General features: G+C 32.7%; 10 protein-coding genes and 2 non-coding genes across 66 annotated transcripts in view; 5 read left to right on the top strand and 7 right to left on the bottom strand.

Annotated features, from left to right (window-relative positions):
* The window catches only part of LOC127069260 (START domain-containing protein 10-like), a 3,621-nt gene extending 3,043 nt beyond the window's left edge, over positions 1-578 (bottom strand). Inside the window, exons 1-2 of the mRNA XM_051006043.1 lie at positions 469-578; positions 172-392 (exon numbers count right to left, since the gene is read on the bottom strand). The gene's annotated coding sequence lies outside the window, so the exon portion shown is untranslated. The remainder of the gene's footprint in view (positions 1-171; positions 393-468) is intronic.
* Positions 579-2,200: 1,622 nt separating this feature from the next.
* On the top strand, positions 2,201-4,972 carry LOC127069262 (uncharacterized). The gene is made up of 2 exons (XM_051006045.1): positions 2,201-3,789; positions 4,108-4,972. The coding sequence occupies exons 1-2, from the start codon at positions 3,205-3,207 to the stop codon at positions 4,408-4,410; spliced, it is 888 nt and encodes a 295-aa protein (XP_050862002.1). The 5' UTR covers positions 2,201-3,204; the 3' UTR covers positions 4,411-4,972.
* Positions 4,973-31,931: 26,959 nt separating this feature from the next.
* On the bottom strand, positions 31,932-38,062 carry LOC127069256 (uncharacterized). Of its 50 annotated transcripts, XR_007783436.1 has the most exons (16): positions 37,745-37,947; positions 37,555-37,648; positions 37,323-37,437; positions 36,901-37,015; positions 36,057-36,171; positions 35,846-35,960; positions 35,635-35,749; positions 35,445-35,538; positions 35,213-35,327; positions 35,002-35,116; positions 34,791-34,905; positions 34,390-34,483; positions 34,158-34,272; positions 33,947-34,061; positions 33,736-33,850; positions 33,541-33,639 (listed from the first exon to the last, which is right to left on the bottom strand). It is a non-coding gene; the product is annotated as an uncharacterized LOC127069256 (transcript). The 50 variants fall into 50 exon arrangements; XR_007783408.1 differs by lacking the exons at positions 36,901-37,015; positions 37,323-37,437 and adding an exon at positions 37,112-37,226 and having other exon boundaries at positions 37,534-37,648; XR_007783434.1 differs by lacking the exon at positions 37,323-37,437 and having other exon boundaries at positions 37,534-37,648.
* A 1,568-nt stretch (positions 38,063-39,630) lies between these two features.
* LOC127069273 (exocyst complex component 1) lies at positions 39,631-43,365 on the top strand. 2 transcript variants are annotated; one of them, XM_051006074.1, is made up of 10 exons: positions 39,631-39,855; positions 40,004-40,231; positions 40,321-40,557; positions 40,672-40,909; positions 40,982-41,199; positions 41,283-41,473; positions 41,605-41,972; positions 42,076-42,221; positions 42,810-43,004; positions 43,087-43,365. In XM_051006074.1, the coding sequence occupies exons 1-10, from the start codon at positions 39,685-39,687 to the stop codon at positions 43,237-43,239; spliced, it is 2,145 nt and encodes a 714-aa protein (XP_050862031.1). In that variant the 5' UTR covers positions 39,631-39,684; the 3' UTR covers positions 43,240-43,365. The 2 variants fall into 2 exon arrangements, with proteins under 2 accessions (XP_050862031.1, XP_050862032.1); XM_051006075.1 differs by having other exon boundaries at positions 39,707-39,855; positions 40,020-40,231.
* Positions 43,083-48,632, bottom strand: LOC127069269 (ubiquitin-protein ligase E3C). 3 transcript variants are annotated; one of them, XR_007783452.1, is made up of 6 exons: positions 48,192-48,616; positions 47,539-47,998; positions 46,826-47,361; positions 44,695-46,745; positions 44,196-44,582; positions 43,083-43,253 (listed from the first exon to the last, which is right to left on the bottom strand). XR_007783452.1 is itself a non-coding variant. In XM_051006064.1 (5 exons), exons 2-5 carry the CDS (start codon positions 47,952-47,954, stop codon positions 44,415-44,417), a joined length of 3,171 nt encoding a protein of 1,056 aa, XP_050862021.1. In that variant the 5' UTR covers positions 47,955-47,998; positions 48,192-48,632; the 3' UTR covers positions 43,083-44,414. The 3 variants fall into 3 exon arrangements, 2 of the variants coding, with proteins under 2 accessions (XP_050862021.1, XP_050862022.1); XM_051006064.1 differs by having other exon boundaries at positions 43,083-44,582; positions 48,192-48,632; XM_051006065.1 differs by having other exon boundaries at positions 43,083-44,582; positions 48,394-48,618.
* Positions 48,633-49,064: 432 nt separating this feature from the next.
* On the bottom strand, positions 49,065-52,568 carry LOC127069282 (TAF5-like RNA polymerase II p300/CBP-associated factor-associated factor 65 kDa subunit 5L). The gene is made up of 9 exons (XM_051006109.1): positions 52,347-52,568; positions 52,101-52,261; positions 51,437-51,776; positions 51,094-51,326; positions 50,601-50,936; positions 49,826-49,973; positions 49,582-49,750; positions 49,317-49,500; positions 49,065-49,252 (listed from the first exon to the last, which is right to left on the bottom strand). Exons 1-9 carry the CDS (start codon positions 52,419-52,421, stop codon positions 49,129-49,131), a joined length of 1,770 nt encoding a protein of 589 aa, XP_050862066.1. The 5' UTR covers positions 52,422-52,568; the 3' UTR covers positions 49,065-49,128.
* Positions 52,569-52,620: 52 nt separating this feature from the next.
* On the top strand, positions 52,621-55,491 carry LOC127069272 (general transcription and DNA repair factor IIH helicase subunit XPB). The gene has a single exon (XM_051006073.1). The coding sequence runs from the start codon at positions 52,754-52,756 to the stop codon at positions 55,148-55,150; it is 2,397 nt and encodes a 798-aa protein (XP_050862030.1). The 5' UTR covers positions 52,621-52,753; the 3' UTR covers positions 55,151-55,491.
* A 696-nt stretch (positions 55,492-56,187) lies between these two features.
* Positions 56,188-63,400, bottom strand: LOC127069293 (uncharacterized). 2 transcript variants are annotated; one of them, XM_051006135.1, is made up of 5 exons: positions 63,233-63,399; positions 61,885-61,969; positions 60,571-60,699; positions 59,898-59,990; positions 56,188-58,050 (listed from the first exon to the last, which is right to left on the bottom strand). In XM_051006135.1, the coding sequence occupies exons 2-5, from the start codon at positions 61,964-61,966 to the stop codon at positions 57,458-57,460; spliced, it is 897 nt and encodes a 298-aa protein (XP_050862092.1). In that variant the 5' UTR covers positions 61,967-61,969; positions 63,233-63,399; the 3' UTR covers positions 56,188-57,457. The 2 variants fall into 2 exon arrangements, with proteins under 2 accessions (XP_050862092.1, XP_050862093.1); XM_051006136.1 differs by lacking the exon at positions 59,898-59,990 and having other exon boundaries at positions 63,233-63,400.
* Positions 63,401-63,563: 163 nt separating this feature from the next.
* On the top strand, positions 63,564-98,148 carry LOC127069291 (voltage-dependent calcium channel gamma-7 subunit). Of its 2 annotated transcripts, XM_051006132.1 has the most exons (10): positions 63,569-63,957; positions 65,097-66,630; positions 71,582-72,830; positions 81,171-81,263; positions 88,751-88,894; positions 89,783-89,871; positions 90,155-90,310; positions 90,611-90,826; positions 91,220-91,413; positions 95,223-98,148. In XM_051006132.1, the coding sequence occupies exons 3-9, from the start codon at positions 72,473-72,475 to the stop codon at positions 91,400-91,402; spliced, it is 1,239 nt and encodes a 412-aa protein (XP_050862089.1). In that variant the 5' UTR covers positions 63,569-63,957; positions 65,097-66,630; positions 71,582-72,472; the 3' UTR covers positions 91,403-91,413; positions 95,223-98,148. The 2 variants fall into 2 exon arrangements, with proteins under 2 accessions (XP_050862090.1, XP_050862089.1); XM_051006133.1 differs by lacking the exon at positions 95,223-98,148 and having other exon boundaries at positions 63,564-63,957; positions 91,188-91,354.
* On the bottom strand, positions 93,156-93,227 carry Trnad-guc (transfer RNA aspartic acid (anticodon GUC)). Its single transcript has one exon. It is a non-coding gene; the product is annotated as a tRNA-Asp (tRNA).
* Positions 98,149-99,920: 1,772 nt separating the features above from the next.
* Positions 99,921-123,015, bottom strand: LOC127069295 (transmembrane protein 114). Its single transcript, XM_051006138.1, has 7 exons — positions 122,802-123,015; positions 108,281-108,412; positions 107,472-108,185; positions 106,611-106,857; positions 102,876-102,953; positions 102,274-102,411; positions 99,921-101,881 (listed from the first exon to the last, which is right to left on the bottom strand). The coding sequence occupies exons 3-7, from the start codon at positions 107,502-107,504 to the stop codon at positions 101,631-101,633; spliced, it is 747 nt and encodes a 248-aa protein (XP_050862095.1). The 5' UTR covers positions 107,505-108,185; positions 108,281-108,412; positions 122,802-123,015; the 3' UTR covers positions 99,921-101,630.
* Positions 123,016-124,369: 1,354 nt separating this feature from the next.
* On the top strand, positions 124,370-130,127 carry LOC127069274 (protein suppressor of forked). The gene is made up of 13 exons (XM_051006076.1): positions 124,370-124,527; positions 124,777-124,968; positions 125,061-125,093; positions 126,761-126,858; positions 126,951-127,104; positions 127,176-127,409; positions 127,490-127,873; positions 127,949-128,195; positions 128,271-128,340; positions 128,415-128,511; positions 128,652-128,910; positions 129,017-129,151; positions 129,245-130,127. The coding sequence occupies exons 1-13, from the start codon at positions 124,504-124,506 to the stop codon at positions 129,457-129,459; spliced, it is 2,142 nt and encodes a 713-aa protein (XP_050862033.1). The 5' UTR covers positions 124,370-124,503; the 3' UTR covers positions 129,460-130,127.
* The last annotated feature ends 14,052 nt before the right edge of the window (positions 130,128-144,179 follow it).

Raw genomic sequence — 144,179 nt, 5'->3', positions numbered from 1 at the left:
TTAGAAAAATGGTAATTTTTATAAATTATAAAATATTATATTTATTATTATTATTATTATTATTATTATTTTATCATTTATTTGATTCAATTCTGTTTATAATCGGAAAATCATCGAAATATGTCTCCATTTCATGAGATAGGTAAAGATATAAATATATGACACACTAACCTTTTCATCGACTGGTGGAAATTATTATGTTAAAATAATGACAGTCAAATCATATCATTGTCGATTTTATCTTAAAACGTTCGTTATTAATTATAATGATTAGGCCAATTCTATAAAATTCATCGACAATTCTCATCACAAAAGCTGACAAACTATACCTGTCGCACCGGTACGGCGCAGAATTGACAGGTTAGTTGATAAATACTTATAGTGTTCACATCCTGCAAATAACGTCCAGGACGTATGAGAAAAAAAAATAATCTTTGATAAATTATTCTTTTATATTATTATAATTACCTTCTTTTTATGTTAAGAAACATTAATTCGTGACACGTAAGATCATTTCTCCAAAGATAATGCTAACATACGCCATCGTAGTACCAATTACAATTCCGCCATATTGCTTTCTCCATTGCGAAGGAAATTTAAAATGATTAAAATTGTTCGAATTTTATTTTACTTTCATTAATCAGAATATAAATTTGTAATGATATTTATAATAATTGCTCTCTAGACGAGTCATTTCTAATCAAATTTGATATTTCGCGCATTTACTCGAAAATTACCAATCAGCAAGCATTCTTTATTTATCAACGTTCTTGATTGGTACATTTGAACTTTTTTCTATGTTACTTATATGTTATACTACTTGGTTATCAATTATTTTCTCGGAGAAATAAAGTTTTAAACTTTACAAATATTAATTTACCATATAATTGTGTAATAGGTTATGTGATCAAATTACAATGGATAACGATATATTTATTAAAGAAAATGATTTCTTCTTATTTTTATTTGTTTTGCCAATGAAAAGATAAAAGGTGAACAAAAGTAAATTTAAATATTTTATCAAAGAACGTACAATATATTTGTCGATACTTACATCAGACATAATTTTTTAATTATATTTATTTGCTTATTTCTTTGTAAATAAAATCATAGAAATAGCAAGAAATAATAAATAATTTCCCATATTTCTGTATATGCATACATAATGATGATTCGTAGAAAAATAAAATAAACGGTAATTATGAAAAAACAGATCCATTCATAAAACAAACAAAGTACACGTTTTATTAAACAAGTATTAATATTTTGATACAAATAAAGACGAGTTGATATTGTACATATATATGTATATACATTATTAGTGGGGGATTTAAATAATACCAAAGTGAAGTTAGCTACGTGTTGACACTATTGTTTACACGTATGATTGGGCAAGATTCAATGTGCCGATTCGCTCATCCCTTCTAGCATTTCTTTATTGATTATTTTTTTAATCCTAGCGGTAGGGAAGTTACGTAAAGTATAGGCAGAAAACCTGCGTCAGTAATCAAAGTATTGATGTCATAATCCAAGATAATTAAGTCTTTTTAAACGTTATCTTTATTAAGTGACAATTTATTTATTTATAAAAAAGATAATGTAACAAGTATGCACAAGAATTCATAGTCGATGTACATCGAATTAATATCGAATGGACACTGATTATTATTGTAAGTTTATTTGATACTCTTCGTAATTGGTATGGTCAGCCATTGTACAATTTAACATTTATAAAATTAATTTTATTATATACAAATACGACATGAAATTGGGCCATTATTATATACATATATATTATTATTTCAAAAATATGTTATTTTTAAATTAAAAAATCAATATCCAGAAACAAGAGTTAACTAATATATTATAATTTAGATTATAAAAAGTAATAGAAATAGATTATAAAAAGTATAGAATTAAATCGAAATAAATGTTCATAGTTTTGATATTTTTAATTTCAGGAATAATATTACTTAAAACACTACATTCTATGTTCTATATCAACAAGTGTGCATCATGTGTATTATATACATCGCATGGTTATAAAGAATCGATTTAAAGGATGCCAACAAAAGTGAAACGTACAACAAATGTTATAGAGGCTAAGCTAAGAGTAGACGAGGCTGCAGTTCATGTAAAAAGTGAAAATTACAATGAAGCTATGCTTTTATATAATCAGGTAAATAAATACAATCGTAAAAATAATAAAAATAATATCGTAAACGTTTTAATTTCGGAGCAAGGAAAGATTTTAAAAATAGAACGACAATAAGAAAAAAAAAGAAATCGCGCGCGTGTGTATGTGTATATACATATATATATATATGTATATATATATATGTATATATATACGATTATTAAAAAGAAACAAATAGAAATGTACAAAGAATGAAAGAAGAAAAAACTAAAAAAAAGAAAGATAAAATGTAGGATTTATATTACTAATACGAAATATGTTATAAACGATTAATCGTCGGTAAATTAACTACAATGAAATAATAAGAAATAAAAAATGATGTAGTAAATTGTACGTATTAATATGAGAAAGAAAACACGATAAGATAAGTAAATATATTTAAAGGTTTAATAAAATCAAAGTACAAAAATGTATTAAAAATTATTAAAAAGACTTAAAATATATATGTACGCAATTTTCTCAATCAATGAATGATCATTAACATCGATTATACAGAATATATATTTACCCTTTCGTGAGCAACAGTATCACTTAATCGTAACGCAGAAGGGTGTCTAACAGCTACTGATTTTGGAATAGGTGGTGCAAGTTATTTAAGGAAAATTTATATATGTATCTACCTAGTTACACGTCCACATTTGGGGACGTGTGGAATGTGACGCGTTGTTGACTGTTTCTAAGGCAACGAGCCACCTGTAAAGGTGTCGATAATCACACGTACCAGTAGTTTCAACCCACAGGTGCATTATGGAGTTCTTGTTACTTGTACAAGATGGTTTTTAATAAACTCGTTTGCTGTATTTTAGTGACTAACTTATGATATATATATATATATATATATATATATATATATATATATATATATATATCTGTTTAATAGAAAATTAAATATCGTGTATTTATATACATATCTACATGTATGTATTTAACATTAAGAAAAAAACATTGTGTAAAAAAATATTATTACTAAAGTACAAGAAAGTGTGATAAAAAGAAAAAAAAAGAAAATGAGTGAGACAGACAACGAGTATAATACATCGGTATTTAATTCTGTGGAGTTACAAGTAAACGATATATTAAATCCTACGTTACACGAACACAGTCTTTTGCAAAGTTACGTAAGTATTGGCATCGATGATATAGACACGAAACAATCCAATGAAGAATCTAAGAATGTAAATAAGAAAACACATACGAGGCACTGCCTTGGAAAAAATGAAGGAAATGATGATTTTGATAATGGAGATGCAGCTAATGGCGATTCTAATAAAATAAAAAAAACTAATAAACGAGTTAAAAGAAAAACCGATACGTCATTCATAGAAGTTCAAGTGCAGATGCAAAAATCTCGAATAAAGCAAAGAAATAATGTTGCTCAACGTCAGGAAGAGATTTATACGGATAAAGATCGTGCTGCTGCCGTTAATATGGGCAGCAAGGATATTAAACAATCCTTAAAGCAAAAAAAGCGGCTAGACCGCATTAAGAGTCCATTACTTTCAGATATGGCTGAGCCGGGCTCTATTCTAGAATTAGGAAAACGAGAAATGCGACTTGGCAATGTCAATGTAGCATTTAATTTTATAAATAAGGTTCAGAGAAAAATCTCAAATATGCATATAATATCCACAAATAATTTCATTTTAAATCGTTTAACATCTTATAAATTAGATACGTTCTATTTTTCCTTGCTCTCAAATAAGAGTTATTATTTCTTTATCTCTTAATAAGTAATGCGTAAAAAATTTATTTATTAAAAAATACTACCGTTGTTTTTTCTGTATGAGATATTTTTTATTTAAGATATATTGTGGTTGATTCAAAAAAAGAACATAATGCACACACACACACACACATGTATATTATATATATTATATTTTATATATTTTTTATATATTTTCTTTTTCAAGGCATTGGAATTGAGTCCTAATGATACTAACGCATTGATAGCACGAAGCAGATGTTATCTTCTATTGGGCAATCCACAAAACGCATTGCAGGATGCTGAAACTGCGTTGCAATGTAAATTAAAAGATTCGGTAAACGCTCGTGCAGTCTATTATAAAGCGGAAGCTTTATATTATCTTGGTGATTTTGAGATGAGTCTGGTATATTATTACCGCGGAATGAGAATGCGACCGGAGTTTGGACAATTTCGCTTAGGAGTACAGAAAGCGAAAGATGCGATACGAAATATATTAAATAATGGTTAACAGAAATCATTGTAATATTTCATTTTAATATATCTAAGTTATTACATCTATACCTTATATAATTTAGCATTTAATTACATCTTATTCGAAATATTTTTCATAGTACTATACGTTCGACGATTCATTTGATTAAACTATTTTAATAACAGCATACCTATGTAAAAATAGTCTCTGATAAATAACATTTGTATGTGCATGAGAGAAGAACCCCTATACATAGATAACCATATGTACATAAATGTACACTCTATCGATGATTGAAATTCAAAGCACTATCTATAATATTAAAATTAACTTTAAATGTATGCCCCTGGTAGTATGCTATGTTCTTTTTTAGATGTAAGACATGCAACTCAATTTAAATAACTGTATACATATCAGTAAGAATAAAACTAAGAAATTAAAATTTAAAAATTTTAAATAAACAAAGTTATAATAAAACATTTCTCTAAATGTTAAGAATATTATGTACTTGTATTAATATATCTATATTGAATTATTAAAATGTATATTCATGAATTAGAATGTGATTTAAAATGTATAAAATGTGCAATGAAAGGTACGTTGTTTGAAAAATTAATGTTCGATTGTTTCCTACAAAGACAATAATACATATGCAATAATATAATTCTAAAATTTCGTGCAAACGAAATAAATCTACCTAGAATGTGGCCGAAATGATTTTCTTCAGTAGTCTAAAATCGATGTACAAAACGATATTTATATCGAATATATTAGATCCAAATATAACAGACAGCCGATTTTACCAATGGATACAAAAAAGTAATTGATATTAAATTTAAAAAATTTAATTGCCGGACAATAATACTTGAGTTTTAAAAGATCATTATTCAAACTTTCGAATGTATATGAGTATATCTATATACATTAAATTACTGGCGCTGAAAAATAGTGCAAGATTTCCCTTCGGTTATAGAAGATATCTACTTTCAGTTATTTACTATTTTTCATGGATAGAGTAAAGACCTTCAGATATAGGTTTTGAGGAAATATAAATAACAGCTAAAATTAGACAGAAAAAAGACTTTGGAAAAACATTGAAATATGCAGCCATCCGCCCGGTAGTACTTGCATAATATGATTATATAAAAAAATTAGTTATAAAATTTAGATAACACAAATAATTTAGTTAAAGATTTTAAATAAAATAAAGACAAAGATTTCAATATTATGCAAGTACTACCGACCCAGGTCCCACCGCGTGGAGGTAGCTGCATCTGGGGACCCACGAGCTAACGAGGAATTTACTCTAAGATTCGCGAGACCGGCGTGAACAAATAATCGCCGAACAAATAAAACGAAGTCCCCGGTAGGACTTATAATCGCGCTCGGACACTCACGTGAGTGTCCGAATGACTCTACTACAAAATACGCATTACCGGCGTAATCTTATCTATATATTAAGCAAATAAAACTAAGTCCACGGTAGGACACTTAATTCGCGCCCGAACACTCACGTGGTGTTAGTACAACGGCAACTCTACTCTAAAATCCGCGTTCCCGGCGTTCGCGAGGTAACATGAGCGAACAGAGACATCGAGTCCGCAACGGTATCCTACTAGGGATGACGTTGAGGCCGTCAGCCTCGGATGCCCACATCCCGCCTTTAAGCACGACCGTCCGTGCCTTTCGCATTTCGAACAATAAAACGAGGTCCACGGTAGGACCTTTAATCGCGCCCGAACACTCACGTGAGCGTTAGAATAACGGTGACTCTACTCTAATTCGCGGTCCCGCGGGGTTGCATACACCTCACCATGGACTCAGGTGACTATAGATATAAGGTGGGTCAGTCAACGGACTGAACATCCTTACAAATAGCCATATACCATCCTCCTCAGTAGCACATAGACCGTCTCACTCTACAGTCATCCGATGACCGTATCACTACCGGTCATTTATTCGGTTTTAGCAATCAAACGAAGTCCATTATCGCAGGACTTTTCATCGCGCCCGAGAACACCACGCCTGTGCCCGCCGACACACGCGCGAGTGTTCTTTCTATCCTACCCGTATTCGCGTCTAACAATCGAATGTGAACCAAACCATCCGACGATACATCGGACCTACGCCAATGTATCGAAATCCGCAAGAGGAGAAGGAAAAAGAGATGAAGAAATAGAGAAAGAGAAGTATAAAGAAAGCCGGAACGTGCGCGCATGTTAAAACGATAGAACTCGGAAGAAAAGAAAGAAAAGAATATATGAAAGGAGCAAAGAAACACGTGCACGAACGTGTGAAAAAGATGAAATTGCAAAGAAAAGATGGACATAGAACACCGCCACACTCGACCAAAACCAGAGTACGAAAACCCAGCTGAGTTCTTTGGTATAGAAAGAAGGAGACCCGCACAGAAGCCCACGCCCATGAGCCCCTCCCATGGGTCCCACCCGAGAGAAACTATGATAATTAATCTCGAATATTTATATCAATTATCATAGAGCTAACAAGTTCAAAGAGTAGAAATGACTGTAAATTAACTAATGAATATACGGAAAGTGTAAGAAAGAACGTAAAATGTAGATCCATCGATGTATAATTTCGAATTACACAGGAGAAATTTTGGAGGAGTCTTACAGAACGCAGCCATTCGCTCGGCAATACTTGCACACCATAAGATTTTGACGAAACGCAAGTACTTCCGACCCAGGTCCCACCGCGTGGAGGTTGCTGCAGTTGGAGACCCACGGTCTGACGGGGTCTCTACTCTGAAATTCGCGTGACCGGCGTGATCAAATAATCGGCGTTCTATAAAACGAAGTCCCCGGTAGGACTTTTAATCGCGCCCGAACACTCCCGTGAGTGTTAAAATAACGGTGACTCTACACTAAATTCGCGTTCGCGGCGTCCACGTACCAACCGAGAATTCAGGCGGCTAACAGGAGGAGGGTCAGTCCACGCTTACGGATAGCAGATCCATACCACTCGGCAGCACACGAACCGACACACGACCGGTCATTATTCGGTTTAGCAATCAAACGAAGTCCATTACCGTAGGACTTTTATTCGCGCCCGAGAACACCACGTCTCTGCCTGCCGACACAGGCGTGAGTGTTCTTCCTATCTTACCCGTATTCGCGTCTAGCAATCGATTATGAGACGAACCATTCGACGATATATCGGAACCTCGCCGATATATCGAAAACCGCGAAGAAGAGAAAGAGGAAAAGAAAGCCGAAACATGCGCGCACGTGAATACGACAATACTCAGAAGAATAGAAGGAAAGAATATCCGGAAATTATAATGAAACGCATAAACCTCTGAAAACCATGGAATGGAAGTGAAAAGATGAACGTAGAAGATCGGTACACCCGATGGAAACCAGAATACCAAAATCCAGCTCGATTTTTCGGTAGAGAAAGAAGGAGACCCGCACGGAAGCCCACGCCCAAGGGCCCATCCCAAGGGACCCACCCGACAGAAACTATGATAATTAATCTCGAATAATTATATCAATTATTATAGAGCTAAGGATTTCAAAGAATAGAAATGACTGTGAATTTACTAATGAATATGAAGTGTAAGCAAGAATGTAAAATGTACGTTCTTCGATGTTCAATTTGGAATCACATAGAAGAAATTTTAGAAAGGAATTAGAGAACGCAGCCATTCGCTCGGCAATACTTGCACAATATAAGATTTTGACGAAACGCAAGTACTTCCGACCCAGGTCCCACCGCGTGGAGGTTGCTGCAGTTGGAGACCCGCGGACTAACGGTGACTCTAATTTTTACTATCACTACTACTATCAAGAAAGCAAAGCAACGGGGCGACCTCCACTCCCGACGAATTCAAGCCTCCAAACGCTAAAATTGCAGCCCCATGCGTCTCCGCATTTGGGAACCGACTTACGCATAGCTCAACTATCCAACATCGGAAGCTTCGATCACCACTTAAGCACGACCGATCGTGCTTTCGCGACAAACGCCGGAACCCAAAATTGAATCTACCGCAGTCACGATACTTACGCGAGCATTCCGGAAACACTCACGCGAATATGTTGAATGCGTTAGAGCCAAGTTTGGACTTAATCGCGCCCGAGAACACCAACGCCTATGCCAGCCGACATAAGCGAGTGTTCTTCTATCTTGCCCGAACGGGAGAAAAGAAATCCTTCTACGCCTGAGGTAGAAAGATTCTTTAAACACCCGTGTAAAAATCTAAATCCCTCCATGGTCCTTGGCCGATGAAACGGATGAGGCTGGTGCAAGTTCACGGACTAGCGGGGACTCTACTCTAAAATCCACGATCCGAGATGCCTTTCCGCTTCGGGAGCTTCGGGCTTCTCAGCAAACTGGAGATGTATAAAACCCCGCTTACAGATTGCTCCACTGTCCACACCGTCGGCTTCAGACATCTCGAGACACGACCGGTCGTGTCTATCTTTCGGTATTTCAAAGAACAAAACGAAGTCCTCGGCAGGACTTAATCTCGCGTCCGCGAACACCCACGCGCGTGCCGGCCGTCACGCGCGTGAGTGTTTTACCTATCATTCGCGTACGGAAGCAAGGAGACATACCCTCCCTGCATATAATAAAGATTATATGCAGAAAGGTTCCTTTAACTCCCGTGTAAGAATCCCACGATGATCCGTGCCTCGATCACCTATCCTGAAACAGAAAAAGAATAAAAGAAGAGATAAATGTAAGAGTACAAATTAAAAAGACAGTAAAAATTAAATATAGCAGCGAAAACTAAAAAGTTAATAAAAATTAAATATAAGAACAAAAATTAAAAAGCTAAAACTGAAATATAAAAGCAAAAATTAAAATGTTAATAAAAATTAAATACACAAGCAAAATTAAATATAAAAGCAAAAGATAAAAGTATAATAGAAATTAAATATAAGAACAAAAATTATATATAAAATTATATACAAAAGCTTCCCTGTAAAAATTTAATTTCTCGATGATCGGTCCCTCGATGATAAGTTCCACGATGATCTAACCTGAAACAGAAAAAGTATGAAACAGAATGAGAAATTGAGAAGAATGAGAAATAGATAATGAAAATAAGAAAAGAGAAGACAAACGGAAAAAGGAAAAAAGAACGTAAAACTTGTGTAAGTACGCGTGAGAAAAATAGAATTCCGTACGATGTATGTGTATCTCGAAGATCGGTTCAGTCGACGATAATCAGAATACCATAGTTGAATTCGATTTTTCTTTGGTGAAAGAACGAAACCCGCCTAAGGCCCACACCCGAGGGCCCCTCCCAAGGGTCCCACCCGAGACTAATAATTAATAATAATTGAATAAGAGTAAATAGGAATGACAGCGAACGTAGGAATTACAGAAAAGTTTTCTGTATGTTTCTAAAAAATTAGTTTAGATTCTCAACAAATTATTTTAGAATTCTCCTATATTCAATCTATTCATCTGTTAAAGTATGATCAGTAACGTGACATGAAATTAATTCAACGTGTAATTGAAATTAGGCAGAAAAGAGACTTCGGAAAAAGATTGAAATAAGCAGCCATTCGCCCGGTAGTATTTGTGCTATATAATTATATATATAATTTAGTTATAAATATTACATAATATATAAAATATAGACATAGGTTTTAATATATAGCAAATACTACCGACCCAGGTCCCACCACTAGGAGGTTGCTGCATCTGAGGACCCACGGGCTAACGGGGACTCTACTCTAAAATTCGCGTGACCGGCGTGATCAAATAATCGGCGTTCTATTAAACGAAGTCCCCGGTAGGACTTTTAATCGCGCCCGAACACTCCCGGGAGTGTCGTAATAACGGTGACTCTACTCTAAATTCGCGTTCGCGGCGTCCACGCACCAACCGAGAATTCAGGCGGCTAACAGGAGGAGGGTCAGTCCACGCTTACGGATAGCAGATCCATACCACTCGGCAGCACACGAACCGACACACGACCGGTCATTATTCGGTTTAGCAATCAAACGAAGTCCATTACCGTAGGACTTTTATTCGCGCCCGAGAACACCACGTCTCTGCCTGCCGACACAGGCGTGAGTGTTCTTCCTATCTTACCCGTATTCGCGTCTAACGATCGATCATGAACCGAACCATTCAACGATAAATCGGACCTGCGCCGATATATCGGAATCCGTGGAGAAGCGGAAATGTGGAAGAGACAGAGGAAAAGAAAGCCGGAACATGCGCGCACGTGAAAATCATAGAACTTGAAAGAAAAGAAAGAAAAGATATCCGGAAGGTGCAATGAAACACGTGCAGATATGAAGGAGATGAGATTGAAAAGAAAAGATGGACATAGAAAAGAAAAGAAAAGAGAAGATGAATTTGACCAAAGTCGGAATACGAAAATCGTGCTGGATTTTTAGTAGTAGAAGAAGGAGACCCGCACAGAAGCCCACGCCCATGAGCCCCACTCATGGGACCCACCCGAGAGAATCTATAATAATTAGTCTCGAATGATTACTTCAATAATTACATAGCTATGCGAATAAATGAATAAAAATGACTGTGAACTTAATGCTGAATAAACGAAAGATATAAGAAACAATGTGAAATACAAATTGGAATTACATAGAAAAGATTTTGGAAAAGTCTTTGAAGCGTGCAGCCATTCGCTCGGTAATACTTGTATCTCATAAGATTTCGACATAACGAAAGTATTACCGACCCAGGTCCCACCGCGTGGAGGTTGCTGCATGTAGAGACCCGCGAGCTAACGGGACTCTACTCTAAAATCCACGATCCGAGATGCCTTTCCGCTTCGGGAGCTTCGGGCTTCTCAGCAAACTGGAGATGTATAAAACCCCGCTTACAGATTGCTCCACTGTCCACACCGTCGGCTTCAGACATCTCGAGACACGACCGGTCGTGTCTATCTTTCGATATTTCAAGAACAAAACGAAGTCCTCGGCAGGACTTAATCTCGCGTTCGCGAACACCCACGCGCGTGCCGGCCGTCACGCGCGTGAGTGTTTTACCTATCATTCGCGTACGGAAGCAAGGAGACATACCCTTCCTGCATATAACAAACGTTATATGCAGAGAGGTTCCTTTAACTTCCGTGTAAAATCCCACGATGATCCGTTCCTCGATCACCTATGCTGAAACAGAAAAAGATTTATTCAAGAAATTAATATAAGAGCAGAAATTAGAAAGATAATAAAAATTAAATATAAATGCAAAAATGAAAAAGATAATAAAAGTTACATATAAGTGCAAAAATTAAAAAGATAATAATAATTAAATATAAGTGCAAAAATTAAAAAGATAATTAAAATTAAATATAAGTGCAAAAATTAAAAATGTAATAAAAATTAAATATGACAGGAAAAATTATATGCAAAATTATATGGAAAAATACATTTATATTTAAAAACTTCCCTGTAAAAATTTAATTTCACGATGATCGGTCCCTCGCTGATTCATCTCTCGATCATTTAACCTGAAACAGAAAAACTGTTAAAGAAGAAGAGGAGGAGAAAAAAGAGAGAAGACGTAAAGAAAGAAGAAGAGAAAAAGAGCTTCAGAAGATGCCGAGAAGGCAGCCCGCCAAAAGGCCCACACCCGAGGGCCCCTCCCAAGGGTCCCACCCAAGACTTTAGACAGAAAAGAGATTTTGGAAAAAGATTAAAATACGCAGCCATTCGCCCGGTAATACTTGCGCTATATGATTATATATATAATTCAGTTATAAATTTTATATAATATATATAATTTAGTTATACATTTTAGATATAATTTAGACATAGATTTCCATATATCGCAAGTATTACCGACCCAGGTCCCACCGCGTGGAGGTAGCTGCATCTGGGGACCCACGGGCTAACGGGGACTCTACTCTAAAATCCACGATCCGAGATGCCTTTCCGCTTCGGGAGCTTCGGGCTTCTCAGCAAACTGGAGATGTATAAAACCCCGCTTACAGATTGCTCCACTGTCCACACCGTCGGCTTCAGACATCTCGAGACACGACCGGTCGTGTCTATCTTTCGATATTTCAAGAACAAAACGAAGTCCTCGGCAGGACTTAATCTCGCGTTCGCGAACACCCACGCGTGTGCCGGCCGTCACACGCGTGAGTGTTTTCCCTATCATTCGCGTACGGAAGCAAGGAGACATACCCTTCCTGCATATAACAAACGTTATATGCAGAGAGGTTCCTTTAACTTCCGTGTAAAATCCCACGATGATCCGTCCCTCGATCACCAACCTGAAACAGAAAAAAAGAAAAAGAAGAGATAACTGTAAGAGTACAAATTAAAAAGACAGTAAAAATTAAATATAGCAGCGAAAACTAAAAATTGAATAAAATATGAATATAAGAACAAAAATTAAAAGTTATAAAACTTAAATATAAAAGCAAAAATTAAAAAGTTAATAAAAGTTAAACATAAAAGCAAAAATTAAAAGTATATTAGAAATTAAGTATAAGAACAAAAATTATATGTAAAATTATATGCAAAAGCTGTCCTGTAAAAATTTAATTGCACGATGATCGGTCCCTCGATGATCTAACCTGAAACAGAAAAAGTATGAAATAGAATGAGAAATAGATATAAAGAAAATACGAAAAGAGAAGAAAAACAGAAAAATGAAAAAAGAAGGGAAAATTTGCGTATGTACGCGTGAGAAAAATAGACTTCCGAACGATGTGTGTGTAACTCGAAGATCGGTTCAGTTGATGAAAATTAGAATATCATAATTGAATTCGATTTTTCTTTAGTGAAAGAACGAAACCCGCCTAAGGCCCACACCCGAGGGCCCCTCCCAAGGGTCCCACCCGAGGGAAGATAGAGAAGTTAATGAACAACTTAATCAACAATTTAAAATAATTGTTCAATCTTCAATATACAGCCATAAGCTGGGTAATCTGGAATCCTGTAAGGTATCCTTCCTGTAAAAGTGAATGGAAAATATGTTATGTATTTAAATCCTCTTGTTTCACTCCCATGTACACTTTTATTCAGTGCACTTTCAGTGGTCCTCACAAGTGCCATATTTTATACCTTTCGAAATAACTATTTTAATATAAAACTTGATTTTATAAAAATAAAATTACGGATTAATTGAACTTTAGAAAAGAAATATGAGGAAAATTTATTACTCTTTACTACTTTAATTATCAAAATGTATAAAATACGTAAAAATTCTATTCGCAAACGCGTGGCAATGTGAGATGGGACACGGAATGAACAGATCTTCGTAGTTTCTGAAAATTATATTATTATTATTATTATTATATAAGAGCATTTTGAGTGACAACATGATATAATTAAAATATGACTAAGAGTCATTCTCGAAGTGTTCTGTCGAAACTTCGAAAATATCTCTATAGTCTAATAGTTGCCCTCTTGAGCCACAATTTGTGGGGGCCTCTTCGGCACATAGCCTCTTCTTTGCTTCGTGCCCTAACAACTACTATAGAACAATTGAACTATCGTCAACTATCGCCGAGAAACTAGAACTATCTCTTATTCTAAAACGTCGAAGAAAACTAACGAATCTAACGCAACTCTAAACCAATCCTGAAACGAAAAATCGAGAAAGCATCGGTAGAGAAACGAGAATTAATATATTAATTGCTGAAAATCCTAAGCTAAAAGTCGATTAACTTATTCAATGTTATACGCGGTGTGATTTTACAAGTCTCTTTGTCTTTTCTCTACTCTACTTTATTCTTTCAAAAGCAATGACTCTATCTTTTCTTTTATCAATAAAATTGATTTATCTTTATCTAAAAATGTAATGAAAAATCATTGGACGCTCCTTCTTACAAGCGATTATTGAATTATTAGAAAATAAATTATACATTCTCGCTTGTAATCCAGAAACTATCCATCGCGAATGTCTTCTTGCTTATCTATTATTAAAATTCGCGAATATCGCGATTTTTGTACTATTTTCGCGGGACAAAATTATTTAAAAATGCATTCACATAATAAAAATTTCAGATAATTGTAATAATGCGTTTGAACAAGAAGACTCTATCCTAATCTAATAAATAATTCAAAAAATTAACGAACCATTCACGAGTAAATTTCCGAAGAAATTTACTCGTGGTCACTCAATGCTCATCTACTAATAAATTACAACCAATCACCCGTGCCGATTCGGACCTTTCGTCCTCGACATGATTGAGTGATCGGAGGAACTTAAAAATTAACTCACTACTTAAGAAGTTCTGCGATGGCTCCAAAACACTGGACCGCGATTTAGGTTGAAATTGAGGGTGGATGATTTGTAGTTGGTTGAACATGAGGTAGGTTGACATCAAAGTTGGTTGAGATCCTCTTCAGTGATGCACTGACTCTAATTCGCGATAGTTACTTATTAACGAACGGTCACTGAGTTTACTTAACGCAACTCTACTATATTTTACAAGTACAGTCTGTGCGACTGTTAAAAAATCAAAAACTACGCGAACAAACACTGACTCTAAGGACTGCATTGCACGCAGTCTATGCAAAAACACTTATGGTTTAAATCGCGAACCGCGAACGAACAAACACTGCTTCTACTTCGCGATAAATTTATTTTAGCGATGCTAACACTCGATTACATCTTTGCAACGCGCGCTATTGCAACGAGGTTCTGAAACAAAAATACAAATGAAATAATTAGTATCATTGTAAACTGTATAAATCATTCAACAAATATATGATAGAAAAATATACTTACTTTAAGTCTTCGATAATACTCGCTCGAATTTGGCATCGTGCGAAAATTTCTAAGTACACTCTTGGAGATAGAATTTTCAAAGTCCCCCAAAGGTGTGAAAATATCCAAGTCCACTCATGGAGATAGATTTTCAAAGTTCCCTAAAGGTGTGCAAGTTTCTAAGTTCACTCATGGAGATAGATTTTGTCTTTCAAAGGTGCGAAAATTTCTAAGTCCACTCATGGAGATAGAATTTTCAAAGTTCCCCAAAAGTTTGAAAATTTCTAAGTCCACTCATGGAGATAGATTTTCAAAGTTCCCTAAAGTTGTGCAAGTTTCTAAGTTCACTCATGGAGATAGATTTTGTCTTTCAAAGGTGCGAAAATTTCTAAGTCCACTCATGGAGATAGAATTTTCAAAGTTCCCCAAAAGTTTGAAAATTTCTAAGTCCACTCATGGAGATAGATTTTCAAAGTTCCCTAAAGTTGTGCAAGTTTCTAAGTTCACTCATGGAGATAGATTTTGTCTTTCAAAGGTGCGAAAATTTCTAAGTCCACTCATGGAGATACAATTTTCAAAGTTCCCCAAAAGTTTGAAAATTTCTAAGTCCACTCATGGAGATAGATTTTCAAAGTTCCCTAAAGTTGTGCAAGTTTCTAAGTTCACTCATGGAGATAGATTTTGTCTTTCGAAGGTGCGAAAATTTCTAAGTCCACTCATGGAGATAGAATTTTCAAAGTTCTCCAAAGGTTTGAAAATTTCTAAGTCCACTCATGGAGATAGAATTTTCAAAGTTCCCTAAAGTTGTGCAAGTTTCTAAGTTCACTCATGGAGATAGAATTTTCAAAGTTCTCCAAAGGTTTGAAAATTTCTAAGTTCACTCATGGAGATAGATTTTCAAAGTTCCCTAAAGTTGTGCAAGTTTCTAAGTCCACTCATGGAGATAGAATTTTCAAAGTCCCCCAAAGGTGTGAAAATATCCAAGTCCACTCATGGAGATAGATTTTCAAAGTTCCCTAAAGGTGTGCAAGTTTCTAAGTTCACTCATGGAGATAGATTTTGTCTTTCAAAGGTGCGAAAATTTCTAAGTCCACTCATGGAGATAGAATTTTCAAAGTTCCCCAAAAGTTTGAAAATTTCTAAGTCCACTCATGGAGATAGATTTTCAAAGTTCCCTAAAGTTGTGCAAGTTTCTAAGTTCACTCATGGAGATAGATTTTGTCTTTCAAAGGTGCGAAAATTTCTAAGTCCACTCATGGAGATAGAATTTTCAAAGTTCCCTAAAGTTGTGCAAGTTTCTAAGTTCACTCATGGAGATAGAATTTTCAAAGTTCTCCAAAGGTTTGAAAATTTCTAAGTTCACTCATGGAGATAGATTTTCAAAGTTCCCTAAAGTTGTGCAAGTTTCTAAGTTCACTCATGGAGATAGAATTTTCAAAGTTCTCCAAAGGTTTGAAAATTTCTAAGTCCACTCATGGAGATAGAATTTTCAAAGTTGTCCAAAGGTTTGAAAATTTCTAAGTTCACTCATGGAGATAGATTTTGTCTTTCAAAGGTGCGAAAATTTCTAAGTCCACTCATGGAGATAGAATTTTCAAAGTTCCCCAAAAGTTTGAAAATTTCTAAGTCCACTCATGGAGATAGATTTTCAAAGTTCCCTAAAGTTGTGCAAGTTTCTAAGTTCACTCATGGAGATAGAATTTTCAAAGTTCTCCAAAGGTTTGAAAATTTCTAAGTTCACTCATGGAGATAGATTTTCAAAGTTCCCTAAAGTTGTGCAAGTTTCTAAGTTCACTCATGGAGATAGATTTTGTCTTTCGAAGGTGCGAAAATTTCTAAGTCCACTCATGGAGATAGAATTTTCAAAGTTCTCCAAAGGTTTGAAAATTTCTAAGTTCACTCATGAAGATAGATTTTGTCTTTCAAAGGTGCGAAAATTTCTAAGTCCACTCATGGAAATAGAATTTTCAAAGTTCCCCAAAAGTTTGAAAATTTCTAAGTCCACTCATGGAGATAGATTTTCAAAGTTCCCTAAAGTTGTGCAAGTTTCTAAGTCCACTCATGGAGATAGAATTTTCAAAGTTCCCCAAAAGTTTGAAAATTTCTAAGTCCACTCATGGAGATAGAATTTTCAAAGTTCCCCAAAAGTTTGAAAATTTCTAAGTCCACTCATGGAGATAGATTTTCAAAGTTCCCTAAAGTTGTGCAAGTTTCTAAGTTCACTCATGGAGATAGATTTTGTCTTTCAAAGGTGCGAAAATTTCTAAGTCCACTCATGGAGATAGAATTTTCAAAGTTCCCCAAAAGTTTGAAAATTTCTAAGTCCACTCATGGAGATAGAATTTTCAAAGTTCCCTAAAGTTGTGCAAGTTTCTAAGTCCACTCATGGAGATAGATTTTCAAAGTTCCCTAAAGTTGTGCAAGTTTCTAAGTTCACTCATGGAGATAGAATTTTCAAAGTTCTCCAAAGGTTTGAAAATTTCTAAGTTCACTCATGGAGATAGATTTTCAAAGTTCCCTAAAGTTGTGCAAGTTTCTAAGTTCACTCATGGAGATAGATTTTGTCTTTCGAAGGTGCGAAAATTTCTAAGTCCACTCATGGAGATAGAATTTTCAAAGTTCTCCAAAGGTTTGAAAATTTCTAAGTTCACTCATGAAGATAGATTTTGTCTTTCAAAGGTGCGAAAATTTCTAAGTCCACTCATGGAAATAGAATTTTCAAAGTTCCCCAAAAGTTTGAAAATTTCTAAGTCCACTCATGGAGATAGATTTTCAAAGTTCCCTAAAGTTGTGCAAGTTTCTAAGTCCACTCATGGAGATAGAATTTTCAAAGTTCCCCAAAAGTTTGAAAATTTCTAAGTCCACTCATGGAGATAGAATTTTCAAAGTTCCCCAAAAGTTTGAAAATTTCTAAGTTCATTCATGGAGATAGATTTTCAAAGTTCCCTAAAGTTGTGCAAGTTTCTAAGTTCACTCATGGAGATAGATTTTGTCTTTCGAAGGTGCGAAAATTTCTAAGTCCACTCATGGAGATAGAATTTTCAAAGTTCCCCAAAAGTTTGAAAATTTCTAAGTCCACTCATGGAGATAGATTTTCAAAGTTCCCTAAAGTTGTGCAAGTTTCTAAGTTCACTCATGGAGATAGATTTTGTCTTTCAAAGGTGCGAAAATTTCTAAGTCCACTCATGGAGATAGAATTTTCAAAGTTCCCCAAAAGTTTGAAAATTTCTAAGTCCACTCATGGAGATAGAATTTTCAAAGTTCCCCAAAAGTTTGAAAATTTCTAAGTCCACTCATGGAGATAGATTTTGTCTTTCAAAGATGCTAAAATTTCTAAGTTCACTCGTCGAAGTCCAACGCACAACTGAACTAGGAACTATAAAGTCGGCCAAAGACCCGATATTGTTGTCGTCCCTCGAAACCGAGTATCCCCACTTCGCATTTAAGTCTCAAATCAAATAAGCTGTTATATATTTGAATTAACTCTTCGTTAATACTTGCACGAATGGCATTCGCGAAAATTTACAAGTACACTGGTCGACATCCAACGCACAACTGAACTAGGAACTATAAAGGTCGGCCAAAAACCCGACATTGTTGTCGTTCCTCGAAACCGAGTATCCCCACTTCGCATTTAAGTCTCAAATCAAATAAGCTGTTATATATTTGAATTAACTATTCGTTAATACTTGCACGAATGGCATTCGCGAAAATTTCCAAGTTCACTGGTCGACATCCAACGCACAACTGAACTAGGAACTATAAAGGTCGGCCAAAAACCCGACATTGTTGTCGTTCCTCGAAACCGAGTATCCCCACTTCGCATTTAAGTCTCAAATCAAATAAGCTGTTATATATTTGAATTAACTATTCGTTAATACTTGCACGAATGGCATTCGCGAAAATTTCCAAGTTCACTGGTCGACATCCAACGCACAACTGAACTAGGAACTATAAAGGTCGGCCAAAAACCCGACATTGTTGTCGTTCCTCGAAACCGAGTATCCCCACTTCGCATTTAAGTCTCAAATCAAATAAGCTGTTATATATTTGAATTAACTCTTCGTTAATACCTGCCCGAATGGCATTCGCGAAAATTTCCAAGTTCACTGGTCGACATCCAACGCACAACTGAACTAGGAACTATAAAGTCGGCCAAAGACCCGCCATTGTTGTCGTCCCTCGAAACCGAGTATCCCCACTTCGCATTTAAGTCTCAAATCAAATAAGCTGTTATATATTTGAATTAACTCTTCGTTAATACTTGCCCGAATGGCATTCGCGAAAATTTACAAGTTCACTGGTCGACATCCAACGCACAACTGAACTAGGAACTATAAAGGTCGGCCAAAGACCCGCCATTGTTGTCGTCCCTCGAAACCGAGTATCCCCACTTCGCATTTACGTCTCAAATCAAATAAGCTGTTATATATTTGAATTAACTCTTCGTTAATACTTGCACGAATGGCATTCGCGAAAATTTCTATGTACTCTCGACGAATTCCAAAGCACAACTAAACTAGTAACTGTTAAAGTCAGTCAGAGGTCCGATTTTGTTTTCGACTCACAAAGAAAATTATCCCCACTTAACAATTTAATTTTAAAATACAATATTTCTCCATTATTGAAAAAACTTTGAAATATGCAACCATTTGCCTTGACTACAGTTAAAGAAGAAGAGGAGAAGAAAAGGAAAAAAGAGAAAAGGTAAAGAAAGAAGAAGAAAAGAATAGCACTGCAAAGATATTGAAACAGCAAAGCGCGCAAAATCCCACACCGGAAGCCCGTCCCAAGAGTTCCATCAGAAACAAACCACAATTAAAAGTTAACAAAAATAATTAATATAATATATAGAAATAAATAATCAGAATAATTAATAAAAGTATAAAATTAACAAAAGTATATAACTAACATAACTAAGAAAAGTATATAATTAATAAAAATAAATAAGAATAAATACGAATGATAACCAACATAAATACGACAGAAAAGTTTTCTGTGCGTCATCTTAGAAAATTAATTTACAATTTTGATATATTCAATTTACTTATTTGTGGAAATATTACTAACAGTATAAAATGTAATTAATTTAATGTCTAATTGAACTTGGACAGAAAAGAGATTTTGGAAAAATACAGAAATATGCAGCCATTCGCCCGGCAGTACTTGCGTCTTATAATTACATATATAATTTAGTTAAAGATTTTAAATAAAATAAAGACAAAGATTTCAATATTATGCAAGTACTACCGACCCAGGTCCCACCGCGTGGAGGTAGCTGCATCTGGGGACCCACGAGCTAACGAGGAATTTACTCTAAGATTCGCGGGACCGGCGTGAACAAATAATCGCCGAACAAATAAAACGAAGTCCCCGGTAGGACTTATAATCGCGCTCGGACACTCACGTGAGTGTCCGAATGACTCTACTACAAAATACGCATTACCGGCGTAATCTTATCTATATATTAAGCAAATAAAACTAAGTCCACGGTAGGACACTTAATTCGCGCCCGAACACTCACGTGGTGTTAGTACAACGGCAACTCTACTCTAAAATCCGCGTTCCCGGCGTTCGCGAGGTAACATGAGCGAACAGAGACATCGAGTCCGCAACGGTATCCTACTAGGGATGACGTTGAGGCCGTCAGCCTCGGATGCCCACATCCCGCCTTTAAGCACGACCGTCCGTGCCTTTCGCATTTCGAACAATAAAACGAGGTCCACGGTAGGACCTTTAATCGCGCCCGAACACTCACGTGAGCGTTAGAATAACGGTGACTCTACTCTAATTCGCGGTCCCGCGGGGTTGCATACACCTCACCATGGACTCAGGTGACTATAGATATAAGGTGGGTCAGTCAACGGACTGAACATCCTTACAAATAGCCATATACCATCCTCCTCAGTAGCACATAGACCGTCTCACTCTACAGTCATCCGATGACCGTATCACTACCGGTCATTTATTCGGTTTTAGCAATCAAACGAAGTCCATTATCGCAGGACTTTTCATCGCGCCCGAGAACACCACGCCTGTGCCCGCCGACACACGCGCGAGTGTTCTTTCTATCCTACCCGTATTCGCGTCTAACAATCGAATGTGAACCAAACCATCCGACGATACATCGGACCTACGCCAATGTATCGAAATCCGCAAGAGGAGAAGGAAAAAGAGATGAAGAAATAGAGAAAGAGAAGTATAAAGAAAGCCGGAACGTGCGCGCATGTTAAAACGATAGAACTCGGAAGAAAAGAAAGAAAAGAATATATGAAAGGAGCAAAGAAACACGTGCACGAACGTGTGAAAAAGATGAAATTGCAAAGAAAAGATGGACATAGAACACCGCCACACTCGACCAAAACCAGAGTACGAAAACCCAGCTGAGTTCTTTGGTATAGAAAGAAGGAGACCCGCACAGAAGCCCACGCCCATGAGCCCCTCCCATGGGTCCCACCCGAGAGAAACTATGATAATTAATCTCGAATATTTATATCAATTATCATAGAGCTAACAAGTTCAAAGAGTAGAAATGACTGTAAATTAACTAATGAATATACGGAAAGTGTAAGAAAGAACGTAAAATGTAGATCCATCGATGTATAATTTCGAATTACACAGGAGAAATTTTGGAGGAGTCTTACAGAACGCAGCCATTCGCTCGGCAATACTTGCACACCATAAGATTTTGACGAAACGCAAGTACTTCCGACCCAGGTCCCACCGCGTGGAGGTTGCTGCAGTTGGAGACCCACGGTCTGACGGGGTCTCTACTCTGAAATTCGCGTGACCGGCGTGATCAAATAATCGGCGTTCTATAAAACGAAGTCCCCGGTAGGACTTTTAATCGCGCCCGAACACTCCCGTGAGTGTTAAAATAACGGTGACTCTACACTAAATTCGCGTTCGCGGCGTCCACGTACCAACCGAGAATTCAGGCGGCTAACAGGAGGAGGGTCAGTCCACGCTTACGGATAGCAGATCCATACCACTCGGCAGCACACGAACCGACACACGACCGGTCATTATTCGGTTTAGCAATCAAACGAAGTCCATTACCGTAGGACTTTTATTCGCGCCCGAGAACACCACGTCTCTGCCTGCCGACACAGGCGTGAGTGTTCTTCCTATCTTACCCGTATTCGCGTCTAGCAATCGATTATGAGACGAACCATTCGACGATATATCGGAACCTCGCCGATATATCGAAAACCGCGAAGAAGAGAAAGAGGAAAAGAAAGCCGAAACATGCGCGCACGTGAATACGACAATACTCAGAAGAATAGAAGGAAAGGATATCCGGAAATTATAATGAAACGCATAAACCTCTGAAAACCATGGAATGGAAGTGAAAAGATGAACGTAGAAGATCGGTACACCCGATGGAAACCAGAATACCAAAATCCAGCTCGATTTTTCGGTAGAGAAAGAAGGAGACCCGCACGGAAGCCCACGCCCAAGGGCCCATCCCAAGGGACCCACCCGACAGAAACTATGATAATTAATCTCGAATAATTATATCAATTATTATAGAGCTAAGGATTTCAAAGAATAGAAATGACTGTGAATTTACTAATGAATATGAAGTGTAAGCAAGAATGTAAAATGTACGTTCTTCGATGTTCAATTTGGAATCACATAGAAGAAATTTTAGAAAGGAATTAGAGAACGCAGCCATTCGCTCGGCAATACTTGCACAATATAAGATTTTGACGAAACGCAAGTACTTCCGACCCAGGTCCCACCGCGTGGAGGTTGCTGCAGTTGGAGACCCGCGGACTAACGGTGACTCTAATTTTTACTATCACTACTACTATCAAGAAAGCAAAGCAACGGGGCGACCTCCACTCCCGACGAATTCAAGCCTCCAAACGCTAAAATTGCAGCCCCATGCGTCTCCGCATTTGGGAACCGACTTACGCATAGCTCAACTATCCAACATCGGAAGCTTCGATCACCACTTAAGCACGACCGATCGTGCTTTCGCGACAAACGCCGGAACCCAAAATTGAATCTACCGCAGTCACGATACTTACGCGAGCATTCCGGAAACACTCACGCGAATATGTTGAATGCGTTAGAGCCAAGTTTGGACTTAATCGCGCCCGAGAACACCAACGCCTATGCCAGCCGACATAAGCGAGTGTTCTTCTATCTTGCCCGAACGGGAGAAAAGAAATCCTTCTACGCCTGAGGTAGAAAGATTCTTTAAACACCCGTGTAAAAATCTAAATCCCTCCATGGTCCTTGGCCGATGAAACGGATGAGGCTGGTGCAAGTTCACGGACTAGCGGGGACTCTACTCTAAAATCCACGATCCGAGATGCCTTTCCGCTTCGGGAGCTTCGGGCTTCTCAGCAAACTGGAGATGTATAAAACCCCGCTTACAGATTGCTCCACTGTCCACACCGTCGGCTTCAGACATCTCGAGACACGACCGGTCGTGTCTATCTTTCGGTATTTCAAAGAACAAAACGAAGTCCTCGGCAGGACTTAATCTCGCGTCCGCGAACACCCACGCGCGTGCCGGCCGTCACGCGCGTGAGTGTTTTACCTATCATTCGCGTACGGAAGCAAGGAGACATACCCTCCCTGCATATAATAAAGATTATATGCAGAAAGGTTCCTTTAACTCCCGTGTAAGAATCCCACGATGATCCGTGCCTCGATCACCTATCCTGAAACAGAAAAAGAATAAAAGAAGAGATAAATGTAAGAGTACAAATTAAAAAGACAGTAAAAATTAAATATAGCAGCGAAAACTAAAAAGTTAATAAAAATTAAATATAAGAACAAAAATTAAAAAGCTAAAACTGAAATATAAAAGCAAAAATTAAAATGTTAATAAAAATTAAATACACAAGCAAAATTAAATATAAAAGCAAAAGATAAAAGTATAATAGAAATTAAATATAAGAACAAAAATTATATATAAAATTATATACAAAAGCTTCCCTGTAAAAATTTAATTTCTCGATGATCGGTCCCTCGATGATAAGTTCCACGATGATCTAACCTGAAACAGAAAAAGTATGAAACAGAATGAGAAATTGAGAAGAATGAGAAATAGATAATGAAAATAAGAAAAGAGAAGACAAACGGAAAAAGGAAAAAAGAACGTAAAACTTGTGTAAGTACGCGTGAGAAAAATAGAATTCCGTACGATGTATGTGTATCTCGAAGATCGGTTCAGTCGACGATAATCAGAATACCATAGTTGAATTCGATTTTTCTTTGGTGAAAGAACGAAACCCGCCTAAGGCCCACACCCGAAGGCCCCTCCCAAGGGTCCCACCCGAGACTAATAATTAATAATAATTGAATAAGAGTAAATAGGAATGACAGCGAACGTAGGAATTACAGAAAAGTTTTCTGTATGTTTCTAAAAAATTAGTTTAGATTCTCAACAAATTATTTTAGAATTCTCCTATATTCAATCTATTCATCTGTTAAAGTATGATCAGTAACGTGACATGAAATTAATTCAACGTGTAATTGAAATTAGGCAGAAAAGAGACTTCGGAAAAAGATTGAAATAAGCAGCCATTCGCCCGGTAGTATTTGTGCTATATAATTATATATATAATTTAGTTATAAATATTACATAATATATAAAATATAGACATAGGTTTTAATATATAGCAAATACTACCGACCCAGGTCCCACCACTAGGAGGTTGCTGCATCTGAGGACCCACGGGCTAACGGGGACTCTACTCTAAAATTCGCGTGACCGGCGTGATCAAATAATCGGCGTTCTATTAAACGAAGTCCCCGGTAGGACTTTTAATCGCGCCCGAACACTCCCGGGAGTGTCGTAATAACGGTGACTCTACTCTAAATTCGCGTTCGCGGCGTCCACGCACCAACCGAGAATTCAGGCGGCTAACAGGAGGAGGGTCAGTCCACGCTTACGGATAGCAGATCCATACCACTCGGCAGCACACGAACCGACACACGACCGGTCATTATTCGGTTTAGCAATCAAACGAAGTCCATTACCGTAGGACTTTTATTCGCGCCCGAGAACACCACGTCTCTGCCTGCCGACACAGGCGTGAGTGTTCTTCCTATCTTACCCGTATTCGCGTCTAACGATCGATCATGAACCGAACCATTCAACGATAAATCGGACCTGCGCCGATATATCGGAATCCGTGGAGAAGCGGAAATGTGGAAGAGACAGAGGAAAAGAAAGCCGGAACATGCGCGCACGTGAAAATCATAGAACTTGAAAGAAAAGAAAGAAAAGATATCCGGAAGGTGCAATGAAACACGTGCAGATATGAAGGAGATGAGATTGAAAAGAAAAGATGGACATAGAAAAGAAAAGAAAAGAGAAGATGAATTTGACCAAAGTCGGAATACGAAAATCGTGCTGGATTTTTAGTAGTAGAAGAAGGAGACCCGCACAGAAGCCCACGCCCATGAGCCCCACTCATGGGACCCACCCGAGAGAATCTATAATAATTAGTCTCGAATGATTACTTCAATAATTACATAGCTATGCGAATAAATGAATAAAAATGACTGTGAACTTAATGCTGAATAAACGAAAGATATAAGAAACAATGTGAAATACAAATTGGAATTACATAGAAAAGATTTTGGAAAAGTCTTTGAAGCGTGCAGCCATTCGCTCGGTAATACTTGTATCTCATAAGATTTCGACATAACGAAAGTATTACCGACCCAGGTCCCACCGCGTGGAGGTTGCTGCATGTAGAGACCCGCGAGCTAACGGGACTCTACTCTAAAATCCACGATCCGAGATGCCTTTCCGCTTCGGGAGCTTCGGGCTTCTCAGCAAACTGGAGATGTATAAAACCCCGCTTACAGATTGCTCCACTGTCCACACCGTCGGCTTCAGACATCTCGAGACACGACCGGTCGTGTCTATCTTTCGATATTTCAAGAACAAAACGAAGTCCTCGGCAGGACTTAATCTCGCGTTCGCGAACACCCACGCGCGTGCCGGCCGTCACGCGCGTGAGTGTTTTACCTATCATTCGCGTACGGAAGCAAGGAGACATACCCTTCCTGCATATAACAAACGTTATATGCAGAGAGGTTCCTTTAACTTCCGTGTAAAATCCCACGATGATCCGTTCCTCGATCACCTATGCTGAAACAGAAAAAGATTTATTCAAGAAATTAATATAAGAGCAGAAATTAGAAAGATAATAAAAATTAAATATAAATGCAAAAATGAAAAAGATAATAAAAGTTACATATAAGTGCAAAAATTAAAAAGATAATAATAATTAAATATAAGTGCAAAAATTAAAAAGATAATTAAAATTAAATATAAGTGCAAAAATTAAAAATGTAATAAAAATTAAATATGACAGGAAAAATTATATGCAAAATTATATGGAAAAATACATTTATATTTAAAAACTTCCCTGTAAAAATTTAATTTCACGATGATCGGTCCCTCGCTGATTCATCTCTCGATCATTTAACCTGAAACAGAAAAACTGTTAAAGAAGAAGAGGAGGAGAAAAAAGAGAGAAGACGTAAAGAAAGAAGAAGAGAAAAAGAGCTTCAGAAGATGCCGAGAAGGCAGCCCGCCAAAAGGCCCACACCCGAGGGCCCCTCCCAAGGGTCCCACCCAAGACTTTAGACAGAAAAGAGATTTTGGAAAAAGATTAAAATACGCAGCCATTCGCCCGGTAATACTTGCGCTATATGATTATATATATAATTCAGTTATAAATTTTATATAATATATATAATTTAGTTATACATTTTAGATATAATTTAGACATAGATTTCCATATATCGCAAGTATTACCGACCCAGGTCCCACCGCGTGGAGGTAGCTGCATCTGGGGACCCACGGGCTAACGGGGACTCTACTCTAAAATCCACGATCCGAGATGCCTTTCCGCTTCGGGAGCTTCGGGCTTCTCAGCAAACTGGAGATGTATAAAACCCCGCTTACAGATTGCTCCACTGTCCACACCGTCGGCTTCAGACATCTCGAGACACGACCGGTCGTGTCTATCTTTCGATATTTCAAGAACAAAACGAAGTCCTCGGCAGGACTTAATCTCGCGTTCGCGAACACCCACGCGTGTGCCGGCCGTCACACGCGTGAGTGTTTTCCCTATCATTCGCGTACGGAAGCAAGGAGACATACCCTTCCTGCATATAACAAACGTTATATGCAGAGAGGTTCCTTTAACTTCCGTGTAAAATCCCACGATGATCCGTCCCTCGATCACCAACCTGAAACAGAAAAAAAGAAAAAGAAGAGATAACTGTAAGAGTACAAATTAAAAAGACAGTAAAAATTAAATATAGCAGCGAAAACTAAAAATTGAATAAAATATGAATATAAGAACAAAAATTAAAAGTTATAAAACTTAAATATAAAAGCAAAAATTAAAAAGTTAATAAAAGTTAAACATAAAAGCAAAAATTAAAAGTATATTAGAAATTAAGTATAAGAACAAAAATTATATGTAAAATTATATGCAAAAGCTGTCCTGTAAAAATTTAATTGCACGATGATCGGTCCCTCGATGATCTAACCTGAAACAGAAAAAGTATGAAATAGAATGAGAAATAGATATAAAGAAAATACGAAAAGAGAAGAAAAACAGAAAAATGAAAAAAGAAGGGAAAATTTGCGTATGTACGCGTGAGAAAAATAGACTTCCGAACGATGTGTGTGTAACTCGAAGATCGGTTCAGTTGATGAAAATTAGAATATCATAATTGAATTCGATTTTTCTTTAGTGAAAGAACGAAACCCGCCTAAGGCCCACACCCGAGGGCCCCTCCCAAGGGTCCCACCCGAGGGAAGATAGAGAAGTTAATGAACAACTTAATCAACAATTTAAAATAATTGTTCAATCTTCAATATACAGCCATAAGCTGGGTAATCTGGAATCCTGTAAGGTATCCTTCCTGTAAAAGTGAATGGAAAATATGTTATGTATTTAAATCCTCTTGTTTCACTCCCATGTACACTTTTATTCAGTGCACTTTCAGTGGTCCTCACAAGTGCCATATTTTATACCTTTCGAAATAACTATTTTAATATAAAACTTGATTTTATAAAAATAAAATTACGGATTAATTGAACTTTAGAAAAGAAATATGAGGAAAATTTATTACTCTTTACTACTTTAATTATCAAAATGTATAAAATACGTAAAAATTCTATTCGCAAACGCGTGGCAATGTGAGATGGGACACGGAATGAACAGATCTTCGTAGTTTCTGAAAATTATATTATTATTATTATTATTATATAAGAGCATTTTGAGTGACAACATGATATAATTAAAATATGACTAAGAGTCATTCTCGAAGTGTTCTGTCGAAACTTCGAAAATATCTCTATAGTCTAATAGTTGCCCTCTTGAGCCACAATTTGTGGGGGCCTCTTCGGCACATAGCCTCTTCTTTGCTTCGTGCCCTAACAACTACTATAGAACAATTGAACTATCGTCAACTATCGCCGAGAAACTAGAACTATCTCTTATTCTAAAACGTCGAAGAAAACTAACGAATCTAACGCAACTCTAAACCAATCCTGAAACGAAAAATCGAGAAAGCATCGGTAGAGAAACGAGAATTAATATATTAATTGCTGAAAATCCTAAGCTAAAAGTCGATTAACTTATTCAATGTTATACGCGGTGTGATTTTACAAGTCTCTTTGTCTTTTCTCTACTCTACTTTATTCTTTCAAAAGCAATGACTCTATCTTTTCTTTTATCAATAAAATTGATTTATCTTTATCTAAAAATGTAATGAAAAATCATTGGACGCTCCTTCTTACAAGCGATTATTGAATTATTAGAAAATAAATTATACATTCTCGCTTGTAATCCAGAAACTATCCATCGCGAATGTCTTCTTGCTTATCTATTATTAAAATTCGCGAATATCGCGATTTTTGTACTATTTTCGCGGGACAAAATTATTTAAAAATGCATTCACATAATAAAAATTTCAGATAATTGTAATAATGCGTTTGAACAAGAAGACTCTATCCTAATCTAATAAATAATTCAAAAAATTAACGAACCATTCACGAGTAAATTTCCGAAGAAATTTACTCGTGGTCACTCAATGCTCATCTACTAATAAATTACAACCAATCACCCGTGCCGATTCGGACCTTTCGTCCTCGACATGATTGAGTGATCGGAGGAACTTAAAAATTAACTCACTACTTAAGAAGTTCTGCGATGGCTCCAAAACACTGGACCGCGATTTAGGTTGAAATTGAGGGTGGATGATTTGTAGTTGGTTGAACATGAGGTAGGTTGACATCAAAGTTGGTTGAGATCCTCTTCAGTGATGCACTGACTCTAATTCGCGATAGTTACTTATTAACGAACGGTCACTGAGTTTACTTAACGCAACTCTACTATATTTTACAAGTACAGTCTGTGCGACTGTTAAAAAATCAAAAACTACGCGAACAAACACTGACTCTAAGGACTGCATTGCACGCAGTCTATGCAAAAACACTTATGGTTTAAATCGCGAACCGCGAACGAACAAACACTGCTTCTACTTCGCGATAAATTTATTTTAGCGATGCTAACACTCGATTACATCTTTGCAACGCGCGCTATTGCAACGAGGTTCTGAAACAAAAATACAAATGAAATAATTAGTATCATTGTAAACTGTATAAATCATTCAACAAATATATGATAGAAAAATATACTTACTTTAAGTCTTCGATAATACTCGCTCGAATTTGGCATCGTGCGAAAATTTCTAAGTACACTCTTGGAGATAGAATTTTCAAAGTCCCCCAAAGGTGTGAAAATATCCAAGTCCACTCATGGAGATAGATTTTCAAAGTTCCCTAAAGGTGTGCAAGTTTCTAAGTTCACTCATGGAGATAGATTTTGTCTTTCAAAGGTGCGAAAATTTCTAAGTCCACTCATGGAGATAGAATTTTCAAAGTTCCCCAAAAGTTTGAAAATTTCTAAGTCCACTCATGGAGATAGATTTTCAAAGTTCCCTAAAGTTGTGCAAGTTTCTAAGTTCACTCATGGAGATAGATTTTGTCTTTCAAAGGTGCGAAAATTTCTAAGTCCACTCATGGAGATAGAATTTTCAAAGTTCCCCAAAAGTTTGAAAATTTCTAAGTCCACTCATGGAGATAGATTTTCAAAGTTCCCTAAAGTTGTGCAAGTTTCTAAGTTCACTCATGGAGATAGATTTTGTCTTTCAAAGGTGCGAAAATTTCTAAGTCCACTCATGGAGATACAATTTTCAAAGTTCCCCAAAAGTTTGAAAATTTCTAAGTCCACTCATGGAGATAGATTTTCAAAGTTCCCTAAAGTTGTGCAAGTTTCTAAGTTCACTCATGGAGATAGATTTTGTCTTTCGAAGGTGCGAAAATTTCTAAGTCCACTCATGGAGATAGAATTTTCAAAGTTCTCCAAAGGTTTGAAAATTTCTAAGTCCACTCATGGAGATAGAATTTTCAAAGTTCCCTAAAGTTGTGCAAGTTTCTAAGTTCACTCATGGAGATAGAATTTTCAAAGTTCTCCAAAGGTTTGAAAATTTCTAAGTTCACTCATGGAGATAGATTTTCAAAGTTCCCTAAAGTTGTGCAAGTTTCTAAGTCCACTCATGGAGATAGAATTTTCAAAGTCCCCCAAAGGTGTGAAAATATCCAAGTCCACTCATGGAGATAGATTTTCAAAGTTCCCTAAAGGTGTGCAAGTTTCTAAGTTCACTCATGGAGATAGATTTTGTCTTTCAAAGGTGCGAAAATTTCTAAGTCCACTCATGGAGATAGAATTTTCAAAGTTCCCCAAAAGTTTGAAAATTTCTAAGTCCACTCATGGAGATAGATTTTCAAAGTTCCCTAAAGTTGTGCAAGTTTCTAAGTTCACTCATGGAGATAGATTTTGTCTTTCAAAGGTGCGAAAATTTCTAAGTCCACTCATGGAGATAGAATTTTCAAAGTTCCCTAAAGTTGTGCAAGTTTCTAAGTTCACTCATGGAGATAGAATTTTCAAAGTTCTCCAAAGGTTTGAAAATTTCTAAGTTCACTCATGGAGATAGATTTTCAAAGTTCCCTAAAGTTGTGCAAGTTTCTAAGTTCACTCATGGAGATAGAATTTTCAAAGTTCTCCAAAGGTTTGAAAATTTCTAAGTCCACTCATGGAGATAGAATTTTCAAAGTTGTCCAAAGGTTTGAAAATTTCTAAGTTCACTCATGGAGATAGATTTTGTCTTTCAAAGGTGCGAAAATTTCTAAGTCCACTCATGGAGATAGAATTTTCAAAGTTCCCCAAAAGTTTGAAAATTTCTAAGTCCACTCATGGAGATAGATTTTCAAAGTTCCCTAAAGTTGTGCAAGTTTCTAAGTTCACTCATGGAGATAGATTTTGTCTTTCAAAGGTGCGAAAATTTCTAAGTCCACTCATGGAGATAGAATTTTCAAAGTTCCCCAAAAGTTTGAAAATTTCTAAGTCCACTCATGGAGATAGAATTTTCAAAGTTCCCCAAAAGTTTGAAAATTTCTAAGTCCACTCATGGAGATAGAATTTTCAAAGTTCCCCAAAAGTTTGAAAATTTCTAAGTTCACTCATGGAGATAGATTTTCAAAGTTCCCTAAAGTTGTGCAAGTTTCTAAGTTCACTCATGGAGATAGATTTTGTCTTTCGAAGGTGCGAAAATTTCTAAGTCCACTCATGGAGATAGAATTTTCAAAGTTCTCCAAAGGTTTGAAAATTTCTAAGTTCACTCATGGAGATAGATTTTGTCTTTCAAAGGTGCGAAAATTTCTAAGTCCACTCATGGAAATAGAATTTTCAAAGTTCCCCAAAAGTTTGAAAATTTCTAAGTCCACTCATGGAGATAGATTTTCAAAGTTCCCTAAATTTGTGCAAGTTTCTAAGTCCACTCATGGAGATAGAATTTTCAAAGTTCCCCAAAAGTTTGAAAATTTCTAAGTCCACTCATGGAGATAGAATTTTCAAAGTTCCCCAAAAGTTTGAAAATTTCTAAGTCCACTCATGGAGATAGATTTTCAAAGTTCCCTAAAGTTGTGCAAGTTTCTAAGTCCACTCATGGAGATAGAATTTTCAAAGTTCCCCAAAAGTTTGAAAATTTCTAAGTCCACTCATGGAGATAGAATTTTCAAAGTTCCCCAAAAGTTTGAAAATTTCTAAGTCCACTCATGGAGATAGAATTTTCAAAGTTCCCCAAAAGTTTGAAAATTTCTAAGTTCACTCATGGAGATAGATTTTCAAAGTTCCCTAAAGTTGTGCAAGTTTCTAAGTTCACTCATGGAGATAGATTTTGTCTTTCGAAGGTGCGAAAATTTCTAAGTCCACTCATGGAGATAGAATTTTCAAAGTTCTCCAAAGGTTTGAAAATTTCTAAGTTCACTCATGGAGATAGATTTTGTCTTTCAAAGGTGCGAAAATTTCTAAGTCCACTCATGGAAATAGAATTTTCAAAGTTCCCCAAAAGTTTGAAAATTTCTAAGTCCACTCATGGAGATAGATTTTCAAAGTTCCCTAAAGTTGTGCAAGTTTCTAAGTCCACTCATGGAGATAGAATTTTCAAAGTTCCCCAAAAGTTTGAAAATTTCTAAGTCCACTTCTGGAGATGGATTTTCAAAGTCCCCCAGAGTTGCGAAAATTTCTAAGTCCCCGAAAGCACAGAGTCGAAGTCTGAAACAAAAGAAATAGTATAGCATGACGAAAATATGAGTGATAGAATATTGTACTTGCGTATACTCCTCCTTAACACTCTCTCGGGCGGCTTCTGCGAAAATTTCTAAGTCCACTCGAGGAGACAGATTGTCAAAGTCCGACGAAAGGGCGAAAATTTCTAAGTCCACTTCTGGAGATGGATTTTCAAAGTCCCCCAGAGGTGCGAAAATTTCTAAGTCCCCGAAAGCACAGAGTCGAAGTCTGAAACAAAAGAAATAGTATAGCATGACGAAAATATGAGTGATAGAATATTGTACTTGCGTATACTCCTCCTTAACACTCTCTCGGGCGGCTTCTGCGAAAATTTCTAAGTCCACTCGAGGAGACAGATTGTCAAAGTCCGACGAAAGGGCGAAAATTTCTAAGTCCACTTCTGGAGATGGATTTTCAAAGTCCCCCAGAGGTGCGAAAATTTCTAAGTCCCCGAAAGCACAGAGTCGAAGTCTGAAACAAAAGAAATAGTATTGCATGACGAAAATATGAGTGATAGAATATTGTACTTGCGTATACTCCTCCTTAACACTCTCTCGGACGGCTTCTGCGGAAATTTTTATGTTCTCTCATCGAAGTCCAAAACACAACTGAACTAGTAACGGTAATAGTCGGTCAAAAGTCCAACTACGTTGTCGTCTCACGAGGCCAAGTATCCCTACTCCCAACTTGAATCTAAAACAAAACAAATCGTACAAAATATTGAAAGAATGAGTGATATAATTATGTACTTATATTAACTCTTCTCTATTAGTTCCGAGGAATGCGTACTACGAGAACTGCGAGGCGTACCCTTCGGAATTCAAGGCAAGACTGAATCAGTAACTGTCGGTTCGTTTATATTGCCGCCAGGGGTGGGAGAGTATCCCCACTACTCTATCTCATTCTAAAACAAAACAAATCGTACAGAATATCGAAAGAATGAGTGATATAATTATGTACTTATATTAACTCTTCTCTATTAGTTCCGAGGAATGCGTACTACGAGATCTGCGATGCGTACTCTTCGGAATTCAAGGCAAGACTGAATCAGTAACTGTCGGTCTGTTTATATTGCCGCCAGGGGTGGGAGAGTATCCCCACTACTCTATCTCATTCTAAAACAAAACAAATCGTGCAGAATATCGAAAGAATGAGTGATATAATTATGTACTTATATTAACTCTTCTCTATTAGTTCCGAGGAATGCGTACTACGAGATCTGCGATGCGTACTCTTCGGAATTCAAGGCAAGACTGAATCAGTAACTGTCGGTCTGTTTATATTGCCGCCAGGGGTGGGAGAGTATCCCCACTACTCTATCTCATTCTAAAACAAAACAAATCGTACAGAATATCGAAAGAATGAGTGATATAATTATGTACTTATATTAACTCTTCTCTATTAGTTCCGAGGAATGCGTACTACGAGAACTGCGAGGCGTACCCTTCGGAATTCAAGGCAAGACTGAATCAGTAACTGTCGGTCTGTTTATATTGCCGCCAGGGGTGGGAGAGTATCCCCACTACTCTATCTCATTCTAAAACAAAACAAATCGTACAGAATATCGAAAGAATGAGTGATATAATTATGTACTTATATTAACTCTTCTCTATTAGTTCCGAGGAATGCGTACTACGAGAACTGCGAGGCGTACCCTTCGGAATTCAAGGCAAGACTGAATCAGTAACTGTCGGTTCGTTTATATTGCCGCCAGGGGTGGGAGAGTATCCCCACTACTCTATCTCATTCTAAAACAAAACAAATCGTACAGAATATCGAAAGAATGAGTGATATAATTATGTACTTATATTAACTCTTCTCTATTAGTTCCGAGGAATGCGTACTACGAGAACTGCGAGGCGTACCCTTCGGAATTCAAGGCAAGACTGAATCAGTAACTGTCGGTTCGTTTATATTGCCGCCAGGGGGGGGAGAGTATCCCCACTACTCTATCTCATTCTAAAACAAAACAAATCGTACAGAATATCGAAAGAATGAGTGATATAATTATGTACTTATATTAACTCTTCTCTATTAGTTCCGAGGAATGCGTACTACGAGATCTGCGATGCGTACTCTTCGGAATTCAAGGCAAGACTGAATCAGTAACTGTCGGTCTGTTTATATTGCCGCCAGGGGTGGGAGAGTATCCCCACTACTCTATCTCATTCTAAAACAAAACAAATCGTGCAGAATATCGAAAGAATGAGTGATATAATTATGTACTTATATTAACTCTTCTCTATTAGTTCCGAGGAATGCGTACTACGAGATCTGCGATGCGTACTCTTCGGAATTCAAGGCAAGACTGAATCAGTAACTGTCGGTCTGTTTATATTGCCGCCAGGGGTGGGAGAGTATCCCCACTACTCTATCTCATTCTAAAACAAAACAAATCGTACAGAATATCGAAAGAATGAGTGATATAATTATGTACTTATATTAACTCTTCTCTATTAGTTCCGAGGAATGCGTACTACGAGAACTGCGAGGCGTACCCTTCGGAATTCAAGGCAAGACTGAATCAGTAACTGTCGGTCTGTTTATATTGCCGCCAGGGGTGGGAGAGTATCCCCACTACTCTATCTCATTCTAAAACAAAACAAATCGTACAGAATATCGAAAGAATGAGTGATATAATTATGTACTTATATTAACTCTTCTCTATTAGTTCCGAGGAATGCGTACTACGAGAACTGCGAGGCGTACCCTTCGGAATTCAAGGCAAGACTGAATCAGTAACTGTCGGTTCGTTTATATTGCCGCCAGGGGTGGGAGAGTATCCCCACTACTCTATCTCATTCTAAAACAAAACAAATCGTGCAGAATATCGAAAGAATGAGTGATATAATTATGTACTTATATTAACTCTTCTCTATTAGTTCCGAGGAATGCGTACTACGAGAACTGCGAGGCGTACCCTTCGGAATTCAAGGCAAGACTGAATCAGTAACTGTCGGTTCGTTTATATTGCCGCCAGGGGTGGGAGAGTATCCCCACTACTCTATCTCATTCTAAAACAAAACAAATCGTACAGAATATCGAAAGAATGAGTGATATAATTATGTACTTATATTAACTCTTCTCTATTAGTTCCGAGGAATGCGTACTACGAGATCTGCGATGCGTACTCTTCGGAATTCAAGGCAAGACTGAATCAGTAACTGTCGGTCTGTTTATATTGCCGCCAGGGGTGGGAGAGTATCCCCACTACTCTATCTCATTCTAAAACAAAACAAATCGTGCAGAATATCGAAAGAATGAGTGATATAATTATGTACTTATATTAACTCTTCTCTATTAGTTCCGAGGAATGCGTACTACGAGATCTGCGATGCGTACTCTTCGGAATTCAAGGCAAGACTGAATCAGTAACTGTCGGTTCGTTTATATTGCCGCCAGGGGTGGGAGAGTATCCCCACTACTCTATCTCATTCTAAAACAAAACAAATCGTACAGAATATCGAAAGAATGAGTGATATAATTATGTACTTATATTAACTCTTCTCTATTAGTTCCGAGGAATGCGTACTACGAGAACTGCGAGGCGTACCCTTCGGAATTCAAGGCAAGACTGAATCAGTAACTGTCGGTCTGTTTATATTGCCGCCAGGGGTGGGAGAGTATCCCCACTACTCTATCTCATTCTAAAACAAAACAAATCGTACAGAATATCGAAAGAATGAGTGATATAATTATGTACTTATATTAACTCTTCTCTATTAGTTCCGAGGAATGCGTACTACGAGAACTGCGAGGCGTACCCTTCGGAATTCAAGGCAAGACTGAATCAGTAACTGTCGGTCTGTTTATATTGCCGCCAGGGGTGGGAGAGTATCCCCACTACTCTATCTCATTCTAAAACAAAACAAATCGTACAGAATATCGAAAGAATGAGTGATATAATTATGTACTTATATTAACTCTTCTCTATTAGTTCCGAGGAATGCGTACTACGAGAACTGCGAGGCGTACCCTTCGGAATTCAAGGCAAGACTGAATCAGTAACTGTCGGTCCGTTTATATTGCCGCCAGGGGTGGGAGAGTATCCCCACTACTCTATCTCATTCTAAAACAAAACAAATCGTACAGAATATCGAAAGAATGAGTGATATAATTATGTACTTATATTAACTCTTCTCTATTAGTTCCGAGGAATGCGTACTACGAGAACTGCGAGGCGTACCCTTCGGAATTCAAGGCAAGACTGAATCAGTAACTGTCGGTTCGTTTATATTGCCGCCAGGGGTGGGAGAGTATCCCCACTACTCTATCTCATTCTAAAACAAAACAAATCGTACAGAATATCGAAAGAATGAGTGATATAATTATGTACTTATATTAACTCTTCTCTATTAGTTCCGAGGAATGCGTACTACGAGATCTGCGATGCGTACTCTTCGGAATTCAAGGCAAGACTGAATCAGTAACTGTCGGTTCGTTTATATTGCCGCCAGGGGTGGGAGAGTATCCCCACTACTCTATCTCATTCTAAAACAAAACAAATCGTACAGAATATCGAAAGAATGAGTGATATAATTATGTACTTATATTAACTCTTCTCTATTAGTTCCGAGGAATGCGTACTACGAGAACTGCGAGGCGTACCCTTCGGAATTCAAGGCAAGACTGAATCAGTAACTGTCGGTCTGTTTATATTGCCGCCAGGGGTGGGAGAGTATCCCCACTACTCTATCTCATTCTAAAACAAAACAAATCGTACAGAATATCGAAAGAATGAGTGATATAATTATGTACTTATATTAACTCTTCTCTATTAGTTCCGAGGAATGCGTACTACGAGAACTGCGAGGCGTACCCTTCGGAATTCAAGGCAAGACTGAATCAGTAACTGTCGGTTCGTTTATATTGCCGCCAGGGGTGGGAGAGTATCCCCACTACTCTATCTCATTCTAAAACAAAACAAATCGTACAGAATATCGAAAGAATGAGTGATATAATTATGTACTTATATTAACTCTTCTCTATTAGTTCCGAGGAATGCGTACTACGAGATCTGCGATGCGTACTCTTCGGAATTCAAGGCAAGACTGAATCAGTAACTGTCGGTCTGTTTATATTGCCGCCAGGGGTGGGAGAGTATCCCCACTACTCTATCTCATTCTAAAACAAAACAAATCGTACAGAATATCGAAAGAATGAGTGATATAATTATGTACTTATATTAACTCTTCTCTATTAGTTCCGAGGAATGCGTACTACGAGATCTGCGAGGCGTACTCTTCGGAATTCAAGGCAAGACTGAATCAGTAACTGTCGGTTCGTTTATATTGCCGCCAGGGGTGGGAGAGTATACCCACTACTCCATTTCATTCTAAAACAAAGCAAATCGTACAGAATATTGAATGAATGAGTGATATAATTATACTTACATTAACTCTTCTCTCTTACTTGAGGAGGATTGCGATGTCTACTCGCCGAAATACAAAGTAAAACTAAACTATGTACCGTCAAAGTCAATCAAAAGCTCGACTTTGTTGACGTCTGGGGATGCGAAATATCCCCATTTGGCAATTTAATTTTAAAATAATATAATTTTTATAAAGTAGTGAAAGGATGAATCCTATAATAATAACTCTTCGCTATTTCTTACGGATCACGTGTATGTTGAGCACTTTGATGTGCTCTCGCTGAAGTACAATTCAAAACTCAACTAGAAGTCGACAAAGTCAATAAAAAATCCAATTTTGTTGTCGTTACGCGTAGCTATGTGTCGCCAGAGCAGAATTTAATCTGACCTAAACTCAATTGTATACATTTTTCAAGAAATGTATTATATTGCGTCGTACCTGGCTTAATATCTCGTTGATACTGAAAAGAAAAATATCCTGAGGAATTTTCGATGTTCTGTCGTCGGAAAATGGGTTAAGTCTGATCCTACAAGTGTCCAAATCAATAAAAAATTCCATTTTCAAACAACGACCGCACGATCAAATTGTAACTCTTTTTAAATAAATTTTATTTTATTTTATGTTTAATATGTGTATCGTACTACGAAATATCTAAATAAATGTGTTACAATTTAAATATTAGTTTAATATGTTGCATATATAACGTACATTATGTAATTAATTATAAAATTATCGACAATATAGCTTATTTTTATTTATCCGGACGGTAAGAATTATTTTTGACGTTTACTCGTTGAAATATATAAAGAAATTGATTGATATTATCTGATACCGGAAGGAATTGTTTATTCTAACCTGCGAATACGTAGTAAGAGATCTGCGATGTTCTCTTCTCAATTTTAGGCTGATTGTCATCTAACCAAATTTCACAAACTTTTTGTTCTTAATTATTGTTTTGATCACTTACAATTACAATTAAATAAATATGATAATGAAAAGTATTAATTATTCAAGATTACTTGTACAAAAGAAAGAACTAACGTCTTTACTGTCGTGGTTATTTGAAATAAACTAACTGTCGAAGTCATTGACTTACTAATCGTTTTTATAACTCTTACATACAGCGACTTAAACTTGAATGTTTTTACCTCATGATCGTTCATACGAGATTAGCTTATAATGTTAACTGCTTTGTATTTCTTATCGTATTTTATCGGTATTAAATGTATCTAAATTATCGAAAATACTGTTCTGTTGAGAATTCACGCATAAAAAATCATGATGCGAGATGACACATGAGAATTCATATTCAGAATTTTTTTATCTTTTATCGCACGATTTTGATTAACATAAAAGAATGTATAGATGTGTTTTTTCATTAATCATTTAATAATGTGTAAATCAATCTTCTATATACAGCAACGGTAAAAATAGTTTTGTAACACTAACACCTAACAGCGATAACTCTTATTAGATATATATATTTTTAAAATATTACGATGCGCGCGCATTGCATATGTCGTACAAGTATTTAGTTTGGTGATGATCAGCGACAGACGATAAGTGCATCAGACGTGATGGATTATATTCCAGAACTTTTAATACCACCCACTTCATCGGATTATCAACCTATTACAGAAAAAGAAGCTTCTGATTTGAAACAATTGATAGAAGGTTGTGACTATGCCGTTTCAAATGCTGAACTCTTTATGGAAACACTTTCCAAAGATCTATCCATTCTTGATGGGGTAATATGTCATTTTATTGATTATGAATAGAATAATAAATGTTTTAGTGAATTTCAAGTTTATGTAATTTATATCATTAATGAGCTGACAATATTATTATTTGTTATTGCTTTATCAATATTATATAAGACGTGATATATGTTCATAGGAAAATGTACGGTTAGTCTTAGGTTCCGAGCCCCAAGTGACACAGTTAATGAAAAGTATTGAGGCTGCTGTAGAAGAAGCTTCTATAGTTGAAGCTCGGCTTGCAGCTTATGATGAGGCACTTGGAAGAATCAGAGAAGTTATGGCACGTGTTGGACAAAAAAATCAGGCAATACATACAGCTAACAATAATGCTAGTTTTCTATTGGAACAATTAAGTGCAGCGATTGTAAGTATATAGGTCTAAATATAAGTAGATAAATGAAATTGTTGATCATAAAATTTTTTTGAAATATTTTTTGTTATTTATTATTATAGTCGCAGCTTGATATACCTGCAAATTATCAGCGTATTTTAAATGAAGCTGAGCTTCCAGGTGGACGAGAAGAACTTAGTCTTGCAGGAGCAGCACTCTTGAAAGCAATGATAGCACCTTTACCGCTTGGTCTTGATAAACTAAATGCAGTAACCGAGCAGAAAAAGCGTCTGGAAAAACTGAAAACAAAATTTTCGGTTATTGTTGCGAGACATTTGAACAATCTTTTTATACATTTGGTACTTACTACTTTTTTGAATTTCTATAAAAAGATTCTTTATTTTTCTATTGTGTCAATGATATTTATATTTTATAAGATATAAACTGTGCTAATATATCTTCATTTTTTATAGGGTAATGATACTGGAGAAAATATAACTTCTTCAGAGTTAATTCTTCCAACACATGAAGCTGTTCATCATGAATTAGAACCATATACTGAATTAATGCAGTTATTAAGAGCTTTAGATAATAAAGCTTTCTTGCAACTTGCTAAAGTATATAGGGATACAATGAGTAAATTGTACAAGAGAGATTTAAAACACTTTTTTGAAATAGCAAAAAATAAACTCATCAATAAACGATTACAAGGTAAAGAAAAGTACAGCTTTTAGCTTTTTTATCTTTGATATATTATTTATGCAAATGTTATTTTTACCTTAGTTCATGCTTCCAAATCTAGTGGACAAAAAGCTGAAGACTTAATTAATCCAGCACCCATGTGTCTTCTTAGCTCGGAAATTTGGCCACCTATAAGTGAAGGCCGTTTTTTAGATTCAGTATTAGATTGTGTATTATCTCAGATGCAGCCAGTATGCCTTGCAGAACAGGCTTTTTGTATTTCATTTCTTCAATTAGATTCTGTTCTTACACCTTCAAATGTGAGACATGTTGTATCTAATTATAATATTATTTTACATTATTAATTAAATATTAATATACATATTTTGAATCGTTTCACTAGAGCAACGAAATGGAAGAAACAGAATGTGCAAATAATGGTGCTGCAAGTCCTGGCTCAGTAACTTCAACAGCAAGTAAAAAATTAGAGCGGCAAGTAAATGAAGAAGTACGTGGTACAATGTCAGCTATATTTCCATCTCTGGAAACAGAATTAAATAACTTTATTGCCTTTTTAGACAAAGTTGATAGTTTGTGAGTATATTTGTATAACATAAAATCGAAATTTATACGAACAAGATTACAAATTATTTTATAAATTTTATGTTACAATATAGAATGCCATTTTATGTATTAAACATATAACGTTTATGTATTATTTTCAGTTGGTGTATGTATGTCTTAGTTCGTTTATCACAACACGTTATGTCGGCTCAAGATACTGGATCCTTTTTATCAATGACTTTTGCATCTGCCTTAATTCAAGTAAAAAGGGCTTTTGATAAATTTATGCAAGCACAGCAACAATCAATTTTAACAGATACTAAAGTTAATCGACGACATAAATGCGGTATATTGCCATATGTTGCAAATTTTGGACTTTTTGCAAAAACAGCTGAAAAAATTTTCAAACATTCTGATAGGAAGGTCGATTTAGAAAAATGGTATACTAAATTAGTTGGCACAATATTTGAAGCTATTGTTATTCATAGTAAAGAACATCATAAAACACCACCTGAGGTCATAAAAATGGGTATGTAATTTATGTCTGTTTTGTAAGTTCTTTAAACTTACTTTTATTTTTTTTTTTTTTTATTTTTTTTAACGTCATAAATTCAAATTATTTTTTATTCCAGAAAACTTCCATCATATGTATGATCTCTTATCACAAGTAAAAATCTCAGTATTAGATCAAGAACGCAAGGAAGCGAAACAAAGATATCAGGAAGCACTTCGTGCATATGTAATACAATATTTTGGTAGACCTCTAGAAAAACTTAATGTTAGTTTTATGTATACGTGTGTGTATTTTATAAAAATTACGCTATATGTATTACGTTATATCCGACTCAAATGTGCACTTTATTTATTAGCTTATCAAAGATACGAACAAATTTTTTATACAAAAATTGTTTACGTGAAAAAGAGAACCACAATGATGTAATCGAATCTTTTGTTTCATAAAGTCATTATCCATCAAGATTTTTACGCCCTTCACCTTTTTAAATGGAACAGTACATATTAGCTCTATCTTATAGTACATTGTAAGTACTTAAATCCATTATAATAAATTTAACAAGATATAGTACTTACACTTTTTTTAATGTATTTACTAAATGTTGCAAGCAGCATAAAAAAAGTCGAATACATCATTGTACTTACTTCTATGAATCAAACTGTTATATGAATTTTATCGTATCTTTAATAGTCTGAGAAATGATTATGTGTATTGCATGCACCTAACTTGGGATATTGCGTGTTATATATATATATAATGTATGTATGTATGTATGTACGTATGTATGCAACATGTGTACATATGATGTAATTGAGTCTTAAAAAGACAATTCAATAATGATAAAATTTTCAGCTCTTCTTTGAGGGTGTACAAGCAAAAGTTGGAGCTGGTGTAAAAGAATCAGAGATTAGTTATCAAATGGCTTTCAGTAAACAAGAACTTCGACGAGTTATAAAGGAATATCCTGCTCGAGAAGTAAAAAAAGGCTTAGAAAATTTATATCGTAAAGTTGAGAAACATCTTTGTGAAGAAGAAAATTTATTACAGGTATTATTTTGAATTAGCAACATTTTATATATTATATTATTGTAAATTTTATATAGATGAAATTAAAATTATTATTACACAGGTCGTTTGGCGTGAAATGCAAGGTGAATTCATCGCCCAATACAAATACATTGAAGAATCAGTGCAACGTTGTTATCCAGACAGCATGGTGAGACTTGAATTTACGACTCAGGATATCTTAGAATTTTTTTCAGAAATCGCCCGATCACATTAACAATAGGATGTAACCTGTTATGTTTGATACAACAGTATTAAACAATGTAAATATTCTTTGACGTGTAATTATACGTATTACTGTTATATATAATATGATATAGAATAATATTTATGATTATTTTAATATTATTGTCTTTTTTCTGTGCCTTAACAATCGATACTTCATTGAATTATTATGATGATATTTATTTATAAAGTGCACGACAAAAACAAAGTTTTAAGTTATTTTATTTACACTGAATAAATGGTTTATAAACATTCATCGTAAATATAAAACATGAAAATATACACAATTTACAATTGTAGGCCATGGGCAGAAAAATTGACAAATACGTACGCACAGAGAGCGAAGACTTATTTAAATTACTTTGAGCAACTTTTCATTTCTTTTATTCGTTAATGCAAAAATTGTTTAATACATCATTGATCAAATAAAAAATAAGTAAATGAATTCTTTCGTAAATTCATTATTCTCCGATATACATGCACATTTGCTCAATTTTTACATGAAAGAGTTACTCGAAGTATTGTGTTGAAGTAATTCACTCTAAGTGAATTGCGCAATGTCGCTTAGATCAGAGGTATTTTCTAGCAAAACGTATAGATAGATCGTTTACATGACAAGTACCACTTTAGACCACAATATTTCAATCATTTTTTGAGTAAATTGACGGAAATAGAAATCTGTATTTGTAATTATTGTATAATGTTTTACGTAGCATACATATACGTTACTGCAATAGATCCGTCATGTTAATATAAATAGTATTACTTGTCAATTGATATCAGTAGCAATTTTCATCATAGTTAGACAAATACTAGACAACAAACACTAACTAGATAGTTGTTGGCCCCCTCCTAACAGTGTTATATATTTAGTGCCTTCCTTAATTAATTTTTATCTCTTCCTACTTATTATTAATGTAAATTTGTTGACTTTGTATTAATACTTACATCTCAGGATCCATTATCTATTTCTAAAACAATATATGTATGATACATATGAAGCATCCAGTAAACAAATTTTTGAGCAGACTTTTAAACTGCACCCATTAACAAAATACATCAATATGATTCCAATTATTTATAGATTACACAGAATAGCTATACTATATTGTGCATACACATCAATATTCTTGTTGTAACTTGTAAAATTACTTTCAAAATACAGCTTTAGCTGAGTTCAAATCCTGCACCAGCTTCTATTGCATATAGAAGCTTTTCACGTAATGTTTTTTCATTAGGAAAATCAGGAAGTTTTAGAAGATTCATGCAGGTACTAGAAGTTGGCAAGCGGTCTACACTGCCAGCATGTTGGATACAGAAAGGTGGATCAAGCTCCTAAAATCAAAAAAATATAGATGATGTAATTTATATGCCTATATTTATAATAAAATAAAAAGTGAATCGTAATAATAAGATTTCATTAATAATAATAAATATAATCTAATACCTTAAATCCAAGAAGAGGTGGCCTGCTACAGCTTGTAACAAATTTCAATAGCTTACTTTTTTGTTGATCATTAAATTCGTTTACAACTTTCCAGAAGGCAGTGATAGTTGGATGATCAGGTGTATATCCTCCGGTGTAATTTGTATGTAATTTTAAATCATTTACATCTACAGGAATTTGCGCTCCTGATATTAATACTTGAAGTTCTTTGTTATTAAACATTTGTAACCATTCTAAGGGAACTACACTGCCAATACCTTGCTTAAACGCATAGCATTGTGCCCTAATTTGTTTATTCAGTTTGTAATCTGCCATCAAATGTATGTATTCAATACGATTATGATTAGTGACAGGAATATTAGCACCACTCGGTTTTAATTCATCTATTCTTTTCTCTCCTAATTCATCGGATAATACGGTAAAATCCAATTCGAGATCAGTAACATCTCCTTTATAACTTTTTAAAGATAAAAGATTTGTATACATGATTGGATCCAAAGAAGCTAAATGATGAGCATCAACGTCAGATTGAAGTCCAACGATTTTTGATAGGAAAAATTCTGCAAATGGAAGCTCTACTAATAAATTTTCATATAAAGCTTTTCCAAGAATTCTACCAATAAAATAATAGTGTTTCGGGAAATCATCCATTAACAAATGTACTGTTGGATTTGGATACAGCATATTGTCTTTTGTATGTTTAAAAAATCCTCTATTAGGGTCAAAACTTGTTTTCAATAATTCCGATAAGAATTCTCTAAACAGTCCTCCACCATCTACACCAGATTCTTCTAATCCAGCTGTATTAACGAATTGAACGCGCATTTTTAATCTTAATTCTGGCTCATTTTCTGGTGATAATTTTTCAAATGCATCTTCATACAAATAATTTCTTCTTACAGTTATTTGGATTGATGGTTTTTGGGCAAAGTGAGTAAACTCACCTTGCTGCTCTGTTTTATCATGATAAATTAATGATTGAAATACTACAACGCGATCATTAAACGGTATAACAAAAGGCATCTCACGAAGTAGTGTTAAAGTTCGAACTTCTTTTGCTGACAAAGGTGGACCCTCTTTCAGGTCTTCTCGCGTTAAACCTCTCAGTCCTTGAAATGGTACATAGCCTCTAAGTCTGCGTCTGCGAAATGTAAAGTCTTGTGGCTTATCTACAGGAATAACAATATTTGATGTAATCCAATGATCTGGAGGACAAAATGGTCTTCTTAAATTTCTTGTATGTAATTGACGTAATAGACCAACAGTAACTTTAAATAAATGTGTCCTTATGTGTGTTATTAAAGGTGTTCGTATTGTACACGATGAACCCAAAGCATTCTTATAATCTTCTCCAATAGCTGGTCTTGTATCAGGAAAAGCAAGTTCGACCAAACCCAAACATACTTCCTTCAAGTGAATAGATAATGTCACTAATTCTGTTGTAGTGAATGGCATAGCCTGTTGAGTATTATCATTCGATATTTGATCTGATTCTTGAATAAAAAATTCTGAATCATGTAATGTTGCAATAAGTAAAGAAAACAACGAACAAAACACATCTAGCAATGGAACTATTTTTTTTGAATCCTCTGCAGAAAGAGGTATACCACGTGAAATAACTTGCAGTAATGGAGCAGCTCCTCCAAATACAGATGCTTGATACACTGACAACAATGCTGTCCATAAATATTTTAAAAATTCAGGTTTAAAAGCAAGCATGTATAATAGCTTGTACTTGTGTGTAGCTAGCTTATTATGAATTAATAAGTTATGGCATAGTTCACACAATGGTTGTAGAATAGTAAGATCCTGACCTTGATCAAGTATTTGAAGTATTCGATACACATGCTGTTGTTCATTGAGCATGTCGATACATTCTTGTAATGTATCACCTTCTTCAAGATCAAGCATACTAGTATTATATTCACTATCTGAATCTTCCATGTCTTCTATATGTTCATCAGTGATTATTTCAGCAGGTATAATGGCAGAACTCATTGAAGCAAGAATCTGGAGGTAACTGATTGGAGTGGTTTTAAACTTGGATAACACTATGTTAATAAAAAATGTATAATTAATATATTTTTATTAAATTTAACAATTATTGTCATAAAATAATTTGAATACTTACTGACTTGTTTGGATTCTAAAGACAAAATCGAATATAGTAAACTTAATGTTGGCTCTATTCCTGATTGATTGATACAATTAATTAATTGTATAAATGGAAATTCTGGAAATTCTGCTAGAGCTGGTATAATGAACATTTTTATAGCACTTGATAATCTTGGTGATAATATGTTCTTACAAAATTCTTGTAAAATTAATACATAATGTCCATTTTTTTGTTCCAAATAAAAAACTAACTGTAAAGGTCGCAGTAGCATATTCAGCAAGCATTTTGATATTGGTGTTGGAGCAACAGATGATGATTGTAACATTGGTGGAACTTTTTCATCTATTAAAGTTCGTAATTGCTCAAAATATCTATGTTTTATTAGATAAATAAATATACTTTCAAAATATAAATCATTATTTTTATGAAACATTTTCTCTGTAACTTCTTCATCTGTAAATACTTCCATTGCTCTTAATGGAATAGCCAATGAATATGCTCCACCAATTGATATTTCTGAATTATATTGCATACAAATACGAAGAATCCACCTATAATAATAATTAAAAATATATATTTTATAAATAATTTATATTTTTGTTAATATAACTAAAATGTAAATGTACTAGTAGAAATAAAAGTATGGTATATTTCATTAACAAATTATTTGTTTGTTTATATCACATATATACAAAGATCTTTTATTTTATGTATGATAATAAACATACCGTAACCTCCATAACCATTCAGCAGAATGTAAACATTTTAATTTGATTTCTTGTTGATATTTAAGAAAATGTTGTAATATCAAAATAAGTCTATTTGCATCCAATGTGCGATTATAAAAAAATAATAATTTTCGACATTGAGATACTAATTCTTCCAGATTTAAACTTCTTTGCCCAATTGTTTGCTGTACTTTATCAAACTCTGATCTTACATGCATACGATTAATTTTCCTAATTACAAAGCTACGAATATAAGCTTGTATTTTTACAGCAGCATCATGTCTTTTACGTTGTTGTTGCCGCTTTAAACGTTCTAATTGTGCATGTTGTATGAAAATTGCTTTCTCATCTCGTTTACTAGCTCCAGATAAATTTTGTTGCGGTTTACGTCTATAATCTCCTTCAAAACTATACATTTTGACTTCTGCTTATCAGACCAACATCCCTTGTTGTAAAATTTCTGTAATCGGTTTTAATAACACTTGGTAACTAATTATCAAAAACTATAGTTCCAAAAAAATTTTCTACAATTGTGAATTAAGTCATAGATATAAACTATAATTGCATTAAATTACATTATACAAGAGAAGACTAGTAAAGGTTTTATTTAATGCTATTAAAGAACTTAATTAAACAATTATTAATTTACTCACTTTTATGGCAATATTAGCCAGTAATTATAAGTTAAGATCATATCATTAATTTTCACAAAGGAATTTTCGAATTTTTTCTTCTACTAACTTTTTTTACAAACAAGGTTAAAATAGAAGATAATTTTTGTTTTTGTTCGTATAATTCTGTCACTTAAGGAAATGCCTGAATAAACGATATATTATGACGAATATATTTATATACCTTTATATGTCAACAAAATATAATAATTTACTGCAAATTACAACTATACGGCCACTCGTTTAATACTCGCCATAAACATATTTCAACAGTCATGTTGATCATGCTGACAGCGCGCACGCGTGTGGATTCCAGTGTCGCCAATCCACAGGTAGGGTAAATGTGTTTACACATTCTAGCGCTCTTCTAAGCGAAATGTGAATATATATGTACATATATATACGCAAGGATGCGTGCTTATGATCAGCCAATAAGCAAACGAGTAAAGATGACGTATTTGTCACGTGGTATCACATATAAACAGTTTATATACTCTAGCATCTAACTAACTTGAAAAAAATAGATTTCTGGTTATTTTTTTCTATAAGATTACATAGATAAATGATATGCATCTTCGGTTAATATAATATAATTATAAATCGTAATATATATATATATATATATATATATATATATATATGTGTGTGTAAAATTATTAAAAATATTTCTATTCAATACAGTTACTACAAGATATTAGTAAGATTCATATTTTTCATAATATATTTCACAGATATGAAATTTAATTCGATTTTCATTACTTACCACGTTTATATCTCTATAATTATATGTTAATTGATATATTACAAAGTCAAAAATAATTTTGCATATATGTATTAAAAAATATAAAAACGATATAATTTAACATAATCGAAACATATATTGTCATTTTATTCAGTTATTATTAAAATACTAAATTTTCTATGTAGTTCCAATACAAATTAATGAATTGTTTTTTTCATAATATCGAAGAGAAAGAATACTTGAGCAATATGTTGAATATGTATGAAAATTTTCTGTTTTGTTGGATGATGTTTTTGATCCACTGCAAAGAATGAATTTATCAATATTTAAATCTTTTATGTATAACAATTATATATTGCACTTACTTATTAGAAACTAAAATATTATCTTGTGTGGACCACAAACGAACTATGCCATCCGCGCTGGCACTAGCAATATACTGTCCATCTAGACTCCAATCTACATTCATGATTGTATCTTGATGACCTTTAAGTTCAGTCAATAATGAATTAGTTGCTAGATCCCAAATTGCAATAGACTTATCATCTCCTACATAAAACAGATAAAATAGAGTTTTATAAAATAATATATAGGCATAAAATAATGTGTTTTTATTATAAACATTTTTACCGGCAGCAGCTAAATATTTTCCGTCTGGACTAAAAGCTAAACTATAAATAGTTGATTGAGCGCCAACATATACTCTTAATAGATTTGCATCATCCTTATCCCATAATCTAATTGTTTTGTCTGCAGATCCTGTTGCTAGATATCGAGCATTTGGATGAAATTTTATGCTCTGAAAATGATATTATGTTACAAGAAGTATTCTTCCTTTAGTGATATATAATAATATTGACAAAATTTTACACACATTTACATCTAAAAAATGTCCTGCAAATATTCTTAATGGGAATTTTCTATCTAAAGACCATAATTTTGCTGTTCTATCATGAGATCCAGTTGCTATATACAAATTAAATATACTAGTATCCATGCACCATATAGGATAGTTGTGTCCACTAGAAAAAAGAAATTTTATTTATTCCTAATAAATATATTTTTGAATAAATTATATCCAACATAATGTACAATATATAAATTATTGCCGAATTTGAGCATTTGAATTTCATGACCTGTTTAATATTTGCAATTTTCAATTGTTTAATAAATAATGAAGCTCATTTTTTAATACAAAGAAAAAAGTGTATTTTAACATTTTCAATAATAAGGAAGCGTGTTCTCAATTCGTTTTTATAATTATATGTTATGATAATTCTGTGCACTAGCAAGAAGGTATTCAGTGATAATTACATGCGAAAAGAATCAAAGTGTAAATATGTAAATTAATTATTGATCATGAATCAATTTTATAATAATATTGTTTAAATTATACTATGCTACTTACTTATTGATTTTTCTCATCATTTTTTAATCATGTGCAAGGACAATTTTATAATCATACGTTACAACCTTGCAATGTTGAGTTCAAATATATAAGATGAATCTGAAAGTATTTTCTTTTTTAAGGATCATTAATAAATTATGAATAAATTATTAATAAAGCAGGTCATATCGTCCAAAGTGCACAAATTCGTTATTATATTATAGACAGAACACAAATACGGTTATTAAGGAGCTATACATACTTATATATAGCAGCACAAGTATAATCGTGCAATCTCCATACCCGCATATTTTTATCACTAGATACTGTTAAAAGAAGATCTGCATTTGGAACAAATCGCATATCATGTATTACGTCAGTATGTCCCCTTAATACTATTGCTCCTGCTTCATCTCTAAAGAGATTGTTTTCACTGAAGTTACTCCAAGGTGGAACGCTACGAGCAAGTGAAATAGATGGTTCTCTAAAATCTGGCTTAATTAGTACTGTTTCACTTGTACCCCATAATCTTATTTCAGAAGTGCTGAATCCTACAGCAACTTTATCTAAATTAGATGCTACCATACCACAGCTTGCACTGAAAATTAAAAAATATATAAAAAAAATAATGATATTTAATATCTATAATATTTGACCATAAAATAATATACTGCTTATATTTTTTATAACTTAATAATGAAAGAAGTACATTATTCTCAGTGATTACTATATATGAGATATACTATATAAATTACTTTTCGATAGCATTGTTTACAGTAAACATGCGTAATGGTTGCCAAGTATTATTTTGTATCAGTCGTATGGCCTCTTGCAGTTCCCGCATTTCACGATCAACTCCAGTCCCACATGGTTGCTCTACATGCCCATTAATTCCAATCTCAGAACGCTGTCCTCTACTTTCACTTGAATCAGTATCCATTGGAACAGAATCTACCTTTTTAATTATAGTGACATGTGTATTTATTATCTGTATAAAACAATATAAATATTATTAGATTTTTGTTTATTATAAGAGTTTAATAATACAAATATGACTATAATTAATTTTAATTTATCGATTAAAAAAGATTATATTACCTGCATTAATGTTATATGCCCATGTTTTTTAAGAAATTGTTGAAGGCATATATGAGCTACATCTGACATATCTACTTTATATTTTCTAGTTCTAAATGCATTTACCAATGGTCTTAATTCAATATCTTGTATAGAAAAGACACTGGAAAGTTCTTCTAAAAAACTCTTTTCTGTTTCACTAATAAATTCACCTTGGTGAGATTTTAAAAACTGCACTGCAGCTTGTCTATTTCCAGCATGTAACATTTCTAAATAAAGATGGCAAAATACTGGATACAGAAGACCTTTTAGCTCTGTTTTTAATTTATCATTAAGTATAACATTTACCCACATCTTTAGTCTGAAAGATTTTAACATGTAAATATGTGTGTATATGTGTATATATGTATGTAAATATATATATATATATATATATATATATATATATATATTTATATCTTTAGAAGAAGTGCTTCACAATCCATTTATGTCTAATCTAATTTATTTAAATATGAAGAGAGAAAATACTAATTCTGTATTTGCCCTCTACGTAATTTGAATTATTTTGCAAACGCTTCAGATTGATGTTTCATTTGAAAATTATAAAAATAGATTATTAAATTTTATAACAAGGCTTATATATAAATCGTTGAACAAATAAGGAAAAATTAATTAAAAAACCAACCGTTCGTATGCTTGATCTGCAGCAGCTGTATCAATAGTGATAGCACTGAAGACAATTGAATTATCCCGAGATATACCCCACTTAACGGTTGCACTAAGAGTCACTTCATCGCCTGTTTGGCAAATTGATTGATCGGGTTTACAAAGAAATTCACCAGCTTGCTATGTAAATAAACAAATAATTAGGGTTATGTTAGAATATTTGTAAGTGATTGTAGTTTCGAAGGAATCTAACCAAAAATTTTACCTGATAATGACGTCGTTTCAAATACGATTCGACCGTAGCATTTATTATTTCATTTTTTGAACGCTTCATTTTCATTTATCAATTGATCAATCACGCTTATATTTTTTTTTAAGATCTCAAAATTTATTAAGAACTACGATATTCATCGTATCCAATGTAAGCGTATCAACTTCTAAATGAAATTGGGGAATACAGCTGAGAATTGTTTTATTCTAATTGCAATTTTCCGACGAAAGAGGGCAGTATAAGCAACTCACTATATGAAGGCGCTAGTGTCTTCAATGTTTATCTGTAAAACAGCCTTTTTAAATTCTGATTTGACTCGATAGATTTATTGCACATCAGTTAGTGAGGTCAGTTCTGTTTGGTTCTTGTTGGTGTCTATTGGAATTTGGATTTTTTAAAGAATGGCACCACCAAAACGTTTTAAAAAAGATAATGACAGAGGCAAATGGAAAAAAAGAAAAGAAGACCATGAAGAATGCATGGATGATGATTCTACTGATGTTGTAGAAACAGAGGGTATTCCAGACGCTGCCAAAACTGATATAGAAAAACAAGATGAAGCTGTATTAGAAGATGAATTCGGTGCAAAAGATTATCGTTCACAAATGACGCTAAAATCTGACTGTGAATCTAGACCATTATGGGTAGCACCAAATGGACATATTTTTCTTGAATCATTTTCACCGGTATATAAACATGCCCACGACTTTTTGATAGCAATATCAGAACCTGTTTGTCGACCAGAACATATTCACGAATATAAATTAACGGCATATTCGTTGTATGCTGCTGTTAGTGTAGGTCTTCAAACTCATGATATAATAGAATATTTAAAAAGATTGAGTAAAACTAGTATACCTAATGGTATTATAGAATTTATAAAGTTATGTACATTATCGTATGGCAAAGTAAAGCTTGTACTAAAACGTAATAAATATTTTGTGGAATCTCCATTTCCAGAAGTATTACAAACACTTCTGAAGGATCCTGTTATACAGCAATGTAGATTAAGAAAAAATATAGATGATTTAGAAAAGGATGAAGTCACAACAAATATTCAAAACAAAGCAAAGAATATAAGATTTGGTGCAAAACCATTACCAAGTGCTCAAGCAGTTACTGCTAAACAAGCTGCTCCAGAAACTAAAGTTGATCAAACACCATCAGAAACGGCTGCTATTCCAGAAGATATAACTACATTTTATGAAAAAATTGATAAAGAAGATGAAGATGAAGAAGAAGAACAAGAATTAAAAACTGTCAGTTTTGAAGTTAATCAAGAAAAAATTGAAGTTATACAAAAAAGATGTATAGAGTTGGAATATCCATTATTAGCAGAATATGATTTCCGCAATGACAATGTAAATCCTGATATAAATATTGATTTAAAACCATCTGCAGTTTTAAGGCCTTATCAAGAAAAAAGTTTACGTAAAATGTTTGGCAATGGACGTGCTAGATCAGGTGTGATAGTACTGCCATGTGGTGCAGGAAAAAGTTTAGTTGGTGTAACAGCTTGTTGTACAGTACGAAAGCGTGCTTTGGTACTTTGTAATTCTGGAGTATCTGTAGAACAATGGAAGCAGCAATTTAAGATGTGGTCTACTGCTGATGATTCTATGATTTGTCGATTTACTAGTGAAGCAAAAGATAAGCCTATGGGTTGTGGCATTTTAATCACTACATATTCTATGATAACACATACACAAAAACGTTCTTGGGAAGCTGAGCAAACTATGCGATGGCTTCAAGAACAGGAATGGGGAATTATGGTTTTAGATGAAGTACATACAATTCCTGCCAAGATGTTCAGAAGAGTGTTAACAATCGTACAATCTCATTGTAAATTAGGATTAACAGCTACATTATTGCGAGAAGATGATAAAATTGCAGATCTCAATTTTTTAATTGGCCCAAAATTATATGAAGCCAATTGGTTAGAACTACAAAAACGGGGATTCATTGCCAGAGTGCAATGTGCTGAAGTATGGTGCCCTATGACCCCTGAGTTTTATAGGGAATATCTTGGATGTAAAACAAATAGGAAACTGTTATTGTACGTAATGAATCCAAATAAGTTTAGAAGTTGTCAATATTTGATTAGATACCACGAAAGACGTGGTGATAAAACAATTGTCTTCTCAGACAATGTATTTGCATTAAAACATTATGCTATTAAAATGAATAAACCCTATATTTATGGACCAACTAGTCAAAACGAACGTATACAGATACTGCAAAATTTTAAATTTAATACAAAAGTAAATACAATATTTGTTAGTAAAGTAGCTGATACTTCTTTCGACTTACCAGAAGCAAATGTACTAATCCAGATTTCTTCACATGGCGGTTCCCGACGTCAAGAAGCTCAACGATTGGGCCGTATATTAAGAGCTAAAAAAGGCGCAATTGCAGAAGAATATAATGCCTTCTTTTATACATTAGTATCACAAGATACTATGGAAATGAATTATTCAAGAAAACGTCAAAGATTTCTTGTTAATCAAGGCTATGCTTATAAAGTCATTACTAAGTTGGCAGGTATGGACGATGAGCCAGATTTAATGTATAGCGTACGAGAAGAACAAGGTCAGTTGTTGCAACAAGTCCTTACAGCCAGCGATATGGATGCAGATGAAGAAAGAATACCTGGGGAAGGTATACGATCAGTTACAACGAAAGCAGGAAATATGACATCACTATCAGGAGCAGATGATGCCGTTTATTATGAATATAAAAAAGCCCCAAGTTCTTCAACAGCTAATAAACATCCGCTATTTAAAAAATTCAGAACTTAAGAGCTTATAGTAGAATTTAGTATTTTTATTGTGTACTGATATTATAATTGCATAATAATATCATATATTTGTGAATTCTAGGAATTGTTAGGGAAAAAAGGTAAATAAAAATTATGAAGCATGTTGTATTATATCATTTAGGATTTTACAATCTACATGCATAGTTTCAAATAAATCAAATGTAACTTTTAAAAGATGTAAGATTAATAGACTATATTTTTCATACATACTAAAAGTTCCTCTTTATACTGTACTTTAGTATATTATAATTAATTTATAGTTTTATGTGAATTACACGTGTAAAATGTTGTAAATCAAATAAATTATTATAGATAATCATTCTGAATCGAGTATTTATATATAAATAAAATTTAAAAGATAATTCCTTTTATGAAATTTTGTTACAGTTAAAGAAAAGTAAGTTTTAAGGTAACAGAAAAAATTGTGTATAATAATATTTAAAAATAGTATATAGGAATGAAAAGTTTTTATTTTTCATTATAGGTACTTAATGGATATACTTAATTTTTGTTGGTACTATTTATGAATAATATATTAAGTAAATATGATTGCATTTAAAATAAGATATATATATATATATATATATATATATATATATATATATATGTATGTATGTATAATATATATTGCATGTTCCTGATAAAGCGAAAGAAATTAGAGCAATATTTATAGAGAAAATAATATGCTCTTCTATAACTGAAAAAAACAATATAAGAATGTAAGAAAGAAGAAATTGTTTTAGTTGAGGAATTATATCTTAACCAGAGAAGGTCCAAATTCTATTGCCATGATTATCAGTGGAAGCATGAGTATTATAATAATCATCTCTTGTGCGTTGAGAATTAGATCTGCCAGTCGGACGGCCATTAGATCCACGATTACGATCATCTCCAAACAATCGATTCCAGATAGAATTATCACCGATAGTATTTCTGGATCCAGAACGTCCGGATGATCTTCCAGGTCCATATGCTCTTGGTGGTGGTGTTGGTGGTATTGGATATGATACTGTCAAATTGTAGATCGATAATCAACAAATTTATTGTTATGTTAAAACATGTCAAAAATAATATAGTTAACTATCAAGTCAAAAATAATTAACTGCTTTCTAGAAAATCTTTAAAAACAATTGATATTTTTATGTTAAATTAAAAAATAATTGTTTGGTTACAGTTAGTTAAAACTGCATGCTGTTGATGTAATATAAAGTAAATATACCCTGTTTTATGTTGTTTACATTCACAAGGATGGTGTTAATGTTTTGTTCAGGTCAAATCAAGGATTTATCCAATTCAGATGAATACATCTTATTTAAGATCGATATTGGGCAATTCTAAATTTGTTCTTTATTTATGTGTATGCTATCATAAATTATATAAGTTAAATTAATATTAGAATAAAGAATTATATATAATATATAATAATTTTAAAATGTAGAGAAATGCAGCAATATACAAGATGAAATTATAAGCAAAGCAGATAAAATTTGTTATATTAATACTTCATTTTTATACACGTCTTTAAAGAATTATTTAAAAGACACATGTGCTTTGTATAGAATAATCATAATAAATATCATTAAAAATAGATTCATTATTACTAAATATTAACAATTGCTACAAGAATATTATTTTAATTATTATTAGAGTACATTTTATTATATGTATATGTATATGTATATGTGTGTATATACATACATACATACATACATACATACATACATACATATATATATATATATATATATATATATATATATATATATATATATATTGAATGTAATTTACCAACCATTATATGTAAACGAGTATTGATGATCTACGTATATACATATAAATAGTTTTCGTATGAACGTATACATATACATATAAATATGTGAGTCACAACGAAGGCACCGTGCATTGCATAGTCAGCAATCATTTAATAAAGCAATTGGACGGTAGACATTACGACTACATTTGTAAAAGTTGCACATTGAAATTGTCATGGTATATAAATTAAACTGTACAGCAAATTTCTAAGATAAAAATAATCATACGTAGTCAGGTACATGTTGCATTTATGTAGAAACTTTGAAAACTATTTCGCTCTTAATCAAACTTCATAATTTATTAGAAATATTAAAAGGAAATAAATCCGTTCAAAATTCATGCGAAATGATTTTCGCGTATAAATATGTTTTATAAAATACGCTTAGAACGTTATATGAATTTATTTTTGGATAGAGGATAGCAATGCACCGTTTAATAATAAGAAAAAAAAAAAATAAGTAAATATCTTTTATAATCACGACCAATTGACAAATATCAAGGCTAAGCTAATGAAGCAAATGGTCGTTAAAGATGCAGACTGTCCGACGCTACCATTTTTACGATATACAGAATTCGAATTGTAGGCATATCCACGATGGTTCTGATTCGGATAATTCTGATAACCAGGATATTGTCCTACTGGATATCGTTGACCGTTCGGATACTGTTGTTGCGGATAGCCTGTTTGCGGATATCCAGATTGTCCTGGATATGGGGGATAACCTTGACCAGGATATCCTTGACCAGGTTGCGGCATCCTGTTCATAGTTGGATACGGCGGATAACCAAGGTTATCAGTTTGTGGGTTATTTCCCCGATTCGTTGACGGATATGGTGGATAACCATTGTTGTTATTCGAAGAGCCTACATTGCTTGGATAAGAAGGGTAACCTAGATTGGTACCAGAGTTTACTTGATGATAACCATTTCCCCCGGGTACAGGATCAACGGGCGCTGGTGGTGCATTTGCGTTAGCATACGGATTCGTGTTGGTATTCGTATGTTTATTACTGTCGCTACTGCTGACGTGTTGACCATTCACAATATCGACACCAGCCGATTCGAATCCTGAAAATTACTCTTTTTTTCGTTCGTTTTTCTCGCTTCTATACGGGATATTTTCTAAGTACCTGTAGTAAATTTCAACTTAATAATATATCGCTTTTAAATAACACCCAACGTAAAACACGCCTCTTTTACATTCTCGAATTATTCGAAATAAATTGATTTTTATGTGGTAATGTTAAGAAGAAAAAAGGAGGGAGGGAACATTTTTCAAATTTACTTCTGGTACTTGGAAAGCTCTCCAAAAATAGTAACTACAATTTTATTCGTGCTTTGGTGCAAACTATACTACTCTTAATTATTAACAAACCACGTTATGACGTTTTAATCCTTTGAGCAATGAGCTTTCGTAGTGCTATTGAACTATATACAGCAAGTATATATAAATGAGTAGATGTGTTAAAATATTAAGACTAGACGTAAATTAACGGCAGTACTACATCGGTGCATAATTCAAAACGTAAATGTACGTTCGTACTGCTCGAAGGGTTAAACGGATCAGCTAAAAGGATATTTATGAGTTAAAATGGAATATATCAAGGAAAATGCATATACATGCAAGGTTTAAATATTGTTGAGAAAAAGTGCAATACCACTAATTTGTTTGTTCTTTACACGTTCCCTATTTTATCATTTTTGTTTATTTGATCAGTATTTTTATTAATTAATAATAAATATCTTGTAAAATTAATGAGTATATATGAATATTGTGGTTAGTATAAATAATTATTACGTCATGAATTGATCGATATAATATTGATCGTGCTTATATTACGTATTGACATTTTATTATTAATATTAGCTATTCTTTTAAAATACTGATCAAAAATTTTGGAAATATTAATTGAATAAATAGTGGCTCTATTTTATTATTTCAATATTTGAGCTCTATTAAATATTTCGAACGATTTTTAGGCACGATCGTAGGGAATTCCTCATGCTTTCGATATATTGAAATATATAACAGACGATCTTTGGGAAAGATATCCAAAAACCTTTTTGAATTTTTATGTTTCATAAAAAATTTAAAATATATATATATGTGTATGTGTCCATTCATTTTACCGTCTGGAGAGCTCGAGGGGTTGATTAAAAATTTATACAAAAAATGAAGCTATTCGCAACGAAAATCGTTACATACCAAAAGTATAATAATTTTGGTTCGATTCGATTTTCAGCTTCAAAATTGCAGTATCTAAAAAATTACATTAATTTATAGTTAAAAAAAGAAAAAAAGCATATACTACGGAATTAAATAACCATTAATTGAACATATAATTGTATAGAAATAATTAACGTAATGCCATTTACGTGAACTACCTCGATCGTACCTATTTTCTTTCCTAAAAAATTACTACAAAAAAATACTACAAATGCGAACAGGGAACTGCACGAGCATAATTAATAATAAAAATATTAAAAATAGGTGTCTGAAATTTTCAGCTTTTCTTCCCCATAAATAAGCATGAGTCAACGCACTAAACAAATGTTTAGTCATTAAAATGAAGAATTAGATTTACAATGATAATGAAATTAAAAAAAAAAAAAAATGAAAAAAAATGCATTAAAAATAAATCCTTTGCATTTTAAGTAATCTATTTATAACCTTTGATAAATTAAGGTAATAAACGAATAATATTAATAAGCATATTTTATAATCATTTATTTATTTTGAACTTTTTAATTTTCACAAGAAATCTCACCGTTCAATATATTTTAAACTGCAAAGGATTAAAATGATCGTGCGATATATCAGCATATATTAATGCGCTTCAGTGATTTTCGATTAGTGATTTCGATGATATATTAATAAAATAAAAAACTTATCGTTTTGCCATTTTAGTACCCACCGTTTGATGCTACCTTGCTTACGCATTTAGGTACGCCGTTTTCACTTCTGCAGTAATCATTTTCATTACAAATGATACTCGAACAACTGGTTTCTGTTGGGAAATATTATAAAGCGGAATAATTCTCAAGTAACATTAGCATTTAATATCATTCAGAGAAGTATTAATTTTTTATGATCCCCCATGCTTTATCGATAAACATCGATGAATATATTGTTATTTATCCGGTCGTAGTGCAAGCATTATGTCGAAAGAAGTTTGTCATACTTTGACGGAGATGAGTTGCCAGGTTAATGATACTCCATAAAGAGAGGGAGAGAAAAAGAGAGAGAGAGAGATAGAGAGAAAGAGACAGAAGGATCGCATTAACAAAGTTAAAACATGCGCACGATCTCATGCATATGTAATATCATGCACAAGTGTCATTAATTCTCATGAAAGATATAATATCATTATCGGCTATAATTACAAACTTCGTAGATCTGTCTTTTTTACGTAGATATGTATATATTACATTTCAAACTTTAAATTTTCAAAGCGACGTGTAAAAAAAGAAATTCGATATGTTTCAAAAGATTATTGTACACGTTAATTTTATTGAATTAATTTTTATAATACCAATAAAATATAATAAAACGTTGAATGGTATTTTAAACATATTTTATTTTCTTACCTCTGTTATCCGTTTTCTTGCAAGTTGGATAACGACCACATTGATTTGAGTATTGCGTGCAAGGATCCTCGGCCATCACGCAGACTTCATCACTCCTACATCCAATATCTTTGCAGCTTCTTCCATATTCTGCAATCAAAAAATATATATTTGCGTTATAAATATTTATTCAGTCGATATAAAGAAAGTAACAAAATTCTTTATAAAAGTTATGAAAACAACTTCATTCATTTTTGTGCAAAAGATATAGCAAAAAATATCGTGACTACTATGTTATTAACGTAATTGTAATAATTTAGAATAATTTACGAAATAAATAAATTCGATTGATAAAGAATATAAATCATAAGCATATATTGTATACGTCGAACGATCATTCAATCATCGATATGCAAGTACATTGAAACGATCATTTGAAAATATCTCAAATGACGATATAATAGCGCCTTTAAGGGGAATACAATTTGTAATAAAAATAAACTATCAAGAGATTCAAGGTCGTAATTGTAATTACGCGCGTTTCTCTCCTTTGTATTTACCGTACGTAAATTCATTCGGATAAAACTACCATAATGATCTTTGTGCATCTTTAGAGAGACTATAAATTGGCCACGCCTATCCGTTGATATAATTGTAACTCCATTTCAACCCTGGTTGCGTCCTTGCTTAAGAACCCCATTGATTTTCAATTATCAAGAGAAATATAGGGAAGGTCGCGGTTAGATTCTATTCGATTTTCTATCTCTTACGAGTATTCACGTTAATTCGAAAAGAAACCGAGACAAAGAAATTGTACAGATACCAATGCAATAGGATTGCACTCTATTTTAATGCATATTCTACGCATACTGAATCTTAAAGGTACTAGAAATTTGGAACTTTGTAATGAGTCAACGTTGTTAAGTTAACAATCTTTGTTTCTTTTTATATATTTTTGAATGTTGACCCTCTAAGATATTAACTATTTAGAGCATAATAATGAGCCGACATCGTTAAAATAATAACCTTTGTTATTTTATTTATTACTTTTCTCTTGTTATAATTGTACAACAGACTTTATTTTTTTTTATAGCTTGTATCAATTCTTGAATTGAACGAAAGTTGAACTTGAATAGTAGTATCTAACGACTTCATTCTGCGGTTTGCTTTGGTTTCGCTTTTATAATCTCGTTGACCTTTATGCCTTTGATAAAGTGGTTTTCTTTTTATTATGTCGTTCGCAATATCAGCAGGAAAGGAAAATACAATCGCGGTAACGAATACATCGAAGAAATATACAGAAGCGTTAAATATAAGATTTTAATGAATACTTACTTGAATATGATGAAACATCCGGTATGACGACAATGACCAATAGTGCCGTTAATGCGGCACTGAGAGTTCGTGCGTTAAACATTTTCTAAAAGAAGAAAAATAAAAAAATATGATATATATTATTACTAAGAAATATATCAAGTACTGTTTGTTATTTAATCGTAGTGAGAATGTTGTTTATGTATTTGTATGTTTTATAAGCATACATAATGTTTATATCGGTGTATATACATGACCTTTTCCTATTTTTAAAAACACTCGGCTTATAACAACATAAAGTTTAAAGATCGTCGTTCTGAATTTTTATATTTTTCATAGTTATGATATTTCCATGGGATAATTTTTAATACAATATAGATTTGTTTTTTTTTTTTACGATAAATTTGAGATAAACTACATAAACGTTTTTTCTTGTCCTTACAAATTATATGAGAAAAGTAATACATACGCTATATATATACGCTGTATATATACGTGTGTATGTATGCGTATATAAAATCCTTTTCTGAGAAACTCGGTTTCTACTTTAATTAAAAGAAACATGGCGTCTATGAATTACTTTAATGAAATGTAGATGACTAGTAAATATTGGAATTTTGAGAAAATCAAGAAATTTCATCATAAATTGTAAATTTCTTCGGAAATAATCACATACGCATTTATATATTATATCATCGTTAAAATCTTAACGAGACGAGATTTTTAATGAAGAAAAAAAAAAGAAAAAGGAGAACACATTTTTCTCCTTTCTTCGAAGATTAAACATATTCGACGTATAGAATGTTTCTCTATAATATGTTATGCGCCGTCGCGAAGTAACGAGAAGATTTCGTGTTTACGAGAAGGATAGATAAAACTAACCTTACAAAACTTTCGATTGGCGCAGTATAATTTTGTAAAGTAGACGTTCTAAAAACTATTCTCGAAATTTCGTAACTGCGCTTTCAACATAATCGAATCTAACCTCACTTTCTTTGTGAAAAGTTTATTTCACGTCTTATTCTTCGCTCCGTAGTCCCATCTTTTCTACGACTTCTTTTTTTCTTTCTTCGCACTATTTCACAGACCACGCTTTTTAATTTCATTTTTTCTCACGTCGTCTATCAGAAAAATGTTCGTGACATTGAAGAATCACGAGGTGCTTTTTTCTGAACGACCTCGAGAAACACGCACATACAAAAGAATCCCTTATGGAAGATTCACGTTACAATAATGCGGCCAGCGAACATGGTTATCGAAAGAAAATATTTGTAGAAATTCTATCGCCGCTAGACATTCTACGCCGAGATATTTTAATACGAGAAAACTACGTTTATTTACTTATGCGATCAATATAACCAAATCTTACCTGTTCTTTTCTGGATACTTTCTAACCAAGTAGTCACAACACTTTACACTCTCACGGTCACTGAAGTACTGAAGTCGCAGTTTATTTCGGAACAGTTTTGTTGTCGCGAATGACGTATTATGGAATGAGTGTGAGTAAGAGGGAGAGAACGTTAGTAGTGCGTGGCTGTAGATAGAGAAAGAAAGAAGGGGGGAGTGCGTGGAAGTAGTAGAGAGGAGAGAGGGGAGTCGACGAGGGGAGAGGTTAGGGAAGGGACGATTGAGTGGGTATGAGAAGGAGGGGGGAAGAGGGAGGGAGGGGATAGGGAGGAAAGAAGGGAGAGATCGTTGGGAGTGCGTGCAAGTGAGATAGAGAGAGAAAGAGAGAGACAGACATAGTGTCAAGCGAAAGGAATCGGAAGTTGGATACGATCGGAATATAACCTCGAATGAAAAAGGAAGATTTCAACTACTACGTCATAAATAACGATATCTTCAGTATAGAACAGTTACAGTCCAAAGTTTAATCATAAAAGTTTTTTGTATAAATAATGTAAATATGTACAGTAAGTTATCATTAATACCGATAATTTTTTATAACAAATATCGCGAATAAGTTCGTTCAATGCACGTTGTTTTTAATCGGAAAGATGATAAAAAAAAGAGTGTATAGTTTATTACTGCGTATTAATTAATCAGTTCATTGATGAAGTAGCTTTTCGTGTAATTTTGTAAGCAGCAAGCCATGTAAGTGTAAAAACGTTCTTTATCTTTCTTTCTTTCTTTCCTTTTTTTTTTTTATATATATAAATACAAGAATGAAAAACTTATTAAAGATATATGCTTGGATTTAATATTTAATCATTGTGATAATGATCTTTTAACGTATGCCTTACGTAATTCGATTAAATTGAAGAATGAATTGAATTAATTGATAATGATATAAGTTACACTGCGTGATAGTTGTACCACGATAATTATCGTCATAAATAACTTTCTAATACGTCGAATCTTCTCAATTTTTGCCCAATAATTTTTTGCCGAGTATTATTAATTTTTTGTTTGCCTAATTAGTCATGCAATAAAGTCGTTCGTAGAAAATGATTTCGGAGAAAAAATTCGATACGATCGAAAAAAAAGACTAATAATTTTTTATGCAGGACTAACTTTGCAGATTAATTGTGCTAATTACATTTCTGCTTGTTTTTTTTTTAAATATATTTTTGATTTTGCGAAGTTGAACCTCTTGTTTATCGATAATTGTGTTTATCGTATATATTTTCCACTTGTAGAATTTCTAAAACAACTATTTATTTTCAATTTACGTTTTGTATAATGAAATCACGATTGCAAAATCGATGTTCGCTATTTCGCTTTATTGAAATAAATAAACAACTAATTAATATACCGTATAAATTTAATTAGTTTCTTGCTATTACAGTTCCAAATGCAATTTCCAAACCTAATTTCAATCGTTCGGTTCGGGGACGAGGTAAATTAATGTCTTAACGCCATGTTTAACTTTCAAGTCCCATTCGTATAATTTTAATTTTTAATTTTTTATTTTTATTTTCGATTTCTTTCTTTTTGTCATAAGTTGGTATATTTTTTTGTCATAATTGGTAAGAGATAGAACACAATGATTTTTAATTTTTTTTTTTTTTTTATAAATACCCTGATATATCTTCTTTAATTAATTAGATATTACAAGTCAATTATCTTTAAAAAAAATCATTAAACAAATATACGCTTAAAATAAATAACTAACGAGATAATAACGTGCTAAACATTCTACACAGAAAGAAACAGTAATATTGAATCTTTAATAAACATAAAAACAACTTATCTTATGTTATATATTATAAGATTATTATAATATATTAAAGGATTAAGCCGCTGAAAAAAATTTCTCGACGATAAAGAAATGAAGAAAACAAAAAAAAGAAGAAAGAAGGAACGAAGAAAAAAAGAATAAGGGAAGAAAGATGGAAAGAAAAGGGATGGAAGGGGGTGTACAAAAATAGATAGCACACGGTATAGTATGTATATGTACTTACGTTGTGCGAGTAGAAAAGTCGAGTACTCTCGATGGGCACGTGCCTCTTGCCGGCGGAGTATCTTTAAGTAGGAGGAAGAGAGAGAAAAAGAGAGATTCAAAGAGAGAGAGAGAGAGAGACACTGAGTGAAAGAGTAAGAGTAAGACAGAGAAAGATAGATAGATAGATAGAGAGAGAGAGAGAGAGAGAGAGAGAGAGAGAGAGAGAGAGAGAGAGAGAAAGAAGTAGACAGAGAAATAGAGAGAGAGAAAGACAGATAGACAGAGATCTCTCACGAAGCTCTCGACGGTAGTCTATTCGATGTGGAGATTGCGCAAAGTAGCGCAAGATGCGTTCGAGTCGACATCGACAGGTTACGAGACGACGCGGAAGCTCGAGAGGTTGGGCTAACTATAGTAGAAGTAAACTCGCGAGAGAGGACGCTTCTCTCTCGTAGGATACAGCAGCCTTTCGTTCCACCATCACCATCCCTTCGTTCCCTTTTCTAGTAGGCCTATAGATACTATACTATGCTATACTATATTACACGGCGTACACAAGCTGCGCGCTTAGGTGCGCGCCTAGGTGCGCGCCTAGCTGCGCGCGTCTAAGTGCGCCCCCGATTGCGTAGTCGCGTAGTCGGTGGTGCGACAACGGGCGTCGACCGCTTTTAGTAGAATTTTCTTACCCCTCAGTCGCGTACTTCCTCTCGCGGATGACGAATACGAACTACATTATCATCTTTCTCCTTCTTCTCGTCCTTTTCTCCGTATTTTCACTCTACCTCTTATCTCTCTATCTCTTTTTTTCACATCGTCATCAGTCATCACCGTTCTTTATCCTCGTGTTTTTATTTTTGTCTCCTTCTTCCTCGTTCTCCTCTTCCTTCTTATAACGAATTTTGTTTCCTCTTGTCCTCTAAAGAATACAAGTGAATTCAAAGGTCGCGTATCTCTCTCGTCTCTCTTGCTCTTTATATCTCCGTAATATACAACTTTGTTCTCTCTCTCTGTCTCTGTCTCTCTCTCTGTCTGTCTCTTTTCCTTTGTTTTCCTTTCTTGTTGCGAGAGAACGACGAAGATACCTTTTCTTCTATTTTTTTTTCTTCGGATTCTCCGAGAGAGTTTATGTTATTAAATATTTTATTATTTGCCATGTTTCTAAGAAGAGATATGAGAACGACGTAATACAAATCCTGTCGAAACCTGCGTGCTCATAACGAAACGACGCTTGGTGCTGATCGGAGGTAAAATAGAGGTATAAAAGAAAAATAGAAAGGGAGAGGAAGAAAGAGCAGAAAGGAAGAAAGAAAGAAAGGGTGAATAGTTAACGTGGCATCTTGATTTCGCCGACTGTCAACGTGGATGGTCCAGGTGTGCATCAGGTATGTAAAAACTTTGAGAGCTTTTCTTTATACATATGTATGTGCACGAATATTGAAGATTGTTCTTTATACGTTTATCTATATACGTTATATATATATATCATATTATTTACGTATTACAATTACGTTTTATTCGATATATCATTAAATGATGTCACGATAATTCGAACGTTATATCGACATCAAAAACCCTTTTTTACGTTTATCGGCAATTTATAAAAACGTATGTTTAATTTATATTAAATCCGTTTCCATACGCTTGTTATAACGATAAATTATGGTAATATCCGATGCCTCCCGTATCTGTAAGTCCTTCGTTTGCTCGTTAATACCTTATCAAAATGCGATTAAATTTTCTCGTAATAGACGAAATCATTAGAGATATACAAAATAATTAACCTTGTTAATAGCTCAATATTTATTTATTGCGAAATACTAGAATGTGATATATGTAATAGATCGGTGAACCAGTATTGAACTATATTGTTGAATGTGTAATAGGTACAAGTAACAAATCAGATAGCTATCAAATTTCAGAGAAAACTCGATTATGGTAATACGCGTGATCGTCGCTTGTGTTTCTAAACTAAATAAGATGGAAATGAAAATTAACGTTATATGTATGGGTTTGTATGAGATTGAAACTCGTCTGATACATGGACAACAGGTTCGTTCGTCCTTTGTGTTGGAAGTTAGGAAGATGAAAGATAAGTTTGTAATATTAGGAATGACGTCTAATCTATCTATCTCTAGCAATTTCGAGGATTATCTCATATTTTTATTCTCGTCATTTTTCCATTTAGTAAATGGTATGTATTTGCATAGATATGTACATATTACTTATAAAACGTGCGGAGTTATCGTCGTTGATACTTATGTTAGATAGAACGAAGATCACACGTACACGTAATTTCTACGAGAAATTATTATGGAAGAACATTAACATAATGTTGGTGTTAATAATTAAAAAAAAAAAGAAAATACCAGTCAACTAGAATCGGATAAGAAAAAGGTAAACCAAGTATATTTCTAATAGGGTTAAATCCATGTTCAAATGAAGAGTTTTCTCGATTTTAATTGTTTGTTTGATTTTTTTTTGTATAAAAACTAAAAAGATTTATTTATAATACAATACAAACATATATATAAGTTATTGTTAAAGTTACATAAGTCTAAGTTTTATATATATATATATATATATATATATATATATATATATATACACATAAGAATGATATTATATAAATTATAATGATATAATTATTATTGATAATAATTTAGTTGGAAATTAAATTTAATATAAAATATATAAGTGAAAATATATTATCAGTAAATTCGTATATATATATATATATATATATATATATATATATATATATATATATATATATATATATATATATATATATGGTAGGTACATGTAGTTCCAGAAATAATTAAATTTACAATATAATTGAATAATAGAGAGAGAGAGAGAGAGAGAGAGAGAGAGAGAGAGAGAGAGAGAGAGAGAGAGAGAGAGAGAGAGAGGAAGAGGAAAAGGAAGAAAATAAAAAAATATCAAAAGGATTAAATATAGCTAATATTTTGTTGAGATCGAAATTGTATCAACTTCAATATTTCGAGATAATGAAGCACAAAAATAAATTAAAAGACGAAGGATAAAAAAAGATTTTTTCTCGAGTAACATCTTTTCATTATTAAAATAGAATAATTAATAAATCACGTAAGTTAATTATATTCTATTAGTATACGTTAGATATATAAGTTGTGGACTAGATTGATTTCTCTTGAAAAGATGAATTAGAATCGTGAGATAAAATTTTTCGTTACGAGAGTTACAATTGGTTCGTTAACGGAACGTCTCTTATTAATTTCTTTATTTCTTTCAAACTAATAAAAAACAAATGAAAATTTTTATATCTCGAGCAAAGCAATAGCACAGAGAATCAATATACTTGAAATCGATTTGCTTGAAACCACGTTTGACTGGCGATGAAAAATTTTATTTTTCAATCTGGATTTTATTTGTTTACCTTTCTTTTTTTTTTTTTTTTTTTAACTAATCACTCGATATTGATATGCCCGTCGGACGTCCGAAAGTTGTTTTTCCCGATTTTTTTTCATGTGACACGTAAGATTTACTTTGAATGTAACAAACCCGCGAATAAAGTTACCCATAAAACGGTATTATACTCGATGGTATCCAATATAATCCGAGATCCTTAATAATTCAAGATTCTCGAGTCCTGAAACTAAATTCGAGATTTCCTGCTTGGAATAGTTTTGTTCAAGTTTTGTCGTTTTGCAAACGTAGGATCGTTTGACTTCATATTGTATATATTGTTCTCTCAGTATTATACGATTCGCTGTCCATAAATCATCCGTATAATCCGTATATTCTGGTAGTACATGTTTAATACCATTTATAACGGATTATCGGCATTCTGTCGCTTTTCGAAGAAAAGCGTCCGTTAGAAAGCCATTTTGAAAGCATGCTTATGGAACTAGCACGATTACATATAAATTTGATTTGATCGTAGGATAACGAAATGAAATATAATAATTGATTATTGATAATTTAATAATACCATGTAAAAACTGTAAAATATCGCATTTTAGTTTTTCCAATAGAAACATATTATAATCGACGTTATTTTCTTTTTTTTTTCTTTTTTTTATAAACATACAGATCAACCAACGAAGCGAATTGCGCAAAAAAGAAGAGACATTATAATACTCGTGCAAGTATTTCGTGAAACGATCGACTGCGAAATAAAAACGTGGCATCGGGCCAAGTTCTCTCTCTCTCTTTCTTTCTATCTTTCGCTCTCTATGGCCCGTTAAAAAAGGTAGGAAAAAGAGAAAGAAAAAAAAGCGTAAAGTGACCAAGTGGGAAGAAGAAAATGACGTAAAAAAAAAAAAAAAAGAAAAAAAAAGGAAAAAGAATGGCCATCGAGTTATTTCCGAAGAGGAATTATAATTCTTTTTCCATACAAAGAGAAAATAATAGTGAATTTAATCGGTTTGGTATGTCATCATTTATTAAATAAAACCAAGGACTTTTAGCGAAGAAGAAACTATCATTATTATTATATCAGGACTTATATCAGTATTTTATTCTAAAGAGAATATTTCAGAATTTTAGAATAAAGAATAAAAAAGTTTTCTTATCAGAATTATATTCGCTAAAAGCTAAAATTGTTTTAACAATATTCCGTCGATATAAATTATCGTGAAATCGTTCTCGTCTTTAAAATATGTATTATTTCGATTGGGTAAAATATTGTATATGTATCAAGTTCCTGAATGAAACAACAGGTCTAATTGAACGTACCTGTATCAAAAGATATTAGTTTTGTGTGTTCTTTTATTAGTGAATCGATACAAAACTTGTATGATCTTTGAGCTGAGATACACATACACACACATATTATATATATATATTTAGCGTCTTTTATATGTCATATGCGTAAAGACCAAAAAAAAAGTTGCATCGTCTGCTTTTAGCCTTTGAGATGGTCTTGTCGTAAAAGGGTCTTCTCGATGGATCTCGGTTGGGCGAATAGAGGGGCTCTCAGCTTCCTTTGGGAAAAATCAATTTCGCTGACGCGACTCCTAATCCGATTAATTAAAGGCAGGCGCCGGAGAAAGGCCATCGAATTTTGAGACCGAACATCGTACGATGTAGGTATTATCGGCTGTATCTATGAAATTCCATTCGTGAAAAGCGTTAGAGCAGCTCGAAGAAGAAGGGTGGATTTACCTTAGTTGATTTTGTCGCGAGGAAAGAAGATAAAGGGATGGAGAAGACAAAGAGGAAGAGGAAACGAAAGATAACCCTTGAAAAACTGTATTAGACAATAATATGCATTGCTTTGATATTCGCTCGAAATCGTAATGCTTTGTTACGTATTTTACATCAATAAAAAGTCCGGTTGTCGTACCTTGTAACGAGCTTACCCTTTTCTTTTCTTTTCTTTCTTTCTTTTTTTTTTCTTTCGTTCTTTCGCTTTTTTGCTTTCTTTCTTTCCTTATTATACCGAATATTGTCCCTTTTGTGAGTCCTTTCGACGTTTCTTTTACAATGGCGAGATTACAGAGGGAAAATATTGTACCTTAAGCAGAGGAAGAGATTCTCTCGTTAACGATCCGATGTATTCTTACCAATAATATTCTCTTGGTATTGGCGATGATGTTACCTAACCGAAATAGGATACCCACCATTACGATCGCATGAAAAAAAAAAAAAAAAATTTCGCAGGTATTGTATCTATGATTTATATGCTAACCAGAGACGTCTTTCTTTTTTCTTTTTACATTAATAAAAAGAAGTTGTTGATCCAGTTTATCCCGTGATATTTTTGTTATATCCGTGAAAAATGATAAATCAATTGTTTTATTTATCGTCGAAATATTTATCGTGCCAACTTTGAGAAGAAAATATTACGTTTGAAAGCAATTTTCAATTACACGGATTCTTTTCGAAGAGATTTGCGATTTCGTAGATTTGAGAGATGAGTTAAAAATAGATATAGAAATTCCAAAAATAATTAATCGATACGTTCCATTCCAATAGCATTATATTACTACATATACTAGATATTGTAAGGCGTGTGAAATATTTGAGTAAAACGAATGAATAAATAAGCGATATGAAGAAAGGATAAACTTTCGGAAATACGGATAAACAGAAGGAGAGATCAGCACGTGTCAAGAGTGTGTGTGTGTGTATGAACTATATATAATTATGGACTAAAGAACATATATTTTTGATATTATATACGTAAGAATTTATCAATTATATAATAAATTAATTATTACTAAATTTATTATAATTATAAAATGAGATTCAACAAATTGGAGTAGTAATACGATGGAAATTTATTCGTCGTCATGCGAATTTGAAGATCGAAAATATGTAATTGGTGCCTTATATTTTATGTTGCAGAAATCTTAGGACGAATAATTGAATTCCCTTTTGGATCAAGGCAGAAGCTTAATTTCTAGGAAGACGTTACGCGACTTGACACGAACCGCGTTCGATTAATCGTTCTTCGGATTCCAATCGATGCAGCTTGATTAGTACTCTGCAATGTGTTATTCAACGTGACACGAACCGGTCAATGTTTCCATTTCGAAAACGTAATTCGATCCTTTACACGAACCACGCGCTTACTTTTATTTTACTTTTTTTTTATTCCCTTTTTTCGTTTTCTTGCCCAACAGTGAATGGGACTTCGATGAACGTGCATTGGGAAACATTCCATCAATCGCAATTCTTCTATTCTCGTATATCATCTATTTACAGTGTCACACATTCGTACGCGACTTTTTATCATACATCGAATTCCTTTTAACAAAAGCCGCGATCTATAAACGAACCTCGAAGCAATTTCGCATATATCGATTGTCGAAATCGGAAGTTTTTGGTTTTCCATTCTTCATCGTTAGTCAACGGAGAGGAGCGGGCGAAGAGAAGTGAGGGAGAGAGGGACAGGTTCGGTTAGTAATTTTCTCGCGAATCTATTCGAGTTCGCTCGTTGTTGAGAAAGAAGGAAATAATAAAGGGAAAAGAGCAAGAAGAGAAAGAAAAAAAAAAGAGAAGAGAAAAAAGAAAACACTAAAAAGAAAAGAAAAGAAAAGAAAAGAAAAGAAAAGGACAAAAAAGAGAGACAAAGAATAAATTCAAGGGGGATCGATAAATGTAAAGGAAGTCGAAGGAGGAAGATCGTAACATTTTCCTTTGTTTATTGGAAAATCGTTGTCACGTAATCGTCAGAATCGTAAAATGGATAAGTGCGAGGGGTAAATCTTTCTCCTCAGTCAGTGAGATGTTCCCATGAGAAGAGCCGTCTGCGTGGTAATGTCTTGTTGTTGCTGGTGCTGCGACAGCGGGAACAGTACAGCCGGTCCAAGAGGAACAACAGCAGCAGCAGCAAGTGCCGTCGTAGCCGGTGGCGGAAGAAGTGTCGTGGTTGAGAACCACGTTCACGGGAGCAACGTGGTGAGCGGGGGTGGTCTTGGCATCGCGTCCGGCCTCTCGGCGATGCTCTCCCTCATCGTCGTCACCGTCGCCATCAGTACTGGCGAGTGGTTGTTGACCGAAGAAAAACTACCCAAGACGTCCTCGAACGCCTCAGTCGAGCCGGACAGCAAAGTGACTTATAGCGGGCTCTGGCGTGTTTGCGTCGCCATAAGTGAGTACATATATGTTCGACACATTTTTTCATTAACGACATTATATTATAATCTCATGAAATTTTCTCGATCTTTGTCTTACACGACAGCTGCTATGTTTGTTTATTATTTTTATTTACTATTGTTTATTTATCATTTTTTATTCATTTTTATTATTTTTTTTTCTCATCATCTATTTATGCTTACTGATGGTGGTCAGTTGAACTTTAAAATTATACGGTGAAAGTAGTTTGTTCGATGACATGTGGTACGAGATAGGAGGTACCAGGTAATAATTAATGACAAAGTTGTGAGATCATCGTGTAATTGATTTTTTAGAAACGTATTGTTATTAAGAAATATTCGCTGGACGAGAAGATGAACTTTTTTTTTTTTTTTTTTTGAAGAATATCGCTTTTTATCGTTGATCAATTCTCATAAAAAAGTCCAGGTTTTTCTTCTTTTCTTTTCTTTTTTTTCTTTAAATCGGTCAAGAACAATCGATAAGTATGAATAATAGAACAAGTATTTATTGCTGTTTGCTTGCAATGGACTTTATTTTAAAAAATGAAAATATATTTATTTTAGCTCAATCGGCTATGTTACTATAGACTGTTTTTATGTCACGGATGGTGTGCTAAGTCCTTAACACTGCGTTTACATTTCCATCGATTGAGTATTATTCATCTCAATATAATACCATTGTTTACTTCGTTATTGAAGTTGTGTCTATATTTTAATGAATGTCTTTTCCTATTTGTATTCCGCATTATGTGCATTATGTGTATTATGTAAAAATGAATAGTACTTATGATTCTGAATAAATAGACCGTGGCTAGAGGTAAATAAAGACTACAAAAGAACTTTTTGCATATAACGTATTATATGATCAAGATTTAATTTACAAAAGAAATAATAAAAAATATTAATATCAATAGTATAATATATATTATATATAGAGAATTTTCTTTGAGAAACAACCGGTTTCTGAAAGAATTTTTAACGCATAAATCTCGTGATAAATATAAAAGTTGTGGATATACCGCAAATAAGTTTCATTTTCAATAATTTTATCGTTACAACTTGTAGTTATTATTCCGAAATTTGAAATTTGGGCTATGTAAATCTAATAGCGAAGCAGAGAAAGGTTTATTTGTTATTTCACAAGTAAAATTTCACGTTAAATAATGCCGCTCTTATAGCTGTTATTTCTTACACTTGCTTTTGTTTTGGCTTCCTATTTAATTAACTAAATTGATTTTAATTATTTCGTAATAACGCGTATAACAACATTACAAACGAGATGTATAATATTTCTTTTGGCTCGTGTATGTATAAAGAAGATATAAGCTAAAACATGTGGAGTGTTAATAATAATAATTAGTTTAAACATAATAATGAAGTTAAAAATAATAATAATTAATTAGATACATCAATTCTGGTACATTTTTATATTGTTAATTATATACTACAAGTTTTGATTTTATAAACATCCAAGCCTGTTCGAAATTGCTTTAACTCTTTCATTTCAAAAAACATAAATATAAATCAATTGAAATTTATAATATTTTAATAGAAATCTATTGGCACGCGTTTTACATTTTATTTACAAATTAAATATTAATTTATCGTATATGAGAACTGTGCCATTGAAAGGACTATGTTTAAAATATTATAATCACTGAAGCAGATTTAATGGATTAATTTGAATTAACCACGAAAGAAAGCATTAGAATTATCTGGTGCAGTCAGTAATGTGGTTAGAATAGTTCCCTTTAAGTCTATTAAAATGCAATACAGTTTAACAAATTTTGCTATAATATAATCACAAATCGTAATTGAATCATTTTTGAGTACTTATATGAAAGAAATATTTAATAAAATAAATTTATATATACTTATAGATTATGAAGTTAATTACGATTTTTAATATTGTTTTTTTTATCTTTTGTAATATTTCGATAAAACAGACATTGGACGTTTTTAACGAATTAAATTCCTGTTTAAAGTTATAGTACCAATTAAAATATAATAGATTCTATTTGGCAGAAAAAGAGAAAATTTATATTTGTTAGAAAGCTTCAGTTATTGCATTTCCCCTTCTCGAAGAATTACTTTGGTAAATTAAAAACCATTTTTCGATAGAATATAATTTTATCAATTATTGTTAATACGATCAAATCGTCTTGTGGTCCCTCCCTTGCTATTCTCTCTATATTTCTCTTTCTATATGTACGCGTAGAAATAAACGTAATGTGTAGAAATATGAGATTTGAAATATTTCGAATCCCTTTGAATTTCCTGGTGTCTATTTTAGTGATGAATTCGAATCACTTTAAGTCTTATTCGAGGCATGCAAAGTCTCGAAAGTCTCGATAAATCTCAAATCTTTTGTCAATTTTCGTTGTTCCACCGACAATGGAGTCACGAATCGCAGATACTTGAGAGTCGTATCGAATCTCTATCGTCAAATCGAATCAGATTCGAAGCTTAAGGGATTTAGGTTCTTCGCGCCAAAAAATTGTACGTATCTTGTGAATTTTATCTATCTTTTTTTTCGTTTCTTTCTGTTCCGTTGTTATCAAAAAAATAGTAAGATAAATTGATATTCTAATAATTAGGTAGACGTTGTTACTCGATGCTTTGTTCGTATGAAAAATAAAAAATTCTCTTCTCGTCCAATTTGTTTGTATATAATGCTCTCTGTTATCTGCAGCTACCGTAAACCCCTCGACGGAAATCCGAGCTCAATGGGGTAAAATCCTAACGTTTCTGTATAAAACAGAAAAAAAAATTATTAAAAATTCCAGTATTGTCCTTTTGAAATAACGATTGAGCCAAGAGGCCGACAATATTATGATGGTAATATATTTATTATATTACTTTATATTGTCATTATTATTATTATTATTATTATTATTATTATTAATGAAAACAAATATATTTAATATTTATTCTATCGAACGGCTAAAATCAATACATACAATTAAAATAATTAGTAGTAGGTAATAATGTATTTTGTCCCAAACAGATTAAATTTAAATTAAGAATAAAGGCATCGAAGTTAATGCTCGATAATATATTTAATCCCTCGTAAATCATGTGAAGAAATGATAAGAGAATTATCTTTGATCTTAGAGTTGCTTTGAAGTCACTAGATTCTCGGAGTCCTGCATTGAAAGGACTCGATTTTAGAAGAGGATCTTTTGAGGGACGATCTCCAGATAATAATATAAATCCGAGTGTTATTCGATTTGATGGTGTCGAGATCAGTACAGATATGACCGGTACAGTAGGATAATGGAAAATGGAAAATATTGAAAGAAAGAAAGAAAGAGAGAAAAAAGAGAGAAAAAAGAAAAAGAGAAAGAAAGAAAGAAAGAAAAGGGGAAAGGAAGGAGGAGAAGGAACAGAGGGATGATAGTGGAGTGGGTGGTAGTGGTGGTGAAAGGGATTGATGCCGATAAAACCTTCGCGAGTTTCTTTGAAAGTGCATCTAAGCATTTCCACGCGTGAAATTGTATCCGAGAAAAATTTCATTCGCTACCACTTGACCTTTCTGTCCGATGTCGCTCTATTCTCCTTCGTCCCATTTATTCTTCTCTTTTAACATTTAATGAAAACTATCCGGCTTAACGATAATGTAAGCCAACCGCCGACGTACTTACTTGGTTCATATAAAGAAAAAAAAAAGAAAAAAAAAAGAAAAGAGGAGGAAAAAAGAAAGAAAGAAAGAAAAAGGCAAAGGAAATAAAGGATTTTTTTAAATTAACGCCAACAATTCTTTTTCTTTTATTTTAAATTTATTTTAAATATTTTTTTTTGTTATTTATAACTTGACGTTATTGCAAAGATGTTATTATCTTTCTTTTTTTTTTTTTTTAAGGGATCGAGTACTTTGAAATATTTTCATTTCGTTTATTGATAAAATATGTAGTAGCAGACGGATATTACTTTTTTATTTGTAAATGTATTCATTTTAATAAAATAGAGTATGTATAGGTATATATATATATATATATATATGTATATAATTATTCAGAAAATAGTTTTACTGGATCGGTTATTTAACTCGTACATTTTATATTATGTTATAAAAAATAACACAATAAATAAATTCGTTCTTTGGAAATATTGAACGTGTAATAGTAGTAGTAATACTCTTGAACATCAAGTTTTCAATATTAACTTGCGTAAGAATTTATATCTAATTGAAAATACGACATATAAAATATTTTAAGAGACAAAATTTTTGCCACTCGACGAAGCTTTATGTTTGTATTTTTGAATTGAAAAACGAATCGATCTGTGCAGATGACGTAGTCAAGTATCAACCAGTGGTTTTTGAAAAATACACGTAGATATTTCAAAGAGTGACACAAAAATACACCAGAATTTCGATTACAATCAATCAAACGTTTTATTGTTCAAACAATGTATTTTCTTCTCCATTCAAGCAGATACATCCTATATAAAGCTTCTTTCATTTCGTCAACGATCAAAATAAAATTTGTTCAGAATAATTCTTTATCGAATCGATGATAAAAATCCAATGAAATCCAATTTCGATGACGTGTACTCCAATTAAAAGATTTTCATTATTTTAGATTTTGACACAGGAAAATACAAATTTATACATAGATAATTCGAATAGTTTAAAAGATTTTGCACTGTAACAAAAATGGTATATGTAAATTTGAATGTAATTTATTTATTTATAATTTTTTTTGTTCAATTTTTAATTGTGTAAACGCAACTGATAGGAAATCCACAAATCAAAAAATAATGCAATTTGGTCATTTTCAACTGATCAAAAATATAGCAAATATATTTATCGTCGTTGAAAAATTCTTATGGATTTGTTTTTTTATTAGTTAAGGTTTATTATTGCGGTTAATTGCTAAAATTTAAATCAATTGAAATCAAACTGAAACTTAAAATAAATTAATTAAAATCAAATCGAACATTGATATTATGTCCAATTGTTGGAGATGCATCACAAATGTTTAAATAATGATCAAGGATACAGACACTTGCTTTTAAATCACGAAATGAATTTTATTGATTCTGATAATGGAAAATATACTTAAAATATAGAACGTGCTTGGCGGGAAACCAGGTTTGGCCAATATTCCACGTTTCGGAACTCCTTTCGAAAAGGCACATAGCGTAGTGCATATCGTAGAATTTTTATTCCGACGGTAATACGATTATGACTGCAGCATAATTGCAATTAGTACGAATAATAATTCACCATAAAATTTTACATAATTGTTTTTTCTTTTTTATATTATATTAAATACGTTCGATAAATTCGTGTATTCGAACAGTGACGTTTCTATATATATCTACTCTTCTAATATACCTAACTATTTAATTTTTTTTTTTATTTAAAGAGAGAGAATAGCAAAGGACATTTGGTCTAATATGTAACGTTCGTAAAGCTTTAGCCGGATTCCGGCCTATGTTTCTCAGATAGAAATGGCTGTTAGGAATGGTACTCGGCAACTCGAAGGATTTTGTTGAAATGGGGAGAGAGAAGAAGGGAACACACTAGGTCGGAAATGACTCGTTACCCGGGGCACCGGAAACCACTCTCCTTCTGCTAACCCCATCAGTCGGTCTCGATTCATTTCTACGAGTCTACGAACGAGCGTCGGAACGATGCCTCTTGGCTATGCTGTTGGATGAAGAGAAGGAGGAAGAGGAGGAAAAAAAAGAAAAAGAAAAAGAAAAAAATGGAGGAATAGGAATGAAAGGAAACCATTTACCGATGAGCACAGCGTTCGACAGCGGGATAGCTTCTTATTGCGGTCGAACGATCTTGAACCTCTTGCTCTGGGATTTGAAATCAGCAATGGAGTAGGCAAGAAAACGAGGAGCGTTAACAGGACGTATAGGAAGATGTTTGCTCGAGGAAAATTCTTTTCTCTTCTTATTTCTTTTTGTATTTTTTTGTTCTGCTTCTTCTTTTTTTTTAAGTTTCTCTCTCGCGTTGTTTCATTCAACATTCAGAAATTAATCGCTTTGTACATTTTAGAATAGTAATTCAGATGTAAAAATCGTCGAAGTGTTTGTGTAGAGTGTTTATAAATATAAATGGATCTTAATAGTTGATTATATATAAAATGTATGGTATATATATATAAATAATTATTATTTTAAAAAGATGTAAAGATTTATCTATCCGGTAGTTCAGCGTTAGCAGTGTATATAGCAATATAGAAGATATTAAACACAATTACTTTATAGTACAATATTATATACCTATTAGCAGTATATCGTAAAAATATAAATTTCATTAACGACATCAAAGTCGGTGCAACTTCTCCCTTGTATTATGTGAACCGGTATTATTAGCTGGTGTTAGGTATATGTAAAATTACTTTTCGTAACATCTAATTACCTTCGGCTCGAATCTTATTCCTTGTTATTCCGAAAAGACGATCAGAGAGATAAGCGAAAAAATTCACGCTTCGTTCATTTATCCGCGCCGAAGGGTAATTCCGTTGGAAAGAAGCAGAGAAAAAAAAGGAAGAAAAAAAAGGAAGAAAAAAAAAGGAGAAGGAAAAAAGGAAAGAAGAAGAAGAAGAAGAAAAAAAAGGACGAATTAAATCGCCCGTAAGAAGGCGTCGAGAAGGGTTCTCGTGGAAAACTGGTAGAAATTGGTTTTTCCTCACAGTAACTGGATTTCTTGGCGCTTTTATTAACGCCTGCACGACGACGGTCAGCTGGGTAGCTACGCCACGAATAAAAGCGGAAAAAAGGAGAAAGTAAATCGGGGGTAACTTCTTTGCACGAACTTAATATAATAATTTTTCGTTAAAATCGTGAGAACAACAAGGGAGCAACGAAAAAAGAAGAGTTATTGAGAGGAAGAAAACTGGACGACAATGAGAGGGTGAGATATTAGGGAGAGGAAGAGAGAGAGAGAGAGAGAGAGAGAGAGAGAGAGAGAGAGGAGAGCAAATTAAAAACGAGAGATTCTATGTCTTTCTTTCTTTTTTCTTTTATTTTTTGTTTTGATCTCGTTTCGTTTTATAACACATTATGAATGGATGACATTATATAAATGTGTGCGTATAGTGAGTCAATAACTATTACCATCTCCGTTATCTCTGTTATTTTCGGTTTTATCGATGGTTTTTGCAATAATGCACGTGTACTTGCAATAATGCATATAATGCATAATCGTAAATATGTAATCCTCCATGTATCATTGATCTTTTTCCTCTGATATATTTTTTTTTTTGATATTAATAACAATAAAAGAAAAATATATATCGCTTGTTACAGTAATGCACGAATCATCAGATATATATTTTTCTTTTTTTGTTATTTTTTATTAAATGATATAAATTTTTCAAATAAATATTGAAATGTGAAAGTACTCGTACAAGTTATCGTATAAGTTACTTTTTTTCTTTTTTTAATTGAGAATCGTAATAAATTGATTGGTTTTTGTTAAAAAATTAATCTTTCTATTTCTTTTGTTTTTATTCTTTAATATATTTTAAGAAAAAATTAATTTAATAACCACATAAAATGATGTCTATGAAAAAAGTTTTTAATACTTTGCGTTGGCCATTGTTTGAACATACTTTCGAGAATGTATATGTACCTATACATATATAAGATTGGTTTCGTAATACGTAGAAAATATTGCAGTGTCAGATTTTGAAATTTATAACATATTAGAAAAGTTTATATACGACCTTATTTCAAGTTTCAAGTTAGGCGCTCATTCTCGTGTTTCACCGGTTGTCCGTTTACTTTTATGGTAAATATTTAATAAGATCATTGTTAACTTGTTAAAAAAGTTTAACGTGTCTCCTCATAATCTCTTGAATGTTATTAAAAAGTTACGAAGCAAAATGAAACTCCGGGCATTGTGGAAATATTTCAGAAAATCCATTAAACTGAGAGATGCGTATCCATCATTTAATAGGAGAAATTATATATTGTTTATCACGTCTGTTAAACGTGGATTATCTCGTTAATAATGCTAACTTACGATACTTATATATCACGTAAGTAGATATAAGATACGAAAATTCGTTTACTTAAACGCATACGTGTATATTTCTATTTATACGAACTTTGAATTCGTTTTCTTTTTTATTCTTGTTGAATTTTAATCGTTGGTCGCACCGCAAGACATTTTCATTAGATTATTTTACTTAAGAAAGTCATAAATTTAAATATTGCACATTATTCATCTAAAAATTATTCGCGTATAATACTTCTTCGAATAAATATATTTTTCCTTGAATGTAGATAAGAGAGCTAAATCAAAAAAAGAGAAAAAAGAAACAAAAAAAGAAAAAAAAATGAAAATATTCCGCTTCGATATGTTTCAGGCTCGCGCATGGAATACGAGTGTTCAAGTATCGACTATTTTCCAAACGAGGAATACAGTCCCGATCCCAGTGACTCAACGATGGCGATTCCATGTGAGTTAACACCTGTCATTCTTGTAGCGAAAGTTCGTAAAACGAATGCATTTATAAATGAAGTAGTATTCAGCAGAGCAGCAGTATCAGCAGAACAGCAATAACAGTGGGGAGAAAGAGAGAGAGAGAGTGAGAGAGAGAGAGAGAGAGAGAGAGAGAGAGAGAGAGAGAGAAAGAGAGAGAGAGAGAGAGAGAGAATTTGTTTCTAAAACTATCAAAGTGTCACACGAGCTGCATTAGGAATCGAACTTTACTATGGCGCGAACTACGTGAGTTTCGGTAATGGAGATGTTTCTCGTAAATTCGAGGTAGAATGATTAACGAGCTGATTTATTTAATCTTTCACGTCGTACCTTCTCGTTTATATTTATATATCGATGAGTTTTGGCACGCGAAATCTGAGATGAAAAGAACGTTGGGGAAGAAAAAAAAGAAAAGAAGAAAAAGAAACTGTTCTTCCCGGTGTGCAAAGTTTTCAGGAAATAACGAAGAAGTTTGCAATAGAGAGACCTGGAGATTCAGGAGGCAAAGTTTCAAAACTACGATCTGCGAATTTCCGAAGAGACAAGTAAGATAGAGGAAGAAAGAGAGAGAGAGAAAGAAAGAACCTTGGAAGTAATAGGAATAGGAGAAACGAACGTTCTTATATATGTAATAATAAATTAACCTATTCTTACCGATGTGCTTTCCGTAGTTTCCAAGTTTTCGTGGTTCCTTCTGGTTAATATCATCATTTCGTATGTAGTAGCATAATCTTGACAAAATATACGATTTCTAGACGAGATCATCTTATAATTTTCAAATTAAAGGCGTTAGATACCTTCTTGGCGCCACAAAATAGTATTCGTATTTCAGGAATTTTTTATTTTCTTTTTTTTAGCTTTCTCTTTTTGTTTTGTTTTTTATTTTTGGGTTTTCTTTTTCATGAAAAATTTCAAATATTGAAATATTAACGAGTTCGATAAAATCGAAAGGTAGAAAATAACGAATCGACCAGCGTTGTTTATCATTTAAACGGGAAATTTGGGATATTCAATTGATGAAAAATAAATGGAAAAGCGCAGTTATTTTTTCTTGTTCTTTTTTCTCTTTTTGGAAATATAGGAATTTATTGTTATTCACTTTGCACTTTTTGAAGCTAATTAAAGGATATATTGATAATCTTCATTTATTTATTTATTTACTTTTTTCTTTCATAAAAAATTGTATTCATTTCTCTGTTGCATGAAACTAAGTACTTGTCAGAACAAATTTTATAACATATCTGCATTATAAGAAATGTTGAGAGTCGTGTAAAATCAGAAACTAGAATAATTATATCGAAATTCTCTTACAATTAAAAGTTTAAATTGAATCTGCCAAAAGTAAGGACCGTAGTAAATTAACCGTACAATTTGTTACTCGATCTATTATATATATATATATTTTTTAACTTCAAACTTGCATTTTCTACTTTCATTACTGTCGCGATAAGGGAGAAGGAGAAGATCGTGAAATTAATCGTTTGGAAAATTGTTTAGTAAATGAATTATATTTTTTATATATCCTCTTTGATAATAATAGGATAAATGAGAGAGCACGATCGCCATTATTTAAAATCTCAGTGGTCTTGCAAACTTTGTTTTTAAAAATTTTAAGTGTTTCGGTTTAAAACTTTCGAAAGTTTCCTTTCTTTTTGTTTTTCTTTTTAAGACTTTTCACTTGAATTTTTCACATCGATTTTCTTTATTTAGTTAGACTGTTTGAGACGAAAAACAATTTACAATCGATACAATAGCTCATGAGACGGGGTGTAGGTTGGTGAGATTTAATTCGATCGATGTAGACGACGTTCGACATAGTAGACAATAACGCGCAAGATGGTAAACACAAGAGGAAGGAATTGAGATGAGAGGTGAGGAAGTTGACGATACGAAAACAGAGATAGGTATACGCGTCAGGATGGATGTGTCACGATAGATATGTCAAAACAGACGTGTGAGGAATATCAAGTGGTTAAAAGGAAATTTTTAAATTCTAAAAATTACCAAAGTCATTTTAAGTGGCAGCTGCCGCGTGTCCGCTTTTTCTACATTCAAGGACGTATTCACTTACAGTAGGGAAACTGTGTTTTTCAAACGTGTTTTTCTCCAAATATTATTTTTACCAATCGATCGCGACGAACTTGTCGAGAACTAATTGATCGATATAAATCGGTTTTATTTCAAATTAAAGAATTTCAAATTAAAGATTCTTTACGAGACTGAAATGAATCTGAAATTATTTCGAGTTTTCTTTTTTATTTTACATTTACTGATTTCCAAGGAAAAGTAAAATTGTGAGAAAAAAAAATCTGTGAGAAAAGAAAAGAAAAGAAAATGATATTTAATTTCAAATTTCTAGGAAAATGATAAAAGATCTTTTTTGTTTTTGTTTTTTCTTTTTTTTTTTTTTACTTTCATACGTCCATCTTCTCGAAAATTTTATGCAGTTTAAAAATACGTTTGACTTTTATTTCTTCGGTTCAGAATTACAGTCGCATTGTGTGTATGTCATATCCTTGGAAAAGAATTTTTGTCAAAAGTGGATAGGAAAAGAAAAAAATTAATAAAAAAGAAATATAAAAACAAATTATACCATTTTGAAATTGAACTTTTTATATCTTCCAAATATTATATATAATGAGATATTGAAAAGCATAGGTTGTCGTCTTGTATATATCTTGTTATCGAAAAAAGAAATTTCTAAAAAAATAACCTTTTTCCACTAAAGCGGAACCTCCCCTTAAGTTGTGGGGTTACAGAATGATTGATGATGGAGGTGGTAAAAAAGGAGTTGCCTAGCTATGTGATAAAGCGATTACATTTCGATCGTGGGGCATTGGTCGATCATCGATAGAAGCTACTGCAGGAAATTTCGATCGAGCCGCGTCAATTGCTCTGCTCTATGGGGATCTATGGATAGGAGGAGAGAAAGGGCCACATGGGATCCATATAGGCCGTTATGGTTGGACACAGCTAGCCTAGAAAATTCGTTTTACGTTGAAGATTGACGTAGACCTACTACGTTTTCGCGAATTAATGGTTTAAGAAAGCAATTTCTTTACTTTTGAATAATACTTTTTGAATATAACGTTGTAACAATGCATTAGATCATCTATAGATAATTTACAATTGTTTCGTAGTTTCGTTTTGTTCCTTACACAAATAACACGATGATGAAACGAATTTGTTTTTTATTTCGACATTAGAGAAATGACCAGCGTCGCATTTTCGTGATGTGTTTATACTCGGCTGTCTTGTCGAATTACTTGGCAGAGGGAAAGAGAGAGAGAGAAAGAGAGAGAGAGAGACTCATTCTCAATTTAGATTTCATATGTATAACACGATATTTCATTTAATGTTATGTTCATGATGATTACCTCGACGATTGAGAAATAACCAGTGCCGCATTTTCATTTTTCGTTTAAACTCGACTCTTTCTGAGATTTCAACTCTCAATTTAAATTCTCATTTTAGATTCTCCTTTTATAATCATGTTTTGAACTCTCGACTAACTGTACTGAAAGATGGTTAATGATTAGACGATTAACAGAGGAATATTTATAGAAAGATTTATACCATTATATGTATATACTCGTATATCCGGATATCGAATATTTCTTTTATTCTCTGCATTCAACGAATGCTGCCGGGTTATTTTGATCCGACTATTTTAATGATCGCTTAACCGCAATCTATAACACTATGTTTTTTTTTTTTCTTACGTTCAAGGAACGTTCGTACAGAATTATTTATAATGATCATTGAGAGAAAGTTTAAAGATCGTACAATGTCAATATAATTTTTTCAAATAAGAAAACAACTTTTTTTTTAATCGAATTTTCTTAACCAATTTATATGAAAAAAATTTTGTCGAAGAAGGATAGGGTAAATATATTCAGGGTGTAGTATAATCTTTCAATCGAAGCTTATAGGATTTAAGTATATGGATTGGCTTTTACATATATATTTGGAGTAAATGATAAAAAAAAAAAAAAACGGCATTCTAATGAACTGTTTAGGAATTAGATTTATATAATTTACTTATAGATATAAATTCTTGTGAAATATATATATATATAATATATACATTTTTTTTTAATTTCAAATACGATTACTTGAAAGTTCCTGTAAATTAATGTTTTATTACATTATCAATTATTTGTATATAATACTTGTCTCTTTTCTTTTTCTTTTTATTTTTTCAAATAATTTGAATTATTTAATATTTATAAAGGAATTTCCTTTAAAGTAAATTTTTGAATGCATACCGTATCGGAATTTTGATCCGATGTAAATTTTTGCAATTCTCCATAGTGAAATTTTATCCCTTTAGCATTCCATTAGATTAATTTATTATTCATAATAAGATTTTAATTTTCTCGCCCTGCGAATTCGCGTCTTACAATGATTATATAGAGGTTGAGGAATTTATAACTTGATCAATATTCCCTGATTTATTAAGCTTATAATACATTATTCGGATAGAAGCGGCTTTCGATGCTTCTATTTGAAAGATATCGACACAATTTTCTCATGAAAGCTATTAAACGATTTGGATACCTTTGGTATAATTTTATATACCATGATATTGAAGTTTAGTGATCCTTCAATATTTTCCAACAAACTTTTAATTATAGAAGAATAGTTTCAAAATTTACTTGTTCGTTAGATATGATGTTGATCTACTAATGAACTATTTTCTTATCTTCTTATTTAAATCTTTAAAATAATTTGATCATAATTTTTGTATATATACATATATTATATATTATATTACTAATATATTAAATAAATAAATACTAATATTACGGTAAATAAAACGATCTACTTTTACTCGCAATAGTTGTATTAATTGTTGACTTTAACGATAAGAGAAGGAAATTTTTTTTTTTTGCAACAGTTTAGGAATTATATTATATTCTTGTTTAATAATTTTTTAACGATAATTTATTAAAACATTTGATCAATTAAAAACATACATAAGAAAAGAATGAAAAATCTTCGAAACTTACGATTTAATCGGAAATTGGATGTTTTATTTCGTAGTTTTACAATAATTTACATATGAAATCATACTTTTTCTTTTTCTTTTATTACTTTTAACAAAAGAGACTTCATTTCGTGTTCACTTTTTCCGTATAAACTTTTAAAACAAATACAACGATATACTGATTACAATACGGTCATAAATTTCGTTAAATTCTTCGCTTGTAAATAACCGGGGTAACACCGGGATGTAGTAAGTACACTTACACTAATAAAACATACCCGGATATTTTTCATTTGCCCGTAGTATTTCCGTGTAGCCGGATACCCGGATACAGGTTGGCTAGTAATTACACTATTTTTAATTACTTAACATTTCCTCATCCTACTAGTTTGGTCTAAATGATTGTTAAATATCGTAGTAAGATTAGATTTTGTAATATTAATAAATCTGGTATGTATACGTATGATTACAATTGATATTTGAGCTATATATATATATATATATATATATATATATATATATGTCTCATAAATAATAAATTGTTAAGTTCCATCAACGATATGATAGCTTTTACAACGATATTGGTTTTTTAGATACGACCGCAGGGAATGCTTTATTCAATCAACAGCGCGAAAAATGTTACCTCACTATATAACTTCTGATGAAAATGGAATTTTCCAATTCTGTTTGAATTCTGTAGAAATTATAACGAATTTGAATTTGTATAGATATGTTTGAATTTTTTTTCCTTTTTTCTTTTTTAATGACAAATTGGCTTTATCAAGAATAATAAAATTTTATATACATATTTGTATTTGTATTATGCTAAAATTCCTTCTTATAATTTCAAATTAATCGCTCGAAGAAATGTATTGAAAATGATGGTCAACTTGTTATAAACACTTTTTATGTTACAAAATTTACGAAAGGATCAAAATGTATTTATTGAAATTGTAAAGTATATTTTAATAATACGTGGAAATATTTTATTTAAAAGATCGACAATTTTTCGAATTTTTTAAATGAAATTTTTGAAGAAAGGATATTACTGTCGAATACAAATATTTTTGATAAAACGATTTTTCTCTTTTAATTTTTTAGGTCGATGCAACCGTTTATATATGCAAAATCTAAAATATATTAAATACACGTACTGATATATATTATATAATTTTATATATTCAAAAAGCAAATGTCAATATACGTATTTCCCGAAAAAGATTTTTGCGTGGTATCATTTTTTTCTTGATTCATTTCTGAATTATGTTCGTTGGGAAAGAAATTTTTTTTATTGCGAATTAAAATTGCTCTTCTATTGACATTAAAATTTTTACGTAGTCGAAAGCGAGCATTCACTACGTTCATGGTATAATCTTCATTTTTGCTTTAAATATCTCGTCAAAATGACTTTTTCTCTTTCTCTGTCTCTCTCTCTCTCTCTTTTTTTCAATTATCCCAGATCTCTACGATCTCAGCCATGTAATAAATTTTTTATTAGTCATAGGAAATGTATTGAGAAAATTAAAAATCGTTTTGCAATAATTCGGAGGAAAATATGACAAATTTTTTACTCGTTTCATTATGATATATAGATTTCTTGATTTCAATATATTTTTTTGTTCTTTTTTTCTTTGAATGAGATAAAATAAATTATTGGAGTGTAATAAATATCAATTTAATAAAAAATTCTTTTTTGTTACTTTTGTACCTTGACAAAATCGTCCTCTATGAAATAGTTGGAATACTTTTTTCTTCTATATACCCGTTGAAAGCTAAAAACATTTATTTAAAAACATTTCTTTATAGGATCGCAGATGTTTGATCATATTATAGTTTAAAATGACATACATTACATGATATAAATATAATTCAAATAAAGTTCTTGATAAACCGAATGAAAATTCGTAACAAATGTATAAAAATTTCGTTTCTGTAAAAAGTTATGTTGAACGAATCTTTTCTCGCGATATTTATTATATTCATGTGAGTTATGAGAAATTTTTTATACGCTACTGAAATTGTTGCAAATGAGTCGGCCGTGTTCAAAAAAAAGAGAACAAAAAAGTAGGAGATATGAAATATTACGTTTATTGAAGAGATATGTATTAAAGAGGAAAAAAATCAAATAAAGAAGTTATATCTATTATCATTTCTTTGAGTATTCGAAAACTCTTATAAATGTAAAATTTTAATAATATAAACGTGCAGTTATTTTAAGTTTTAATTATATAAATTCTTACCACTTAATAATCTTTCTCGAATATCTCATTTGTATTTTGAATAAATTACTTTTATTTTTTTGAGGAAGAGGAAAATATTATCAAAGAATCAGACCTCTCTCTCTTTCTCTCTGTCTATTTGTCGTGGAAATTCATGAATTTTAATGACGATTGTTTCATCGTTTACGTTTCGACTTACCTCGTCTTTCTTTTTTTCTTTCTTTTTTTTTTGCATTTTCTTTTTCACCATTCCAGATGCAGTTACAAAGTCAGCTATGTTTTTCTTTGCGGCGACGTCGTTGCTCGTAATCGCGGAAGTTTGCTATTTCGCCGCACACATTACGCATCCGAGGCACAGACTTTGCGTCTTCGTAGCTGGGGTAGTATTTATAGTTTCAGGTAAGTCGTAGGATAAGGTAAATAAAAATTCTCAGTTATATCGGAGGAGATAATTGGACGAGGATATACTCGGATAAAAAGAGAAGGATAAAACGAGATGATGATATTTTTGTTAAAATCATTTGTAAAGGTAGATCCATTAATGTAAGCTCGAGTAGGTAATATTATAAAAGTGATAGAAAAGAAATTTTCTATGTACTGTTTGACGATATTTAATAAAGAATTTAATAATCCTTTATTATGTGTTTCACAGGGTGAGATTGCTTTTTTTCTTTTTTTGTTGTGCCATGTAAAAATATCTCGAAAACAACACGTTTTTTAAAATAGAAAAGGAGGAATAAAACGAAGAATAATAAAAGAAAAAAGAAAAAAGATCGAAATAAAATTTATTTGATTTTGTTTCTTTTGTTCAACGTCAACTTTGTTTATTCATTTCTTTTTCTTTTTTTCTTTTTTTACTTAAAATAGGATAGTGTTAGAAAGGTTGTAGACTAGAAAACGTCCATCGAATCAGAACAAAAATAATACTGTTATGTTTGCTCGACTTCCATTCACCATCACTCGAAACCAAACAATTTTTGTTTCAAAATTTCCTTTAAAAATGTTTTAAAAAATGTTTTCACGATATTTTGGTGACTTGATTAAAAAAAAAAAAAAAAGAATTTCACCCTCGTATAGGATTATAAATTTTTTCATTTATCGTATATAGCAGTCATATAAAGGATTACGTACTGTTCATTCGTTAATTCTGATTGGACAGAGAGAAGCTTAAACTGGATTAAATTTGAAATAATTCCACGTCATAGAAACTAAATATCGATAAGCGACGTTTTAAATATTTTATCGAAAGAATGATTCGCATGTGTTAAATTTGGACTATTCCTACAGGCTTACTCATGTTGGTTGGAATGGTCATGTACATATCAATTTTTAAAGCCGAAGTTGGCAGCAAACTCAGGCCACGATCGTCGTTTCAGGTAAATCATGTTATTTGTATCGTTTTGTACCTGTTTTTTATCACTTTTATTCTTTTTTTTTCTTTTTTTTTTTCCTAAGTAAACGTCTTTTTATTCTCCCGTATGAAAAAGTGGCATTTCTAAGGACGCACTTAAGTCGAATTAAATTGGAGTTAGGTGAAAAGATATAAATTACATAAGTTCTCTCTATGCGAATATATATACATACATACATACATACATACATACCATATCGTACCATACATACATACATATGTATTACTTGGTACTTTTGCTATTGCAGGGACCTCCTTTTACGTATAGATACGGCTTTTCCTTTCTCCTATATGTGAGCGGCTTCATCACGACCGAGGTGGCTGGTACATACGCCATTTTTCTATATATATCCTGGCACCAGCGAGAATTGGTACGAAAGGACTTGAGGCGGAAAAATTATGGGGTTGGTAGTATCGGCTATGTATTTTTTTCTTGTCATTTTTTTCTTTTTTTTTTTTTCATTGTTGTTGTTTCACGAGATCCCGTCCAATCTCACGTCTACACCTAGATCACTTTATAACGATTAAATTGATGATCTTAAGAAAAGATAGAAAAAAAAGAAAAGAAGTAGAAAAAGAAGCGGAAGAACGAAACAAAAAATTAAAAATCCTTTACAATTACAATGTCAAACGGGTTCAATTAAAAATAATTAAATGAAAACATATTTTATTGTCAATGAATCAATCGTTCGGACGGACTCCAGGGTGTCTATCACTTGGATAATCATCACGCACATCACGGCAATCATGCCGCTTTGGGCCATGGTAATTTTATCTGCGAGAGACATCAAAAGAGATACTTCTTTGGGAGGGATTCCGTCGATTACGTCGATTTCGACGAGTTTTTACCACCGCCGCCGAATTTGGATCATTACGATTACACCGTCAGACAATTTCCAAGAGATCTCACCGCTCAAACGGTAAGGGATAAATCGAATCGGAAAGTTTCGCTTCAATCGAAAGTAATAAACAACGAACCGAAGGATGAGATACTACTACGCGTATAATCAGGATCTGCTAATATTTGGCTGCTCGTTCTCCATGAAGTTTCGATCTTTAGCAAGCTGTCTCTCTCTCTCTCTTTTTCTCTCTTTCTCTCTTTCTCTCTCTCTCTCTCTCTCTCTCTCTCTCTCTCTCTCTCTCTCTCTCTCTCTCTCTTTATCTTTATCTTTTCTTTCTCTCTTCCTTTATCTCGAGTCTAGTTCTTCCACGAAGAAGGTGAAGATCGTGTCGGTAACCTTAGCAACCGGTGATAATCCGGTATTTGATACTCCATTTTAGATTTCTACTCGTTCTCGAAAACGACCTTCCAGGTGAGCACGACGGCGGACATACTGCAGCAGGAGGAGGATGTACCAGAGCCCGACACCGATTATAGTCCAAGCGTCCGGCATGAGTTCGTGACCTTTGACCTCGAGGATCCAGCACCACCGCCTACACCCGTTAGAGGTACCGACTGGGCCTTCGCAGCTCTAAGAAGAACTACTCCCGTCTGATATAGCGTCAGGTATTCCATTTTCTCCATTTCCTCGTACCAAACAACTATACCTCTTATCGGAAACGCCCTCGCGAAAGTGCCTTCTCGATTTTTTTTTACAAATAAAAACGAATTGAATAGCGTGCTTTAAGAATTTGGTGACATTTTTCAATATACAGTATTCCGAGTAAGGATCCTGCGAAACGGGATGGATTGTGATACGTCATTGAAAATCCAAGGAGAAAACACAATTTTTTGTTCTTTTTTTTTTTTATTCTTCATATACACGTACTGTAACTTCATTACAGTAGTGTCCTGTTAATATTGTTTTTAATGAAAAAGAATTTTATTTCTTTCCGGTAGGTACATAACTCTTTTAATTAATTTATGTAAAATATCTATATTAAGACGCAAGCTTCTTGTTTATCTAATGCCTTTCAAAATATTAATCATTGAGAAGTATCTATATTTTAATGAATCTCCGTTTGTAATCTTTTCTAACATTAAATATTTTCTATTAAAACTTTGGCTCGATTTAATCGATTGTCGATTCTAAGCAAATCGATAACTACGAAGTTTGCTATTAAACTTCTCCTTTAATACTGATCTTCGATTAAAAAGTTGTAATCTAATCGATCATAGATTAAATTACGATAGTTTCTATTAGATTTTCATCCGATAACTGAAGTGCCGATAGATTTGTCTACTTCAAGGTCAAAGATGGTGAAAATAGTATTAAAATTACATCGACTAAATCGCAAATAACATCGAACTATTGTTAATGAATGAATCCTAGTAATTATAGGGGAAGAAATCGGACAGAATATATTATGGGTATCCATAAGTAATTTTCAATTATTTCGTACGCGTTTAACTTTATTTTCTATCATCATCATTATTATTATTCACGATTTTTTGTCGTCCAATCTATAAATTGTTCAATCTCTATTTTACAAAAATGTTGTGAATTTTATGAGAAATTTCATTCATGATAAATTTGAAAGTCACTGACATTGCGGAAAGTTTTTATTTTCGAGAGAATGTTTCGTAGATATAAACAAATGATAATACGATGGTGCAATATCGGATGAATATGAAATGACGGGATGCGGTGAAACTTTCCAACCAAGTTACTTCATCTTTCTTTGGGTTGTTTTTGCCGCATAGAATCTGAAATTATCGTGTTGCGGTATGACGCGCTTTCCTCATTGACCCGTACTTTTTCCAACAATTCATTATTCAACTGGTTCTAATTATTGACCATAAACATCAGTGTTAATTGTTTCGCTCGGTTTCAACAACTCGAAATGAATTATGTTGGTATTGGTTCTATCAAATGCAAAATACCACACCTTTTTCGGATGTCTGGTGGTCAGGTTTGGTTTAGATGTCGGTATAACTGGTTGGTTCGAGGGAAGTTCATTGATTTATAGCCGTACGAAAAAATGGATTCTCTGGATGTGCGGTGCGGTACAGTGCAGTGCGGTACAGTGCAGTGCTTTAACCAACTATTCCTTTTTCTTTTTTTTTTTTTTTAAGTATACGCTTATTAATGTCAAAAAAGAGAAAACTGCAACAATATTTGCAATGAATCTTAAAAAACGTATATAGTCTTTAGTAATTAAAACTACAATAATTAATGTTTGATATGTATATAGGAACGACACTGAAAATCTTTTTATTCTCAGGTATGGATTATAATTGTTGAAAGATACTGGTAACGATGTTTATAAAAAAAATAAAACAAAAATGATTGCATATAAAAAAAAATCCTCCCCGGCGGGGAATCGAACCCCGGTCTCCCGCGTGACAGGCGGGGATACTAACCACTATACTACCGAGGACGAAGATATTTAAACTTCTTTTTTTTCGGTAGATAAACGGTATAAAATGTATTAATTACTATATCAGAATCGACACTTAGTTTTTTTTTTTTTTATTAATAGACAGTAACTACTATAAACTCGAGAAGAACTGATGTCTTATTTTAGATAGAGTAGTATTACATCTCTATGTTCAATTCATTATATGTCTATAACTTGAATTAGGATACTGAATCAGTATAACAAAAAAGAAAAGAAAAAATTGATAATTTTCGAAAATATATTGTGGCAATCAACATTTTTTTTCCATACATATAAACATAGCTCGTTTTGTATTTTTGGTCTCCGTCTTTTCGTAGCCTCTTAAGAACGCCTACAGATTGAAGTGTTTTTTCTTCAAGTTGGTGTAGATATAGGAACTATTTCACTGATAACGATTCTGTTAAGAAATAGATCACTTCGTTGTCTAGTCAATGACGTAATTTGTGTGAATTATTCTTCACTGATCTTGTCTATATTTTGTCTAATTTTTATTCGATCATTAATAAAAAAACTCGCATGAATTGAATCTAGATAACTTTTCGATTTCATGAAGGCATCTTTGCACTATTGACCTAGTGATTCTAAATGTGTCAGCTATTTCTTGCATGGTCCATTTTGGATCCAACTCAACCAATGAATTTAAAGCATCATTATCGGATTCAACAGGTTGCACAATATCTAATATGTCAATATTATCGCTGATAAATTTTCTGAACCAACTTCGGTACTTATTGACTGTCAAAACTTTCCTGTAAATAAAACAAATTTATTTTTCTTGTGTTTATTACCTCTGTTACGTTGAATCCTGATCAAACATGAAACAACGTAGAATGACATGCGTGTTTATTCGACAATTTTCTTTTCATGACAAGTTCATTTAATGCAAATTCTATTCTCCTGTTGTCTACTCGTTTCAATGATTAGTTCTGTTAAATTTCGTTTCTTTGTCTTGATTTTCTTATATTTTTCAAATCGTTTCATTTACATTAAATCCATATTTAAAATAGCATCGAAAAATTCAACAGATTCGCTGTATTCAGTGGAACATTTTATAAATCAAATTTTAATTCATTTTAATTATATGAAGTAACATTTATTTTAATTATATAACTGGATTAATAACGAACGAAAAGCACGCTATTAAGAAACCATGTAGCACATTTTGTTTTTAGATTTTCTTTCTTCTATCGTATTATAACAAAAGAAATAGAATTTTCTTTTTTCTATTCTATTATAAAAAGTATATATTCATAAAGTACAGACGATATTTTTTTAAAAATAACTGATACTCGTTTAATCATGTTCTAGGTACTATATTTCTCCTAGTTCTATACAAACTTAAACGGAATAAATAAAAAACGAGAAAAGGAAAAGAGAACAAAAACGTCCCTCGGCCATAATTTATTACTATCCCACCGTTGGTTCAATGTCGTTCGTTGTCTCTGGAATTCTCCATTTAGAATTCAGGAAATGTTGCGGTCCGATTCCGGTTGAACGTGAATCTTTGAAACGAGCAAAATAACGTATTACCGTGTTACAATTTAACGTGAAAATAAGAAAAATCGTATCTTTCGTATGAAAATATAAATTTTCATAGGATTCTAATAATAATTTGATTAGAACGACGAACATTCTCGATTTCTCATATAATAAATTTATATATGTATAAAAATTCTTAGACGTCTAGCCTAATAATTCTCTCTAATTTCGTTATCCACAAATTGATCGTTCAAAAGTTCTAATTATCTGATCTTTCTTTCTCTCTCTGTCTGCATTTCTCTTTCTCTCTCTCCTTCTCTCTCTCTTTGTCTGTCTTTCAGTTTATCTCTCTCTCTCTCTCTCTCTCTCTCTACTCATCTATCTACCCTATCCACCTTTCTCTGATATCTATATCTACATATATATATACGTATGTATGTGTGTGTGTGTATATATGTATACACACACATATATATATATACACACACACCATAGGTATGCGAGGTTGGTGCAAAACGTCGACTACGATGACGTGAATGATGACGACGAGGACGACGACGACGACGACAACGACAAAATGGATGAGAAAGCGGAGGAGGAATGTACGGAAGAGGAAGAAGAGGAGTCCATGTTGGACAAAAGCTGAAAATGATTGCCGTGAGAGGAAAACGGTAATCTCTTTTTGGCAACTGCGAAAATCGTGCTCTAGACTCTTTAAAAATATATTTGGATCGTTATTTTTCTTTCTCGAACTAATCGATAAACGACCGAACAAAAGTGTTAGAAATATCGTAATGTGACGATTTATATGACGTACGATTTAATTGGAAATACTCTTCGTAAACGTCGAAGGATAATTAAATAGAAGAAAACCTAAAATAGAGACAGAGAGAGAGAGAGAGAGAGAGAGAGAGAGAGAGATGCGATTTACTCGTGCGATTTTATATTATTATTTAATAATTATTAATTTATATTTCTACGTGTGATCTGCCATATTTATACAAATTGTTTTAAGCTACACAACTGCCCGTTTTTTTCTTATTCTTTTTCATATACAATCGTGTATATATGTAGATATATATATACATAAATATATATACATATATAATATAGATATAGTAATAAATAATAAGAATAAATATTTGATCGCATATATAATTCTTGAAAGATCGTTTAATTGCGTCGTATCGGAGAGAACCGTCCTATAATCATTATGAAAAATATACATACATACATATATATATATATATGTATACGTACATATTTGTGTTGATGACTATTGCTTGTTTCATCGATAAAATAATATTAATATGTAGAAATTTCTGATTCGATACAACGTATTCAAATGATTAATGAAATTTATAATAATAAGAAAAAAAATTTATATAAATTATGTTGGAGGCCTATTAGATATCTAATGCAATTAGATTGTAATATAAATATACGACCGCTTAAATTTTTAAGATATATACGAATTTATTCTGATATTATTTTTCAGAATTTAATTTACAACTGGAAGACTATTTATTTATTTTTTTTTCTTTTTTCCTTGTCTTTTCTTTCATCTTGTTCGAATACTACGATGAAAAAGAAAGAAAAAAGAAAAAAAGGAAAAAAAAGAATGGCCAACTGCTTCGTAGATCGAAGTTATTTCCAATATTACATACTCAGGTATTAAAGTCGACTGAAACTGAGATTAGGTGATACATTTTATTGTTAGAATCAACTGACTGCTCTGTAAAATTAACAATTACGAATCATTCGATATATATAAATTATTATTAATATTTTATTGCTATGAACGGAGGCACTTGATAAAATATATTCTAGACATGATTCTAGATACTCAAAAATATTAGATACGATTCATTTTTATTTCGGACTCAATTGAAGAGCCTATTTTCAAATCGTCTTAAATCGATACTTTACTAAAATAAAAATTATTTCGTCAGATCAAATTGAGATCTATATCCCAGAATAAATAATTTTTCTCTTTATTGTTGTAAGATTTTTCTATCAAAAAAAAAAGGAGAGAAATAAGAATAAAATAAAAAATAAATAAATAGGAGTCGAGATAGAGGTGAAAGCGATTGCGGATTAGGTTGTGTCAGGATTGCGTTTGAATTTTAAATAATTATATGATAATAAATTAAAATATCATATCAATTAATATTCAATAATTATATTTAAGTAACCTTTTAAGAAATATATAATAAGAAAACTGTGATTTTTCTCAGCTTTATAATGAATCAATGAATTTGAAACGTTTTGGAAATAAGCTTTTCAAATGTAATGCAAAAATGTATTTATACATATTCGTGATAATAGCGAATAATGTGTAATTATGCGAAGGAAAAAAATCTCTTCGAGCATGCAATTGTTGATAATTATTGTTATTTCGTTATATTAAATCGTGTATCGATTAAATCGCGCGGACTAATTGTAAGCATACGATTTCTATCTTGTATTACCGATATATATATATATATATATATATATATATATATATATATATATGTATGTATATATATATATATATATATATATATATATATATATATACAGGAGGCAGGATAAATTGCATAATAAATTATACGCGGATTGTATACTATTTTAAGACTTCGATATGGTATAAAAAAAAAGAAAGAAAAAAGTAAAAAAAGATATAAAAAAAACCAATCACAATAAGTTTTTACATACTTATGAAATAATTTTTAAAAGATTTTACGAAATCTACAGAGTCTCTTAAAATCGTATATATCTAGAGATTACTGTAATAATCGTGTAATTAATCAGAAGCGTTTGTCAACTATATATAAATATTCAAATAATGCGCGATAAGCTGAAATTTTATAAGAAACAAAAATTATTGCCAATTTAATATTAGATTATAAGCAAGTACTTGCCAATATATTAAAGCGATAAATAAGATCACACATGTCAAAAACGTCGATCCAAATTATATTCTCTTTTCATTTTATTACGTACGTATCATACAATGTATTGCCATTAAATTTGATAAATCTTAAAACAATTTTTTAATAATACGAAAGAAGATAAAAATAAAATTAAATAAAATAAAAGAATCAATAGTATCAGGGTACTTTTATAACATACATTGTTTTACTTATATAAAAGGTTTTTTAGTAATCGATAATAACAGTCACTGTCGACAACTGAAATAATATAAAATTTATTGCGTGATTTACATATTTTTTAAGTACATAAATAATAATCTCTCGTTTAATTCGATAATGATGATACGATCATGGTATCGTTCGTTACGCGATAAATTAACAAATATTGGTTATAAATTAATACGTAATTAATAGTACGTAATATGTAAATTTGTTGTTTGTCCTTGATGGTGATAAGCTTGTCCAAACTTTACCGTTTATACAATAAAGGTTCATCAAAGCGAGCAACGAAGTTGAATTACTTTGTTTAATCAAATTATTTCCGTATGGCGAAACGAAATAATCGAAAAGAAGAAGAAAAGAAGAAACAAATTTCTTTATACACGTAAACATACTTTATTTGAATCGTGTGAAAGAGAAAATGTGTGATTACATTTATATATACACGAGAAGTAAATGTCTTTTTTATGTAAGGACGATCGAACAGTCATTTTAATTTTTTATTAAGAAACGAACGAACGAAGGAACTTTCAACCATCAGACATTCTTCGTAACCCAAGTCAATCGCAAACCGATCATCTGCTTTAGATTTATCTCTTACATTCCTTTAGATAAAATATTTTTATTTTTCTTCATAGAGAATTATGAAAATATGATATGATTGCGTAAACGTTGTTAATCTATTCTTTTTTGCATTTTCTTTTATTTCTTTTTTTTTAACTTTTTTTATTTTAATTTTTATTTTAGAGATACCGTCATTCCAAAAACGAAATCTTTAAGGAAGACTTTGGTTTATCCTCTGATAGAACATATTTTTTTTCTTTCTTTTTTTTTTACATTTCTTTCGCTTATTATTTCGTCGTGTGTCGACGAAATAGAAAAGTAATATAATTCGTTTTCCTTTTGAAAATATTTTCTCGGCACAAGTTAATACTTAGCCGTTGCTCCGGCAAACGTTCACGACGTTTATAACGGAGAGGCAGTGTATCGATTAAGAGGGCGTCGAGATGTATGCTAGTACAACATACGAATACGAATAACTCATATATACAGGGTGATTCGCTAATTCTCAGATCTGAATAGTTCGAAAGAATTTCTTCTTATTAAATGCGAAATAAATTTACTAGACTTCTGTAAAAGCTTGAAGAATGTGATAGGACGTTAATTAAACTATAAAGTAAACTCTAATATTCATTTAGTATTGATTTTGTTCGAAATCGTCTATTTTGTTTGTCTTTTTCTTTTTTTTAATAAATGTAAAGGCGAGAAGTTGCAGATAATTTAATTGCAGTTAATTGCAGACAATTGCAGACGATTTAATGCAATATATACTTTTTTATTTAAAAAAATTATTATTTATTGATATTCGCTATCACACTCTCGTGAGATCATCAAAGACAAAATCATATCGGACTTACGACTGTAGGGATGTTATGAAAAACGAAAGAAAAAGAGAAAAAGAAAAACGATTCAAAAAACATCATTATATCGAGAATTATTTTTAATAAATTTAGCGAATCATCTTGTCCGTCTATATATAGAAAAAAAAATTTTATAAAAGATAAATCGTAACTTAAGTCGAAGACTTGTTTTTACTGAATTTTAATTACACAGGTAAGTAGGTACACCTATATCGACGATATTTATGACGAATGACGATTATATATATTAGTAAGGCCTAATCAAAATTTCATAAAGCGTTTAATAAAAAAAAAAAAAAAAAAAAAAAGAAATAAATCAATCCTAAGAATCAAAAGAAATTAAATCGCACGATAAATTAGAAACAAATTAATTATGCGACACGCATTATAATTAGATCTTTATGTGACGAGCCTTTCGTTAATTTTTCTATGCTTTCTTTCTTGTCGTTTTTGTTTTTTTCTTTCTTTTCTTTTTTTTCCATCTACAAGATTTGATTATTAATTTATTTTATTTCTATTTATAAATATATTTCATGAGTAACGTGTTCTCGTTTGATTAATATTCCTATTTAAAATTCTTATCACGGACGAGATAATATGTCTGAGGTAATAAAATGATTGTGTTTATTCCTATATAAAGTATAAAAGAGAATTTATATATATATATATACATCAATAGTATATATATACACATCAATAGTATAAACATCCCAATTGTTATTTCAATTAATATTCTTGTTTTTTAAATATTGATATCGGTATTCCTTAATTTATGATATTATCGTTATGAGGTATTAATTTGAGATATGTTTAACATTGATCGGTTTTCGAACATTTACACGCGAACAAACTCACACACGCACATTCTCTCCCTCCCTCCCTCTCTCTCTCTCTCTCTCCCTCCCTCTCTCTCTCTCTCTCTCTCCCTTTCTTTCTTTTTAATAGTCATACAAACAAATACATTTAACAAGCATATAGGAAAAGAGATATACATACTTAAACGCTCGCTTTCGTGATTTAATATACATTTCTGAATATTGTACTTTTCGTACACTCTTATAATAATAATAAAGTAAATATACGTATACATATATCTATTTACAGATATTTCATACATACGTGGAAAGATTCAAAAGACGTTTCCACAACCTTCAATGAAATATCATTGAAATATCATTAAAAGCGATATTTCCTTTTGTTTTCCAAATCTGATTAACGATTTAATGAAATAATTTTATGTTGGTAATATTTATCAACGTAATATATATATATATTATATTAAAGACAATGCATTGAAATCAGCAATTAAATCCATGCCGTGTTATATACGATCAAAAAGTGATGTATCGAGCAAAGATAACATTAATATAATATAATTTATATTGTATTTAGTTAAATAATTACGATCAACGTGAATCGTTTATTATTTTTGTATTATTCTCGATATTATTCGAAAAGCGTTAATCTTATGTAAAAAGATCTACAACCAGATTTTTTGTATATGTGTCTATATATACATATATATCCATATACATATATATACATATATATACACACACACATCACACATATTTTGGCAGACAACTATTTTTGAGAGACGAAGAACCGGAGAAGACGGGAAATAGTATAATGGGGTGATATTTTTGGAAACGTTTGCTCTGCACGTAATATAACGTAGTAAACCGTAGACGCGCAAGCGTAGTTATACCCTTTCTTTGTGTGCTATATATGTATATATATGTATATATATATATATATGCATATATATATGTATATATATGTATGTATATATACGGGGTGTTTCATCTATTCCGACCATTTGAAATATTTCCTTTTGATTTTTACGAAAAGAACTGTGTCTTATTATTTCTTTTCTCAAATTTTTAATAGACACATTAATACGAAATTCTTTTTTTACGTTATCGTTTGCTTTTTTTCGAAATGTTTAAGAAAAAAATGAATGAGTAAAAATTTAAGCGTTCACAAAGGGAAATATTTTATTTAAGAAAGCGTTTGGAAGAATTATCATTAATTTGAATTAGATTATCGTTATTATACGCTTAAGTGAACGATCTCTTTGTATTTTTAATTATTTTTTGATCGTATTCTGATATCGTGAAGATTTTATTGGAGCGTGAGAATGGTAATTAATTCGAACACCTTTTGTAATAAATAATTTCTGATAAAACGTATAAACCTTTTACTCTCTTTCTCACTTTCGCTTTCTTTTTCTCGTATTATGAAACGTCATTTGTATTTAAATATTGTAATGATATTTCTAATGGTCGAATCAAATGAAACACCCTGTATACACGAACACCATATACGTACGAGAATGAAGGGGACTAACGACCGATTATCGTTGGTTCATCGGCCATAGCGATCTCCTCGGTTGGCGCCTTTTCCCTTTTCCTTTTTCTTGAGAAAAGCATAAAGGCACATCCCGCGACTAGGTTGCAAAGGAAGACGATCCATGCCAGGATAAGAGAAAAATCGTATCTCATGATCGCACCCTTAGGGAACGTTTCGTAAACGTTTGTGCTTTCGTATTCGACCGAAGAAAGAAGTACTTGTATTACCACCATGTTGCAAGCAGCTGTAAAAGTAATTTTTTATCTCACATCTTATTATCTGCGGCGTTTGTAAAAATTATTAGAGAAAAGATTTGTAAGGGAGACAAAAATTATTATTACTATTATTGTCATCATTATTATAATGTTAACAAATAAAAGAACGTAAGACGAAATATTTTTTTAAAAGGAAATTGCTAGGATAGAGATCAACTTTTAAATATTTATCGATAATGAATGAATTAATTACATTATATTGTGATTGTATAAATTTTGTAACAAAAAGTAAATGGAAAATATCGGGAATTCATTTTTATTAGAAGATAATATATTATGGAAAATTTATTATTATTCTGATAGTAATTATGTATGCACAATTGCATTCGTAATTTGCAATGTTTATTTTGAAATTAATTACCACTAATGAAATGTATTCCGCCAGCCAGCCGTTTGAACATGTAACGTGGGTTACGGAACGTATAGATGGAGAAGCAGAATCCCATTATCATTATAAACATGCTGATAATAGCAAACGAGACCTGAGTCCTAGCATAATCTGGGAAAAATGGAAAGTTAATCGTATACATATATGTAACTCGTTCGATCATTACGCAATAAGATTTTCGAATCTTTTTAATTTTTCGAAAATAGACAATCGATTTCTATATATCCTATAATATGTATATATAGACACGTATTAGGAATTTTTTTTAATTCATTTAATTTTCTCTGAAATTTGATTGAATTTTATGATCGAGATTCAACTTCGATGTTAAACTTTTATAAACTTGAAATCGTTTTCTTCGTAAACTACCCAATAAATTTTTACGATGAAGATGCATAATTTATATTCGTCTATTGCTCGCTATAAATGTTTTGTTGCCAATTTCATATGATCAAAGAATCTTGCATATTTATGTTCTGGTTGGAATATCGATTTTTATTTATATTTATATATATTTTTATGATTTATTTGTTCAATTTATATTTCATGTATAATTTATTAAAGTATTTACTTACTGATCACTGTTCTGTCTAATCCTGGATCCACATCGATTTTTGATTCAGGAGGAAACATCTCTTGGTACTTGCATTCACCTAAAACCAATAAATTGCGATTTTTGTGTCAAAATTTATATAAATTTATAAAGATTCATACAATAATTCTGTCTCTCTCTCTCTCTCTCTTCCTCTCTTTTCTTTTTCTTTTTTAATTGCTCTTTTACGTTATAATTTTCTTCTTATTTTCACGTAGCTTTGTAATTTTAATGTCACGTCAAATTATAACTATGATATATCAATGGTATTTTAAAAAATTCTTGCGTCCAGTCTTGCTCGTCTACGTTTTTTAATATTATTTATTTGAAATATGAAAATTGAAGCTTTGAAAAGATTCGTAAAAAAAGAAAGAAATTTAAGAAATATTAGTGACTATAAATTGAATGACTCTTTGTTAAAATACTAACTCGGACGAGGAACAAGCAATATTATTCGATCGACGTCATATAAATATTATTGATAGTAATATCCAATCTATTAATAAGTCCCTATCGTAATAAGAAAATATTCTATGGTATAAGAAATTCATTGATAAATTTTATCCCATCAGAAAAAGAGAAATAACAAAATAATGATTCTAAATAAAAAACAAAATAATTCTTTAACCGTTCCATGGAGAAATATACTAGAAAATTATTTATTAAAAAATATCCATCTCTGTTTATCGTTGAATATGATTTATTTTTTTGTTAAATTTATTTTTTAATATTAAATATTTGAAAATAATAAGTTATAATAATTACTATCGATACGAAAATTTAGGTTTCTTAGTTTCACCTTTTCAGGTTTCCAAGTATCATCTTACTTATAATTATTTTGGAAGGTAGAGAAAGAATAATGATCAGGTTATAAAGGATTAATATCAATCCTCCCAAAAGGGGAGAGTTTCATCCTCATCATCATCATTATTATTATTATTAGTATTATCTTTTTATTTCTTATTACTAGTACACTCGACCTAGTATACTTTAATAATACCATTTCTTTTCTTTTCCCTTTTTCTTTTCCTTTTCATTATTCGAGACATTTTATTGAATTAATTTTTCTTATAAGAGATAGATAAAAAGAAATTTTTCATTCTTCAGGACACGTCTACTATTCGTCTACTTCGTTAAAAATCCGTATAATGGCGTATAATTTGACTCAATCCTTTGCTATTATTTCTATTTTTCTATTCAACTATTTTTTTTTCATATTTTGATCGGTTTAAACTGTCGATATTATCTAGCACGTGCGCGAGCTTTGCAGACGAAACAAGGATGAAGAATATTAAGTAAGAACTAAAGAGAGAGAGAGAGAAAAAGAGAAAGAGAGAGAGAAAGAGATGGAGAGAAAGAGAGAAAAGAGAGAGAAAAACGGAGACCACCCTCCCGCCCCTTTCTCTCATTTATTTCTGGCTCCTCGTTTATTTTGCCGAAACACTCGTCTCTGAAGTCTGAACGAAAGCAGCGCACGTGCGTTAATGTAAGAAACGAATGTCGACGACAATTCCACGTTTCATCGTCAACCTCGTTCATCCGAAATCTTCACTTTCATCGGTCTTCGATATATTTCTTTTCCTCTTTTTTCTATTTTTTTTTTTCGAATAGATCATTTCAATACAGTAAATCGAGCTTTATTTTTTAACTATAAATAATATCAAAATATGAACAAAATTTTCGTATAATAATAATTTCGTAAACTACGATCGAATTCCCGACGAACGGATTATCCAGATATCGAATGTAGTGATGGAAAATTTTATTTACAATATTTTTTATTTATTTTTTTTTTTATGAAATTTATAATAATCCAGGTATACTTCTAGTCGACATGAGCAAATATTGTAAAAAAAGATATTGTAAAAAAAGGTGTGGCAACGTGAATTTTTTTTTATACTTTTTATCTAAAAAATAAAAAAGAAAAAGGGAAAAGAAAGAGAAATGTGGATTAAAGGTCGATTCGCAATATTTTAATTAAATCTTAGTTCAGACATCGTTCTCTCTACGAGATTTAAAAAAACGAGATTTAACGATATGATCGTGGATGATCTATGACTAAACTAACATGGAAATTTCAATGGAAATTTGTGTATACGTAGTAAGTACATCTAAATTATATACAATAATGTTAAAATCATTGTAGCCGAACAATCGGAACGGAAATTAAACTGAGATTGAACTGAAATTTGTGAATAGACCTTACAGGTATTAAAGGAATATACAGAGTATCTGATTTTAATCGATATCTTCAAATATCTCCTATCTTATTGGATACATATTATAAACGAATGTTTCAAACAAAAGTTGCTTAGATTTTGACAGGGAAATATAATATATATTGATTACAAAGTTTGTTGAACTTCTTGGCGTCGAATGAATTACATTGTAGATGTAACTCGTTGAATTGATATTGATGTTCTTTACAACTTTTAGAGAAAGTTAAAGTATCGATTTTCATTAAAAAACAAGAAAAAAGATTATTATGATAACTTTAATACATATCTCTCTGAAAACTTAAAAACTTTTACTTGAAAATATTTGTTTGGTAAACTCATAGGATCGGAGATATTGGGCTATATTATTTAAATCCGAGACATCCTGTACATTAAAATATGCAATAATGTTTTGGCAGCAAATAAATTAAAAATTTTAATCGCTGCAATAATCGTGAAATAAAATTATCGTCGTAATTCTCGACATTAAGCCTTGAGTTTGATGTTCGTATTACCGTAGGAACATTCATAGCTCTCGCATATTATTAATGTTGGAAATTTTGCGTATAAATTTTAATAGGAATTGGCACGTAGTTTAATTCAAGTAAATAGACTGCTGCAGTTAAAACGCGTACTTTTGCACGCGTATTTCAAACGTATAATAAAGTTCATCTTTTATCAAAGAAAACGTTGGGAAGGTGCGGTTGATTTCGATCTCATAACGATCGAAGAAACTTGAAGATTTTTACCGAAGGATTAGTCGATATCTAAAGCTTTTTTGACGAAATCGATTTATTCGATTGCTGCTTAATTTCAAGTTATACTTTTGTTTTTCTTAACGTTTTCAAAACTTATGACATTTATTGCCCAAACGATTTCATAATAACGTCAAATTGCCGAGAAATTCTGGCTCGCTATTTTGACAGGTCGGAAAGAGAAATTTTACGGTCTAATATCTTGGCTGTTTTTCGTATTAATTAATATTATCGATGACTCGCTATTATTTAAACGAATCAAGTAAAATTTCTTAATCGAGCCTGAATCGTACAGTTACGGGCGGGCACATGATTCTAATAAGAACGATTCGTAGAATCGTAACCGTCGTAACGTTACTTTCCGATTATTTATTTGGAAGGCTCGCCTGGTTTCCGTAATGACGTATTTACATTTCCTCATTCTCTCTGATATAAATCGGTCTACTTTGTTATGAAAGATCGACTTCTAATATTTTGACATTCAAAAAATATTGAGTTAAGGCGGAACACTTGGAATAACAAAAATGGCGGAACTGCAAGCTTCTCATTTTTATGATCGAATAAGAGAATGTTAATTCGAAAAAAAGTCTGCTTGATTAGCTCCTGTGTTTTTGCAAAAACGAAAAAGGAAAGAGTCGATCTGTCGTTCATTTCGTTAACGTGATAGGAAAGGGAAAGAAAAGAAATAGGAAAAGAAAGGAAACAAAAAATAAATTTGCATTGAAAAAAAGGAAGAAACGCACTTACTGTAAGGTACCAATTTGCTCGAATTCTTCGCGTTTGGTATCAAACCGCTGACGCAACCTCTCCAAAGGCCCATATGCTTGTAGATCAGTCTCCTGCCGCTCTCTCCAGAATCTCCCAACGGCAGACCTTCGTCATTTGGTGCTTTGACGGTGAACCAATGATCGGTCCCTATAGCCACTGCCCATATGCACGCTGAGAGTCCCACGAGGGCTGTACAACCGAGCAGAATTCGCCTTTCGAATATTACCTATGAAAACGCGACGAGACTATTCTAGAAAAAAAGACTAACGCGAGATGCGTTCGCAAAAGTGCATCGGGGGATATAAAAGTAATCTCACACGACACACGTTTCGTCGAATCGGCGTCAATCGATTTGTAGCGTTCACACGATTCGAGTTTTTTGACCGTATGACTACCCCTCACCCTCACCCTCGCAATTACCGCTCGTTTCGTACGTTTCTGTTTTTCTTTATTTTTCATTCGATCGAACTACGATTAATTGGCCAGGGTCAACTACGCATTTATTATCGCAAAACGATCGAATCGTCTTTTGTGCAGTTATTGCGCTTAGATGCACCACTGGCAACCGATTCGCTTTTTCTTTTTTTTTTTTTTCTTTCTTTCCTTTCATCGAATCCCCGCATGCGGTTTCTACTCGCGAAATCGAATATCCAAAATTGCCGAATCCCCGTGATTGTGCCGTATATACGGTTGACGGTAGTTTCATGTGAACGTGCACATACAAAACATATCGACCACTGTAGAAGACGGTGATATAACAGATTGGAGGAGGAAAAAAAAAAGACCGATTCGGTGTCGTGTGAACGAGCTCTTACAAATTGGTTTCCCCGTTTTTCGTACCTGGTTATACAGAGCCTTCATTCGATTCGCCATCTCTCTTTTTCACCCTATATTCTTTTTCTCTTTTTCTATCTTTCCCTTTCTTTTTCTCTGTCTCTCCCACCTCCGAAGAGAGAGAGAGAGAGAGAGAGAGAGAGAGAGAGAGAGAAAGAGCGCGTCCTTTATCGATTCCTTTTACTTCTATCGATCGAAGCTTAAACTCTATTTCAAAGTTTTATGAAAACGTCTCTTTTTGGGTCCCTTTTCTTCCAATCTGTCACCAAAATGACGAACGACGACGAAGGAACAATCCATTCACGACTAGTTCCCTTTAAATTTAGACTCCCGGAAAAGATTTCGTTTGATATCCTTTGAAAAACCAATTTCGATATTTCTTGTCGCGAAAAATACTCATCGTCCCTGACATTCACGGATCGATAAATATCTATTCGTATTGTCAAAAAATGTTACGAATTCCATTTTTTCTTTATTCTTGGCTGTGTCTTCTTCGCTACCCTATCTCTCTTTTTTTTATTTTTTATCTTCGCCTGCTCTCTTTTTTCTCTTTTTTTTTTCTTTTTTCTTTTTAAGCGAATTTATCGATCGATATTGATCTCGTTGATACAATTTGTTTTTTTTCTTTTCTCGCTAACTCCCTCCACACTTGTTTCGATCCGATCTTTTTTCTCCTTCTTCTCTTTCGTCCTTCCTCCTTCTTCGATTTTCTACGTTTTCCTACAAGAATAAGAGAGGGAGAATGAAAGAAAGAGAAAGAAGGAGGTAAAGCCTATCCACTCGTTAGATATTCATGATCTCTTCACTAGTCGTACCACTTTCCCGTCACCTTCTCCTCGTTCAATTCTTGACTTTCTTGCCCTCGAATCATTATTTCTTAATGTCCGGGAAAATTCAACCGTTCATTCTCTATTGACTCTTCGAAATCTCTCACAGCTTAGTTCCTTCTGAAAAACAAATAAACGAAACAATAAAATATGGTGTATAAAAAGATCTATACACTATTTTATTTAGTCATGCACTGTACGTTAAATTGTATTGCAAGATTCTAAAAAAGAAAAAAAAATACTTTTGTGAAAAATCATCTCTTAATAAGAATCAATGGGGAAAAAATTATATATCGCTGGATATGATTTTGTAATATCAAATTTTTAACAATTGAATTGAATTGATTTGAATTGTAGGGATAAAGTAATGAACAATTGATCGAGGCCCTTATCTAAAATAATTTGTCGACAAAGCCAAGAATTTTGTTGAGAAACTTGTCACAATTCCATCTGTCTCTTATTGATTGTAAGGTTTCGACATATCGACGTAAATTGATACAGCCAAATGAAATGACACTTTATGCCAAACGTTTGAATAAATTGTTATATGTTACTACATCGATTGTTATATATAATACTCTCAGTGTCCCTATATATATATACATATATGTATACATACACACATATATACATATATACACAATTATTTGCATTCATACATACATACATAATTATTTGCATACATACATACATACATAATTATTTGCATATATACATACATACATACATACATACATATATAATTATTTGCATACTTAAGAACCACAAAGCATTCAAGATATCAAAAATTCATTACTTTGTCATTGTCAACAATAATATTTTATTACACCTTTTATACATACAATTTGTGTTTGATTTATTCTTCGATTCTTTTCTATTTATTCATGTTAAAATTTGATAAGAGAGAATAAATCTTATACGCGCAGATATATAACGAGTGAAAAAAATACATATCGAATATTAGATTTTTGTATTCATCTAACATTTCTGTTGTTTAATATCGAGATCGCTTTGAAACGAATTGAAATACAGGCTAGATAGAGATTTAATTTAAAAGTGAACTTTTAAGACGAAGTTTTGTCAAAGATTTTGATCGTTGCTTTAGAGTATTTAAATATTCAATCAACGAAGATCTTTGAAAACTAATATATTATTTTATTTTAATAATCACTCATACTATTTATAGATTGTAAATACTGACTATTCATTTTAAATAATATTGATTAAAAACATGCGATTAACAAAACTATTGCTTGAATAAATTAATAGTCTGTGATAATATTTAAGTATAACATTGAAGAAATATAAGTAAGTATAATTGTGTAATAACAATAATGGTCGATAATTTCGAAATTAGTCAAATTCTTTGTTAGACTAATTTGAAATTTTCCTTAAGAACAGAGCCAAGAAACATCAGTTTATAAAAAGAATGCGAAATAAAAATAAGTGTCAACAATTTCCCGACACGAATCCTAAGTGTATTTCAATGCTATAAATGCGACTTTGTTAATGCTCGCCAAAAACAAATGACACGTGTGATAGATACATTATAATAGTGAATAAGAGGATAAGATTTCGCTGATATATATATATATATATATATATATATATATATATATATATATATATATATATATAAATAGTCATTGGAAAGTTTATCGAAGAATATTATCGATTAGTACATTGAAAAATTTATAATTAACTTCTACGTTTTTTTCTTGCTTTTTCTATATTATGTAATACTATTTTTTATAATACTATATTGTTTTATAACACTAGTTTTTATATTATATTTTTTTCAAAAAATATAACGAAAAGAGTAGGGATAAAGTAATTCTTTTTGGCTTTTATTTTCAAAGGTATTTCAATTATGTAGTACGTTGTCACGATTCTTGAGATAAGACAAAATGTTCCGTCCAAATTGTCGACTATGAACAATGGCGCTAATATTCGCCTCGTTAATTTCGAGCGAATCTAACGACGCACTACCAAACGTGATAATATGTATATATAGATTTGTGTACGCTCGGATAACGAGTAAATTTAGATCAATCGGGACGATCGTTTCGATGCTAAGGTAACGTTGTAAATTTTCTTGCTTGCTATCTTTTCATCATCGTAGTAGAAGACGACGAAAGAATAAGCTCATGGTTTTATTTTCGTTCGCTTTGACTTTATGTGTTACTATTCTTTGTCTTGTTTTTTACTTTTGTCTTTCTCTCTCTCTCTCTCTCTCTCTATCTCTATCTCTATTTCTCTTGTTTATCATTTTTTATCGTATTTTTTCATTTTAAAATTACACAGAATTTTCGTAAATAATAAAATTTTCACAGAAAACTTTTTTTTAAAGATTGCATTTAAACGTGCTACAAAAGAAGACTCCCAATGATATATCATGTGAAAATCGTATAAACGTTTATAATATAAGAAATAAGCGAGAATAATTTTTAATTTAAAAGCATTCAGACAACTGTCTATATCATTGTTATTTTCTCGAATATGTTTACGTGGATACTTCGTTTCATAAATAGAATTCATTGCACAAGTTCCTAGAAACGAATCACTAAGTAAAATATATGACCTAGAATATTTTTTTCTTTTTTCTTTTTTTTATTTTTTTGAGAACGAACAAATACTATTGTCAAATTATGTTTAACGCGGTTTTAAATCACATTCGGTCACCGTACAATTACAGTCTCGATAAAATCACATTCGAAAATTTATTTTCAGTAACATTCAAACACTGGGTATTTTCATTCGTGCGTCTCATTCAATCGAGTCTCATTCACAAAGTTTACCTGAGCAATTCAGTGAAAGTGAATTGAATTATCGAGAATTGCCTTCGAGTGTACTATCCATAACATTGTATATACCCAATCAAACTAAAGTGTTTATTTTGTTACCTCGATTTTGCATCGCCATTGTTAAACTACTTTTAGTAGTTCAAGAGTTTGTTAGAAAATTACAAGAGACATCGAACGAATTTAGACATTAATGATTAAGTCCGATACATGTCGTATAAAAATTACAAGGAAGTTAATGTTTATGTTATTTATTTAAAAAACGCAACAATAGAAATGATATAAAAAGCGAGCACGCGAAAGAAGGAAGAAATAAGATAAAGTAAGATAAATACCAAGTCGACTTTTGATTTTAAATTTATTGAAAGTAGCCGAATAAGTTCAATATTATTTAATTGCGTTGCGAAACGCGTTTAACATCAAAGTTATCTTAAACGTTGTCCGATTACACGGAAGGATAATTTTACTCGGGAAACTTATATCATTAGGACTACTTTTCTCGTAGAAAAACGAATCATTTTATTTCGATGTTAGTTCTTTAAGGAAGATCAAAGTTCGGCTATTTAATGACTATTGTGTTACTTCTTTCGATGGTGTTCGTAAAACTCACCAAATTTTCTGTCAACGTTCCAACAACAACAAACAGTCTAATTTTTGAGCGTTGAGACGATGCAAATACATCGAAGACTTTGAGTATGTAAATATTTGACGCATAATGTGACCAACCCATTTGTCATCTTACTATCACGAAAGAAAGTCGTGCGGATAGATTACGAATGAATCATGATTACCTTCGAAATCGTTAATTACCATTTATCATACTTTTATTTAAATTAGAATGATATTATAAACTCGTGATCTAATTTCCGTAATAGCACGAATGCTCGCAAAAGACATTATGCACATCGGGATCGTTAAAAACAGTTTAGCGAGTTAAACCGGTGATAGTTTTGTTTATTCCTTGAATATATGTCTGCGTACAGATTTACGATTTTACAAAAGTTTATACGAGAATACTCGTATATGTCGTGGATGTATAAACATGTGTATAAATGCGAATAAATAATGATTTGCAAAGACTCCTTAAATTCGTAAATCATTTATGAACGATCGATGACAAATAAATTTTTTAAACGCATCGTGGAATGATTTTTCGAATGTTTCGGATGCGCCGCGATTTTTACTTCGATTTTACAATGACATCGGAAAAACATTAACGATTATCGCGAACGATACAAACGACAGTAGAAATTGAAAGGGGAGCGTGTACGATTGAATTACCTTTGCGTCGGATATAGAACTTTATTTGTAGATTCTACGTCACGAATTATCGACAGGCTCGTTAACAAAAATAGCATAGTAATCTGGGGAACAATCGAACCTAGTTGGAATAATAAAATTCTATGGTAAGATATTGGATAGTCTAAGACTTTACGAGATCGTATTGTTCGTAAACAGTTCTCACGAAAAAAAAAATATGCGAACGATAATAAGCATATCGGTAAAAGATCGCAGAGATATTTTGTTTTTTATATTAGCTATTAGATAAAAATTTAACCGGACTAATAAACGATATAACAGACATGACGTTGAGCTAAATATTTTTAACGAAATCAAATCAATATATATATATATAATATTGCATGTTTATCTAGATATATAAATAATATAGAAAATAGATATCACAAGAAAGAAAAATGTTTATTCTACGATCCTCTAAAGAGAGTAATAATAAATAATATCGATAGTATTAACCCTAAAGACGAAAGAATAAATCCAAAAGAAAATTTATTTATCATGGCTGCGATATAATATAAGGAAAATGAACGATATTATCGCGCTATAAATTATTAGAAAATATAAGAGAAAATATAAAAGGTAGTAGATACTATCATGTGGTACGAGTTGACCGATAGAACGGACGTGCTCGGATATTTATGGCGTGCCCACTTAGCTGTTAAATTTTTTTCCACTTTGTTTTTTTTTCCTTTTCATTTCTCCATACGAACGAATATATATATATATATATATATCAATCTAGTCGCACGTTCTAAGTTATTCTATTTAAATAAATATTCGTCTCTAGATACGTCGTTAGAAAATCTCTTTAAAAACTTAATCCATTAAATTCCTCTAATAAATTTATTTCGTTGGATTCACATTATCGTTTTATCTTTGAATAAAACTTTCGAATCGGATCGGATCAGATCGGATCGAATTGAATCGTCATACGTATGCATGCGTGTACTCATACGTCGTAATTATCGGGTTGCAGATTTTCGACGACGAAAAGATGTTCCTCTCTGTCTCCCTGACGTCGGTGACGTCAACGCGCACCCTCACCATTGTTTTATTCGTTTATGCATACCGTGCCACCGTGGCACAAGGTTTATTTAGCCGCAGCTCCAGCTGCACGAACTGTGTGCACGAAGTTATAAACGCTGACAAAGACGCCGTCCGCGTCTCTGTCAGCTCGAACTAAAAGTCGACACCCATCGTTGGCTATTTTCGAATATTCCCGCATTTTTTTCTATCTTCTCTCACTTTACTCGTCCTTTTCTATTCACCTCTTTCTCTCTCTCTCTCTCTTTCACTCATTTGCTCACTCACTCACTCACTCACTCACTCATTCTTTCAAATTTTCTTTCTCACAAATCGCTTTATCTTTTTTCGTTTCCCCGTTCTGATTTTCAAACGATGATATTCGTGACGTTCCGAATCACGTTTCGCGAATTAGAAACTCGTTCCATATTGAAAAAAATTAAAATAAAAATTAAAAATTTCTATTTTTTTTTCTTAGATTGAGTAATTCGACCGCTTTGATAACAATCGAGTAAATATCTAATTAATTAAAGGAAACAAAAAAGAATTATGTCGTGTTTTACAATAGAGAAGTTTTACAATATGAGAAGAAGTAGAAATTATTAAAGTTACGTTTCAATCGGAAGTCGGGTCATTTTATTTTGTAAAATGTTGGACATATGAAATGATTAATCAAACTTTTCTTAATATATATATATATATATATATATATATATATATATATATATCGCTTCTAACAAACGATAAATTCGACTGAACGTTAATTTGCAATCAACTTGAATATATTCTAACGATCGATCGATTATTGGAAAGTTTCCGCTACACTTGGGAAATATTGGCAAGTGTTTCTATATTGTAAATCTTTAGTTCTCGTGTTTGATCATAAAAGAAAGGCCGTATTTAAATAAATTCCAATTCGTTAGAAAGATAGGAAGAGGGATGTGTCGAAGTGAACAAGTCGACTATGATTTCGAGTCATTTATTGCGAAATGGAATGCTTCTTAACGCGAACTCGTTGCCGACGTGAAATTTTCCGTCGGGTAAGTCGTCGTTGACGTTTTGCGGCTGTGCGTGACATTTACGTCGATCGTAATACAAGTTCTATCAATGTTTCCTGTTATTTATGGACCGAAGAAACGTACATACCTTTCACGCTTATTGTCGTATCAAAGAGATCGCATCTACCTTTACTGTTTTCTATGTGGAGCACATCAAAATGCTTGTTCTTGCGGATACACGTAAGCGTATATATGTAAAATGAGAAAATCAATGAATAGACGATCCAATGCTCATATATAGATATGTATGTATGTGTGTATACATACGTTCAACTATCGAGCGAACCTTTTAACTTTATCGCTTGCAAGAGAATATTCAAACTTATAAACCCGAGATTTTTATAAAACTTATCATATATTTCAAAAGAGGTCGAGTATAGTATAATATATATCTGTAAAATACTAGGTATGGTTAGGTTTACTTGGCCGACCATTTTTTTTTCTTTCTTTCTTTTTTCTTTTTAAATTTTTGAGATTTTCATCTCTACTGGATTGGGCACAGCTTTCTCGGATGTTGTACGTCTTTTTTCTTTCAGCATGAATTCCTAGTCAATGTTTGGTCATGAATATCTAATTAGATCTCACGTTCTATCTCAGTGCATCGTTGCATATCAATATTTACGCTGTTTTTAAATAACGATATATCTGATTTATTGCAATATATTCCTTTAAATCTTCTCTATGATAGTTGACTGTTGTTGGATGAATGCCCGTCTAACAGTACTCGTATTGTTAGGGATTAGCTAAACCGGCACTATAGGGAAAAATTAGATTGGTCATTCCGGGAATTTGGTCGGCTAAGTCATTAAATTTAACTCTATAAATTTACCCTGTAGACTTTCATTAGTGAGGAAAAGTGAAAAATGAAATTCGATCAACGTCAGTGGAGTCTAGTGAACGTATGATTCTAAAGATAAACACGGTTTTCGATCGATTAAAATAAGATCGGAAGAAAATCCGTAAACATCACGTAAATCAGGAATATTTTTTAAATTAAAAAGAGTAAAGTTTAAATTAAAAAGGAGGAAGGATATAAAATTAAAAAAAAAAAAGAAGAAAAAAGATACGCGTAAAATATTATCTTTCGAACGAAACGATAAATTTTTTTTCCTGATAACGATTACAATTTACAATTTACAATTCGACAAACGGACTGATTCACTTTCGAATTAACATAAAATAAATTATTCGATCTCACGTAGAACGATTCATGATAGAGTGATTCAAAGAGTGATCGTAATCACGAGGAAATCTTCAATGACTACTTTCAGAAAGCTTCTTTCTATCCGATAACCGCAAAGAGGATTGCGTAAACGTTTCAAGAAGAAATAACGAAGATAGCAATAGTAAGAAATTGTGTATACTATTAGAGATATACGTGCGCGCACGTGCGTGCGAAATCTGTGAGTGAAAGAGAAAGAAATAGAGAGAGAGAGAGAGAGAGAGAGAGAGAGAGAGAGAGAGAGAGAGAGAGAGAGAAAGAAAGAAAGAGAAATAGAAAGATAGAAAGATAGAAAGATAGAAAGATAGATAGAGAAAGAGAGAGAGAGAGAGAGAGAGAGAGAAAGAGATAGCCAATGCTCTGCCAGAGAGTTATAGAGCGCTTGCTGCTGATTTCTCCTTACTGACGCTATTTTCACTCGTTCTTGCTGTCGAAGACAAGTAGAAATACACCGACATAGGATCGGAATAGAATTAACCTAAAATCCATTGGTTTGTTTATACGGCCCACAAGATTGGTAGCAGCGATAACAAATTTCCAACTCTCTTGCGTTGATGTTACAGAGAAGGGAGTCGCAGATAGGCAGTCGATTACGGATAATATCTAATGAAAACAATAACAGAAGACCTTGTATCTAGCAATTTTTATGACTTGAAGTTCATTAACTATTAAAATAATAATAATAATGATGATGATGATAATGATGATGATGATGATGATGATTTATTTTTGGCCTTTATAGTTCTTTCATTTTTCATTGAGTTCGTATAATGTATAATTACAAAAAATGATCAATGACATTGTTTTTATTTTATTCTATATACATTTAATCTTTTCAACGAGTTTTCAAGGAATCTTCTTTTTTTTAAATGTCACGTGAAGATATTTGTTATAAAACGAGTTACGATTATGAAACTAAGAAATGTTATGTACGTGTATTGTGTAAAAATATACAGAGGGTAAGAAAATATGAATGAAAGTTTTTGTTTTTTCTCCGGAGATATCTTTTGCATTTTGTACTAAATTCTAATATAAAATATTTTTTTAGCAAAGTCCTACATTATTTTTTTCTGTAAAATTATTCAATCGTGCAGTTGTCATTCTTATTATTAAAAATAGAATTCATATGTAAACAACAATGAGATATAACGTTGAAGATTATAAATTGAAGAAGAGAAGAGAAATAAAAAATAAAAATAAAAAAAAAGAAAAGAGAATGATCGATTAATTCGTAATTTTTTTTTTCTAAGTATCGTAAACGTAACACCAACGTTTTGTGTTATGATCAAATCAAATAACATAAGTATAATAAGCTGGTTGTATCACTCTGAAATAGTTTTCTTCTAGCGTGCGTATACGGGCACGTGGCCTATCGTGCCCACCATGTATTTTTAAATACTTGGCCGGCGACCTAGGGCAATTACATGCCAGGACGGTGAGACTCTCTTCTACCTGTGATAAATAAATAATAAATCTTAAATAAATTAGAATGAATGTTCGTGTACTATAGATGTATACATATGCTTGTAAGCATATATCCTACACATAAAATTCCTATGCATACAAAGACTTATTTTAAAATTAAATCTTCATATAGTATGTGTATGCATACATACATACATACATACATACATACATACATACATACATACATACATATATATATATATTAATAAATAGTGACATAAAAATTCGATTTGTATGAATTTTTAAAAACATTCGTAATATATACACTCCAAAATAAAGTGGAAGAAAAATAGTTGTAGTCAATAAAATGTCTGTGTTATAAAAAAAGAGAATCACATAATTTTCTCGAACGGGTCGCAGAAATTTTCTTCTTTTAAATTCTTTTTTTTCTTTTGTAAGTCTCTTTAATTTATCTCTACCAGATAATTAATAATGGAAATTAATATGTATGTACAAATTGCTTAACCCAAAATGTCCGCTCGGCTTTTTATAATAAGGATTAAACACATGGAGAAATTTTAATAAAATGTTTTATTCATTAAAATGTAATCATCTCTAGAATCTACGACCCTTTCCAAACGAGACACAAATTTGTAAATTCTGATTATATATAAAAAAGAAATTATGCGTATCTTTAAAAGTAAAACATCAATTAATTTACGCTTCAATCTCTGCTTTGTTGATAAATTATTCTATTTCGAAATGTGATTATTTAATGTCAAAAAAATTGGATAATCGCTTAGAGAACATAAAAGAAGAAAAGCTCATATTAAAGCAGAACATTTTTTCGTCCTTTAAATTTTACTTTATTCTGCAAGTATAATACTTTTTTCTATTAATTAAGTTCTGATTATTTCTGAATAAATTTCGAATTGTTTCTCTGACCGACTTTAAACATATCAAAAAGTTCTTTAACGCGTTACTTAAGAATTATTTCCAACGACACGTAATTCTTCGTTTTTTTTTTTTTATATCATACTTTTTTTAAATGTCATATATCCAATCAATTCGAAAGTTTATTGGGCCACACTAGGCAGATATGCGTATTTCATAGTTTTTATTGTATTATGTCAATCCTGAAAAAATCATGGTAATAGACGCAAACCAATAGCGATTTGCATCTGTCTAAAAATTTTCAAAGTTTCAAATAAACTTTGAATTTCGTATCATTATATAGATTTATTTTTTCTTTTGGTTCTATTAAAAATCTTTTTTTTTTAATATTGAACAACGGCAAAAGTTGGAATGGGAAAGAGAGTAGAGTCGTTGCTTTCGATAGTTCACACGATTCAATCGTACTTGCAATCTAACGTGTATTTACCTATATGTAAATATATATGTACATATATTGCTTCATCATGGGTTTTCTCGAAATTTCACATATTGTTAAGAAAGGACAACGACACAATCCAACCGAGGATTTATTCGCGATGAAATCATGTTTGCGATGAAAAGTGGATCGCGATGAAAATTTATTACTACGTCTCGTCACCGCATTTCAAAGCGACAGAATCGGTCGTCGAGATCAATGATAACGAGTGCCAGGAAATGTAACATCTAAATTCTCTCTTTTTCTTTTTTACTTTGTCCCCTACTTCATTCCTTTCCTTCTGTTTTTCAAAGCGCGATATTTAAAGGCTTTGCCTGTAGTCCGTCTGTTTTAGTTGGATGATATAAATACAATGGCCAAAAGCCGACGGATTCTCTCTCTCTCTCACTCTCTCTCTCTCTCTCTCTCTCTCTCTCTTTTTCTCTTTCTTTCTTTTTCTCTCTCTTTCACTCGCTCTCTCCCTCGCTCGTTCTCTCGCTGCGAATAAACGTTGAATTTTCCAACATCGTCAACCATCTCGGACGTTCACGAAAACGATTTGGAACAAACCGTAAGCACGATGACGATGCTCGAAATTAAGCGAGCTTCCTATCTTTTTTTTTTTATCTTTCCTGTGTCTTTTCTTTGTTTTTTTTTTCTTTTTTTCATTTAAGCAAAGTGAGAAAAAGAAGAGATATTTCAAAGGGCAACGAAAACACGTACAACACGATTAGAAATAAATCGTGTTTGTAATAAGTGAAGCGTGAAATGACATTTTATTTTTAATCCTTTGTCCATAATGTCATATGTGTTTTATCGAATCCATCATGTTCATGGTATAATCATGATCACGTATTTACTTACGTCATTATAACGTTCGAACGTTATGCCATCCATTAAAAATTACAAGCAGGACAATAGACGTTTTATTGATCTTGATAATATTCAAAACGAGATGACACCGAAATGAATTGCATTTTATCTAACGGGATTAATATTTGGATCATGTTAATAATTCTTTCACAAACGAAAGCGCTACATCGGTAATAAGATTCGGTTCTCGTAAAAACAATAATAGCATTGCTCGCGATATCAAGTCGTTCGTTATTATTGTTTTAATATATGCGAGAGAGAGAGAGAGAGAGAAATACCATTGTTTTAGATGAGATCGTAAAGCGACTTCAAAGCGCATTATGATTTTTAGATTTATGGAGGAATTTTACTACCAAAGTTAAAATCGACTTTAAATAAGAAACGGTATTATCGAAATTGTCACGTAAAATGTTAATGTGTGAATTTAAAAATCTCTGCATTTCGAAGTTTACGTATTTCATATTTTATTCGACGAATGGAAATGATCCTAGCAACGAAAAAAAATAAAAGATTGTCTTTTTCCTTTTTCTTCCCTTTTTCTTTTCCTTTAATATAATTTAAAATAATTTTTATTTTTCTTTTTTTTTCGCATTGACTTTATTGCAAAGTTTTATTTCGTTATGAAAAGAAATCTTTAAACAGTCAAACAGGAAAGAATGATTTATAGTGGCGTTCCGTATAAAAGTTTTTATGTGATTTCGTGGGATACATAAAGTGAGAAATAACGAAATTAATATATTTCCCTCTGTAATACACGATTCACAGAACCACAGAACATACGAATTTATTGTTTATCGATGTTAATTCCTATGATTTTAACCGACACGATCGCGATTATTTCCGAATCTCTGTGATTAATCGATATCCTCGTGGATATCATTGAAGAAAATCAAAAATCGATGACTAATGAATCATTTTTTTTTTTTAATTTATAACCATTGTTAATACGATTGTGCTTGTAGAATTAGTTTAAAACTGGACAAACATTGTTCCTCTCTATGTGCCGCACGCGAACTGTAAAACGACACGTATCTTTGACGTCACTCACGCGCCCACCATTATGAAGACTTTTTAAATATTCACGAGAAATAGTACTTGTAATATTTATCCATTAGTTGATATGTATACACGAGATTGTTTTCATATTTATAAAAACAACGAAGGTTTTCTCTTATACCTTATATTTTTTATATGTTCCAATCACATAAAAAAAAATATATATATATATTCTGTAAGAGTTATTTTCGTAATAGAACGTTTCATTTTCTTTTATTTTTTCTCTTCCTTTTTCTAATAAATTTCAAAGTTACATATAGTTGATTTATCATAAATTACTTAAAAACGTTCTTCCCTCTTTTTTCTTTTAATTCTTTCATAAAGTTACTCTTCGTCCGATTTAAAAATCTGAATGTAAAGACTTAAACGCATAGCTGGTAGGAAAACGAGGTAATATTCCGAATAAAAAAACACACTAACGATCTAATATTGTCTTTCTTTTGAGATGAGGGTGTTATAACACGAAGAAAAAGTTTATATTGTATACTCCTCATGAATAGAATATTCAACGGCGAACGTCGATTCAACGAGATGAACGGAAAGGATAAAATAAAGAAAAAAAAAGAAAGAAAAAGAGAAAACGGTAAGTGATACAGGGCGGGAAGATAGTATTGAATTCGTAAATATCACAAGGGTGACTATAGTTTTTTTACCATAGGAAAAAGATGGATGGATAAATGGGATGAAAAAGAGAGGAAGAGAGAGATAGAGAGTAGGAAACGAGAGAGATAGGGATAGAGATAGATGGATAGACAGATAGAGAGAGAGAGAGAGAGAGAGAGAGAGAGAGAGAGAGAGAGAGAGAGAGAGAATGAAGAAAGCACCCTTTTACCCATCCTATCATCCCTTTATCTCCCCATGCAGTTAATTTCCGTTTCGTAGAAGTGTAGTGCGTGACGCGCCAAATGAAAGTGCAAAAAATGCATCGGTGAGGTATCGAACGTATCGTGTCTATCACGTGAACTAAGAGAGAAGCCGCGAGATTGTAATTATAAAAGAAATAATTTACAGTTCGCTACTATGGCGTCGCCATAGAGTGGGTGTAAAGAATTACGTGTGCTTTATATGCTTCGGCACCCTTATGGAAATTTCCGCTTGTACCCCTCGTGTTTGCATTATACAGTATCTATCGGTCAAAGTAATACAACTTTTCCCTTCGCATAAAAAATTAATTGTGTTCATATCTCCTGTGATCCTTTTTTCTTTCTTTCTTATTTTTTATTTTTTTTTTTGTTCTTTCTTTTTCAATTTTCCTTTCTCTTTTTTTTTTTTTTTTTTTTTTTATTTATAAATTCTACGAATCACGAAGTTTGTATTACGAGAACGCTTAGTACTACTCACGTTTCACTCTCTTGTTGAACTAAAGATGATGATGGGGAATGGAAGATAGAAAAAAAGAGAGAGAAAGCGTTCGCGAATAAAATTTCTCACGAAGTTATTAGATATTTGTTTTTCTTGGAATATACGATGTTTATACATACTTTCTAATCTTTATGGATTCAATTTTCAATCATAGAAGTGCTTCTAAGCGTGCACTTTTTTTTCGATTTAAAAAGAAAAAGAAAAAAAAAAGGAAAGGAAAAGAAAAGAAAGAAAGAAAAAACTCACATTGTCGGATGATAACGCGTATGGTATATTATTGAAAGCTCAAGTTATGGGATCTTTATTATATTGCACTGTTTAAACAGGATTGTAGCTTTTCCATTTCAATTTATTTTCGTTGTGCATTTTACAAACGTCACGATAAAATAGAACGAAACTTCGGCGTTACGGTTATTAGACAATTTGAAAGAATTCCATCAAAATAATCTTCCTTAACATTTTTTTCTTCTACGAAATACTCAATATTTCTGTTATATTTGAGTTTATTAAAATTCAAACTTTACATTTCTATCATGTTTCTATTTTAAATTCATACAAGCGAAGTAAAGTCTTCATTCTGATAATTATGTTTGGCGATGCATAAAATAAGCACGTCGCACGTCGTACTGATTGTCAACGAAGCATCTAACGTAACGTAATAGGACCAGTAAACATTTTTTTATTAAATTGGCTCACGATTAAATTTCACGATAAGCATTAATATCCTCGGTAAAATCGATTGACGATAAACGCATGATATTCGTTAATCCTCAAAATGGTATTTAAGAATAGCGAAACGTAATGAAAATATAATCGAATTAATTTTTTATTTCTTTTACAACCGATATATAAAACATTTCACACGATTTTGAATAACAGCGATAACGAATGTCACAAAATTATTTCAATATACAAATTTTCCAATTAAGTTAAATAAATAAAAGTGATATTAAAAAAAAAAGATAAAAAAAAGGAATCGTAACTATCAGAAATTTCGTATTATTCAGAATAGTTGTACGTATATTATAATAATGCTTACCCCCTAAAAAACGTTCGAGAGAAAGAAAGAGTCACTGATACAAAATCTCACAGAGAAATTTCAAAGCACGAATGTCAATGATCATTCATTTTTTTTTTTTTTTTTTTTATATACAAGTCATTGATCGGATAATAAAGAATCGAGAAAAAACACACACTCTTAACTTGGATAACCGAACGCGCTGACCGCCGGTCTGACACTGATCGTGTTCTGACTACTTCCCTTGGCGCTCGGTAGTTTCAGTATAAAGAGGGGAGGGAATATAGTAATGCACAGTGGGGGTGCATCGCTAAACAACGTCTTAATATATTATAATCAAATGAGATAGATGTGATAACAAATATATATAATATATATATGGTGTATATATATATATATATATATATATATATATATATAAAGGAGTTCGAGCGACTTAGAACTATAGACATCGACGAATTTACGGATATGGACGCACGTATTATAATACGGCGGAATTTTCTACTTCCAGTTGATTGAATAATTTTCTCGAAGTTGTAAAGTCGACAATTAGAGTGGAAGAAGTAATTTTAGAATTGTATTTGTCGGACGTTCTCAGTAAAAATGGTACGACGAGAGCCGACGATCTAAATTTTACGACTTTAATCTAACGCCGGGTCGATCATTCAATGTATTTCTATGTATCCAATATTTCCAGATGAAATCTCAAGATCTATTACAAAAATAATTTTTTTAATATCTTCAGACACGAATACATTAAGAATTGTCTTAATGGCGTAACTTAAGATAATGAGATTTCAAGCATTAAACTTTCTATGAATATCAGCAAGAACTTTACGGATTATAATTATCTGTAAAAAATTATTTATTATAAACTTCGTCGCAATAGATCGTCAGATGTATATGCAGTTTCCAATATATTACCACATATGAACTGACATTATCGAGTGTGTCAGAAAATAAAATGTCAGTCATATATAAATGTTCTGGGATACTTCATCTTGTCGTTTATAAATTATAATGTAAATTATTAAAGTTAATACAGTGGAAAACATTTGTTTGCTCGATACATATTTATACAAACTGTCGTTTATTTACTTATAGAAGAAACATTTTTGCCTCAAACACATTTATGGCCATCAAGAGAGATCGATAGAAATAATGGAGATATATAGTGAAGATATAAGAAAATAAATTGGTTATTTATCTAGGAAAACTAACGTTATTACTACATGATAATGAATAGAATAACGATATATAAGCTTTAAAAAATGAGAAGCGTAAAAAGTGGTGTTATATTAAGCACTATAAAAAAATCAAAAGACGCATTAGAAATTGAATTGGCTACGCGCAAAATTGTCTATGTCCTTTTTTTTTATTAAATATATATCTTTATTAAATTATCTCTTAAACGAAAGAGATTTTTTTTTAGATTGTTGATTTTGTATGTTATTAAAATACAAAATTTTAAACGACGATGTATATAATGCAGAACGCGAAAAAGCTTGTTAATTCGTACATCGTTTACTTCTACCGCCATTTTAAAATCGAATGAAAATCGTTTCTCTCGATATATCGATTATAACCTGTAGTACGATGTATATTGTATTTCATTCCGTGCAATAGTTCGCTTCTATGCATAGTAAGAGAAGGTTTCTCGTAAATTAAAGATTATTATTCAAGTTATTTTTTTAAATATTGTTTTGTAAAAGAAGAATAAAATATGACGGAGGATAAAACAGAATTCGTAAGTTTACATAATTCTTTTTATTGATGATTTTAGAGATAGCTTTTTATTGATGGCTGTAGATAACCTCACTTTCTTTGATGAATGCTTTATCCGAATATCTCGCAAATCGGTTATAAATTCTTTTTGGAAGCTACGATACATGCATATTATTATAAATAATATATTATTATTTTATTTGTAAGAAAGAATTAAATCTGGAAATTTGTTTTCAAAAATACGCGGATAAATATGTGTTATATTTTCTAGGATTGGGGCAATGAAAAGTTACAACGTGCTCAGAAAACAGTGGATGAATCTCCATATGATTTAGAAGCTTGGAGTGTTCTAATCAGAGAAGCTCAAAATAGGCCTATCACAGAAGTTCGATCGATCTTCGAAAAACTTATTTCTGTATTCCCATCTGCTGGCCGCTATTGGAAAATTTATATTGAACAAGAGGTATGATGAATTATGTTCAATTTCTATTGTCATTAGAATGATTTTTATATAATCAGCTTTTCTATAAAATACCATTCGTTATCTTTTTTCAGATGAAAATGCGGAACTTTGAAAAGGTCGAAAAGGTATGTTAATAGAATTGTCTGATTTTTCAAATTTAAGTAAAAATACATTAAATGTTTATGCCAACACGATATTTAAGTTGTTCAGTTAAAATATATAAACACAATTTACATTATAATTTTTAAATTGCCAACTATTTAGTATTTTTTATAATGGAAAATTTTTGTTTTTATAAAAATTCAAGAGATAATTTGAGCTTACATGATCGTTGTTAATTATATATATATATATATAATGCAGTATAGATAATATATTTGCACTGCATGATATTATTATATAATTAATGCTACAAGTAAACTTAAGTTTAAATTCACATTGCATAGAAAAGAATAAAGAATGGTGCTTTTTTAACCGAACAACATTACTTATTGATGTTTAAGTTTTCTTTTTTACAGTAGCACCACAAATTATAATGTCAAACTAACTTAAAGTGTTCCAATATTATCGTACAATGTGATACACAGCACTTTACATATCATGTGAGGTGAATAAAAGCATTTTATTTCACCATAAGTCAATTATTTCATTAATTAATAACTGATCTGTTGATACATTTGGGAGGTTGTTTTCTTATGTAAGCAATAGGCTATGTTCTCTTATTTCTAAGACAGGCTAAATTAAATAGAAAATGTATAAAAATTATTTTGCATGAAACGACTTAAGAAGACAACTTTCTGAATGTAACAGCCTTGTATTCCTTCCTGCGGTACATTTGTTACATATATTAGTTGTGTTTAGATTACCTTTGATAAAGTGACAAATGATTCTGAAACTAGCAAATACAGAATTTTACTGTGGAACTTAAAGTGGCACTTTATGCGTTCAATTACTCCTATAACCTGAATATTATGGTATCTAATTATTCATCTACAAACATAAATTTGTAGTTGATCGGTCTAATCAATTACCAAATTCCAAAGATTCCTAGCAGACCCTATCCAGTCACAATTATTTGAGGCGTTATACATTAACACCCTCAAGTATTGTGATAAATTTAAAGAGGTAGCATAAGGTGATGATGTTTTAGTTAACAGTCTATAAAAATATACTTTGAATTTCTATCGTATGTAATATTAATATAGCTTTTCCACTCACCTTATGTTGCTTCGTGTTGTCTTCATTTTTTTTCTATCGTTTGGGGATCATTCATTTCTAGATCCCACGTAGGTTTGCTAAATTTTTACATGATGGCCCCACCTAAAAAAAATAAATAAATATTCTTTATTTTGTGTGGGGCTTAATTTATAGTAATTGTAAACGATGATAACATCCATTAAAGATTTTTTATTCGATAGAAATATTGAAGAATATGTTTATGCAATAAACCATTCTTAATTGATGCATTTGTGCATTATTATTTATCCCAGTATATATATCTATATATATATATAAATACATAAAGATATATGCATATACATAATATTATAATCATTGTATATTGTTACATATTTTGCATAATAAATAATGAAATTATAACTTTTTCTTACTTTGACGTGATTTGTACCAATAATATTTTATATGCATAGAAAGAAAACTTGCCTATATGGGTAAGTAGGGTAGTAGATACATGTTTTATTCTATGATTGAGTGTTGAAGGAAGTATATATTTTTGGCATATTAATTCTCCATTGATCAGATGTACTTCTAAAGTGATTGTTTTGTCTAACAGCTTTTCCAAAGGTGCCTCATGAAAATCTTAAACATTGAATTATGGAAACTTTACCTTTCTTATGTCAAAGAGACTAAAGCGAGTCTTGCAACGTACAAGTAAGTACATATGATGTTTAGAATTTTTTTAAATAAATATATTATTAAAATATGGAATAGATAAGTATAATGTATAATTATTTATTTTTTAGGGAGAAGATGGCACAGGCTTACGACTTTGCTTTGGACAAAATTGGAATGGACATACACTCCTATAGTATTTGGAACGATTATGTTATGTTCTTAAAAAGTGTGGAAGCTGTAGGTTCATATGCTGAGAATCAGAAAATTAGTGCTGTCCGTAAGGTAATAAATTATATATTTATTTTAATGTCTTAATCAGTTATATTTTAATAAAACGTTTTTACATTTTATAGGTATATCAACGTGGTGTTATTAATCCTATGATAAACATGGAGCAGCTGTGGAAGGATTACATGGCATTTGAACAAAATATTAATCCAATAATTGCAGAAAAAATGGCAATTGAACGATCAAGAGACTATATGAATGCTAGACGAGTCGCTAAAGAATTAGAAGCTGTAACGAGGGGTTTAAACAGAAGTGCTCCTAGTGTACCTCCAACTGGTCATCCAGAAGAAGTAAAACAAGTAATTATTGAAAATATTTCGAGCGTAGAAAAATCATTTTATTATTACATATATTAATCGATTACTTTTGTATACCATAGGTTGAATTATGGAAAAAGTATATTGCATGGGAACGTAGTAATCCATTAAGAACAGAGGATACGTCACTCGTTGCGCGTAGAGTTATGTTTGCAATAGAGCAATGTTTATTATGTTTGGGTCATCATCCTGCAGTGTGGCATCAAGCTGCTCATTTTCTTGAACTCAGTTCAAAGATATTGACGGAAAAGGGAGATGTGAATGCTGCTAAAAATTTAAGCGATGAAGCAGCAACAATGTTCGAACGTGCAACAAATACATTGTTGTCAAAAAATATGTTGTTGTATTTTGCTCATGCCGATTTTGAAGAAGGCAGAGTTAAATATGAGAAAGTCCATCAAATTTATCAAAAGTTTCTCGATATTCCTGATATTGATCCTACGTTGGTTAGTATATCTAATGATCAAATTAAAAACGATTCGTAATAAGATAGATCATTCATACGTTTTATTATTTTATAGGCATATGTACAATATATGAAATTCGCAAGACGTGCTGAAGGTATAAAATCGGCTAGAACTGTTTTTAAAAGAGCTCGTGAAGATCCACGATGCAAACATCATGTTTACGTTGCTGCTGCACTGATGGAGTACTATTGTACCAAAGATAAAAATATTGCATTTAGAATTTTTGAGCTTGGACTGAAAAAATTCGGCGACAATCCTGATTATATTCTTTGTTACATAGATTATTTATCGCATTTAAATGGTCAGTATATTTAGATTATTTTCTTCTATTTAATTATGAAACTTCATTTCATTATATTATTTCTTCATATTCCAGAGGACAATAATACTAGGGTTTTATTCGAAAGAGTATTATCATCTGGTAGTTTAGAACCAGAAAAGTCAGTGTAAGTATTCTCTTTCATAAACTATATGTATTTGTTAAACATCCACGATCATGTTTGTTAAATCAATTTTTCAGCGATATTTGGAATCGTTTTCTGGAGTTCGAATCTAACATAGGAGATTTAGCCAGTATCGTTAAAGTCGAAAAAAGACGAAGTGCCGTATTGGAAAAGGTTTTTATAATAAAAAGATATATATATATATATATATATATATATATATATATATAAAATTTTTTTAGAGATTAATTAGATCATACATATGTATGTATATTATCAGTCAATATATATAAGTATATATTTTTTTGGATTAGATCAAAGAATTCGAAGGAAAGGAAACGGCCCAATTAGTAGATCGGTATAAATTTCTTGATTTGTATCCTTGCACACCAATGGAATTAAGATCGATCGGATATATGGAAGTATCTAGTGTGGCTAGAAATTCAACCGGCGTAGTACCACGTGTACCTGATCCAGAAGAAGCCATAGCTTCTTTACCTCGACCCGACTTATCACAAATGATCCCTTACAAACCAAAAGTAAACGCTTTGCCTGGAGAGCATCCAGTACCTGGTAAATGTATCTCCTTTTTTTTCATACGATATTGCATTCTTTCTTTCTCTCTGTGTATTTCTTGGCCACATTTTCTCTTCTTACATAGTTTTTATTATTATTATAGGTGGAACGTTTCCTTTACCACCTGCCGCAGCACAATTATGTACGATGTTACCACCACCTGGTTGTTTTAGAGGACCATTCGTAGCAGTGGATTTACTTATGGATGTTTTTAGTAGAATTCAATTACCCGATCACGGTTAGTTCAACTTCTATATGAAATCTACTTTCTTTTTTCTTTTGATTCTTTTCAACGATGAATGATTATTGTTCTTACAATGAATGTTTACAGCACCATTACCTATAGCGGATAACGGCTGCGATACAAAATTATTCGATCTAGCGAAATCCGTTCATTGGATCGTCGATGAGAGCAACGATGGTATGAGTATCGGTTCGAAACGTAGAAGAACGCGTTTAGCTGGCGACGATAGCGAAGAAGAAGATTTACCACCACCTCCAGCAAACGATATTTATCGACAAAGGCAACAGAAACGAGTGAAATGAAGAGATACGCTATACGTTATCTTCAATTATAATAAGTGAATCTAACCAGATTCAGAGATTCATGACGAAAATTTTTGGAAAAGAGGGATCAAATATCCTTGAGATATTTTTCATATTTCCTTTTGTTTCTTAGCTGACACCTCGAATACACGTTGGTATGCTGAAGAAATCAATCATTATTGATAAATCGTACGTTAAGTATGAGTCGTAATAATTCCTTGCGTGCTTTCAGCACGATACTTTGAGTACTGTGTACTCAGTAAAATTTTGTGTGCGTGTATATATATATATGTGTATATATATATGTATATGTAAGTGTGTATGTATATATATATATGTATATATATATACATATATTCATATTAATTTCACATTTTTATTTAGATGTTTTGACGTAACGTTCATATTTGAAGTATCCGAAAAAAATATATATATCTTAATACGAACAAAATTGCAAAGAGAGCCCATTTGTATTTTCTATTTATATATTAATCTCAATTTCAAACTCAATTTCAAACATGTGTATATTACTTTTTAATCTAAAACCAAACAAACAAAAAATAAATTTAAGACAATTTGTATTCAATGTAAGGAATATAGTCAGATTTATTTGTGGGCCAATGAGAAGGTTCGATAATTTCTTGTAAAATAAAAGCGATTTAAAGAACTCTCCTCTCTCTCTGTTTCTTTCTTTCTCTCTCTCTCTCTCTATCTGTATCTATGTCTCTTTCTCTTTCTCTCTTTTTCTCTCTGTTACAACGTGGACACGATACGAGAAGAGACCAAGCTATTAACTCGCCATCGACGATTCTATTCGCGAATGAGCCGAAATCCGTTAGCAGGTATATATATGTATGTGTATATATATATATATATATATATATATATATATATGTATATATATATATATATCTTCCTCTCTTCGATAAGAGCGCAATTAAACTTTGATCGCCATTCGTAGTTCGAGTGGCTGGTAATGGCTCCCTTCGGGGTTACGCTAAATTGGTCTGCGGCCTTTGAAAATAGTCGGCGTCCGCCGTTAGAGTTGCTGCTTCGAAAACTTGATGAATGATGGAAATCTGCTGGCAACTTCGTTAGCCATTTCCGCAAATTACAATGCAAAATCAAGATCGCGCGAGGTAGCATGACGCTCGGTAATAATGTAGGATAGCCGAACGGATATCTGTGTTTGCATGAGTTCATACATACGTACATAGATATATACATACATTTGAAATCGTATCGATTTGAAACGTTTTGTCCAAACAAGAGTTTTTGCGATTAAGAAATAAAAGAAGATGAGAATATTCCGTTCGAAAGAGTGCAAATAAGAGACCAATTGAAACGAATAAAATAACTAACGAGGAGTAATCAATCTGGGGTATAACGAAGCTCGTTTTTGATTACCGAGTAATGAAGTGCCAAGAGAATCCGAGAAGATTCGATTGGTAGATGTATAAGAGAGCTAGGGGAGATGAAAGGGAGAGGGAAGAAGCTAGAAGAGGGTAGGGATTGTAGAGCTGTAGAACTAGGAAGGAAGAGTAGCAGCAGGAGCTCTATTACGTCGACATAAATTCTGACCACGCTTGGCACGCGCGACTATGGCATAGTTGTGCCTCCATCCGTCTTGAACCAAGATACCTTACATTTATGTTCGACCTGACTGAACCATGAAACGGGCAAAGCAAAGATATTCGATATATTTCTCGTTTCTCTCTTTCTCTCTCTCCCTCTTTCATCCCTGTTCTATCTCTTTCTCTCTCTCTCTCTCTATTTCTATTTATCTCTCACTCTCTCTTTGTTTCTCTTTCTCTCTCTATTTCTCTATTTCTGTTTTCAACTTTCCCTTTACGTTTTCCCTGAGTAGTTGTAGAACATCAGTGGCAGGAGAGTTTTACTTCGTCTAATTACACCAGCTCGTTCGTCATATCCGTTCGTGCATCTCCAAGTGCAGGAGTAAGCACTTTCGTTAGAACACGTTTAATGTTTACGTTTTTAATGACTCTTTCAAAGAGATACCTCGTTGGAGATTAGCCAACGGTGTTAATATATCTATGTATTTATGTTCTAGAGAATGCAAGTGTTTAGAAATATTATATATCGCGGAAAAAAATTATGTATATTTTATCGAGGTAAAATGTAAAGATCATTATAAAGAACATGGAGAAAAATCTCGAACGTTGTTTCTTCTTCGAAGGAGCCGATAAATGTCGTTTGATAGGAAGGAACTATAAACGTCGCGCAGAAATTTTCACTAGCACCTGAACCCATGGATCCAGGTGTTTTCTTACGGATTCGATAATGTACCCGTTGGTAATACCTAAAGCTATAAACTATCCTTCTTATCCTTTCTATCGAGAAACGCTTTTATTTGTCACTGAAATCTTTAGCTTTAGTAAGTAACAATAAAAAGATTCGAAGAAATCTTTATGTTCTTAGATATTTTACTTTTCAATGGAGAGAAAGAGAGAGAAAGAAGGAGAGAAGTATAGTCATTAAACCTACCTTCCTATTAGTAGAATACTGCATTATGTCTTTACTTCGTATTGTTAACGGCTTCTTAACGAGCCAAATGCGTGGCACAAAGTACGTTGCTCGTTCTTTGCCAGGTCATATCTTTCATTGTACCCTTATTAATGTTCTACTCAACTTTCAACATTACTCTTCTTTACCTGAGATAATTAATAATAATATAATACTATTTCTAATACCCCTTAAAACCCGTAACCAAACAGATATTCTACCATCTTTCAATCGAATTCCTCATTTCCGATTTTGATCGATATAATATCGCTCGATAGATACTTTACCGTTGAATACTCATTTCTTCTTCTTCTTTTTTTTTTCGAAAGCTTCTTAAGAAACGGAAATTTCAAATACAACCGTCAGTCGACCGTTCTCCCACGGTTCGACGTTTTAATAATTACTCGGTCGCGACGATTTGGATCGATGCACGAATGTAATCGATTTCCGATAATCGGTTTATTCCTTCAAGCCATGCTCGAACAAGAGTATCAATGAGAACGAATTTCTCTCTCTCTCTCTCTCTCTCTCTCTCTCTACCTATCTCTATCTCTCTCTCTCTTTCTTTCTCTCTTTCAAGATCTTCTCGTTAACGTCACATATGTAATACCAGCTTAACTTAAAAGCTTTTTAAATACATTAAACGCGATTTTTTAAGCCCGATAATATGAACAATTTTTTAACTTAACCGATATGACCATCCCTTTTTTTCTCTTTCTCTTTCTCTCTCTTTCTTTTTTTCTTATTATTTTTGAAGTTACTCCTTTACACGTTGGACCATTTAGCGCGAGACACTTTAATTAACATCAAAAAAGTACAGCTTATATTATTTCTTACGAAATAACAATTGTTATTATTTTTCTTACGATAGACTGAACCCATTGAAAACATTTATAAGATTTCAAAGAAAAATATTCTATACGCTATACATCGGACACAACAAAGTCATATATTCTTTTCATCGAGAACGACCCTCGCGAGGTTAACGAAGATATCACAAACTGCCTCCACCCATTAATTCTCACACACCCAGAGAGAAAATTTAGGGGGTGAGACTCTCGCGTAACCGCCTGGGATGCAACTTGGGGACTGGTCTTTGAAACTTTGCTTCTCTATCTCAGAAGGAGGAAGACAAATGACAAGAGCCGAAAGGAGGTCTGAAACTGGTAGTTGGCCTTTCATAGAACGCAAACGCATAACTCTCTCTCTCTCTCTCGCTCTCTCTCTCTCTCTCTTTCTCTCTTTCTTTCTCTCTCTCTCTCTCTCTTTCTCTCTCTCTTCTACTTTGCTGAAACGTGGACTAGCTGCCACCATCGCGACCGTTCCGTTCTACTGTTACCACCGCCTAAGAAGAGTAATTTCAGTCCCCACTAAGAACATCGATGAAGGCAAACGGATATTTGTCGACGTTCCAAGTTGCCCCAACCACCGGATACTTCTCGAGATTACAACAAACCCGATTATAGCCGCAAGAATTAAATTACTAAAGTCTATTGGAAGATAAATATATTTTTTTTTCTTTCTTTTCTTTTCTGGGTTTTTCTTGTTATTCCCTTTTTCTTTTTATTCAAATTAAAATTCTATTTAAGGATTCGTTCGTTCGAATCAATTGTCCCTTGATCTCCTAAAATGTGACTTCTTAAATATCGAAATCAGATATGGACTTATAAACGTACATGTTCGTTATTTCGCATTCAATATTTTTTCTTATTCTTTTTCTCTGTTTTAACTACAAACAATATTATTATTTTTTGCAATACTACGAGTTTTTCTTCGATATGTGAAACAATTGGAGAGAGTTTCATTTACGATGATAATAACAAAATTTCTATAAGCCATAAATCTCGAGTCAATGATATGCAAGTTCTTTTGTAAAAATTTCCAATGCGATAGGTTCGTTAAAAAGGATGAAATATCGATAGAAATGGGATATTTATTATCTATTAGCTATATAGAACAACTTTTATTGGATAGAATCATTGAATAGCACTCGTCATCTAAGAGATGACATCGTTATCTTTACAATAGCGTCGTTTGAAAAGTGCGACTCGTCGTTGTGAGTAATAGATGAAGACTTTTCTTCTTTCCACTAGATATTTTCTTCTATTTTTTTTTCTTCTCTATACGTCTCTCTCTCTCTCTCTCTCTCTCTCTCTCTCGTCGCTCCTTCCTTCGCCATTCAGGTTAAGCCAGAAAAATGCATGGACAAGAAGAATGCCGAGATATATCCGGCGGTTACTTTGCGCACACACCTTTGCCAGAGCCCTTCCCCGTTTCCCGTTTCCCGTTTCCCGCTTCCCGTTTCCTCGCGTCTCTCTTACCGATATGCATTATCGACGTAATAAACTTTCCACGAATATTTATGCGAGATTGTGCCGCGTTATCCTACGTGAGGGATGTTCACTCGTGCGAAAGAGAAAATTGCACGAAGGTGCTAATGTATTAATCGTGAAAACGAGCTTTTATCGGGTTTCTACGGTTAAATGCATTCGGGGCTTTAAAAATGAGGGAGACCTTTCTCCAAATGAAATTTCTTTTATTCTTTGAAACGTATTAAAAAAAAAAAAAAGTAAAAAAGATGCATAAACGATCGTCCGTTCGATCGAAAAAAATTTTATATAAAATTACTTTAGATATTGCATATCGATGATATTTGTTTTATTAAAGATACGAAAACTCTTTTTATGAGATATCTCGCTTTCGAATGGAAAGTATTGTTCGTTCGAGTAAAATGCAAACGTTCGTTTAAGTCGAATAAGCACGAAGAGATTCGAACAATAGTGTTAATCACACGGATGTTATCTAATTGTAATTACGCCCTAGCCGCTACCGTTAGTAATATTAATTACCTCACCTAATTGTGTGTATTCCGTTAAATTACCGAGAATACCGCCAGCCTACGTCTGACCGGTGACGCGCGCACGGACCAAATCCATTTGTCACTTCTCTGTAATATTTATGTGCCAAATTTGCGTTGGATTAGCCGAACTTGTATTTGTACCTGTGCGTGAACGAATACGAAAATGTCACCGATATTGCGATAGAGGAACGTATTATTGTATCTATTGTAACGTTTCTCATATTTAATTTTTTATTTTTTTTTTTCGATAATATCAATGAATTCGACCAATGAAGTCTTTGATTTTTCAAAAAAAAGAACACGATCACCATTTCCATATAATTTAATTTTTTATTTTTTAATTCTCTTTAAAAAAGAAACGAATACTATCATTTTTTTTTTTTTTTTGACTAAAGAGCTTAATTAACAGACTGAAGAGATTCTTCATTCAATACCGATCAATCGATTATTATTCATTTCTACGTAATAAGAGGAAACTCGAGAGAAATTATCTATTTATTCTGATAATTAAAGGAAAACTTAATCATCAATTTATTTTGACCTTTAATAATATACTGTCTAGATGTATAGGTGTATATATATATATATATATATATTTATATATATATATATAGGTGCAACTTATAAATTACTTTACACAGTAATATAATATCCGGATTATTATAATTAATACGTAATAATAATATTAATGAGGGAAAATACTAAAAAAAATAAATACAAAAAATAAAAACTAAGAGGAAAATAGTTTTGATTATCGATTTATCTGATTGGTAAAAATGTATTAAAGTCACGATTTAAAGCTTGAGAAAATATTTGAGGGATGATCCAGTCGGAAAATCGTGACACGTTGCCGGTCAAAACGGTTTATTACTCGACCGACAGCTCGGGATTTTTACGGAAGCGTGACTGGCATGGAAAAAATCAAGAGAGAGGACTTGAGAGATCGATATTTTCTCTCTTCTCTCTCTCTCTCTCTCTATCTATATATATCTATCTCTCGTATTATATACTTTCTCTTTTTCTCATTGGTCTCACGAAAAATTGACATCGAAAGCGACAAGAGATACGATCGTGGCCGATGTTCGATCGAAGTCGATGCGGATGTGCCGTCTCTCTTGTATGTATATATATATATATATATATGCATGTATGTATGTATGCATGTATGTATATAGATATATAGATATACATTACATAGGTACGTGCGTATGTATGTACACATATGTATGTAGGCACATTTATCATGGTTATCGATGGCACTCGACGCGGAGCACGCCGACGTTGGTCAAGTGGACGTAACCGTATACGAACTCGAACCGATTTAGAATCGAAATTTCGATCTCTCGAATTCTAATCGTCGAGAATCAACAAACTCTCTATCTCTATCTTTTTCTCTCTTTCTTTCTCTCTCTCTCTCTCTATCTATCTATCTATCTATCTATCTGCCTTTCTCTCTCTCTCTTTCTTTCTTTTCATTTTATTTTCCATAAATAAACGTAAATAAATTATTTCTCGTTATTAAATAGTTTTTTTTCTATTTCTTTTACATTTTTAATTTTCCTTTTGGAAGAATATTTGATAGAAGAAACATTTATTTTCTAGGAAAGCATAAGATCGGAATGGAAGAAATCGATAACCGGCGAACGTAGACGTGTACGAACGAGGCTGTCTTAAGCAATTAAGAAGCTCTCGAAATACAACGATAACCTCCGTGCAAGTCTCGTTGCAGAAATTGATAACGTGCGCCATCGTGGATGATGAATAGATGCGTTCGTGCGTTCGTTGTACTACGTTGCTAGAAGGAGAAGAAGAACAAGAAGGAGAAGAAGAAGAGGAAGAAGAGGAGGAAGAAGAAGAAGAAGAAGAAGAAGAAGAGGCGAGAAACTAAAGTCGAGGAGGGATACAAAAGAAACGACCAAGAGAAAGAGGAGAGAGAGAGAGAGAGAGAGAGAGAGAGAAATGCTTTCGTCTGGAACAAGCTAGAGTATTAATCAAGAGGCCTCTTTCGTTGTTATTTTAAGAAGAAGAAGAAAAGAGAGGAAAAAGAAAAAAAAACGAAGAAGAAAAAAGTATCGTGGATCATACTAGGAAGAAATTAAATGCAAGCTCGTTAAGAAAATCGTAAGACACTTTGATTACCTTTGACAGCTAAGAAGCATTTGACATTTACAGAACGTTCCCTTCTGCAAAGATTTTTTTTCTATTTCATTCTAATCGATTATCGAAAGTATAACGATTGAAAAATGTCATATCCATCGCTTGACTTTTCTTTGATTCGATTCGTTTAATGAACGATATTCGCGAGAAATTCGTTATTTAAATATTTGATAGGAAACGTGATTATAACGTTAGTCGTAATTATGATTATGAATATAATAATAATAATAATGATAATGATAATAATAATAATTATTATTATTATATGAAAATTATTCTTCTTCTGTGTTGACTTTCAACTTGACGAGAGTCAAAAAGACGAGTCGTGCCTTTTTATATGGAATTCAATGCGTACGTTACAATGCAGTAAGGGAAAAAGCTTTTCTAGTTTCGTGGCGGCGCCTCTGCTTGAGCACACTCGCCCAGGGACAAAGAGAAAAATTCTCTTTCATTAAAAAGCCACCGTTTTCATTGTGAAGCAAAAGCAAGAGCACGAGCGAGAGGTGGAAATTTATTAAACGTTACCCAACGACGAGTTTCTCTATACGTAGTCCGTACGACGACATACCATCTACGATCGTGAATGTAAACGATAAAAAAAAGACAGTAAAAAGAAAAAAAAACAAGAGAGAAGAAAAAGAAAAATAAACGATAAAAGTACAAGACAATAACAAAAAGAAAAGAAAAAAGAAGGAGGACGCGATCGATCTCGATATTTCTTTACGAATTCGATGCTGCTACTACTGCCGCACGTAGGTTTGAGGTGCAAAAAAAAAAAAAAAAAAAAGAAGGAAAAAGAAAAAAAGAAGCGAGAGATTTTTTTCCTTTTTTCTTTTCTTTTTCTCTTACTTTTTTTTTTTTTTATTATTATCACGAACGAACAAAAGCACGATTCTTGTCACGACACGCGTTTCCTTTCCAATTTCATACATTTTTCTTCGTACGTATACACATACGTACGCTACGTAGGTGTAGGTATGCATATACTTACGTATCTATGTACCACTAGCCAAGGCTTTTGTCGTTTTTCACATTCTTCTAACCCGTGCATTGCTATATTCCCCGCCATCAGTTTTCTATACATGCGAGACGACCTAACGCTTTTGTACCGAGAGTAATTAAAATATTTTGGCGGAACTGTGAGTGTTCTTTGAGTATTAAACGTGCCAGAAAATTCATTCTTCGTTGGCTTTGGGCTGAAGGGCCAGTCCATGAAAGAAGAACACACGAATGTTACGGAAAACAAACTTGTTTCACGAACGCGTGTTACAAAGTTGCTGTTAACTCTTTTCCCTTCCCTCTTTCTTCCTTTTATTTTTCTTTCGGTAAAACTATAGTAGTTATAATTTCACTGTATACATACATAGATATATTAATCTTTTTCGAGATATCATTATATCTTTGTTGATTCGATTATATCGATTATTTTGTTCGATAAGCAAGTAAGTATTAACGTTTTCTTTTTTTCTTCAAAATGAACGTATAGAGAAAGAAAAGAAATAAGAAAAGACAGATAGAAAAAATCTCTTCATCGTCATATCGATCGAAGATCATAAAGATTCGAAGAACTCGAAACTTTATGTCGTCGTCGTCGTCGTCGTGCGATTAAGCACGGATCGATCCCCGTGCACGTTCGATCTTTGCGGTTCTGAAGTAAGTTTCTGAATCGTATTGAAACCAACGGAGATTATTCTCGCGAGGAGTAACGTGAAATTTGAGTTCCGTCTTGGCTCGAGTGCGGTTATGGGGTGGTCATCGGAAGCTTCGCTGCCAAGTCGAGTTTGAGCGAACGTTTTCTTCGGATTCATCGGTGTGCTACATGCAACCACAATCTGTCATGCTTCCAACTACTCTAAATTTCTCTCTCTCTCTCTCTCTCTCTCTCTCTTTCTCTGTCTCTCTAAACCATCCAATAGATTCAATTCAACCTCTTGTTCTTTCTCTTCTTCTACTCCTCATCTCTTTACCTTCCACCCTAACGTCGTTCTAACGAACGTCATTCCACTTCAACGGGCCTATTCCAATTAATTTATTCGTCGAAAAACACCCTATCGATTTCCTTTATGAAAAATGATATTTCTCTTTGTTCGACGTTTTACGCGTTTGTCACGCCATCGAGCACGTTAGTCGAACTGTTTACCCAACGTTCAATTAACTTCGGGGGCATGGAGAGTCATTTGTAAGGCTACCCCTTCGATCTCCCCCAACCCCCTTTGACTCTTACTCAGCATCTATCATCCCCTTTTTCCCAGAGATCGAAACGATATGGCGGAAGATAAAATGGAAACGTGCTCTCTTTCGTGATTGCTATTTTCTTCTCTTCGAACGAAAAAAGAAGAAAGGAAAACACAAAAAAAGAAGATGAAAGAAACAAAAAGAGAAAAGAAAACGTAGTAACACTTATTTTTTGTTCTCTCAAATACAGACCGTATTAATAGTTGTAGACATTTTTTTAAGTAGTACGAATCAAGCGCCCATATATAGTCATGCAGACATTTTATATATACATGAAAAAGATAATGAAAAACGTGAAAAGATTTGAGCAAGTTACTACTATTATTACTCTGTAGTACTATTGCTACTATTGCTATGTCTGGCCTGCATTAGTACTGCTACTGTTATTATATATATTATATATATACATATGATTAGTATAATAACTATTTTTCTTTCCCGAAGGAAAATCTCGGTTGAGCATCCTTCCGCACATATTTCTTAAGCTACGATAAAAGTCAAATCAAAGTTACATCGCATTCTCACAACTCGCTAGTGAATAGCGAATATTGTGCCAAGTAGAAACGTTAGAGTTATGGTCGGCCGTAATGCACGTAGACGCTCGAAAGTAGTAGGGATGCGAATGTAGTCGGCCGTCGAGTGAAATAGTAACGAAAATAGCGAGACGTCGTACACCCTTTCCGAATAGAAAAGTGTAGAACAAAAGGGAAACATAACGAACGTTTTTAAACTTCAACTCTTCCTGATATTGTAAATGTAACGCGAGTAAAGTCTCGTAAAAAGAAAAAAATAATAAAAATCAACACAAGAAAGAGGAAACAAAAATTCTACTTTTCAAACAGACAAGTTTCTTTCTTTCTATTTTTCTTCTGTATAAAAAAATCGTGTCTCGTTAAAAAGAAGTATAAAAGGAAGGAGAAGAGAAAAAAAAGAAGGATAAGATGTCGGTGTCCGATACTATGTACGTGTTTCTCGAGACCGATCGATATTCCCTAATCGTCCATCTTGATTACATGACTACTGGACGTAATTCGTGTTAACCGATAACAACTAGCCTTATCCAATACGATCCTAATAGCATAGTTTAGACGTCTAATTGCGAGCCGATGACAGCTAGTGTCATCGACGATCGAGAATAGATGGATAGATAGATGGATAAATAGATAGATAGATAGACAGATTGTTGTGATAAACGTTAAAATGTTTTTAGAGTTTGTCCTTAAAAATCAAAAATCTAATCTACGTATCTGCATATTACTCCGTAATATAAATCTAACGGTTTTAATAGAAAAACGATCGAATCCTTTTCGTAGTATATCGAAGTGAAGCAATTTATCTCGTTCTCGTTCATCTATAAAATCGTGGATTACGATGGAGGACTACGTTGCCGATGGATATGAATATGCATAGAGTAGACGGAAAGCTCGTGACTCAACGTCGCTTTTACAATCACCATAGCGGCGGTGTTTTCGTCTGGTCGCTTTGAAACCCAGTTGGAAAACAGATCGGTCACCGATCGGTAGACGCGGAACGTAGGTAGGTACGTAGGTAGGTAGGTACATAGGTAGCTATATTTCGATTTCATACGTGACCGACCACGTCGCTTTCTTCTACGGGAAAACTCTCGAAATTTAATGAAAAATTTAACGCCCGAGCGATCTTTAAAAATGCATTGGACTACGGAATATATAATAATACGACAACGATTTAATACGACACGGTGATCATACCGATGTTTTCCATAAAATGAAAAATACGTTTACTATCGGGGGAGTAAAGTGAATTTTCATTTCAATACAAAACAATGTGATAATCGAAATATATATATTTATATGTAAATATCGAATGAACCGATGATCGACGAAAATGATCATCGTTCTCGAAATGGTAAACACCAATGGAGAACCAAAAGTTCTTCGAAAAGTTTTCAGATGCGTAACAATGGATGAAATATACAGGCTCGTTTTCAACCTACAATTCTCTCAACGTACAATGGCAAACGCGATATATGCAAATGCGGTTATGACCCTCTTTCGTAGCTCGAGGAGACGGTGAATTCATGAAGCGGCCGGAAAAACAGCGGCCGATGAGCGTGGGAGACCTTAAACCGGTGAAAATGGGATGTTGGATGTGGTCCAATGCGAAGGTAATCGGCAGTCTCGGATTTCATACAAACGGTAAAAACGTAACTTGGAACACGACCAATGAATTTGGGAACGCGTACCAACCTTTTTTTTCTTCGGCAAATAACAAGTAACTTGGAAAATCGAGTATTCTCCAACGAACGGACGAAGTAACATGACTTATTTCTAACTCAAGTATAATATCTAATAATGTTTAATTACGAAAAAGATTATTTCGACCGAAGTGGAAACAAAAAAAAAAGAAAGCGAGAGAGAAAATAAAATTCGTTTACTCGAAAGGAATCGACAGTAAAAATTTACGAACATCCTTTGCTCTAGCCATTCGATATATCGAAAGATTCGACTTTCAATTTTATGGCCGAGACGAAATCACGATCGACTATTCGCGGTATCGTTTTAGAGTCGTTTCAAGGGCCGAGACAAAACTCCGAAACGCCATCGGTTAGATTTATGCGAGAAAGAGTGGGCCGATTTGATTCAGGCGAAGGTAGACGAGAGAAAGAGAGAGAGAGTGGGGGAGGGAGAGAGAGAGAGAACGAAAGGGGAAGAGAATGAGAGAGAGAGAGAGAGAGGAAGAGAGTAAGAAGAGGGTGGAGACCGTAGGGATGGTTTTACTTAAGAAGCTTCCGGCCCACCTTACTTCACTTAGCCCGACGCTCGATGCGGTTGGAGTTTCAAGTAAACATCCGGCCGGGGCACTTCCTGCGCGAAACTCTGGCATATCTGATTTCCTAGCTGATCGTGGTCGAATAACTTTGCTCCTTTCATCCTCATCCCCTTATGAATTACGATATGAATGCCTGGACCACGATACTAACTGACAGCTTGCTCGTCTATTACTCGATTAAATTACACGTTTAAAAAAACTTTCTCTCTTCAACCTCCTGCCATCGTTAAAAATTATCCCATGTCTTGTTAAACACAAGAAGGACGACCAAGTAAAAAAAAATAAGAAAAAAAAAGAGAGAAGAAAAAAGAAAGAAATGAAAAGGAAAAGACAAGAGGGGAAAAAAAGAAAACGAAAATAGTTAAACACGTTGGTTCTCGAGTTCGGAGAAAAATTAGGCAGAAAATAAAAATGGCGAACAACTCGGACTACTACTCGGAGAAAACTATGTATTCGTACTTAAATTTAATTCCATGCTAGAGGTACTCGACGATTTTTACGAGCTACCAGTCGGAAGCATTTATTTTTCTAGCGGCTCTCGCATTAGAGAGTTAACGCGAGCTGGCACCGACGAAAGTAATTTCCGCCGCTCCAATGGAGTAGATTGGTTTCCTCTTACTGATATTTAAATGGACTCGGTCGCGCCGGAACGCTTGAAAAATTTATGGCTTCTCGTGGATTGGAATACAGAGGGATATGCTAAATCTAAATCTTAAATCCTTTTTCCAAGTAGGTAGTAGCAGTAGGTATATATTGTACTATTAAGTATTCGAAACTCGCATCATTCAAATTTCAAATACAAACCGTTAACGATACCATCAGAAACTCCAAAGTAAAACTGTATAAAATTATTATAATTATTTTTTACGAATGGAGAAGGAAAAAAAAGGAAGGACATTGGGATAAAAACGAGTTTTATGTCCAGTTTTTTTTCTATCCCCCCTCTCCTCGCCCTCTTTTTGTTTTGTTTCTTTTTCTTTTTTTTCTTTCCCATCGATATATACTTTCACCATCCTGCCAGTGCCATTCCTCGTTTTAACACCCGAAGCCAAGCTTCGAGAGCGTTAACTATTAGCTGCACAGCACCGAAACGATAATCGAATCTCGCTCTCTCTCTCTCTCTCTCTCTCTCTCTCTCTCTCTCTCTCTCTCTCTCTCTCTACGTTCTGTATTCCGTTCCGCAGCCTGACGAAGCTGCCGCACGTAATACGTTGATCAATTTAATCGGACCGCCATTCGCCTGAAATTGTGCCGTTCAGATTTCGACACCGGTCATCCGAACAGAATATCTATCGAGCGACACTTTCGCCGACGCGCGCATCTTTCCTCTCTCTCTCTTTCTCTCTCTCTGTGAAACGTTCAATTAATTATCACTATCATAGCGCAAACGTTAAACCCCATATACTATAACCTTACAACGTAACGAGATCGCACTTTTAACGAGTTCCAAAAACTCGAGAGGATCTTCGTTCATGCTTCAGTTTATTTTAATGAAACTTTCAAAATTGGTATAGTAACGCCATGCGATTCCATCGAATTTCGAGTATGTGCATGAGACAACAGAAACTATAGTTATAACTATCCACTTCCACCTCCATCTCCTATTTCTCCTCATGGCACCTGTTATGCGAAATTGAAACGTGTTTATGGTAAAATCGCCCTCGTAAACGTCGAGTAAACGTCCACATTGTGGACGTTCGTAAACTATTCGATCAACGTACAAACGAAATTAAAGATCCACGGTTATTCACGATATCAGCTATTTTCTTTTATCCATTAATTTTTTTTTTTTTTTTTTTTTTGAGAAAAAAGAAGAAAGAAAAGAAAGAAAAAAGCCAAAGACGCGAGTTAACGATCTATTTCCTACTACTTCTGTCTCTTATTCATTTACCAACGGAAAGTAATATCTTTCCTTTCGTTCTTTTACTTTTAATGGAAGAACCAGGTTTCAAGCGTTTTATACATTTAAATTTGCTCAATCCTTATTACATTTCAAGAAAGTAAACTCTCTTATTTGCACATTTTGTTTGAATTCCGTTTTCTGATCTTTGACCGATGACCGGCAACCGATTTTTTATTTGCGGTTCGCAAAATTTTTTTAGTGCAAGTCAAACAAGTCAAGCGCCCGTATATG

The sequence above is a fragment of the Vespula vulgaris genome, chromosome 15 (assembly GCF_905475345.1).
Source record: "Vespula vulgaris chromosome 15, iyVesVulg1.1, whole genome shotgun sequence".
In the NCBI taxonomy this organism is placed as follows: Eukaryota; Metazoa; Arthropoda; class Insecta; order Hymenoptera; family Vespidae; genus Vespula; species Vespula vulgaris.
This window is presented reverse-complemented; position numbering and strand designations above follow the sequence as displayed.

Coding starts and splice junctions, on each gene's coding strand:
- LOC127069262 (XM_051006045.1), top strand. CDS start 3,205: ATGAGTGAGACAGACAACGAGTATAATACATCGGTATTTAATTCTGTG. Junction 3,790..4,107: donor CATTTAATTTTATAAATAAG/GTTCAGAGAAAA, acceptor TTCTTTTTCAAG/GCATTGGAATTGAGTCCTAA.
- LOC127069273 (XM_051006074.1), top strand. CDS start 39,685: ATGGATTATATTCCAGAACTTTTAATACCACCCACTTCATCGGATTAT. Junction 41,973..42,075: donor ACCTGAGGTCATAAAAATGG/GTATGTAATTTA, acceptor TTTTTATTCCAG/AAAACTTCCATCATATGTAT. Junction 43,005..43,086: donor AAGAAGAAAATTTATTACAG/GTATTATTTTGA, acceptor ATTATTACACAG/GTCGTTTGGCGTGAAATGCA.
- LOC127069269 (XM_051006064.1), bottom strand. CDS start 47,954: ATGTATAGTTTTGAAGGAGATTATAGACGTAAACCGCAACAAAATTTA. Junction 46,746..46,825: donor TTTAGAATCCAAACAAGTCA/GTAAGTATTCAA, acceptor TTATTAACATAG/TGTTATCCAAGTTTAAAACC. Junction 44,583..44,694: donor CACCTCTTCTTGGATTTAAG/GTATTAGATTAT, acceptor TTTTGATTTTAG/GAGCTTGATCCACCTTTCTG.
- LOC127069282 (XM_051006109.1), bottom strand. CDS start 52,421: ATGAAAATGAAGCGTTCAAAAAATGAAATAATAAATGCTACGGTCGAA. Junction 51,327..51,436: donor GGCATATAACATTAATGCAG/GTAATATAATCT, acceptor TGTTTTATACAG/ATAATAAATACACATGTCAC. Junction 50,937..51,093: donor GTAAACAATGCTATCGAAAA/GTAATTTATATA, acceptor TTTAATTTTCAG/TGCAAGCTGTGGTATGGTAG.
- LOC127069272 (XM_051006073.1), top strand. CDS start 52,754: ATGGCACCACCAAAACGTTTTAAAAAAGATAATGACAGAGGCAAATGG.
- LOC127069293 (XM_051006135.1), bottom strand. CDS start 61,966: ATGTTTAACGCACGAACTCTCAGTGCCGCATTAACGGCACTATTGGTC. Junction 60,700..61,884: donor GGATGTTTCATCATATTCAA/GTAAGTATTCAT, acceptor TTTTGATTGCAG/AATATGGAAGAAGCTGCAAA. Junction 59,991..60,570: donor CAAGAAAACGGATAACAGAG/GTAAGAAAATAA, acceptor ATTTCCCAACAG/AAACCAGTTGTTCGAGTATC.
- LOC127069291 (XM_051006132.1), top strand. CDS start 72,473: ATGAGAAGAGCCGTCTGCGTGGTAATGTCTTGTTGTTGCTGGTGCTGC. Junction 81,264..88,750: donor CTCAACGATGGCGATTCCAT/GTGAGTTAACAC, acceptor TCACCATTCCAG/ATGCAGTTACAAAGTCAGCT. Junction 90,827..91,219: donor GAGATCTCACCGCTCAAACG/GTAAGGGATAAA, acceptor ACGACCTTCCAG/GTGAGCACGACGGCGGACAT.
- LOC127069295 (XM_051006138.1), bottom strand. CDS start 107,504: ATGGCGAATCGAATGAAGGCTCTGTATAACCAG. Junction 106,858..107,471: donor TGAAGGCTCTGTATAACCAG/GTACGAAAAACG, acceptor GCGTTTTCATAG/GTAATATTCGAAAGGCGAAT. Junction 102,954..106,610: donor GAGCAAATTGGTACCTTACA/GTAAGTGCGTTT, acceptor TATTGGTTTTAG/GTGAATGCAAGTACCAAGAG.
- LOC127069274 (XM_051006076.1), top strand. CDS start 124,504: ATGACGGAGGATAAAACAGAATTC. Junction 124,969..125,060: donor AAATTTATATTGAACAAGAG/GTATGATGAATT, acceptor ATCTTTTTTCAG/ATGAAAATGCGGAACTTTGA. Junction 127,105..127,175: donor AAATTAGTGCTGTCCGTAAG/GTAATAAATTAT, acceptor TACATTTTATAG/GTATATCAACGTGGTGTTAT.